This window comes from Vanellus vanellus (assembly GCF_965231255.1).
Source record: "Vanellus vanellus genome assembly, chromosome: 2".
Taxonomy (NCBI): Eukaryota; Metazoa; Chordata; class Aves; order Charadriiformes; family Charadriidae; genus Vanellus; species Vanellus vanellus.
Window position 1 is genome coordinate 93,778,778 of NC_138906.1, and position 121,172 is coordinate 93,899,949.

Sequence of the window (121,172 nt, forward strand, 5' to 3'; positions counted from 1 at the left end):
GTGCAAAGCATTTGACACTGTCCCACATGATATCCTGGTCTCTAAATTAGAAAGACGTGGATTCGACAGATGGAGAACTCAGTAGATAAAGAACTGGCTGGGCAGTCGCACACAAAGACTTGTGGTCAACAGCTTGATGTCCAGGAGGAGACCAGTGACAAGTGGCGTTCCTCAGGTACTTGGACCTGTGCTGTTCAACATCTTTGTTGGAGACATGGACAGGGGGATCGAGCCCACCCTCATCAAGTTTGCCAATGATACCAAGCTGTTTGGCGAGATAGACATGCTGGAGGGGAGGGATGCCATCCAGAGGGACCTGGACAGGCTGGAGACATGGACCCGTGCAAACCTAATGAAGTTCAACAAGGCCAAGTGCAAGGTCCCACACCTGGGTCAAGGCAATCCCTAGCACAAACACAGGCTTGGCCAGGGAATGGACCAAGAGCAGCCCTGAGGAGAAGGACCTGGGGGTGCTGACTGACGAGAAGCTCAACATGAACCAGCAATGTGCGATCACAGCCCAGAAGGCCAACCGTATCCTGGGCTGCATCAGAAGTGTGGCCAGCAGGTCAAAGGAGGTAATTCTGCACCTACTCCACTCTGATGAGACCCCACCTGGAGTACTGCATCCAGCTCTGGAGTCCCCAACATAAGAAAGACATGGACCTGTTGGAGCAGGTCCCGAGGAGAGCCACAAAGATGATCAGAGGGCTGGAGCGTCTCTCCTATAAAGACAGGCTGAGAGAATTGGGGTTGTTCAGCCTGGAGAAGAGAAAACTCTGGGGGACACATTATTGTGGCCTTCCAGTACCTAAAGGGGGCCTACAGGAGAGCTGGGGAAGGACTTTTTACAATGGCATGTAGTGATAGGATGAGGAGGAATGGCTTCAAACTGGAAGAAGGTAGATTTGGATTAGATATTAGGAAGAAATTTTTCACTTTGAGGGTGGTGAGGCACTGGAACAGGTTGCCCAGAGAAGCTGCGGAAGCTCCATCCCTGGAGATGTTTAAGGCCAGCCTGGATGGGGCTTTGAGCAACCTGGTCTGGTGGGAGGTGTCCCTGCCAATGGCAGGGGGGTTGGAACTCGATGATCTTCAAGGTCCCTTCCAACCTAAACCATTCTATGATTCTATGATTCTTCTCTGGTTCTAGGTGCTTGGTCTCTTATAGTGTGATGAGGAAGGTCTTAATTTGAAGGGGATTGATCAAACTTTGAATGTCATCCTGAGGAACCATTAGAGACAAAGAGAGAAGGCAGTCAGGTTCAGGTTCAAAGTTATCCTTTCTGCTGTTTCATGCGTTTTAAGGCAAACTGATAGGTTAGATCTATGAGCAGCTTTTTTTTTTTTTCCTTCTTTACAGCAGCAAAGAAGCAGTGTCTGTCCCTGGAGAGATCTACTGAATTCAGTAAATGTCTGTAACAATGTATTTGTTAAGTTTTTTTATGTGTCTAATACTTTTCCATAAAAAAAAAACATGCTAACCAAGAGTTAATTTTGTTTGAATTTCCTAACAGTTGATGTACTAAAAAACAAGCAAATGCCAGTTAAGCAGTCATTAATACCTGGACAGTCAGTCCCAGTTGATGTAACATAGAGCATTGCACTCTGATTTTATAAAGGACAAGTGATACTGCAGTTCCAGCATATGACCACCCATACTGCAAACCTCCGGTTACTTCCACACATGCCCAAATTGACTCCAGCTTCGGTAATGTGAAATGTCATATGGAAACATGGGCTTACGCTGTGTGACCACACAGTATACCTGGGAGCTTTCAGCTGTGTTCAAATTGGAAAGCAGTGCTATGGAGTCCTCCATCACATGTGCCTTGCTTCCTGATTTCACACCTCCTCACAGGTTAAATACCTGATCAGTAATTTTAAAGCCCTCCTGTGGCCTCCTTGTCTTTTACTAGATAATTTAGTAGAATGGATGCCAGAGCAGCTCTGTGGAGAGATGCTGGCTACACATTTCTGGTTTTGTAGAGTTGGTAAGGGCACTTTCTTGAAACTGACATTGTGTCCATGTGAGATATTAATGATGCAGTTTGTGTACTAGGATGTGGCCCTAACCAACTCAAAAAATGCTTTGGAGAGAGTTGAGCTTGCTTTTATAGATAACTCTTGGCTGGAACGCTTCAGGGATCTGAAAGCAAAGGCACAGATTAAACCAGTATTGATATAACCTTCTCAAATATGTCAAGATGGGAACAGATGGTGAAACTGCCCCATGCTCCTTCTCCAAGAGTTAAATATTTACATCAAAATCACTTCTCTTTCTTGTAAATTAAACCAAGACAGGGCAGGTATGGAAACCATGAGCAATGACCAATTTGAAAACGTCGCTCTCATTCTTCCTCTAGACCAACGTATGTGCCTCACACCCAGGGAAACTGTCTCCTCAGCAGACCTGGGCAGTGGATTCAAACTGCTTGCTCTGCATCTCTCCGAGTAGGGCCCAAACTTGCATTTTCTGTATTCTAGCTGAGCAATTTATTTAACATGTGTAAAATGATCCTACTGCTGCCACTTGGTTTTTTGTAGAGGATTCACTATACTAAAAGCCAGTGACCTAGAAATAATATCAATCCCACTATGGCTTGTCAGGAGTGAAGTGCTTAACTGCTCAGAGGAATCAGGACTCTAGCAGTTGTATGGTGTGCCTGGTGATCAAGAATTTTCCTGGAAGAAACAAAAGTACCTGTAGGGTTAGGCAGCTGTTGAGAGGAATGGATACCAGTAGCGCATATGTGCTGGATTCATGTGCCCCAGTACCTCTTGTGAATCTAGCCCAAAGCTTTCCTGTGTTGCCCTCCCGAAGTGCCTCAAGTCTAATCAATTGACAGATGAGAAGCTAGCTCACTTTTTATGCTTTTTGCTTATGGTTCCCTGAAGGGTTAATTAGTGTATAGCAATAATAGCTCCTTGTTCTATTTACAGTATTTTTCATCAATAGAGCCCAACCTTAGTTTTAGGGAAACTAAGGCAAAAAGCAGGTATTTGCCCAAATTCACACATCTAGTGAGGCTTAACACTAAAGGCAGCTCTGCTTTGTGTATTGACTTTTCTTTCCATGTGCCCCCAAAGTCTGACTTTGGAACTCAACACTTAAAATTCGCCTATATTGCACATTCCTGAAGACTTGTGCTAGCTAAAAATGAGAAATACCACAAAATATTGCAGAAAAAAATCTCTCCATTGAAATTGGAAAGAACCTGGACAGCAAATTCACTGGAGCAGGATTTTAATCCAAAATAAAAAAATTGCATACTTTCCCATGACCATGTATATGATACATAGTTGTAGTTGTATAATTGTATGGCGTTACACGGCCACATGATACAGTGTGTAATCACCTAATCCCCTATAGGAAACGCATAAGCAGAGGACAGTCTCCATTGGAAGTATTTCACACTCAGGTATTAGGTAATACAGACATAGCAGTGTGTGCACTCTTCTCTGCATTCAGTTTTCATGGGGTCTATTAAGAAACAAGTCAATGGGGAATCGTAGCCCTCCTCCATGTGCTCAGGAGAGTCACAGAAATATTAATCTAGTATTAAATCTGTAGCATAGTGACTTAATTTTTTTTTTTTTGGGGGGGGGGGCGGAGATTTGGAGGTGCATCAGTGTCCTCTTTTCATAATTGGAGAAAACGGATTAAGCACTGATTTTGGAATCTGACCTGAAGCTAATTCCTCAGGTGTAGGGCTATAATGAAGCTTATTACGTTATGCCCTTGGTCTTCTCTTCCTATGGCATTTCAATATTGTCTCTTTAAATACGTGAGTCTGTTGTGGTGTTTACGATGCTTTTAATTCTGCTAGCTGCTAAGAACTGCTCTAAACAGCAGCTAAGGCCTTATTTTTTTTGTCTGTGTCTTGAAAACAGCTAGTTACAGCCATGTGGCTTCTGCACATTGCTTTTATCATATAAAGACCTAAAGGTACAGTGTATTTTCTCCTCTAGTGATCTGCTACCTGGCCTTTTCATTCTCTCTTCCTTTGAAAAGCTTCTGCCTCTGCTTCCTCCCGAAGATGCTTCCTCCCCACGTCCCCAGTACATAGTTTCCCACTATGCTTTGCAGCATTTGATCCGACGCAGGAGGCAGTAAAGCTACTGTAGGAACAGAAGAAGCTGCTGCCATCTTCCTGGCTGTGGAGGATCCCTGCAGAGAGGGGGATTCTCTGGGGAGAAACTGCAAGCTCTCGTGGCTCCCTCTGTGCCACACAAGCAGTACTGAAGCATGTAGCTGGATGGAGAACCCAGCAGAATTTTATCTTGTTGGAGGAATATCTGATTGAAGAATAATGTGGTGGTAATTCAGAATGTACCTCACACTATTGAGCTACTTTGGCTGACGCCTCACGGTTGAGTTTTGCTTTCCCTACCGTTTCCCTACGTGGTCTCTATGTGACACTTACACAGGCAAAAATGAGATGTTGCTCGCAAAGAGTTTCCAGAGCAAGAGCAATCGGGGGTTTTGTTTCCTGGAGATTAGTTTATAGTTGGTGTGACTCAACACTGATAAGATCAGCTTATAAGAGGGTAGCTGGTCATGATTTCTGGTTGTTGTTTTTTTATTTTTTTTTTAAAAAGGTGTATTTGTGACACAGAGTGCTACTTTATGGCTTGCATTTGTTCCTAGAGAAGCCAGAAAGCTATTGCAGTCAACAGCTGAAAGGTTAGATTTTAAAGGATGAGTCTTCATAATCTATGTATTACCTTGTCTTTGTCACAGGGCTCACTGAGGTGATACTTCCAACATGCTCGTATACATATTGTACCTATGCTTCAGGAAAAGCCTGTGCCTGAATGTCTCTGATCTGCAGGTCATTGGGTAGGCTTTTGCTTTTTACCCCAGGAAAGAGAGTTGCATTCGGAGACAAGGGTATAGCCTCAAGCTACACAGGACCAGTAGCTGGGTATTCTCAAAATCCAGGCTACAGCTCCTTCTTCTTCAGTGTCCCCTCACGTAAGGCTGTATGTATGAAGTATGGGCATTAGAGGTTCACGCGTAATGCTGAGAGGACTCTTAGACTGGGAAAAGATTCAGTGAAGTTAGTGAAGAACTCTGTTTCAAGGGGAGCAATTTTGGGCTGAGAGCCATCACTGCCAAATTTTGCCAGTATTGCTGCATTAGTTAAGGGTGAGAAAATAACCACAGCACTGCCAGGGTGCTGCAAACAACCACCTCAGTCCTTTTTCTGGCAATATATGTGATGTATGAGGAAGGTGGTTTAGGAGTACTGGCATAAGAGCTCTGTCAGCAAAGGATGTTTCTAATGTGGCTGAAGGATTTACAAAATGATTAAAAGAATTTTGGAAAAAGGAAAAAAAAGTGGATTTCTATTGCTAAAAGGAGATATTTATGTGCAAAATGTCTATTGCTGGTGAATATTTAGAGCATGGAATGGGTGAGAGAGAATGGCTGAAAAAGGAAAAACACAACATAGGAAAAATTCCAGATTTTGAAATCTGTTATTAAGAAGCTTTTGGTTTGTAGTGTGTTTTTTTGTTTGGTTGGTTTGGGTTTTTTTATTAGTTCCTCAGGAGTAAAACAGTTTTCCCAGTAAGGTCTGTCATTGAGGGGTACTGTGAAAATTGGCATTACTTATATGATATGTATAGTAAATTATGTTTAAGATTTGCTCTAAAAAGCCACTTCAAATTTAGAGCAATATGTAGTTTTTGTTATAACTACCTTTTCCCTTTGGAGATAATAAAACATTGCATTAGTAATTAAAAGACCATTCAGAGATGCATAATGGTTCAAGTTTAAGAGTCACTCAGTAGATGAGAGCATACTCCCAAGCTTTTACACTAAAACTGTTGATGCTTAGGAAGACCAGCTTTTTCTGAGGCGAGTCTGAATGTGCTCCCTACCTAGCAGGGTGCAATGCTCAGTGTTCTCTTCTCTCACCTGCTGCCCACCCAGATGATGTGAGAAATGTTTGACCGCCTTACTATATATAGTCAAGACTTTATTCTCTCCTGCCGAGGTCAGTGGGAGGTGCTGAAACCGAGATGGGGGAGGAAATGAGCCATGTGGGAGTGAGCTGGTGCATCCTGAGGCTGGCAGGCACTGGGAAGAGATGGGTCAGCTTCAGCCGTCACATCCAGCAAACCTGTCCGTGGGAGTGCAAGGCAAAGAGGTGGTACAAAAATAAGTGTCGCTAATACTTGTGTGGAGGTGGAGTGGGGCGTTTGCTTTAAATGAGAAGCTTGAGCCGTGTGAATGAAGCTGCAGAGGAAAGGTGGGACTGAAAGACATGGGTCTGAGGAAATTATGAATATGCCTGCAGCTCCCCTTTGTGAGCTGGCAGAGCGTGTGCTGGGAGAATCTCCATAGGGGTTGTGCAGGAATGACATATATTCCAGTAGCCATATGTGATGGGAAAGTTCCCATTGCTGAAAGTTTTGTCATGGCTAGGTTAATCTGTCACTTGTAATAGGCATTATTGTTATAATCTCTATAGCTGACCAGACAATATTCCTCAACTTTCCGCAGCTCAAGTTGAAATGTGGTAATGGAAAAAGACACAAATTTCAAGTGAAGGTGCTTTTTTTTTAACTTTTTTGTTTGTTTGTTTGTTTTTTAACAAAGTAAGATTTTTAAAAAGAAAATTGAAAGTTTCTATGTGCACTAATGATTTATTCTTACTTGCACTGATATCTCCTAGCGCAAAGAGCTGAGTGCTTCACAAACAGGTGCAAAGAAGGAGTCCTTGCTCTGAACATCTCTCAGCCTTGGAGGCTCAGACACAAATGGTGCATCTACTTTGGCAGGAAATGAGTGGTGTGTCCATATTTTTTTAAATAAGGCATTTAAATTAAAGACATATTAAACAGTGAAATTGCAGGGGAAACCTAACACAGCTTTGAATGGGAACTGCAATTTATTATCCCTGTAGATGATAAGTTTGATGGCTAACCATGACCACTGAACAAGGATTAAATCAACTTCTACATAACTTGGCATGTGCTTTTCAAAAATAAGTTCTTGTTCTCAGGTAGATGGTATCCCTTCTGTGAGGAAGGAATGTGCATCACCTTAATTTTACAATGGGAAAATGCTTGTGGTCACAGAAGAAAAGCTAAGTGAGGAATTGGACATAGGTTTTCTTATCTGGAAAAACCTTTCTTTGCTTGTCTCTCTTAGAATTTGAGGAACATTTGTGAGTTTATATATGAACTGGGCTCCGCTGGGTTGGGTCGTACCCACTTCCAGCTCAAGGAATGTTAAGCAGCTTTAGGATGTCAAACAGGCAAAATTTACGTATCATTCATATTTCAAAAGAATACACGTGCCTAGTATATTCATTGGGTGAATTATTCTTTTCAAACCAAATGAATGAAAAAAGAGTTGATGTATTGGACAAAACACTGTTTTGGAATTAGAAAAGAAAAAAGGAAAAGTAAAGTGGAAAAGAGGAACTATTTTATTAGGCTGCAACTTTCATTCTTTATTTGGCATCTGTTTCATTATCTCCTATTTCCTGATGATAGCGTAATGTCCTCTCTTTTCCTGTTACCCAAGCACTTTACAGAACATGTGTTGCGTGCTATTGGCAATCATGGACAATTCGACATTCTCAGCTTCTTTTTACATGACTCGACATCAGTTCTTTTTCAAAATACACCCACCACCACCAGCAGAATACATCTTCTCCTTCCCGTTGCTGCATTACCACTGAAGAATGGTAGATGTCTACAACAAATTTTAAGGCTACAGATCCATTTGTGTGCACTTGGACTGAGCTACTGTCCTTGGCCGTTACCCTGTTGGAAGTCAGGGGTGTGCTTGCTGGTCCTGGGGCCATGGGACAGCCTACATCTTTCCAGGCATTACAAGGAAATGACCCTGTTCGAACTTCTTCCCAGGGTGGGTTTTAAACAGCAGAATTAGACAAGCTGTAAGATGTTTTGAAATCTCACAGTGTTTCATGGGCAGTCTGAACAGGTTCTTTATGTGATACTGAGAGACACGTTCCCTAGCTCACGTCAGTCATATTTCCATATGTAAATATAAAGCTGAGCTGACATCTGCTCTTAAACCTGCTGAGATGGGTTCCTCTTCACCCTGAAGACCCAATTAGCGTGCAAGCACAGGTCTGCCCCTGCTAGGCAGCAGGCAGCTCCCTCCATTCAGCAGACATGGATCTTGGAAACATCATCAGCTCTGAACTGCTCTGACTCTCCTCTCCCACCTGGTCCTTGGTCACGCTGTCTAACCTGGGCCCTCATTGAGAGGCTGAGGTATATTGTCGCAAGACAATACACCCATTCTCTTTTTCCACAGCCATCTGTTTCTTCACCGGGAAAGCATGCCCTGCTCAAAGCTCAAAGTTATTACTGCTGGCTTGGCTTGACATGGCCTTACCCCTGCACGAGAGCATCTTGGTTTCAAATGAGTGGATTGTAGCTGTGTGGATCCAAACCACAGGGACTTCTTTACGACACTTTCTCATAGTTAGTGACCCGACTGAATCGTCACTTCTGAGGTCAAAGACAGGACCACTGAAGCTATTACCTGAATCTATACCTTCTCTATCTTTTTTTTTCAGAATATCATCAAGCAGATGCTTAGTATCTCATCCTCTCATCTCAACTTGTCATCTTCTTTGACGTAACAGGGAAGATACAAGTATCTTATCATTGGTAATGATCAATGACTTCTTTTCAATAATCGGTGGGTTTTGGTCAATGCAGGTCCATAGTAAACGTCAGTATTTTCTGACTGATGCAGGTTTTCTGAGTTCAGTGATGCATTTTCTTGTCAAGTTTGACAGTTCATTCTGCAGAGACTCCAGTACAGGCTATGAAGCAGTTAGATTTCCTTTGTCATTTCCACTCCCGCCTTATGTCTGGGCATTTTTCCTTCCACTTTTCATTATTTTTTCCACAATGTATATACTGGATTGGGATTGTTGCGCACATGTTCTTTGCTGGTATCTGTTTGCCCTGCTATCAGTGCTTCTTTTCTTGTCTGGATTGAACTAGTAGTTATCAGGGTTTGTTTTGCAGCTTCTTGATCAGTAAAGATGAACTTATTACCTGGAGTTTCTGCAGACTAAGGCTTGTTTCTTGTATGACTTCATTTTAAGAGGAGTCTTTCTGATGTCTCAAATGATGCTGAGTGGGGATCCATGAATGCTCGCGTCCTCCGGTATCTAACATAAGTATCTAGTCTGCTTTTTTTACTTTGGTTTTCAGGTTAAAATAACAAACCCAAAATCCTGTATTTCTCAGATGTCTAATTCTGCCAGCGGTCACTGTAGTGGTCAAACACAGATACCAGGATTTCCTGCTTTTCAGGCACCGGTCCGGGCAGCATTCACTACAAAACTGCTGTGGTGGTTATTTAACTAACTGCCAGTAGGCCCTGAGCCGCTGAAGACCACACTTCCTGTAAAAATGTTTTAAAAAAATAATATGTGGCTATCAGATACTACTAGGCAGAGCAAGAAGTTGATGTACCCATAGCTAGAGAAAAATGATATTTTATCTGTAATGTATAGAGCAATGGTTTCTGAATTGCTAGTAGACAGAATTTAAATATAATTTAACGTACAGTATTCTACTAAGTCGCCTACATTCTCCTTCCTTTACGCTACTTTCAGGGAGGAGCTGTAGTATACACTTACTTGGGTAAGTCCATACTTTTATTTTGTTTATGTAGATATTAATATATACCTTCTCACTTATGTTTCTTATTAAAGGAAGTGATTAAATGTGAGAAACCCTTTTGTGGGAATGTGGAGAATGACTTATGATCTTGACTGTTTTCCAAGTAGAATCCTAGGGAAAAAAAAATGTTATATTCCATAGGTGATATCATATTACAGTATCACATTACGTTATCAGTTAAACTAGCAAACCCCTCTTTAAAGCGCGTTACATGCATATGCTTTTTTATATTAAACACCATCTTGGATACAAAAGTTGTAAAGGAACAATTTTTCTGCCTTACAATTGTGGAGTTTGTAGTATTCCTCTCATAATCTTGCTGCCCATGAAATCTGCAGTTTCAAGGCAGGGGCCTTAGCTGAGGGATATTAATGTCATGACAGTAAGGGTGATAGAAATAGCCCTCTAAGAGTACGTCCAGCCCTTGCAGCCAGGGCAACTTTCATGCGTGAATCCTCCATTGGTTCCTAAAGCAGCAAGCGGGGGATCTGGTCTAAGAATAGAGACTGAAAAACAATAAATTCCTGTTCATCGTAGTTTTCTGTCTCATCTGGAACATCTAGTGCTTCAGAGAGGAGGAAATACTATAGCAATAAGGGGGTGGAGGAGGAGGGCTCTGGCTGCCTACGCTTTTCCCCATAAAAGTACACCAGCCAAGTGCAATGATAGGAACACGGGAGACCTAAATAAAAGAACCTCTCTTGTTCCTTTTGAACCTGTGTAAGCATGGATCTTTGACTAGAGCACCTATTGTATTGAATGGTGAGCAGCTGCTGCTGATATGCAATTGAGAACTGAAGTCTATTTAGAGAAATAATTGCTTTAGTTTCCAAGGTGCTCCTGGAAATAAGATCTAAATTTCTTATTATAGTCTTACCTGGCAAAATACGGTATGTTCTAAGCAGTAATTAAAAATTCCTAAATTAAAAATTCTTAAAGAAGACAAGTTAGTCTTCCAGGTTTGTAATGGAGAAAAAAGCAGGAACAAACAATCCTCTTGTAAAGGGGAGGATACTAATTGTGTCTTGTTCTGTCATCTGAGTGAGAAATGGAACACCTGCGCTTGTCCTCTCCAAAGTAGTGCTTGGGACTGTATTTTTCACCTGGAGTATTTTTCCTTCGAAAGAAAAAAGGAAAAGCCAAAAATGAAAAGAGAAAGAATCTGGATAACTTTGTTTCTCCAGCCCATCCCACAGGATATGATTTAGAGTGCTTTATTTTCTAAATGTATTCCAGATTAACTAGTGCATTCGGTTAATTCTTAAATTGTCCCTTCTTAGATTGTTTTTAAGAGATAGAGCTTTTAAAATGCACCCAAAATCATGAGTAACTTTTAAAAGTGTAGGCAGCTAGCATATTTCTTGCATTTTGCAGTTAAATGCCCTTGTTCCTTTCTTATACTGATAGTCTTCATGCTACTGTTTAAGAATGGCAAAACTGACAGTGCACACAGTGGAGGAACACAGGTAAGGCCCTAAATACACAAAAATTTGTTCATATAAATATCATCTTAGAGTCACTTCCTAAATACTATCTAATACTGGGAATCAGGACATTGGTTAAGAGGTTGCTAATTCTGAGAATTCATCTCCTGCATTTTATAGTTAAGAATTTCTTCCCTTTTCTTTGTGCTTCACAACAAAGATTGTAACACTTGCAATCTCCCTTCTAAGTGTGGCAGCAGGAATAATAATCTTCTCTAAAGTAGTTCAGCTGGAAAACAAACTTTCCTTGCATGGCAGCCAAGTTCTGAACAAAACTTATATGTGTTATCATTTGTATAGCTAATAAAAATAGATGGTTTAGCATTTTAGGGCTTCACCTCCTACCTTTTTGTTTTCTTTTTTTCCTCCTGTTCCTACTAGCCTAGATGGGTAAGAACTGAAAACTGCAGGATTAGACCATCTACAACAAAATACTTGTTTCCAGAATTTTCATTTTGTTTGCACAGTTGTCCTTTAAAAGTCTTTCTTTTTAAATGAAAATCCTACAGTGACTTCCTGACAATCCTTTATTACACTGAGTGTTCACCTGACTTTTTGCAGCAGTATGGATCACTCACAGGTCTTATGGTTCTCAGCTCAAATGAAGCCTTTTGAGTGATTTTTTAAAAACTCTGGTTTTGCCAAGTAGGATAACAAATGTTCAGCCTCTATCTCTTAATCCACTGGCTGATGCCATGCAAAGATGTGAATATCAAGGGAGAGCGCCAACTGAGCTTCTGCCTCACGAAGCGCAATCATTCCCTTTGCTGTTTATCACACAAGAGTAGCAAGAACCACTGCACCATCTCCCTCTATGCGGTGAGCCTCCTGATGCGCTACCAGCTGAACACTGGTGCTGGCAGGGGCCTTTGGGGGCTCCAGTACCATAAAGGCTAACTGTGGAGAAAGCGTTCACATCTACTGTCTGAATTCAAACATTGCTCTGAGATTCCTTCAAATGCAAGGGGACTAATCCCACAACCTTGTTTCAAATGAATCACAACTTCTGATGGCAAGAAAAATGTAGATAATCTCCAAGTAGACTAGGGAAGGTAAAAATATACACCTTACTAATGACACTGGAAAAATAGCCTCCCACTACAACACATCCTGTTCCTGTGACACTGTCTTGGGGAAGGACAGTGACTATTCCTCTTTAGTAATACAGCATCAATGTTGAGTCAGTGGAGCTGAAGAGTTGTTGCTCACCTGTGTTATATCACAAAGCATAATTAAGTTATTGCAAAAAGAAAGGGAAACAGAACAATTGATAGCACATTTTTACAGGCTATCTCCGTTATGAAAACTGTTTTCATGGCTTACCTGGTTTCCACCAATGCACAGAGATGAGATGGATGGCTCACAGCATGTTTAAAAAATTGCTAGGGAAGCACTTCCTTCTCTGAGTGAAATTAGTCTTCTCAATGACTGAACAAGTCCACATCTAGATAGGACAAACAAGGCAGAAAATGGTTTGGAGGCCTGATCAGCTACCGGCTGTAGTAGTACCCAAGTCTCCTTTGCCTTAAAGAGCTGAACAGGAAAAATGTGCAGACCATGAGGGGGGGGTGGGGGGTGGGGGGTGTCCTGAACAGGGAAAATTGAAGGGAAACAGGGTCTTAAACCAGTGTCAGGGAGGTAACCTATCAGCTCCCTGATCTCTGGTTAGGTTGAAAACCTGTTAGTTTACCAGGCGTTAAACCTGCACTGTAATTCTTTATTATTCCCACCCTCGATTTTTCATCTCTCAAACTGTTGGAGCATATTGCAGGGGTGCCTGCAGGGATGGTGAGTTACATCAGCTAACAGTGAGAAGGGTGGGTGATCATCATCTTGTAGGTTTGGGCCCTTCTACCAAGACTCGAAGGACTGGAGGCAGAGAGCAGGTAGAAACCACTTTCACCACAGCCTGACTCGGAGTGCTGACCACTTTGAGTGATGCTTTTAGGGGGCAGAAAGCTATAACCCCCCCCTGTGCCTCACAACCCTGGTAGCAAAATCGCATCTGTTTACCTGTAAGCTAAGGAAGACTCAAGAGCAGTTAATGTATAAGCACGCCTAAGAACTAGCTTGAGAGCATTATTACTGTTACAAAATGTAATATCAGTATTACATAAGCATGTTAACAATAGTACATCTCTAAATGGTTGCAGACTGCCTCTTTTGACAGCTGTGGTAGAAAATGGATCACTGGATGGTCATGAAATGAATATTTTCCCTAATCAGAATGGAGAGCTTTATTACCCTTATAATTACTTGTTTAGCAGTCACTTATTAATTTTTTTTTTAGTCCATGAGTAATAAAATGGGCCTGTTTATTAAATAACATTTTAATTAGGAATCATTTTTAACATGTGCCAAGTTCTTAATGTTTTCTCCTATGCAATTACTTAGATAAATGCTTGTATTTCTGATAACTCCATTGACACCATCAGCCAAACTAAACCTTCCCTGGTCTACAGCTCATATAAAATAACAGGCTCCAGATGCCTTAGCTTCCCCAAACAGCTAATTTTTAACATATTGCAATAGAATATTGCTTATTTTACTAAATAGCTTTTACAGACTCCTGCTAGATACTGTGTATTTACAGCTCATTTGAAATCAAATGTACTATTTTTGCTCAGCTAAATTTCTTTTTGACTGCACTGGAAAGCTTGCATTTAAACATTTTTTTTACAAAATTTCACATTTTCATTAAAACACACCTCAGAGGCAATGTTGACAAATTGTTTTGCAAATGTCTATATACAATTCGGCCATGCATAAAACTTGTTTAAAACATTATAAATGTTGATGTAACGTTGAGTAAATATTTTAAGTGTTGATCTCAAAATGAAATAGTCATGATCATCCTGATAAAATGAAAATGTCTTTCTTTTGTCTCTTTCACAAAAGTTGAAAGCTTTTTTCACAAAAGCTGTTTTTTTGTGTGTTTTTTTTTTCTTTTTTTTTTCTGTTTGCTTCTATTTTTTGAATGAGGATCATCAGAGTACCTGCTTATTTACAGAGAAGATATTGGCACAGTTTCTTCTCTTGTTCTGAGACTGAAACTGTTGCTCAGGTCAAGAAGAGAAATGGCTGTCTTTTCACTAACACAGAACATGAGTAGATCAAACACCCTGGGCATGTTTGTGCAAGTAAAGCCCTATTTAGCCAGGTAGTGCTTCTAATTTTGGTATAGGTATTAGGCTGATGAAGTACGCATTCTGCAAATACCATGGGACCTACAGAATCCTTGCACAGTGCCATCTGATTTTAGTAAGCCTTTGATGATTTATGCTCACCGACAATCTTGCTCTGAAGGTTGAAACTTCTTCTCAGTGAGGGTGACAGAGCACTGGAACAGGCTGCCCAGGGAGGTTGTGGAGTCTCCTTCGCTGGAGACACTCAAAACTCGCCTGGACGCCTTCCTGTGCAACCTCATCTAAGTGTTCCTGCTCCGACAGGGGGATTGGACTAGATGATCTTTTGAGGTCCCTTCCAATCCCTAGCATACTGTGATACTGTGATACTGTGATACTGTGAAGGTACCTAGTTTCCACGTGCATAACTATTGCTTCTGTACAGGTTTGAGGCTAAAACTGGCCATCATAGATAGGGATACAAATTGTCTTATGAGACTCAATTTCAAACATGGGCTTGTATTTCAGTCCTTTGTCATTTTTAAGAGTTTCAGCCTGGTGTCCCAGAGCTATCTGGAAGACTAGCCATTCAAAAGTTATGCAATTTCACCAGGACAATTTAGCCACTGTGAGGCATCCCTATATAAGGGATGCCATGTGTTCCCTGCTTTTCCATTAAAACCTTTTCTTTGGGATTATTCTGGTATATGCTAGGTACCATTTCTCAGTAAACACTGGATGCATAAATACTTGTTTATAAGTTTAAACCCAGTTTTGAAGGACGATTGAAGTGGGCTAAGGGTTCAAGCTGACTGTAAATGAGATGTGCATTCTATTCTGAAATGAACATTTCCATTCACGGACAGAAACAAAGGAAAAAAAAAAAGAAATTGCCCTTTCCTCTAGAAAATTTCTACAGTATATTTCACCATATGACATTATCAGGAATAAGAACATAAATCTATGAAAGATCTAGATTTCATTTTTTATTTATTTATTTATGGATTTTGGAGGGCCCTAAAGAGAGAATTCTTGGCTCACATGTATACATCAAATTCTATACCTCACTCACTATGAGAACAGGACTTCAAAAAATAAAAAGGTTTTAAAAAAAGAATCCATAATCACTTCTCCAGGTAGCAAAGGGACTTTGGAGAATGAAGCTTCCCAAAAGTGTAAGAACTAGGTGAATTTGGCTGAGAACTGGTCTGTAGACCCAAATGATGGTTTGTCTGCGTGTCAGATAGATTAAGCAATTTGCAAAAATGGAGGGGTTTTCCTTGTCTTTCTGCCGCAGATACTTATTCCTGTGGCTTGTTTCTTCTCTGCTTTTACTTGGGTTGGCTTCTAGCCAGTCTTGGGTGGTCAGTCTCACCATCCCATATGACCTTGCTCAAGTTTTCTCTGCTTACAGTTGTTTACTGTATGTGGTAATAGAAGCTCTGGACTCAATAAAATTACCTTGGATTCTCCCAAAAGCATAATCCTTTGATTGGCATCACTTACAAGTGAAGACTTGATTATATTGATATTTCTGTGTAGTGTCTCCCAGTTTATCTCATGCTCAAGGATGGTGGAATTGAATGCACAGTTTTCATGTGGTTAGAAATGGGATTTGAGATCCATATCTGGATCCTGGGCCTTCTTTGGCCTCATTGGAAATTCTCTCCAACATAAAGATGTTGCAGTGTTGAATTAAAATGAGAATTCAGAAGTTCCCCAGACTGCTACCAGGTAGGGAAAATATTATTGTCTCTGTGTCATGCTGCCTAATTCCCAGGAGTAAGGAAAACACCATCATGTTCTGGTCCAGGGCTCTCTGGAGGCTTTCTAAGTTGACTGAGGTCAATCAACCTTAGCTTTAGGGGAGAGCTGTAGTGTCACTTGAGTGTGAAAGCCACAGATGACTTGGGCAGTGTTGCTAAACGTCTCAGAACAGGATCCACCCAGGTCAGTGCACAAGAAGGGAAGCACCTCAGCTCTGCTTATGTTGACTAGCTTACGGTCCTTCTCTTAATCAGTCACATATATAACTCTAGCCTGCTGGGAAATATGAGCTGGTACTTGATAGTCACAGCCCTGAAATCTCCTTTGATAGTTTAGTTTTACCCTACAATGTCTGCTTTTTTCTGACAAAACACAGCAGAAGTTCTTCCTCTCACCCTGCTTCCTGCTCTCCCCGCACAAATTTTTATCTGATAGTCCTTGTTACAGATATAGGAGACCTGGGTTCAAGTTCCCCGTCTGCCTGTAGAAAGGAGGCTATATTTGCCATAAGAGAACATTGCCAGTTGATTGAACTGCTGAGGTATTGACCATTCAGGGTAATGCTGTCTCTGTGTTGCCTGTTAAACCCCAACAGCTTTATACAAGTGGGGAAGAGGCTTGAAACTAGGTCCTGTAGCTGAGTGCTTTTCATGACTCCACAGGAATGACTGGGAGTTGCAGGGGTTCAACCAGCAGGGTGTACAAGTAAATCTGAGTTTGCTCAGGCAGAGGAGAGATGTCTATGTGAGTACAATCTGTGTGCATGGTCTAACTGCTGGCTTGTGGGGTAAAAGCGGGGTGCTGACTTAACTGGGGAAACACAAACTGAGGAGCTGCCAGATTAAGGTGGCAGATGAGTCTTGGTTTGAGAGTCTGCATTGTTCTACCTAAGCATATAACAGCAACATAAATGTCAGTTTAAGACCTTTTGTGCATCAGCTTCCTTGACAGTTGGATCTGAGGCTTGGACCCTGCCTGTATCTGAGCTTCTTCTTCCTCTCTGAAAAAGCCTCCTGATGTGAAGATTGCCTTATCATGACAACCTCAACTCGACTGAGTGTTTGGAAACGTTCTTTAGACAAGATAAGTTTCCTTTTACAAGAAAAAAAAAAAAAAGAAGAAAGAAAAATGAGGAACACTGGTGCACTGAGGATTAATAGAAGCTTTTCTACTTAATCAGTTATAAAGCCTAAGAGGCTGCTACCATGTCTAGCTCTTCTGATTTCAAGGAGAGAGGCAAACAATGCTTGTCAAACTTGACTCTGAAAAGACACAAGCCTTTTCTGTGGTGGTACCACTCAGTTTCCATTGCACTAGCTTGTCCTATTTTAAATTTGTAATGAAAGAAAAAATTCTAAAGCTGGTAATCATGTGCCTTCCTTGTATAAAAACACATCTTGTTTTTATCATCAGTAACCTGTACTACACAAGAGCTCTGACACATACATTTCAGGATAGATTAGGAATTGCCTGCTGCATTTACATAACATTAAAATCACTGTCTAGATACACAAAATAAAATGAATACCTTCCTGATTCTCTAGTATGGGCTTGCATGACAACGATTTTACCTTGCTTGCTATTTTTTTTTATGAATGCAACAGCCCCTCTCTTTATTTAGTAGGTTGGAAGAGAAGGATTTGATAGCTGAGAGAGGGGACACCTATGTAATTTGTTTTTCTGGCAGTCTTGGACAGCATGCTTACTGCATTTAAAAAAAAAAAAAAAATGGGGGTGGAAAAGTGTTGCCAAAAAGCATATGGAGTGTGTGACAGCCTGGCCCTATCTCACTCTCCATCATTCCTTGCAGCTGCCGGAAGCCAACCGCTCGTCTTTCCAAACCACAGGCTCATGTGGGTAATGATATGATTTCCTCTGTCTTGTGTTTTGTGTGTGTGCTTCAAGAAAAGTAACCCCCCCCAAACCCTACACACCCAGTTAATCAAGACAGTACTGGCTTCTCTCATTCTGCTGAATTGATTCTTGCAAAGCTGGCACAAGCAGCTGGAGGCTTCATCTTCTGTCCCAAGCAGAGTGTTCACCACCATTCACGGGTTTTTTTGGTTGCTTTGGGCTTTATACTTCATCTCACCAATAAATAGTGCCTTCATCAATTGAACAAAAGGAAGTGGAGTTCATATAATATGGTTTCAGACTAGTTTATAATCTTCAGTATTTCACTTTCTTGGGAAAATCATTCACATATTGCAAGAAAAAAAATGCAAAATCAAGTATTTTTTGTTGCATTTATCATCACTGTTCTCTATTGAGGACCTTTAAAATGCTGTCTGTATGTCTATAAATGTTGGAAATAATAGACGTTTTACGAAGAGAAGTAAGGCTTCACTAATGTTGGAAGTAACTGTATACCGATTTCTTATGATTTGAAATACCATACAGTTTATTCTTCAACCAACCATCCTGTAGTCCACATGAAGCCTTTCCCACTACATTATAACTATAAATTCCGGTGCTGTTACGACTATTAAAAACAGGCTGTTGGTCTTAACTTTAAGAAACAGTAATTCTTGTTTGCCACAAGGCCATAGGTGAGAACTTCGAAACAGCGAAGGAAAGCATAGAATCAGTAGCCGTTCTCAGTGAGAAGCAGCACAGAAGAGAGAATAAAGCTTCTTGTCTGAAAAATAAGTTGCTGGATGATGGAGGCAAGTTTCAAAGGCCCACTGAATGTCAGGGCTTACATTTTGATAGGCAATGAGAGATTACAGGCCAGAAAGTGCTCAAAAAAACCCCAGATTCCTTCCTTTTTTAAGTGATAGGATGAATAGCAGATGGAGGCATCCAGAAAAGGATTTAATTTGGTTAAAATGGCAGGCAAGCATAGTGATCCCTGTAGCCATATTCTGAATGAACATGACTGCAGATAGATTATTTTTGTCATGATAACAAGGAAGAATGTTGCGGTAGTCAAGGTACAAGGGGATGAGAACTTGGAGTTAGCTGTTATAACTGTTGGATGTATAGCCGAGATCATTTTTAGAAATGTTCTAAAATAGTTTTCAAGTATTGGCAATAGTGTGAGTGTGAAAAACATGAGAGGGTTCTGAGTTGAGGATGAGGTTTTTGGGTGACAGTCTGAGTAAAGAGGCAGGATGCTGATTTGGTGTACGATGATTCAGAAGGAGGTCATGGTCAGAACTCTCGAGGGAGAGCAATGACACCTGTTTTGGCACTGTTGAACTTGGGCTTAGAGGAATATTCTCAAAGACAGGTTAGAGAAGGCTGACATTTCAGTTTGGACAGAAAATGACAGAAACCAGACAGGAAAGTGTGGTTGATAAGTCTGTCAATAATCAACATGGATTGTTAGCTGAAATTGTAATTGCAAAAGCACGTTGCATCTTCTTATTTTGGAGGGAGAGAGGGAGGAGAAGAGGTCTAGGACAGAGCCCAGAAGCGTCCCCAGAAAAAATGGCTAAAGAATAAGAGGGTCTTCCAAAAAGCACGATGAAGCTAGAAGAACCAACGATCAGCACTGGTTTTAAAGTCATCAAGAAAAAGGAGGTTATGTAAAAAGGTGCAGACAGGAAAAGAAGGAAAAGAATAAGAAAGTTCTGGCTCTGAAACTTGGTTGGAAAGTAATCATTAGAGATTTTGACAAGAACAGCTGGGGGTAGTGGGGAGAATATCACTATATCCTTGCCCATACTGATAACACTTGACAGGCATCTGGTTTCAGCCACTGTGTAAGACAGAAGATTGGGCTAGATGGTCCTCCGGTCTGACCAAGTTCAGCTGTTCTTAATTTCAGTGGAGTAAAAGGTGCAGAAACTAGATTAGACACTTGGGTTGCAAAGGAATACAGGAAGTCTTATCGTTGCTTGCAGACAGTACACTCAATGTGTTCAGATATGAAGGGGAAATGTAGGAGGTACCTGGACATGCAAGGGAAGTCAAGGATGGGAGAGTCTGCTGCAGAACTGGCATGGGAATGTGGGAGATGGATTATACAGAAAAGTAACAAAGGGAATGACAATGGGTGTGAGGGAGATTGAGGGATGATAGGGTCGATAGGTTTACTGCGGAAACTGGAAGAAGGAAAATAATTGCAAAATTCCTATGCCTGTGGGAGTGGTGAAGGAAAGTTGCAGGACATGAAAGAGGCAAAGTGGTGCTACTGGGAGTGTAGAGGTCATATTGGGCCAATTTGCAATTGTTACACCTTTGCAAATTGTAAACAGGAACAGCACAGTGAAGTTTAGTTGAAGTCATCCGATAATTTTCACCCTGTTTATTAATAACAATGAAATTGTGCGTGCAATATAAGGAATGTTATGCACTTACAACTTGCAGTGCTTTGGTCAAACAGCAGTACACAGAGGTGACCAATTGCTGCAGAATAGGTAAGAAAGGTGCAATTCCCTCAGTGCTTTCCTTCCCACCCAGGGGCCTGCTGGATGGGTTGTTCTTCCTACGCCCCCGTGGCAGCAGCAGCAGGAGCTGCTTGCCCTCCACTCAGTCTCCCCTTCTCCGTGGGAGACTGGGTGTGCAGATTGCTTAGTCCTGCGCAGTCTCACTCAGAGCTCAGATATCCAGCGTATAAAAGGGATTGACAAGTGCTGGAAGGTGTGTATCATACTTAGCAATTCCACTGGAAAAATTGTTTCAGGGGACTATTTCCCCTGAAATGGCCTAAGTAATTTAGGAAACCCATGCCACCATACACTGGCCTTACTTTAGACAATCTGAAAATTCCATCCTGGCAAAAAATGGCAATCTAACGGCAAACTAGTCCTAACAAGAGTACCTTAATTTGCCACATAGCAGTCAATCAAAATCTATTAAGTTCTCAACTCACTTGGGGAAGACAAAAGTCAATGTAGTGGCATAAATGTATCAGATGAATTGCAAGATGTTTTCACCTGGCAGTACTGGAGATTGAAAATTGAGGTTTCCCCTCAAAAGCCAAACTCAGCAGACAGTTTCTGATTTTGGTTACATACTACTGCAGTAGGAGAGAAATAAGAACCCTAATTGCAGTTCTTTAGAGGGTAAAAGTAGTTTTTTATTACTTTACTTAACCATGCATTTATTCATAAGATGTATGAAAGGGTGTGTATGTTCATGAATCTTTTTACTTCCCTGACTTAATGTAGTTAATAATCTTAAGTTACTTTATTTTTGTAAAGCATTTTTGTTCTTAAATTTTTTAAAAGTGACAATGTTTCTGATACTTCTTTCTTTTCCAAATTCTTCATTGGAAAAAAAAGGAGCTGCCAGAATAACTATAAAGGGGTCTTGTTAGTTTGGGGTTTTTATATTGAAATAGTATTCTTAACTTTTTTTCCTTATGCATTTTTCCTCGAAATATTACAGTTTTCAGATTGAGATTTACTAGGACAAATTCTCACTTAGGATAGATCAGACTAGCACTTTCACAGCTGGCTAGTTTGCCTTACTGAAGTGTGGACTTTATTTATGTGATAGAGTGTGGGAGTGGTGAGTTTGGGGTTTGTGTTTTGTTGTTTTTTTTAATAATAATAGCCTGTAGCAGCCACCGCAAGAACAACAAAGTGGCAGGAAAAGCTTTTGTAGTAAAGGATTTCTGCATATATTTGGAATAAAGAAGAAAAAGGATGAAAAATTGCAGATCCTAAAAATGCTGAGGTTCTGAAATAATGGTCAAATTCTTATCTTCTCTCTTATTTCAAAGTCAGCCTATATAATCACAAAACAGGTCCCAGGATTCCCTGGATGTTCGTACCTGTTCTTTAAATGTATACACAAAGAAACACTCCAAGAAGTTAAAAATAACCAAAAAGCAGAGATATATGTGGAATATTGACTGCTTCAGCTGAGCTCAGCAAGCACCATTGTTCTCTGATTAGAAAACTGAGTCATATATGTGGATGTTTATTATATTAGCTCAGCAGATGTGAGTGATAGTATTTTCTGAACCTCATATGCAGCATTCTACATGTTCGGTCTGACTTCTTTTTAAAACCCCGAGCCCCACAACTGTTGGAGGTAAGCAAGAAAAATGTTCTCATTTACTGTATACCCACTTTTATCCAATTACGAGCCAAACGTTTCCTCTGTGTAAGAATAAGTACTTATTGATTTAAGAAGAAACAGGCATATTGATCCAAAGGCAAAATACACTGTACATGTTGATCAATATTTACCTTGCAGGACAAAACATCCTGATATTCACTTCAAGGCATCAATATATACATATTACTGCATGTTTGTGTCATTAAGTCAGGTAACTGGGCTGGCTTTCCATCTAATAGTATAAACTTTCTTAATGATTATTTTTCTAGTCAAATATGAGTCTCTAAAGGAAAGGAGTTAGAGAACCAGAAAAAGAATAATTGTTCACCTCCCTTGAGATAAATAATACTTTTCATTAAACTCAGCTGATGCCTATCAAGAGCCGCTAGACTGATTATATAATACAAGCAATGAGAAGTCCTCCAAATTCCTCCTAAAAGTATTTACCTGTATCAAGGTAAAACTGGAAATCTAAGCATATGTGTCTGAAGACAGTTAGGTGCCGAGCTTGCAATTAGTTCTATGTCAATGAACTTGTACAAGAAGGAGCTGTTTCCTTTTAATTTCCAAAGACAGAGCACATCTGAGTTCCCAGAATACCTTTAAAAATTCTGCGCGGTCCAGGCGTCACTGGTTCCTCTCTTTCAGCCTTGCCGCAGGCCAGGGGTTTCTTCTTGCTGGAATTCATTGACATAGAGCTAACCATAAATTATACGAAGATAAACTAATTATAGTGTAATGGGGCAGTCATGGTACACATTTTTTTCTCTGACATTTCTTTTCTGTCCCATAATAGCTCTAACACTGGGTTAATCATTTTTATTTAAATGTTTTCTTTATGGCTAATTTCACCCTAATATCACCCGTCTCCACCTTGAATCTCCTGAGGCTCTGCTATGAAGGACACACCCAGGGAAGGGGCAGCCATGGGACAAAGAGAAGCTGCGACAGCTACATGGTTAATATATATTCTTGACATGATCAAATCTATAATAAAAATGTATAATACATGTTGCTTCAGGCCAGAATAAATAACATGGTCCTCCCTTCAAACTGCCTTTATTGTCTCTCCTCTAAAGAATATGCCTGAAAGCTGTGGATCCTTTCTGCATGATTTGCCCAGGTAGGGCCATTCCTAAGCCTGCCAATAGCTGAAATTCATGTTTAAATTCTCATCACCTTATGTCTCAGTCACGTCTTGCATCATCTCTCACCCTTGTCAGAGACAAGCCTATCCTGTCCTGTCCTGTTCATGTCCATTCAAAATGCTGGAAACATCATTGCCTTGGCATGTGGTTTGGGAGCTTGTATCTACTGTTGGTTCTCCATCCTCAGTTTAGTCTAGATTTTCTTTACTTACCGTACTTTTGCTGGGAAGCTCCTGTATCCCTGACCACTCTCCCCAGGCTGCTCATTCTCTTTTCAAATTGTCACTTTCTGTGGTTACTTGTGGGGATGGGAAGGATGTGTCTGTACGTACCATCCAGGCTACTTCATTTTCTCCCTTGAACCTGCTCGTAGCTGTTATCCCTACAAAACTTGATGGCAACTACAATGATGTTGAGCTTCAAGCCCCAGCCTATTGATTTGCCTGATAATATCTCACCATTTCCTTGTGGTTCCTGAGCTGTGTGTAGTTGTTGGTTATTCGTTGTCTGATTAAATATATGTCATGAACTGTTTGCACACTACCACACATGATGGACTACTAGTCCATGAGTGGTATCTGCTTGTTTTCAGGTAATGCAAATAATGAAAATAATCTGAAGTACAGCCTTTTAGAAGCCCGGGTTGTAAAAGGCTGTTCACCTGCCAAATGGGCATGCCTGCACCCAGATGAAGGGAAGATATACAATGTTCCCTACCTATGCTGTGCATCCTCTGGAGTAAGCAGTTCTCTACACTGGTAGTCAGACAGCCATGCTGGTATCTTCAAGCTAGCATCAGTGTGGCTAATTGTCTTCCAGCTCATGGGGTTTATGTGGCAAGGTTTTGGTAGGGAGTGGAGCTGCAGGGGTGAGCTGCCCCATGTCAGACAGAGGCAGTTCCAGTCAGCCCTAAGATGGACCTGCTGCTGGCCAAAGCTGAGTCCATCAGCAATGCTGGTGGCATCTCTGTGATAACATATTTAAGAAAGGGTAGAAAATGCTGCACAGCAGCCATAAGCAAATGTGAGAGAAACAGCCCTGCAGACACCAAGACCAGTGAAGAAGGAGAAGGAGGAGTTGCTCCAGGCATCAGAGCAGAGATGCCCCTGGTGCCCATGGAGAAGACCATGGTGAAGCAGGTTGTCCCCTGAAGCCCATGGAAGACATCAGTGGAGCAGATATCTACCCTGCAGACTGTGGAGAACCCTATGCTACAGCAGGTGGATGTGCCCTGAAGGAAGCTGCACCTTGTGGAAAGCCCATGCCAGCGCAGGCTCCTGGCAAGAACTGCAGCCCATGGAGAGGAGCTCTTGCAGGAGAAGATTTTCTGGCAGGATCTGTGTCTTCATGAGGGACCCAAGCTGGAGCAGTCCATTCCTGAAAGACTGCAGCCCATGGGGAGGATCCATGCTGGAGCAGTTCTTGAAGAACTGCAATCCGCGGGAAGGACCCACACTGGAGCAGTTCATGAAGGACTGCTCCATGGGAGGGATCCCTCACTGGAGCAGGCGAACAGTGTGAGGAGGAAGAGGCAGAAGAAATGAAGTGTTATGAACTAACCACAACCTCAATTCCTCTGTGCCACTTAGTGGGGAGGAGGTAGAAGAGTCACGAGTGAAGCTGAGCCTGGGAAGAAGCAGGGGTGGAGAAAAGGTGGGTTTAGTTTTATTCTTTTATTTCTCACTATTCTATTCTGTTATTAATTGGCAACAAAGTAAATTTATTTCCCCAGGTTGAGTCTGTTTTGCCCATCATGGTAGCTGGTGGGTGATCCTTATCTCGACCCATGAGCTTTTTCATCATATTTTTCCCCCTGTCCTGCTGAGGAAGGGGAGTGAGGGAGCAGCTTGGTGGGCACCTGGCAGCCAGCCAAGGTTAATCCTCCACAAGCTCACAGCTGGCTTGTCATCTGACCGGCTCAGTGAAGGCAGAGAAGCTTGAGACTGCCCTGTAGACATGCCCTTATCATGGATTCCTTTATCACACTTTCTGAAATTTTCAAAATGTTTATGGCATCCTCTGAATAACCGTGTGAAATAAAGAAGTATTAACTCTGCCACTTTCTCCAGAGAACTATGGTACAAGGAGACTGAATGGTTCACCCAAAACTGCACGGTGAACACTGTCCAAGCCTCTTGCTTGTAAACTGCAGCACTAATCTCCAGAGCTTGCTTTATTGCTCTGTTTGTTATAGAAGAAAGCTCCCCCTTGGATTCCTTAACAGAAAGTTTTAACTGCTATTAAACAAAAAAGGCTTCCAACAAGTGATAGAGATCACAACGGCGCTCTGACCACAACGGCACTCTGACCACATACCTGTCATCATTAACTATAAATAAGATAATCCAGAGAGATGTACACGTTCAGCTATATTGAAATATATTGGACTAGGTAGACACAAAGATAAGGAATATAGTTTACTTAAAATGTTTTTTTTTCTCCAGACTCAGGATATTTGGCATATGTGTGCAGCAAGTAGCAGAAGTTATAATTCATCACTAATTGTATACAGGGATCTTAATGGACAGTCTCCTGAGGAAGGTGAGGCCCATAGAAGATGGTAGACCTCACAGACACCGGTGTTGTTTTCTAGGGCCAAATGAGTGTACTTGTTGTAAAGCTGAATTGAATTTTATTAATAGAAATGTTCATTGAAAGCAAATCTTTCACAGAACTAGATTCACTACAATGTGGATATTCTTGCCACTTTCTGGCAGTTGAGGAGCAACATTATATGATGCACATAATCAAATACAACAGTTGAATGTTGAACCACCATGCAAATCAAGTGTTCAGAGATCTTCACTGAATAATTATGAGTAATAAATTAACTGCTCATTGCAAGGGGGTTGGACTAGATGACCTTTAAAGGGCCCTTCCAACCCAAACTATTCTATTATTCTATGAACTTGGAAAAATCAGGATTTGTTCTGAAACTTTTGCAAGCAGAGAAGTTGGACCAATCCTTCAGGTATTAGCAGTACTACTAGTAGTTTACTCTTTCTGGAAGTCGAGCATAACTTACTTCTGAATCTTCCTAATTGATTTCATTAGCGCTTTGTGTTTGAAAAAATAGCCAAGAGACTTTAAGAGACAGATTTAAAAGAAAATGAAAAAGCAAACCTCTAGGATCAATACATCGGTTCATTAACACAACTTTCCATTGTTTTCTGCTTCTTAGTAGAGAGCGTTGCAATGAGAGCAGACTTGTTTCATTTCACCTTTGCCAGAAAATCAGACAGATATCTATTTTCAAGTTTTTTAATCTGTCCATATGAAGTTTTAGGGAGCAATCATAAGAGTAGTTGAGGAAAAGGATGAACTGTCCATTTGCCAGTCACCTATCATTCTGAATTTCTAACATCTTCCTTATCTTATTAAGTCAAGATTAAGACCATACAGAAATGGAGGTATGTCTTTTTCCTATTTTCAGCTACCTTCTCAGGTAGGATTAATTTTGGCAGTAAACTCTCAAGAGAAACATTTGCCAGCTCCCATACAACTCTGTTAAGTGGAGAAATGCCTGATTAACAATGTGGATCTTGGAACAGATCCAGTATCTAACTAGACTCATGGACATCTTCATCTCTGCCTGGGTAGATTAGGTCCTACTCACCGTGATCTTCACCCTGTAGACAGCCATAGCACCTCCATGATATAATATGTGTGAAAATAAAATAAAATAAAATTCTTTGAACCTCAGATGCAATGGATAGCACAAAGGAAATGTGGTAACCCCTCTTAGTTCGGCCTCTTTTTTTACCCCTCTTTTCCAAAAGGAAAATGACTTGAGAAATTTTAGTTGAAGTACAGCTATAGCTATACTTTATGAATTCACAAGTTTGGAAGGGATCAGTAACAGGAGAACTAACATGATAAGACATTTCTCTCTTTAAATTTATCCGTAAATTTAATGATCTCTGAAGAGCAGATGATTGCCTTTTTCTAATCACAGACTCTTCAGATCATCTTGTCCAACCTCCCCCTCCTCACGCAGGGTCAGCCAGGGCTAGTGGCCCAGGACCATGTCCAGCTGGGTTTTGAATATCTCCACAACCTTTCTGGTAAACCTTTTCCAGTGTTTGAACACTCTCACAGTAAAAAAATTGTTTTCTTGTGTTCAGGTGAAATTTCCGGTGCCCATTGTCTCCTGTCATATCAGTGAGCACCACTGAGGAGAGCCTGGCTCCCTCTTCTCATTCCCTCCCATCAAGTATTTAGACACCTGAATTAAGATCCCCTTGACCTTCTCTTCTCCAGGCTGAACAGTTCCAGGTCCCCCAGGTCCCCCAGCCTGGCTCATAGGAGAGTTCCAGGTCCCCCAGCCTTTCCTCATAGGAGAGATGCTCCAGTCCATCATCTTTGTTGCCCTGTGCTGGTCTCAGCATGTTTTCTCTCATGTCTGATCAAAGAGTTCTGGCAACCTTATGGATATGTATTAGAATCATAGAATCATAGAATCATCTAGGTTGGAAGGGATCTTTAAGATCATTGAGCCCAACCATCAACCTAAAGCTGCCAAAACCCACCACTGAACCATGTCCCTAAGCACCACTTCTACCCATCTTTTAAATACCTCCAGGGATGGTGACTCAACCACTTCCCTGGGCAGCCTGTTCCACTGTTCCACCTGTTCCCTTTTGCTGAAGAAATTTTTCCTAATCACTGATCTAAACCTCCCCTGGCGTAACTTGAGGCCATTTGCTCTTGTCTTATCACTTGTTGCTTGGGAGAAGAGACTGACACCCACCTGGCTACAACCTCCTTTCAGGTGGTTGTAGAGAGCCATAAGGTCTCCCCTCAACCTCCTTTTCTCCAGACTAAACAATCCCAGTTCCCTCAGCCACTCGTCATAAGACTTGTTCTCCAGACCCTTCACCAGCTTCTTTGCCCTTCTCTGGACATGCTCCAGCACCTCAATGTCTTTCATTTAGTGAGGGGCCCAAAACTGAACACAGCATTTGAGGTAAGGCCTCACCAGTGCCCAGTACAGGGGGACGATCACTTCCCCAGTCCTGCTCACCACACTATTCCTGATACAGGCCAGGATGCCATTGGTCTTCTTGGCCATCTGAGCACGCAGCTGGCTCGTGTTCAGCTGGCTATAGACCAACATCCCCAGGTCCTTTTCGGCCAGGCAGCTTCCCAGCCATTCTTCCCCAAGCCTGTAGCGCTGCATGGGGTTATTGTGACCCATGTGCAGGACCCGGCACTTGGCCTTGTTGAATCTCATACCGTTGCCCTCAGCCCATCAATCCCACCTGTCCAGATCCCGTTATAGAGCCTTCCTACCCTCAAGCAGGTCGCCACTCCCACCCAAAATCACTAGAGAAATTATTGCGGTCCTGTTCTAAGGCATTTTAAGTAAGAGAAATATCAATTAATTTTAAATTTGTGACTGTGACTAAAGCATTTCTGTTCTCACTTTGAATGCTGGAAATCTAGAGTAACCATTGGACTTCAGAGCTGTCTCCAGATGTAAATGGAGGTTGAATTTTGGGTATATTCTATGTAAAAGTAGCTACAGAAAAGAAGCATAAACTAGACCTATCATTTAAAATAGCTGAAGCAGCAAATGTTTTTTTACATCTACTATAGGGGGCATTTCAGAACAGAGAGCCGGAATTTTGGCTTCTGTTACATTAGACTAAATCCTACATGCCATTTTCTTATATGCAGAGCAATTGCTGGGCAGTCTTCAAAGCAAGAAGTGTAGTTCCTGCAACTCTTTAGTTGTATCCCAGCTGGGGCTGCTGTCGCTGACAGTAGCTCCTTAGTCTTCTGTAGTCAGAATTTTCTTATTGTAGAAGGAAATTTTGTCCTTCCCTCCTCCCCTGACACACAGTTAATACTGTATGTAACCAAGTCCCTGACAGGACTGATTAGTAATCAAGAATGCCCTATTTTGCTAGATAGGCTAGGCAACTCGTGGTGCCCAAGATGTGAGAAGCTGCGAGTAAGAGCTCCTGGATTTGTCCTGGGTGCGCGTTTAGCTTTGGTCCAGATGTGGCTACGAGCAGCAAGTTTTAGAAGGGACGATTTTCAACCAGTGATATGATACAATTGTGGGACTGATGATGTCTTTGGTACGCCCCTTCCCAAGTGTTTTGTGCATGTGTGTGTGCATGTGTACACCCATAACCAGGGTGTTTAATTCCACTAAAATCAGAAATACGTATAAACTTGGAATGCTCCTTGCTGAATAGCAAATGTCATTCAACTTCATGGTTCTGCTTTAAGCAGTCAGTCATTGGTTGTTCAATATGTAGCTGTCCTTGATGCCAAAAAATTACTTCAGCCATATTCAGCCTATTACATTCCCTTATTGTAAAATATTCTTCTACCTTTAAAAAACAAACAAACAAACAAACAAAAAAGAAAAACAACAAAAAAACCCACATGTCTTTGCATTTACTTTTCCTAAAATGGAAAGAAACTAACAAAGACACCGATGACAAACTGTTGTTTTTTCCCTCCTTTCACCTACATACAGATTAAAGTCTCACATATCTGATCAGCTGTCATCCACATTTCCTTGCATTATCACACCAATTATTCATCTTGTGTTTGTGGTAGTGTCTGTCCATAAGGCACTAAGAGTTCCTCTGGCCTTTAGTAAGAAACTCACAAAGAAAGAATTGAGAGGCTGAGGTACAGAAAACAACAAGGGGAGCTTTCTAATTGTACACAGGTGACTCAAAAATGGTGGTAGAGTAGAAGTCAGTGGAAAATACACCGACTGGAGAGAGCAAGGGACTTGTAGTTGAGTTCATGGAGGTCAGTCAGTAAAGAAAACTTCTGTGGGAAAAAGGCCTAGAGGCAATTGCCTGAAATGCTTCTACGTAAATGAGAAACGAGAATGATGGGAGAGATCAAGTAAAGGACAGTGGGAAGCTGATGCAAGGTAAGTTAGGAGAGAGGTGAGTAATAAATATGTTGCAACAGTGGCTGAGGAGTCAGCACAGCAATGAGAAGAGGAAAATGACACAAACAGATAGATGGGAAAGAAAGATGATTTGGGGGGTGATATTTTGTATTTATATGTCAGTAGCACAGATGATATACATAATGTGACACACATAATGTGTAAGGAGAGGAAACCATGGACCTTTGAGAAGCTTTTGAGGTAATAGCATTAGAACCTTGCTAAAAGGTGACAGAGTTCTTTTCTGAAGTTAAAAAATCTGAGACTACCGTTTAATGGATCAAAAATTATAAACAAAGGAAGATCTATTAAATGTTATACATGTGGAATGGGAACAGCGATCTGCATTTCCTATGTTATATTCAAATAGCTGCCGATCAACTGTTTAGTGTGAGGTCCATAACATTTTCTTTAGTACTTCTGGCATTGCCAAGTATGAAGAGCCACCTGAGAGCAAAATAGCACTGTGGGGGGTTTCTTGGAGCAGGGGGACTAGGTACGATAAGGACTGTGAAACAAAGCTGGTCACACAGTATTGTAGTAGTAATCGTGGTTTGGAGGCTGTAAGTGCAACATCTATTACCCTTCCGTGCTTCTGGAAATTTACCACGCTCCAGTTGATAAATCTTCACCATCCTCATCTTGACCAGAACTTCCATTTTCCAAACTGAATGAGAACTACTCACTCAAGAAGTTCACAATCCTGCAAGCAAACCCTCTGGACACTGTGCCCTGGCCATTCTCTGAAGAATCAGGACTACAACATAAATTTTGTGGTAGAAAGGCAGGAGGATCACCTCCCTGCTACACTCCAGCTGTTGTAGAGAATACGCATGCTCTGTGCTTAAAACTTTTTTGTTGATTCTCAATTTGCAAAACTTTTCTGTTGTATTTTTGTATTTAATTATCATCACCTACCTGCCTGGTAATGGACTGAAGCAGCGTGAATGTGGCATGCTGTCCACTTTGAGGATTCAGGTTGGTAAGACTGCTGTAGAAAACAATAAATGGGAAATGGTAGCACACAGCAGTAGAAACATTGTACCTCCTACAATAACAATTACTATTTGTATTTAAGAACGAATCTGAAAGAAACCATTTGTGCAGCCTCGTGAGATGCTTCCCACAATAAACCTGATTGATAGCAATGGAAATGTTTCTTTAGTAGATTTAGTCTGAGATAAGATTTAGCTGGCAATGAATTAGACAACTGTAAGGTCACTTGGGATTTTTTGCTATACATTGCTCTACCTTATATCCTTTACAACCCACTTTGGCTCATCCAAAATTGCTGGTAATGTCAGTGGGAATACTACAAGAAAAGGACTGTAGAATCTGGCTCCTCAGGCAAGTGCCTAAGTGTATACGTGCAACTATACCTTAACAGATCTGCTCAAACTAGCACTAGCCTTGGTAAGCATCACTGGGACAGCGGACCACCCACTGCTGCTCTCCCAGCAGGAAACCTGCCACACGTGAGAGCAGGCTGCCAACAGTGAGCTCAGTGCTGCCGTGACTATACCGCTAGTAATTCCCAAGGGCGTCAGCCATAAAAGGATCTTCACAACATCTTTTAAGTCCTGAGAGCTCCTATGAGCTGTTAACAAACCTCAGCTCAGCGACTTGCAGATGCTTAACATCTCACAAGATCTGACTCACATGTGTCCAGCAACTTGATTCTGACTGTAAAACTCTTATCGAATGTTTAATGAAAAATTGTGGCTTGCACAGTGTGACTCTTAAATCTGCCTTTAAAAATATGCGCCAAATCAGCTTCCACCGGTAGGTTGGAGCACACTCAGAGCCAGTGGCCTGTGGGCCCTGTGGCAGCTGGAGCACAGCAGAGCAGCAAACAGCTCCCAAAAGTGCCATTCCTCAGTGGAGTGTCCGTCCTTTCACTTCAGAATATCTGGACGCAGGTATCTGTGGAAGGTCACTGCTTTCTCTTGAGTTCATCAGCTTCTGCTTTTCAAGAGGGTGGTTGGTGAAGCTCTCCCTGCCTGTATTTCCCCATCTCGCTGAGGCAGAGCTCTTTGGGATTTCCTAGAGAAAGGTACAAACTGCTAAGTGTATGCTGGCACCTTTTTGTGGATTTTTTTTTCTTTCTTTCTTTCTTTCTTTCTTTCTTTCTTTCTTTCTTTCTTTCTTTCTTTCTTTCTTTCTTTCTTTCTTCCTTTCTTTCTTCCTTTCTTTCTTCCTTTCTTTCTTTCTTCCTTTCTTTCTTTCTTTCTAATGCGGGGGTGTGATTCTACTGATCAAATGCTCTTGTTTCCCTGTATGCAAACCTCCTGGAAGACATGGGACTGTTCTGGAATAAATAAGAGGAGAATTTGGCTCTGGGTTTCAACCCTATCGGATGCATAAAGTCTGCTTATAAGTTGTAGTAAACGGAGAGTTCTGCATCTCTGTAAAGATGCAGTGAGAAAAATAAAATCGAGAAGCACTAGGTATACCTGGTTAATCTTGAGGGTGCCCAGATATTACCCTAGCTTGTAAAGCACACAGCAATCATATCTGCAGAGCCTGAAATAGGTACAGTCTCACCATTTCTGTCTAAAAGAAGCCCAACTTAGCATTGGAGACCTCACTTTGTTGTACGGTATAAACTTTTAGTAAGCAGTAGACAATTTCTGTTCAGATGAGCTTGCATTATAGGGCCCTGATCTTTCCAATGCTTACATGCTTGCTTAACTTTGTGTCTCTGAATTGTCCCTTTTAAGTCAATGAGATTACTCACATGCATAAAGTTATGCCTAAATTTTTTGTTATATGAGAGCACAGATAGAGATAGGATGTGAGAAGGGAAGTATTATCCTCGTCTCGCAGATGAGGAACTGAAGCACAGCAAAACTGAGACCCTGATCCTCCACAGCATGTATATGTGCTTAATTCTTAAGCATATGAGTAATTTCCTTCAGGTTCACTGTGCCCTCTGGACTTGAAGCGTAAGGTCCAGATTTCAGTGACTCTCTCTGCCACCGATTTTAAGTAAGTTACTTAAGTTCTGCTCCTGTGGCGTTAAATTCAAGTGCTTAAAAAGCGCGGAACGCGTTTTGCATGGGATGCGAACGACCAGGTTGTGAGAAAGGAGGACGATCTGACCCCTTTCACCTTAGCTCCGAGGCGTTACAGGTGGATGTCCGCATCTGGCGGCATGTGACACCCAGCCGCACCGCCGTGCCTGGCGGCTGCCCGCAATACTAAGAAGCCTCGAAGCCCCGGCCCCGGGAGCGCCCGGCGGGGAAGCGCGGAGCCCAGTCCTTCTCCCGCCGCCCCAGCCCGGCGTCGCGGTAAAACCCCACGCCAGGTAAAACCCCTCCCGGGGGAGTGGGGTTGACACCGCCTCTCCCCCCTCGCCCCCTCCGCCCGCCGCCGTCCCGGGCGGCGGCACCTGCGGGGCGGGGGCGGCGGCGTGCGCGGGTGCGGAGGGCGGACGGGCGGGCGGGAGGCAACGGCGGGGGAGGGAGGGACCGGGCGCGGAGCCGCCGCCCGCGGGGCAGCGCCGGCACATGGAGCGGCGCCGCTCCGCGCCGCCACAGCTGCCGCCCGCCCCGCTCCCTGTCCCGGTCCCGGCGTAGCAGGTACCGCGGGGCGGAGGGGTCCCGGGCGGGTACCTGCCTCAGCCCCCGGGGACGGGCTGGGGGTGGGGGGGTGTCAGCCCCGGGCGGCTGCGGCGCCGGGGCGAGGACGGGCGGCGGGGAGTCGGGAGAGAAGTTGCCGGGAAGGTAAAGTGGGAGACTGCGGAGCCCGACAAGTAGGTCATCCCATCCCATGTCATCCCTTTCTTCCCCTCCTCCCTCGTCCCACCCGCTTTTTCTTTTTTTTTCTTTTTCCTTTTTTTTTTTTTTTTTAATTTGAAAACATTGCGCCGCAGTTTGGGTGTAATCCAGGCGTTTTGGAGCGCCTCCTTTAAAATTCCAGAGAGGAGTAGCCGTAAGGAGCTGGCCGAGAAAGGGGTGTTCATTGATTCGAAGGGGAGGGAAGCGACGGGGCGGTGGAAGCGTTGCCCCCGCACAGAGGCGGGCGCGGAGCGGTTTGTTTTCGCCTCCTCGAGTCAGCTACGAGCACTTCGGTTCATTCAAAGCCCGAGGTCAAACCGCTTGAGCCCGTAATTTGCAGAGGAGAGGCAGGGATGGAGGTTGTTAATAGCCATTAGGAACTTGTAAAATTAGCAGCCCCTGTGCGCTTGAGGGGAACGGCGTTAGAGGACAAGTTGCTGACTTCCGAATAGCGGTGCCACCAGAAGTTTTTTTTCTCCTTGCGATACAGCCTGTCACAGCTGGAGGTTTTCTTTCACCCTGCTCCGCAAAGTTACCCTCTCTGGGAAGGGACGGTGTCGCTCTGTAGTCGTTATTAAAGAAGATGCATGTAGTTAGAAACTGTGTGTGCGAAGAAACAACTTCCCACTGCACCAGTCGATTCTAAGGAAACTTTTAATTTTGTGCTTCAAGAAACCTGATTACTTCTTGGATTACTTTTCTACCTTGGTCTAGAAGGTATGGTAACGCTGCCAGACGTTGTGCAAAGCATTCTGCTTCCAAAATTGTTAAAAGTTAATACTGTGTCAGAAAAAAATTTGTAGCTTATGATTGCAAATTATCTCAAAAAAGTGATATTTTGTGGAATGCAAGAATTTTTAGACCAGTAAGGCCACTGTCTTAAACTATGTAAATTACTGTAGAGGAATAGAATGTTGTTTCTTTTTCTTTTACTTTTTTTTTTTCTTTCTTGTCTTTCTTTTTTTTTTTCCTTTCACAGAGTCTGCTTACACATATAAGTGCAAGTAGTGTTTTCAGAGGACTTTGTGTGGGGATCAGAAGTTATAATGAGAGCTTCCTGACTAGGTATTTTTCTTTTCAGTAGGTAGATGATACCAAGGTTACATCCATATGCGTTTAGTGTCCAGCCATCTAAAAAAAACTTAAATAGAATAAACCAGGTATCTAATCCAGATTATATTTCATGCATTCACCTTAACAACCCATTCACTAGACTTTAATAGTCTAGTTTTAAAATTGGAAGCTGTAATGCATTGTAAGGGCCAAATCCTTTAAAAGACGCACTCTGTTAGCTTCAGTGGCTGCTCACATCAATTGTAACTCATATACATACTGGAGCACCATGTAGTATGACTCTCTATTATACATTATAAACAATCAATGAAATGTGAAGAAAAAGCATAGTAATATATTGTATTTAGAAATAAGTACTAAAATTCCTTCCAAATACCTGGAAAGACTTTATCTGAATCAACTAAGCAGGGGCATGTTCTGAGTGGCTTGCAGCACTGCCCTCTCGCCTTGCTAGTGAATCACATAGTTTAAGATGTTCAGAGTCTTAATGAAATAGAAAAATTAAGGACAGAATGGCTCACTTACATGAAAATGTAGTTGCTTCTGAATTTTCCAAACCACATATTTGCCCTTAGGTAACTTTGTTTATTCTTCTTTATCTTTTCTAATGAGGGAAATTGTAAGTCAAAAAAATTAGAATGGGTTTGTTCGTGTAACCATGCAAATGCACAGTATTTCTCTTCATGGGTTAATATAACAGTACTATACATTAGTTCATGCTATGTCTATTTTCCAAAAGGTGTCATCGCTCGCATGCAGAAGCTTCTTTCTAATATTGACATGCTCTGCTTTGATTTTAACTCATAAATGTTTGTTTTAAAACAATAAAAAATGCAGGTCATACTGCTTAGACTTCCATATATTTCCCGCTCCCCCTCAAAAGATAATTCAATCCGTAGCAAAGCTCTACCAAGTTTAGTTTGATGGCCGTATGCTTTATCAAACCCGTTGAAACTGCTGCATGTGGACATGAGAAACTAAGTGTAGACTAAGTGCAAGACCAAGAACTCTTAAAATGATAGCTGTGCTTATGATAGCTGTCCTTAGCAGAACTGCATGGGGGAAGTGTCCAAAATACTGCAGAGCCATGCACTTTCCTTAGTTCATGTTTCTATTATCCTAGACTTGCTTCCAACCTTAAAGATTTTCTCACAAATATTAATATTGGTGACTATCCATGTGCTCCTTTTCTTTCTTCCTTTTTCTTTTTTTTTGAGTAAAGCAGCCTAAACTCAGAACTTGATAGTACTACAAGTCTAAAAAAAAAAAAAAAAAAAAAAAAAAATAGGAATCATATCCCTAACAATAAAGTAAGTTTAAGATAAACAGCCAAGGAGAAGGCGGGTTTATCCACTGAGTGGGAAGACTGACCAGACTGAAGTCAATGAAAGTCCAACAGTGGACATTCTCAGGAGCCAGGATTTCAAACCCAATGCACTGATACCTGCAAGAGTCCTCTACCTCCTGGGTACAGCTTCCAGGGGAAGTGACAGGAAGGCAAAGGCATAATGTAGAATTGTACTGATGGTCCTAATTCAGTCAGGAAGGACTGATGAGCCCCAGTAATTAAACAGTGATCACTAATCTCTCTGGCCCAACGCAGTGATGGGCAGACAGGGCAGAGGACTCTTGTCTTTTTGCCCTCCGTGCTCCCGGTAACTGGAGAAGCTTCGATGCTGATCCTGTGTGTGTCGTTTATTCCAGCTGAGTATTTCTCAGCGTGGCTACCTAACTTCAAGTGAGCAAAGTGAGTTGATGTATTTTTAGTAGGTCCCATACTCAGGAGTTGCAGTAGAGAGACGAGCTTGGCATACACCTGTGACTTTCCACCTCGGTTTTCGGCTGCCGGTGCTCACTCCGACAATGGTCTGGTTGCATGTTTTGTTACATAAGCATGAATGACACCTTTGCGTTTCATTTGTGTTACATGCAGTGTACAATAAAAAATGCAATAGTCTCCACCTCGGCGTTATTGTAGCAGTTTTCCTTTCCCTTGTGGACCTTAATACCAAAAACCTGGTTTGCTTGCCACTTCCACTGCATAGCAATGCAGAAATGTAAGTGCAGAATCAATCCACAGAGTTTTACAACAATGCAAAACTTGTTTCTCATCATTAAAATTGGATGACTCCAAAATGAAGCCAAAAACATTTCCAGACCTATTTTATTTGAGCTTAGGTACTTCTTACACTAATGCCGCAATCTTGCAGAAAACAAGGAAATGGGTCCAGTCTCTATTTCAGCAACAGAAAATAAGGGCATAATGAATCGTACGCTGTTCTGGCAGATAATTTTTGGCAAAGTTTTCTTAAAAAGTCCAGAGGATATCAAAAGTCATGGATCACAGCCTAATTGTGTGGCTCTTTGTCAGGAAAAACTTCCACTGAAGGCTTGTGGGATTTTTTTTTTTCTCCCATTTTATGTGCAAGAGGAGCTGGGTCCATAGTGAATTTTATTGTTTTTCAGTCAAGATTCACATATGTACTCGATTACATTTTGACCAGTCATTACTTTCTACTATTATTAAAAGTAATAGAATTAGACTAAAGAAAACATAGTAAAGCAGTAAAATGTAATGTAGCAATAATTGGATCTTTGGAAAAAGTTGTCATCCTTATGAGTGTAAGGCGGGATATGCTGCTGGCACTGTAAGTGGGCTCCCCCGGAATTCCCCTCCCAAGCGAGAAACACCACTTTTCAAGGAAGTATAAAATCACACAGAAAGAAAGCTTTGGGAACGATTTTCTCTTCTCAGAATCCTCCCCCCCCCAAAAAAAGAAAGAGGAGAGGAGGAGGCTGTGCTGCTGGAAAAATGCCGTTGGGTTAAATACAGTTGCTAGATACGTTCAGAAGGCTGCCGGGAATACATTATGTCAGTTGAGGAGTGGAAGGTAAGGACTCCGGTCAGTTTTTCTGGGAGTATGATTCTTTGGGAAGCGTTTTTAAATGCTTGCAACTCAATGCAAGAGTCAAAAGAGGAAAGACCTATTCCTCACTGGTATTTTTTCCTGTAATCCGAAGATTGTTCTTTTTTCTCCTGCTGGAGGGGAACAGCATTTAGAGACGAATGTGAACTCCATCTCAGGCAAGACAGGCAGCCTCAGTCTTGCCAGCTTTATGGCAACTTTTAAACAGAAAGCTACTTTAAATACCTTCTACTCATCCAAACTAGCTGCAGTTTTATCTCCCCAGTGGCTGTCCAGCAAAACGGACTGACTTCAGCTGGGAAACTCCCTGCTTCCGAGGGCAACTGCGGTTTGTTGTCCCTCCGTCTGTAATCTATACATAAACATAACTACAACTTGGAGTCAACAAGAGCTTTGTTTGCTTCCTAAATTTAAACAGAACTATTTTAGCCCCTGAGGGTACGTTGTGATGCATCTCTACTAAAAGCCCAAGAACCTCTGCCTCACCCTTCTCCTTTAAGACACACCTTCTTCCATGCTTTAAGCTGGTGAACGAGAAGGGATTGCAGATTTTTTTGCACTGAGCAGGTCGCTACCAACACAGTGTGGTGACTGCAAAGGTAGGTCCTAGTCCTGAGAAGATACATGCCTCTTCTTAGCTTCATTTGTACCATTGCAGATTCATGGGGATAGGACAGTGCAGGTTTGGGACCTGCGTGGTATGCTCGTGCTTCTTGTCTAAATGCCTCAAAAGGTCATTCAGACTGCAGTTTTTGAAGAGCAGTCGCACTGAAACAGCCCTATTTTTTTAAGCGATGGGAACTGTCCGCTTATGTTGAAGTGTATTTCACGTGGAAGATTTACATTTCTTCTTCTGATCCCAGTTGCTCTAGCGTTCTCAGTAAAGGAGAAACTTGCTCTGTAAGATAGATCTGATTCCCCACTGCATTGCTTCATTTTTCCGCTTGTGTCAACTCACTGAGAACAGCGGAGCAATTGCAATATAAAGCTGGAATTGTCCGTAGTGGATCTGGTCCAAAATATTTGCCAAAGCAGAGTGAGTTAGCTGAAACGTAGTGTGGAGAAACTTGCTAATTCATTTCAATTATAGTAATTTTAGGAGTTATTTTTAGGTTTATTTAGGGGGGAAAAAAATCACACAGATCTCTAATATGCTTATTCAGGCTGATAATGTCCTTTAATAATCCGTAACAGCTTGAACAGTTTGAAGGGAAATTAGGAAGCAATTCTGTGATCATGAAGCAGAATTATTGAAACCTCCTATAATTTGGACAAATCGACTACTGATATATTGTTGGGGATACTTGGCAATAACAATTCTAGACATAAAGGGATCCTTTTATGTTTTCTCTATTGCGTATTTAGATATGCTGTACTAAGGACATCCTATGCTTTTTAAATCATATATGTATATAGCTACAAAAAGTACAGTTTTGCATCTGCTGCTTGCCTTCTCTGGAGTGAGAGCCCTGGAAGAATATCCAAGAGTTCAATGTGGCCACTTGAGAATGTGCTATGTTCTTAGATTGAGTGCCTTAATTTACACACCTCACCTTTTTTCAGTCAGTTTATTTATAAGACGGAAATGTGTGCATTTTCTTTGTCATGGCGAATTTATTCCACTTTTCTGCTTGATTTTTAGTGAATAAAGGTGACAGAGTTTAATGAGTTAATAAAATGTGGCCTTAATTAGGAAAATTACCTTCATATTTTTCTCATATTGTGGAAACAATTTATAATGACTCTGGTTGCAATACAAAAACGTGAAGAAGGCAGAACCTTTTTCATATTTGTAATGATATCAAGTCCAGTAATTTGCACACAAAGTCAACAAAAGAACGGATTTTTTTATTTCCTTTAATGATGAATTGTTACATGAGTATAGCTCAAATACAGTAGAATGCTAAGAAGAGTGCATATGGAAAACACATAGGTGGATACGAGATGCATATTTTTTGTCATTTGTCAGTACGTTGACAAAGAATTCCCAAAGAACTGAGACTTATGTAGGATCTTTGAGACAACTTTTTTTACACCCTCACAATAGTTCACTAACACGGAAATTAATTTTACATGTGCCAGACATATAAATGTTTCATATCCGCACTGTTAGCAGAGTTCTTTTCTTAATCTTGTGTGTTGAATTACTGTGCTTCCCTCATTTTGCAGACAGGAGCTCTCCATTGAAATTTGACTGTATGCTCATAATTGTATTGTCAATTTGTGTAGTTAACCAGAGTTTACACTAGGCAGGAATAGAGAAATGACTGAATAAACTAAACATCTCGCTAGACTTTGTAGAAAAAGCTGAATATGGAATTAGTGTAGAGGGAGAAAAATGGATCTGCTTAATTTTAACCTTTTTTCTGTTTTAATGTAGTCCTTTAAAAGACCTGGAGGTTTGGCTTTTTTAAAAAACAGGAATGGAAGGACACTGAAGTGCTTATTATGACTCTCAGTTTTTAGTTTTCAGAAAGAACCACCCCTCATCTTTGTAGTTATTATTTACATTGAGCTGTGTGATGAGGCGGAAATTAAAAATAGAATTAAACTGGTTCTAAAGTAGAGTCATTCACAGAGATTGTGAAGTCTAGCATATTAAATTACAATAATAAAGCTAATTATCAGCTGCTTGCTGAGATATTGGATGCTTTTAATTAAAACTAGTTTGTAGGATTCTAGCAATTTTCTTCAAGTATTTCCACTGGTTGTGCAATACATACTACCTTTTACCCATATTTAAGAGCCTTCCTGGTGTGTGTTTGGTCGTATGTAGCACATTTGCGTGTGAAGTTAAAAGTCTATTGAAAAAAAAATAAAAAGATTAGGTCTTTTGTTTTAAAGGGAGCTAAATGTTAAGTACTTTTACAGGGGTGTATATTCATCTCCTCTCTTGGTTGTTGGTTGAAACTCATCGACTTCAGTGGATGCAAGAGGCTTGGTTCTGCTAGGTTGAGACCCTCTGGTGCAATTAAAAATGCAGCTGTATTATCATTCTGCAGGTAGATGCAACTCCTAACTTAAAAACAAAGACTGATGGCACGTACATGATGATACATATCACTCCTAGCCTGTTGTTAAGGTGCAAATTCTCCTGTCAGGTATGGGTGTTCAACTGCACTGTGTTTTTCAGGTTGCAGCCTGGTTTTACTTCATTAATTTATTTATTAAACTTCTCTTTATATGTCATGGGTGGTTGAATCTAGGACCCATTTTAGGAGCTTTGCTTCAGTTAGGTTGTAAAGTGGGTTGGGGTTTTACGTTTTTGGTCGTTGGTTTGGATTTCTAGTTTGCTAAAGCTGCAGCCTGTGCGACGCGGAGCCAATGAGACATGTCAAAGACCACAAAGACGAGTTGTGCTCACAGCCGAGCACCCTGTTAGGGCCAGCTGCTCCAATGACCTGTGCGAGCGGTCCTTTTTCCTGTCGTGGGGCTGCTTGCACAAGCAGGGGGGGGGGGTTGTGAAATCGCCCTTTCCCCGCAGCGGCTGTGGAAGCAAGGCTGGGGTTTGCCTCTTTGCTCCTTTGTTTTATCGCAGTTAACCCCGAGCTGCCACTGCTGAGGGACGCGCGTTCCCCTCTCTTTTTATATTTGCAAAAGCACCTGCGGAACACCGGGTCCCTTGTAGAAGGTTTTTTTTCTCCCTTCCTCCAGACTTCCTGAGCACTCGTATTTTTTGCTGCTCTGAGGCTTCGTGTAGAAGAGTACCTGCCCTGGCGGGGTGCGCTCAAGACAGAAGTGTTCCTTCAGGGACCGTTCTGTCTGCTCAGCCAGGCTACACCTACAAATAGGGAACACGCCGCTGGATGTGGTGTACGTTTGCGTACTTGTTGCAGCACCAGAAGTAGAGCTGTCTGTAGATGGAAGACCAGCTCTGGGCTTCGGTGTGTCAGTCCAAAGTGGCTCCGCAAATGTCAAAATTTGTGATTTCATTTCTACAGCGCGAGTGAGGTCCCATTGTGCTGAGTGTGAAGCACGTGTTGTCCCAGAGAAGTCAGTAACTCTGTAGCTAGGGAACAAAGAAGAAAGCAAAATAGCTAGTCTTTGGCCTTGGATTAGGTCATTCCGTTGAATTATATCAATGGCCCAATCTTGCGATCTTTTAATATCCTAAGAGAGCAGGGTTTGTAGAAGGACTGACATGCTTACACATTTGTTTGAATTGATAAAACACTGCATAAATGCTAAGCATTCATTTTCTTGACAAGGAGGTTTACTTTTGAATTTGCATTGTAAAATAGGAGATGAAATAATAAACCAAGACTTGCAAATAATTAATTTGCCTTATTCTGAAAGATTAGAAAATCTTGACCTTGCAATGACTTCTTCCTATTTATATCCGGAATCCTCAAATGTCCCAAATCCACTTCTGGTTGTAATCGACACCAGGTATAAATGGAGCAGTACCTCAGTGATTCATGGGGCGTATTTTGAAATATTCTTAAAATGTAGCACAAGTTGTATTGTAGACAGAGTTGCAAGGAGGGAAATTGGTCACATGTACATTTTCTTTGGGCTCAGGATGGTACCCTGGACAAATGCTGACTAATTTTACTCCAAAATATTTTGGGGAGCATGGTCACTTAGCTGCTTTATAAATTAAAATAAAATCAACATAGCCTTTCAGGTTTGGTGTGTGTTGATTATTAATTAGTTTAAGATTGCAACATTTGATTCTTTTTCCAAAGCATTATGGTAGCTTCATCTGTGAATCTGGTATTTGGAGTTTGAAGAGGAAAACGTACAGGTTAGAGTTCTGTATCTGAAAAGACTTGAAAAAATAGTTTTATCTGTTTTGAAGGGAACTTCATAGCTCTTTCAATAAGGGGCCAAACTTTGAAGCTATTTGGATTCCTAAATAGAAGAAATCTCTATTATCACCTATGTGCTGATCCCTTTCCTGCTATAAATGAGAGCGGCACGCGTTCAGCGTTTGAGTGTAAGGTTGCTTTGGTCAGCTGCCCACCCAGCTTTTGATTTCTAACTTCAGACTCCTAAATTAGCTGCTAACCTGAATAGAAGTCATACGCACTACTTATGCCAGTGATAAATTTGATTCTGTAGATACAACTTACAATGAAAAATTGCAAAACAATGCTTTTTCTTGCCAAAACGGACAGTTTTTTAGGGTTTCGTGTCATAAACATTTCTAAAATGATGTTCACTTAGATAAATATTTGTAAAGATCTGTGAATTTACAAGTTGATATCAAGTCGGTACTTTGGTGCAAATCCTTATGTCTGTACATAGGGCTCTCTTGCTTTCTGGGAAGGCAGCGGCAATGTTTCTGCTGATTCGAGGAGGAAAGGGAGGGAAAGAAGGGCATAGTTTCCTATTCATAGGTTTACCATATCAAAGACAGAGATGTAAATTCTACTCTTAGCACTTAAAATTTAGCCTAAGATACATTATGCCGAAGTCCAGTGTGAAAAACCTTGTAACGGTTGCGGAGCCAAACCGAACACAATGCTGTCATTGCAGAATTGGGGGGGTTGGGGTCCTGTCACATATTCTTTGCTGATAAAGAGCCTAATCTGAAGTTAGCTGGGATTTTGTTGGTATTTACTAGATACCACAGGATACCATAGTGTTAGAGTACAATTTTCCCTTGGGAGGGATTCAGAACACCATTTAGGATTTTTTAAAGGTTTTCTTGGTTGTTTTTTTCTTTTATTTATCAATTTGCTTAGGGCTTGTGGATCCTAATCTACATTTAGGAACCATGTTAATTGTTCTAAGTAATCCTTAGGGGGGAAAAAATCTTTCCCTCATCGCTCTTCCACCAGCTCTATTTTGTGTCAATATTTCATCCCCGGGAAATGGATCAGCTTTGCCGAGTGTCCTAAAATCACCTAATTCAAGGATAAACCCTGTAGTTCTCTCTTTGAGAACTGAGGGCATCGGTTTCAGGACAGGCAGTCATCCAACCTCACAGAAAGCAAGCCTAGGAGTATTCCACTAAAAAAAACCCAGAAAGCTATACTCGTTTACCTCCATTAAAAAAGAAAAACAAAACAAAACAAAAGAAAAAAACCCCAATCTGTACTCTAGTTTACCTCTCCATTTAAGAATTGGGAAGTGTTTTCAAACTGAATTCTGCCTGATGGCAGGAAGGAGTACAGCTGAGAAGTGTGCTGCTTAAGTTGCAGAAATGCTGAATGTAAGGCTTGTCGTGCCAAAGGCAGGTAAATTCAGGAATACGAAAATAGAAGAAATTTCATCCTTTGCCACCTCCTCCCCTTGTCGCTCCCAGTGCGGCTGAAGCCCTAGCAATATGGGGAAGGCAAGTGCAGTTGGAATAAAGTGCCCTTCATGAGCGTGGCTTCCGTCTGCTGGGCATTTTCTTGGGATGTTTTCTTCGGTTGGTTGGGATTCACCGTACTCTGTGGAAAAATGTGTAGTAATCAACTGATTTAGAGTAACCAGGTGACCCTCAAAGGCAGTAATAGATGCACGGGCATTTCTTTTTTTCTTCCTTTGTGTTCAGTCATGCTTACAGGAGAAATAAGGGACTATACCGAGCACTTGTACCGTACCACCTGCCATAAATAAACCACATTTCCAGTAACTGAGCAGGCTCCCATTATAGGGTTTTCCCTCCTGCACGAGAAGCTACATTTCCCACTGACTACTTCATTAAAAATGGACCTATTGAAAGCTCTTCAGTCCCATAGGAACTGATGCAAATTGTTGAGTGGAAGGTGACTTTTTGCGTTTTGCATGGCTGTAGGAATTTCTGAGAATTATATATAGACATTAAACAAATTGCTTGTCTAGAATTTAAGTTTAAGAGCGGAATAAAGCAAGACAGCGTTATTGGATATTGGGCAGTGCTATGGTACCTGTGCAACAGGCAGAATGCTCTGTGAGAATACCAAACTTTTTTTGCAAACTGTATAGACCAAAATCTACATACCCTCTTTTTGCAAGTCTAGCGTGAACCTGGTGAGGGAAGCCAGCTTTTGCGAGGGGGAGGCAGCAGTAAATTGGATCTCAGAAGTATTGCTGACATTCATAGGCAAGTGAGGAGGCCATAAAACTTATGAAATGAATAAATCTGACCACAGCTGTTACGCTTTCCCACTGCAGCTTGTTGGGTAGCAGGTTGAAGATTTTTTGGGGGGGGGGAGAAATAAATTATGGAAGTTGGGCTAAAAAGGTTAGGATAAGGTTTGAACTCTTTCTGTAGGAACTCCTACACATCCTCCTCTGCCTCCAACTCGCAAGAAAATGCATCTTCTTTAATTGCAGGAAAGAGGGTTGATGGGGGAGGCATCCAGTTATAAGGACCAACAGAGAGCCACCTCCTCTGCTCGGTAGGATGTGCAGGCAGCCGTACCAGCTAAAGACGTGACCCAGCATAACGTGGCTGAACAAAGAGCTTGTAGGCTTTTTGTCCCCTCCCCACCTGAGGCTACTTCAGCTGCCCGCGCCATACTTCAAGGTGGGGACCAGGTTGTACTGGGACTACCTGCTCTGGCAGCACATCTATTATCCAAGGGGCCACCAGCTGTCCGCAGCCTGCGCTCGAGCCCTGGGACCTGCAGGGTCCCCTTCTGACTTCAAACCTGAGTTTTGTTTCTACCCCACTAACCCTCCACACGCTTCTCCCTGGTGCTTGTGGTCACTGGTCGCTGGCTCCTCGGAAGATGGTGTGTCGCAAGCGGAGGGCAGGAGCTTCCCGGTATCGCTCGCCACGCCGTGGAGCCAGCCATCTGTCAGCAAAACAGGAAGGCACGGGTTCCCTTTCCCTCCTGGGCTCGTTTCGCTATTTTCGGGAGCCGTACTTCTCCCCTGTGCTGGGCCGGTGCGGTCTGAAGGAAGGGCTCCCGGGCGAGCGAGGGGCCAAAGCCTGAAGCTGCTGCTCTGCCCATCTGCTGCGGCTGGAGGTGTATTCATTATTAATGGAGGTAGTGGCGGTTGCTGCTCAGATATGCAGCCCTGCCTGGGTAAATGAGACATTCTTCAGCAAATTGCTTCGTTTTTTGATTGCTGATTGTACGCGTGTCACCAAGCTGACTCAAGGTTCATCGATGCATGCTCAGTAAATTAGAAAGAACATAACTATGGATCAACCAAGAGAATGAATTCTGTGCCTACAATGACCCAGGGCCATTTAATTTTCTGCTTAATTTTGTTGCAGTCAGTTTGCATTTTGGGTTATTATGCAGTAGGAAATTAACAATAAATAACAAATTTGGTCCTCCTGTGCTTGTAATGATATTTTTATAAATCTTTGTAATGCTGTTTTTAAAAGGATCAAGGTCTGTGCCAGTCTGATACTCCAGCAAGTATGCAGGGAGGAAATAAAGAGAAAAATACATTATTCTTCCCAGATAATCTTATAGTTAAATAGCAAAGGTTTTTTTTTTTTCTTTCCCCTTCTTTCTCCTTCTCTGTGTGTGTGTGTGGTTGGGTTTTTTTTTTTTTTTCTTTTTCTCTGTGTGTATGTGTATGTTATTTTGCATTAACTGAAGGCTCTTCCTCTCTTCTCAGATAACTTGAGGAAAATGGAAACAGATGAGGCTCAAGATATGTCCCAGGTTTCAGGTGAGGTCCTTAACGAATACTTCTACAAAGAAAATCCTAAATTCCTGCCCATCTTTCTAGTACAGTGTTTTTCTTGTTGTCGATAAAATTGCTTTGGGTCTTTTTAAAACTAGAGTGGGAATTGAGATATAATTAATGATATCACTTGATATCAAGACTAACAGTGCATAGATTTATTTTTTTTTTAAAGGAACTGGGTAAATAAAGAAGTCAAGGGAATACAGAAGCATAGAGGTAATTTTGCATTAAACCTGTGGTAGTGTATCCCTGAGGCGTGATCAGGTGCACATTTACAGTCTTTCTTTTAGGAGCAAAATTCTGATTGTTACAAAATAAATATAGAACAAACAAAGTTCACCAGGTGGGAGGGGGAAAATACTAATTAAAAGCAAACAAACTGTATTTACCACATAGGATTATTTGACTTTTTTCCAGAGCATTCAGTTTTACTTATAAACACTTAAAAAAAAAAACCAAAAAAAACACACACACACAAAAAAAAAAAAAGGACTGATTGACATTTTGAAAAATTTTTAAACAGCGAAGTTAGGTTTCTAAAATTTTCTCGGTAGTACCATGGATGAGATTTTGCAGTCTTACCCCATACTGATATTCCTACGGGGGGAGTTATTCTTAACTTCCTTGGAAATTGGTTCCACAAAACACGGACTTAGCAAGATAATACGTATTCGTGCCGTTGCACCTCTGCTGTTGAAAAAGGACAAGTTAGTCTCTTTCCTAGTTTCCCTAATATGTTGGCAGCTGCAACGGTTAATGGCTTTCAGTTTTCACTTTTAGTGTTCAGCCTGGAGCATGGCAGCCCCGTCACCCAGGCGGCTCCTGGCAGACACCTGGGCGTTGGGGCTCTTTCTTTAAGAGGCAGCTCTCGGGCACTGCCAGCTCAGGACCTGGAGATCAACTATAGGAGATCATGACGGTCTGGGTACAGCGTGGGTGGCTGGGTTACTGGGTTTTCCTGAAATACATGAACACAATTTTCTTTCCCCCCCCCTTTTTTTTTTTTTTTTCTCTCCCTCCTTTCTAAAAATGTTGAGGAGTTTTCTCAAAAATTGGAACCTAGAACTTTTAGTGTCATCAGAAAATGGAAAATCACAGACATTTTCCATCTGAAAGAACAACAATAGAATAATCCTTCATGCCAACAGAAGATTTTCAGTTATGTTTAGTACAGGGAAGTAATTTCTAGTCAGCCCTGTGAAGGCATGTTCCACTCCCCTCCTCAGGTAACAATTTTAAAATTGTTACTGGATATACGTACACGTCGGTGTTTTGTTGCATGCTGAAACAATTTGTAAATGAAATAAAACCTGTCCTATGCATCCTGTGCTTGGAGCATGTGTGGCCCTAGCAGAAAAAGCAGCGGGCTTTTAATCCCTTATGCAGACAAAGCACTTTGGATCCGCTGCGAGCGGGGAGAGGTGCTGTGATTGGAACCCAGCTCCTCCGCCCGCTGCAGAAGCCCTTTCCTGCGTGCCTGAGCTCCTGGGAGCAGGACCGCTGACGACCTCTTCCTCTGCAGCAGCACAGGCTCCCCTGGATATCCACACCTAACCTTCGTGGTATTTTTTTTGCAACGGTGTTAATCTGAGCTCCCCACCTGCTACCTCTTACCAGGTCATTGCTTTTATTTTTTTTATTATTTTTTTTTTTTTTTTCACGTGGGGAGGAGCAGTGTGGGAGATGCTGCCTTGAGCCAAGGAGTGGATTAGAAGGTCACACACTTTGCCTTCCTTATGGTCTGGCTCTCCCCTTGAGAGGGGAGATTTGCAAGAAGCTTTGCCATTTTGAATGTTTGTGTATACGTAAATATATATTTAAAATATATGTAGGTATACAGTTTATAGCTGTCCAAGTTTTCCGGGATTGGAACCACTGTAGTACTTTCCTGTGCCCTTTAGCTTTTCTGGTAAATCATGCTGATGAGAATAGTACTCTTCTGTGATGAGAGAGGGTTCTTTTAAAAGGAAATAAAATATATCAGTGTAAGAGGAATTTTACCTCTGACAAGAGGTAGACCTACATAAACAATTACAGAAAAAAATAATCTGCTTTGAACTCTTCCTGCTGTTCCTGTCACTGAGCGTCTGGTACCTTCTGTGAGCAGAGCCTGAGAGTTGTTTTGGATTGTTAGCTGGACTTGTGAACAACTGGCCAGAGAAAGGACGTGTTAATTTACTTTCATTTATGAACTGAGTTGTGTGTGAACTCAGCCTTATGGAAACAGGAGTTTGTCAGGTTAGGGTCCACACATATAGGCTCTTACTAGACCTCAAAAGTAGAGGATCTGAAAGTACAGGGATGTTACCAACTTCTTTCTCATAGCTTGGCAAATCCAGAAGGGAGTTTTCCCCCTCTTCTCCTCCTGGGGTTCTACATGCTTCCAGGAGGCTTCCTTGCATTATGACAGAGCTCTACTACATATTGGGAACCAGTTGGGCAATTGCACAGTTTCAGGGGTGTGAGATTGTCTTGTCAGCTGAAAAACACTTTTATTTATTTCTCCTGCTCCATAAGTAATGCTCATCAGGTGTAGCTTAGTCTTTGAGCCTATGGAATTAGGTGACTTAGTTCACTAGTGCCCTTAGTTGTGTTAAAAAAAAAAATAAAATTAAAAAATAAAATTAGTTTGAGGGGGGGTCTTTGGGGTTTTTTTTTTGGTTTGTTTTTTAACACGGAAATAAAATAGGTCTCTAGAAACAGTCTTCTCGGCTCGAAAGCGGTGTTTTGCAGACATGTGCTTTACGCAGCTGTAGCTGCTTCAGGTGTGGCAGGGGCAAGCCGGGCCAAGGGAGTATGGAACTGGTGTGAGGGAGCCAAACCCTGTGTGCACACAGGCATTCCTGCTTCTGGGAATCCAGGCATGGCTGGCTCCTAGAGGAACTGAAATACTGTGTGACTAGCGCAGAGTTCACACTTTTTATTTTCCTCCTGAAAGTGATATTTCATGAGGCAAGCAGTTGCAGTTCTGAAATGAGGAGAGAGCTGACATACATTTAACCAAACGGTATCCGGCACCAGTACAAGAGAGTCAGAAAACACAGATAATATCTCACTTAACAAGCAGTATTTTTCCTGCCTTTTTTTTTCTTTCTTTTTTTTTTTTTTTCTCAGTTCTACGGCCTAACAGTTCAGGAAGGCGAAAAAACAGTACGAATGTTTCCACATCTAACATACAAAGATCTCCCTCGCACCAACCAGGCTGTGGCACGCTCTGCAAAAGCAGGAGGAAGAGTTTCATATTTGATGCTCTTGCTAGGTCCCGGGAAGGTGGAAATGATTGTAATCTGGGCTGGTATCTCCCACCTGAGAGCCTGGCTCCAACCCAGAGCGACTCTCTTCTCATCACTGGAGGGTTGAGGTTCCACTAGTGAAAAGGGGACGTGAATTGGGTTGTGACTGCCATCCAGAAAAATATGTATGTTGCTTTTCTTGCATTACTTCTCCAGTGATTCTAGTGTTTCCATAAAAAACAGTCCCCGGGTATTAAATACACCCAACGTTAGTTTGTGAAAGGATAGAGAATGAGATTTCCGTAAGAAATCCTGCCCTGGCTTTCTTTTTAGTGGTCGTAGTTCCAGCAGCACCATCCTGGCATGAACTGAATTGTTCTCCGAACTGAGTGGAGATGTTAAAGGAACACCAGGCTTACAGACTGTGGTAGGAACAAAGGATGCATAAAACCTTACTGGCCTGGGCACTTTGTTCCCTTCCTCTCTTTCCTCATGTCTTTAACTATCTTGCTAGGGCAGAGATGAGGAAACTCAAGTAGAGAGAAGTTGAAGGTCTTACCTGGCACTGTTGATAGGTTAGGCACTTCTCTGACAGTTTTCATACAGAAATGGTGGTGTTGGGAAATCTGAGATCATCTTTCAGAGCTTCAGGGTGAATTGGGGGAAGGTATGATACAGCCTGCAGCTGAAGTTATCTCCATTTATGACTTAACCAAGGGCACCATGAATCAGTGGCAGTGCCAGTAACAGAACTTCAGCTCTACAGTTCCCTTATCTTTTTCATTTGATATGTCAGGTGGCTCTTTATAAAAATTAAAAAAAAGACACACCCCCCACCCCAAGATTAGATTGCATTGTGTATGCTTAACTTCTTATTTTAAGCAAAAATATAAAATGGAAATGGAATAAATCTATAGTACTTTGCTCTGTTATGTGACATTTTAGCAATTTACCCTAGTACTTGCCACTAGATGTTTTTTTTAGCTCCATCCCTTCAACCAGTTATTGTTCTGGACATGCCTGTTAGAAATTAAATGGGAAACTGTTCCCTCCTTTCCTCCACCCCCTTTCCATTTCTAAATTCATTGGCAAAAGGATGTTAGTGAGATTGCATATCTGTAAGATTACCATGCAGTAGTGAACTTATCGTGGTGTAACAATTTAGATGTAGTTAAGGCATGAAATACAAATATCATGCTTTAGAATTCAAGACACAGAGCTCAACAAATATATCTATTTTAAATCCACTATTTTTACCCTGCCTTTTTGCATGCAGGGATTTCTCGATCATGTGTGACAGGAAGAAATCAAATGATATGAAATGAGTCATTAAAGCCAAGTTTACTAAGTTTTCTTAACTGCACTCTCCTGCAAACAGGGAACCATACCAGATCTTCATCTTCTGCCCCACTGAGTCAGTGAGGCTAGTCTGATTCAGGCCACCTGGGCAAATGGCTGTTAATTTAACAAGTAGAAGACTGATATCTGTTTAGTGAACCAAACAGTTCACCGTAAACTGTGAAAGTACTGGTCTACTAACAGGTTTCTATTCCAAAAGACTGCTTTGACTTACCTGCAAAGCCTCCTACTTAGCCTGCTTGTTGTAGGATGCCTAATTACACACTAAGAAAGTTTTGATTTTGTTTGCTGTCTGTTACCTCATAGCTCTAATATTATGTGTTTAAATTGGTTTGTAAAAATGCCTTCGGGTTTTTAGGGTAAGTGTTCTGAATCTAGACTAAGTCAAAGCAGCAATTTTCATTGTAATTGGAGCACTATTTGAACCTTGGAAGATGCAGGTGGCTTTTGATTACTCTTACTTTTTAACAAATTTCCTTAACCTACATGTAGTGTCAAGAGAGCTGAGACTGACCAGGCTGCCTCTTGCCCCCTGATTAAACTTCTGGGTTTTTTTTTTTTGTTTTACTGAGGGGAGAAATGTTGAAAAAGCTGAAATATTTCAGCTCTGTCTCCTCACCCGTGCATCCTGTCCATTAGAGATGCCTCCGCTAGGCAGGCTGGCACTTACACTGGAAAGTTGCTGGCAGTTCTTTAAGTTCCTTGCATCCCATAAAAATAGTGCAGAAAACTACAGGAATAACTAAATAAGGAGCTAAACAGTGAATGGCAAAAACTGTTTTAATTAACTTACTTCCTGCTTTTACTTTCCTCTGCTGTAAAATTCATAGCCCTTCTCTTCCATTTACACAATCCACCTTCGCTCTTGCACTTGCATCCACTGGGTGTCATTTTGCCCATTTAAGAACACCCTGCAGAAGCTGGAGATGGGGGGGACCATATGAAGTCGTCTAGTCGGTCCCTCTGCCAGTGCAGGACTGGTCCTTCGTTACCTGTAAGTCCTCTGGCTGCAGTTTTAGATTGCTCTCCTAATGCCACTCCCACCACTCCTGCTCAGAGATTACTCCACAGTCTGATAGGCGCATTATTAAGAAATGCAGTCAGCCACTCATTTTGTTCGTTTAAACCTACATTTATGCAAACGGCCCAAACCAGCTAATTTGGAAGATGGCTTAAACCTACCTGTCATTTCCCCCCCCTGTCATGACCAGCGTGGATTGGAAAGCATGATGCTGTGCTCCATCCAGGAGTTTGGGAGGAAACCATTTTCTTCTTTCAGGTCAAATCCATAACTGGCATCACCAGACTGTTGCCACATAAGTAACATATATTTGTTTTAATTTTTCCTTTTCTGAGAAGTGATTTCAGAATTAATTAATGTTGGTGTGTTAATGAGGAATTCTCATTAGGAAAAAAACACTAATTTGCTAGGCCTTTGTGCCATGAAGTTACTGCCCCTGCTGGTGTGCTGATTGCCACAGGATGTCTAATAGACTGCATCAGTGTAAATTGGTAACATCTCCGTTTTGGAGACAAAGGTCTTATGTGAACATTACTGAGTTCAAATCCTACTCTGGGCCTCTTCCATTCCTCGCTATTAATGCAAAGACCAGCCTTTTAGTAATGGTCGATGAAACTAATCACTTAGCTAATTCTTTTGGTAGCTGTTTCAAAAGCACGCTTTTGTTAAAGATGTGCGAGGTCATCTTAAAAGAAGCTCTTCAAGACGGGGATGGTACTGTGGGCAGGACATGTATGCTGTGATGGAGAGCTAAACCAAGAAACTGCACCAGTTCTGGCAGTGCGATACTTAGCAAGAGAGTTATTTTCCTTATTGTGTTGCATGTAGCACTAAACCAGTTCCATAATACTGAAAACATGATAAAGCACCGGACTGCTTTCTTCTGCAAAACCTTGTGTACACGAGATACTGGGGTTTGTTTCCTCTTTACAAATGAGAGACCATAAACCCCTTGAAGTCATTTTTTGACTGACCTCTGCTAATTGTCTGTTAAGAAGTCGCAGGAGCTACGGGCACTTAATTACTTGTAGGCACAAGGACCATCCAAAGCTTGACCTGTGGGTATTAGTGAAGCTTGCTGAAGACGTAGCTGAATTTTTAGCTGGGGATAAAATTTTATTTTTGGGGTAGTTCTGTTAGAGCCCCAGAATACTTGTGGGTTAGATTTCACTATGTCATTGGAGCAAATCCAGATGTGCTCTCAAGGAGCATTTGTGGAAGAAAGAATTTTTACAAAAGATTACCATTTGATAGTCCTTGTAATCTGTCAGTCTGCATTGACTAAACTGGGTCTTCTGAGCATAGCAGCTGAAAAAATACCTGCATGTGTTACAAATATCCAAAAGGGTAAGACTGACAACTGTGTATCCAGACTTCAGTAAATTTGGAAGAGACATTGGCCATGCATTCTTTGCACAAATATAATTCCCCTGTATTCAAAAGAAGGTTTCTCTGCAGGACAGCAGGTTTTGGTCCTAATAATGTTGTGCTTTTAGGAGTGTTCAGGGTTTTTGGTAAGTTTTATTTGGTTTGTTGTTCCTCTTGTGGTATTATTTGAAAATGAGGCTACTCTGATGACTCGCTGATGCTACTTTCTTCACTACTAGGAAAGGAAAGTCCTCCAATTAGTGATGTCCCAGATGATGCAGATGAACCTATGCCTGTACCAGAGGACCTTTCAACTAGTACTGGAGGACAACAGAGTGCTAAGAATGAGAGAGTCTTGGGTAAGATGATTAATCTACTCTGATAAGAAATATTAGTATATAACGTAACATGCCAATAATGTTTAAGTACTATATAGTAAGCTGGTATACAGACAGGTCCTGTGCCTTTTCATCTTGTTCAGAATAGGATTGCTCAGGTGCTTAGTGTTTTTGCGCAACCTTCTCTTTGGGAAAGGCATTTTGATGGACAGCAAGCCTTCTCATCCACAGAGAAGTTATAAAGATCCTACTATTTATTTTATTTCTAAAGCATGACTGATTGCATGAAATTGTCCCCAGGAAAGATGGTTTTCATTCTGTGTAGGAAATGGAATTAAGTATGTGGTTCCAGGTCAAAATTGTCTGAACTGAGATTTGATAAAGATTCAGTAAACTCTCAGGTATTTTTATTTATTATTATTACTAATATTATTACTGTTATTAATTTGAATGCTATCTTAAATGTTATTTGCTATTCAGATTTCTCCAGAAATTATATATTAGAACACACATAGTATTCATATGTTTCAGATTCCAATATCTGATCTTCATTTACCCTTGATTTTTAACCAGGACAACTTAAGAAAACACATTAATTTTGTTCTTCTATGTAAATGTCAACAATTGATAAAGTCTGTTGGATTAAAATAAATTATTGTCCAGAGATGATTTTGCAAAATGCTGATTTTTCTTAAGGATCCCAGACTCCACACCAAGGACTAGCAATGCTGGTGACCACTGCATGCATCAGCTCACATGTACTCCACTAAAAAAGACTAGATGATATCAATTGAGCGTGATGCTTGTTTACTAGCAGGGGGAGGGGGCAGAAAAAAATGCACAGTGACTCCCAGAATGATATACGATAAAAAAAATTCAGGAAGGAGTGACTATCAAATTATGTTTGTACATCCACAAATAAAAGTATTGGTCATCATTTTTGCATTCCTGTTGTAAGAATGAGGGTCAGGGTGGAAGAGTTTACACAAAGATTGCAAGTGCCTTTAAATGTTTATTGTCTAAGGAAGTCCAATAAAGGACAGTAGGTGGAAAGGGAGGCACAAAAAGCAAAATAACCAAGTCAAGGTAATACAGCAGGATGGTGTCAGCATTAGGAATAGAGCCTACTCCCAAACTCCAGCACTAGCTAGTAGATAATGCAGCATCTTATGCATCTTCACTTTATTTACCACTTGGTCCCCTCTTACCAAAAATGTGACTGTAAAGTTCAGCTCCTACATGCATATTGATGTACCTTATGAACAAATTAATCTTTAAAAATGTTTTTTAATAATCTGATCCCTTACGCTAGTGCTTTGTTTCTCAGTCCAAAGCTCTCTGGACAAAATCTTGCCTTTACTGCTTGTGTATCAACTCAGTAAAAGGAGTTAAGCCTTCTTTCTCCAACAGTAACTAAACCCTACCAAATATTTAAGCCTTGATTTAAAAAATAATAATAATTTTAAAAATCCCTTGTTCAAACCCAAAGAAACACACTGGATTTTTGATTGCATTGAATTTACTTCACTTCGCAAATACCATACAGAACCAGCAAAGATGAAATTTACATTTGCTGATGATGTAACAGTTCTCCCAATAGTTCAATTATATATCAATATAAACACAAATTAAAAGTTACTGTAATCAGTGAAGGAGAAAATGTTATCTTTGGTCTCCTAAATATGATAAGTTCCATCTGTTGTTCTCATTAGTTTTACTTTGTGCACTCAGCAATAAATTAGATTTTCCGTGTCCTGACTTCAACATTTTTTCTACAGCCACTTTCTCTACCCATTGCCCTTTGGTTTTGAAGGGTCACATCTTGTAGTGAGACATTTACCATAGTCAACAGAAACAAAGACAATTCACAGTACTCTGTTTTATAGATGATCTTAATTGTAGGTACCAACTCCAGCGCTTGCAATGTTTGTCTTTTCTGTAAAGCTGCATATGCTCTTCTCTTGTCTACTGCTCCCTTTTCTAGCCCTAAACTAAATTTTTGAAAACAGTATAGTGAAAAAATTCTTTTTTACAAAAAGGGTCTGAACATGTGACCCAAACGTATCAGGAGCTGTATGATTGCTATGCGCATCCTGGATCATCATCAAAAGAAAATCTATTAGAAATAAACCAATGCCTTAGGAGTCATGTTTGGCCTATATGATCCCATAGATGTATTGGGGATGAAGGTGACTGTCTTTCTATGTACGCAGTGGCACAGCAGTGTAGACAGGCTTGATGTTCAGCGCAAGGCTGTCACCTTGTAAGTTTTAAGATCAGTTTCTCATTTCTATCACCAAACTCAGGTGGAAAAGGATGATCTGAAAAAGTAGTTTGAAGAATGATAGGTAGGCAGGAGAGTATTGTAAAGATTCCCTGGCGTTATGTATGTCTCATACCAGGGAGACTGTGGCCTACGGTAACTGACAGGCGATGCACATGAGCATATACAACCAGGCAACAATTTTTCTCTTCATGACTTTCCTAATGTCCCATCTGCTTCCTTCATCAAAAGGGAATCCCCTATGCATTTTGCTCTATTTCAACATATGATTTACAGCGCATTCCACTTAATCTGTAACACCCTGAGAGATCAGCCGTCCATATGGCTTTTGCTGAGAAAGGATAATTTGGGTGAGACATGTATCGAAGAGGGCCACTAGGCTCTGGAGGACTTTTTTGTACATGTAGCATTACAGAGGTAACAATGGATATTGCACTTTGTTAAATGAAAAGAGTAAGTATTTACCTCATCTTACTAAAATTAGGTGAGAAATTTTAATCAGCCTGTGAGATAGAAATGTTCAAATGACCGTTGGCTTACTCAGATTTGTAGTAACAGTTCATGAAACCTTTAACCCTGGAGTCAAAAGTTTAATTACCTTTTTCATCAATTTAGCATTTTAAAGGTCAAAGATTAGGGGAAATAAGCTATTCTTAGAAGAGAAAGATAAGCTCTAGCTCCTCTGTGTATTTTCAAAAATCTCCTCTTTTGCTTCTTCCAACCTTAGACTGAGACTTGAACATGGTGCTATAGACCTGATAGAGATAACCGTTTGAAACATCTCTCCCGCTCTGAGAATGAAGGTGTAGTAGACTTCAGAAGTTAAAGTACTCGATTCACTTGCCAGATTTTATTGGATGCCCTCAGATTTTGTGTGTCTCACTTAAAATTACTAGAGAGGGTGCAAGTTCGTAAGGGAGGTGTCCAGAGCTTCATGAAATGTATACTCTGACTTGTGTCCCCAGACAAAGACACCCAAGACATGGGTTGCTTCTGATCCATGCAGAAATGATAAGAAGGTGTGAAAAGGGCATTTGTGGAAGCAGTCATCAACAGGTTCTAGTAATAACCCCAAGCAGCACAGCAAAGCAGAAACATATCAAAAGACATGTTCTGGTCACTGCTATGTCTCTTCATTTCCTTGATAAGTTTGCTATGTTTTTAATGTTGTAACTCCCAAAATTCCACTACGCGTTGAGCAGCTTCCTCCTGCAAACTTCATTCCTGCTGCTCTACTACTAGATCTTCTTCCTTCCTTGTCCTCTTCACCATAGATTTCCTCCTGAGGCTGATCTGGCATCTATAACTTTTTTATTATTTTATTTTATTTTTTTACTCTGCTCACCCACCTGCTCTACGTTTAGTTTCTCTAGAAAACACAGGGAACATTTTCAGTCAGGCAAAGAGCTAGTTTTTCACGGCTCTCTAAGGCACTAGAGACTCTCTGACCATCTCTCCTAAATATCCTTTTGAAATTTTGATCTAAGTTATTTAGAAATACACATCCCACTGAAATTCCATTCCATTAAGTATTAGTGCTTCGCAGCCTGTTTTGGACAGACAGCCCTATTTTCCATGCTAACCTGTAACATAGGAGCTGATTTGAAACATCTTTTGATGATTCTTACCATCTCCGTTCAAGTTTCAGGTTAAATGTCGCGTGCACCTTTTGTGGATAATCGTTGTTGAACATCCTGTACGTGGTAGACAGTTGTAATTTAGGGCTGTTTCTGCCCTGGGACTGTGTCCTAATTCCAGCCATGCGTGGGAAGCTAATGATTCAGTGAGCTGTAGGTCGGACGATATTTCATGCAGAAAAAGCCATTTGCTGCAGTGGTAGCGTTTGCCTAGAAAGGCAAGCAGTACCTTCCTTTTTCCATAACTGCCCATACTGTAGCTGGCCATCAATTGGAGTTGGACTAGATGATCTCTAGAGGTCCCTTCCAACTCTGAAAACTCCGTGATTCCGTGAATCTATGGGTAAAAACCAAAAAGCCATCTCACAGTGTTACTGGCCTCAGCAAGAGGCTGTGGGCTCACCATTTCTGCACAGGCAGCTGTCTTGATGCTGAAGATGACCATTGAGACTTCCAACAGAAGTCAAGGGTTTCTCACTGAAAAAAGTGATCACCACCATAGTCACAGATTACAGTCTGGACCTGCAATATATAATGCGTATAGATATTCTTTCTGAGTGGAAAAGGTGGGAAGAACTCATCTCACAAAATTGGGTTGAACCTGTTGGACAACTGACAGAAGATGCCCAAAGTAACAAGTCAAGGTGATCCTAGACATCAATAGAAGACAGATGAGATTTACATGAAGTTAGAAACTCTCTATTTGCTTAAAATAAAGGACAGGAGTATGGGAAGAGACATGAAAAAGGAAAAAAGCTTTTTGACCTTTTCTCCTCCAGTGGGAAATGTCAAGTGACTGATGTCACCTCCCTCCCACAACCCAGTTATTGAAGCAGAAGCCTGTGTAGCTGGCATCACTGGGAACCTGGCATTGCCTTTGCATCTTGGGGTCTGCCCTCCAGGCCATGGGCATTCGGAGGGGGTAAGCTGCACGAGTAGCTAGTTTCTGGTGCAGGCAAGTGTCCTCACTCTGAGCTGCTTCAGTGCTTTCTTTCCTTAAAAGGAGCTCAACCCTTTGAGAGCACGGACACAAGCATTGCCGAGGGGCCACCAGGCCAACCACAAGAGCTTGCCATTACATCAATCTGCTGCAACTCACACGTATCTGGGTGGAGGCAGAGCGAAAGGGTGGAAAGGCTGCAGGCGGAGGGGAGAAGGGAGTAAAGCCAAAAGGGGAAGTGCCCCACCCCAGCTTGCAAAATCAGTCCTCTTAACTTCAGACAGGTCCAGCTTGCTGCTGCCCCGGCACTGCGGTAGGGCAGGAAAAGGGGTGAGGAGAAAGACTGACAGAGCTAAACATCTTTGCGCACTCCTCCTGTAGGGGTTCAGTGGCTATAAAGGCAGTGTGTTGAGTACAAGTAATAAAATGCACGTGGAGCGTGTGTGTGCGTGGACATGTAATCATTCAGGGAACTAAAGTAACCTGGAGGACTGTGGAATGGGTTTTACTTGCTCAGGTTTCAGATGGACATCTCTGTTGCTCAAAGATGTGAAAGTGCGTAGGAGCTCATAAGCCTTTAAATTACAGCTGATAATTGCTGTCTCACTTGATGTAGCCCTGCTGGCTCTGAGAGCAGAGAGAACATTTGTTTCAAGACGGTTTGGGGAGGTTTTAGAATTGTCTTGAACCCTCCACAAGGAAACAGGGCTTGAAAGTCCAACTGAGGAGGCTTCTGAAGGAATTGAAAAACTTGTAACTAAAATATTTTAGGAACTTTTAGAAATAGGGAAGTTGGGAATCTCCCCTCTTGTTTGGTCCAAAGCCCCAATTTCTAGCCCCAAAGTAGCAGTCCCCAGTGTGGCCTGGTACCGTGTACTCTGAGACCCTGCCGGCATGACTTACCTGTTTTTACAGGGAATGCAGGAGACGTTTTTGTCAGGATTTCATTTTGTATGCAAAGCTCTTCTGGGAATTTATATAGAGGAGGATGGGGGTGGTTTAGTGGGAGAAGGCATGTGACGAATTTCGTGAATGACCTTATGTGTGCTGTATGGGATATACAGTGTATACCAGGCTTCAAAGTATGTTTTGCCTGTGCATAGTGTGAAACGGTGTGCTAGTGTGAGGTGCAGAAGGCCTGGGCATACGGCGCCACTGGGAGACTGAGGAATTAGCCACACTGCCAGAGGCAAGTTCTTCTCAACGTAATGACTTAGGACTTAGCAAAATGTGAGTGAATTTTCACAAGGCCTGTGGAAAACAGCCCCCTTCTGAAGGCAGATTCCTTTATCAAATTTAAAAATGCTTGCTGCAAGTAACGGAGCGTGAACACTTTCAAAACACACGTGCAAGTAGTTTCTCAAAGGGCGGGCAAGCCAGTCTGGGAAGCAGAGCCACCCCTGTCCCAGTGCAGGCTGTGCTGTAATTAGCGCAGTTAACTCAGCCTTGCAGGGCCGGTGCAGAGCTGCTGGGTAAGCAGGCAACAAAGATTTGTTCTCTTGTGCAACCAGAGAGCATGATGAAGTCGAATCCTTAAGAAGAGACTTGATCCTCTAAGAGAGCTGTACCTTTCCAGCGATGTCGAATCCATCTTGTGAGGAGCTTTTCCTCTCCTCGCCCATTTGGTAGAAATATGGTTTCTGTTGCCACTGTGCGGCAACGTGACATTGCAGTGGGTGGTGAAGCTATGGGGTTTCTTTTCCCCCTTATTTCTCCAGAGCTGTGGAGCTTGTAGAGCCATGAGGCCTGTAGAGCCATGGCCAATTTCATGAGCGCCTGCTGGGCCCTGTTTCAGAGGGGAACATCGGTGCAAAGACTAGGGAAAGCCCGGGAAGCTGTGCAAGTTCTGTCTTTTCAGCGCTGAGAAAGCGGCGAGCGTTGTTTGAACTGGAGAGACGCAGTGTGTTTAGCTGTGTGGCTTTTAGGTACGGATACGGAGCCTGCTGATCTAATCTGCAGTCAGAGGAAGTTGTCTTTATCTGAGCAGAAGAGATGAGCCTCAGAGATAAGGCCCATTCTAGCTCGGGAGTTAAAATTATCTAGCAGTATCTCAGCCGTGGCTGCAGCACAACTCAGAAATACAGGGCTCTGGCTGGAAGGGGGACATATTTTAAGCTGGGGAGGACCTCTGGTACTGCAGCTTGCTAAACCTCAGGTTATTTTAAGGGAATGACTCTGCGTCAAAAGGTTGGAGGGACCTCCCAACGCCAGCCATCCCTCTATTCTGTGTAATTTCTTGCTTGCTCTTTGCTGTAGGCTCGCTTTTTCCCTTCAGCAAGTTCTCGTTCAACCCGGGTGCTCTTCAGGAGCACACCCTGAGTGAAGAACTCAACCGCTGGACTGAGGAGCAGTATAGGTACCACCTGCCTCTACAGAGGCGCTGTTTCGGAGCAAGATGCTGTTTTTATTTTGTTCAGCCTCCCCTCACATTTCTGTAATTTCAACGCCCACTATGGTGCTCCCTGGGAGCAGATGGTTTCTGGCTGCAGAGGACCTGCAGTGATGCTCTCCCCTCAGGTGTGAGCTCCCAGGGCTCTGTCCCACTGCAAAATGTGCAAACACAATGTTGCTGTGGCCGCATCCCCACATTAGAGATTTGCAGGGAAAGGTATACAGCATCGCCGTGCCACCACAGGTTTCCCTGGTGTGGAACAAGCCCTTTACAGTAAAAAGCAGGGGATGGAAGGAGCTCCTTTTTGGAGCTGTGGTCCTAAAGCCAGGACCAAGCACCACTCATTGCAGCAGGATAGAGATTTGTCCCCGAACCTTTCTCGTTGAGCTCGCTCTGTGAGGTTTCTTGAAGCCTCTAAAGATGGTCTCTCTGGAAAAACCTTTGCCCCGCGTGCCGTATGTGGGTACACCACAGCAGCCAGCACAGGCTCACCCTCAGCGTGTCAGTTATGGTGAAGAAGTGTGACAGCAAAAAGCTGTTAACTTGTGGCAGTGGAGCAGCCAGCACCCCAGGATTTTGGCCTCCCGAGGCTGCTTGTTAGAAGCTCTGTCCTGCCTCATCTAGTCACCTCCCTGAACAAGCGAGCTAGCAGAGCAGCACCCCAAAAGCAGGTTAGACCTGCAGCCTGAAATGTGTGACACTTTCTGCTGCTCCCTCCCTGCCCAGTAAGTGATTTCTGTGCGGTAAAGGTTCATGTGCATGGAACATAATTCCTAGTAAAGTAACCCATTTGGTGCGTGCTTCTCTTCCTTGGGTTTTTACACATTTTTGGGTTAGAAATAGTGCCTAGTTCTTGTATCCATTGCAGTTTAGGGACATGTTTCCCAGAAGCGCTTAGGTGTCCAAGTTATAGGCTTAAGAAGAGATCCCAAGAAGGTATTTAACCTGTTTTTCCACCATCAGCCACAGTAACACCACAGGCACCAAATGGGATTTTTGGAAGTGAGTAGCTCCTACTTCTTTCATGTAAATAAGACTTCAACTCTAACATGCCAAAATCCATACTGAAAAATAGGATTAAGAACCCCATTGAAGCTTTGTAGAGAATTAGTAAATGCAGAGCAAATATAGAATTACTCTCCATTTCCAACAAAAACAAGGCTGATCCAAAAAGAAACACTAAGGTCCATGTTTTGCTCTTTGGCTTCCACCTTCCATTTCCCCTGTTTCTCCTCCCCCAAAGATAATCCAAAATTAACTCATTCGAGAAGTGTAATAAATGTAGCTAAAGTGGAGAAATGTGACAGAATGAATTGACTTCCACTCTTCAAAGCCACATATCAGCATTTGAAGAGAAAAAAAAAAAAAAAAAAAAAGAGAAGAGACTGAAGAGTAAGGAGAACTTTCATATAAGCCATTTTTTTTTACCCTGGAAATGTTACTTCTGAGGAAGTGGCTTTTACCAGAGTTTTCAGTAACTTCTAGATTATTTTATGGAACAATGTAAGAACTCTCCTGCTTCCTGACCCATCCTTTTTTAATAAAATAATTGAGACCTTTAAAAGGAATTGCTAATTCCTTCATATAACGGAGACTATCTGCACATGATTTTGCCCTCGCTGCTGATTAAGTAACGTAACAGAAATGTTTAATGCAATGGAAAGGTGGGTTTTAACTAAAGTTGGTGACACTTTCAGCTTGTGTTGCAATTACTAGAAGAGGAAATATTCCTTCTCCATATTTCATCATTTAAAAGCATCCTGTATTTGTAAGAAGCTGTGATCACCCAACATCCCCCACTATGGATTTGAACTTCCCAAATCTTTGGTGGTTTTTGTGTTTTGGGTTTTGTCTAAGCTAAGAGCTTTGCGTTCTTATTTTTAATGATGGCTTAGGGGTTTTTTGGAGGGAGATCGGTCCCTTCTCATTCACAGTACTGTGCACCTCAGCATTATATGGACTGAGTTATTGAGCCTGTTTTTTCCTGCTGTGAATATGTGTTGCAATGCTCGGAAGTGGTGGCAGTGGTTGGTGTTGAAGCAGGATGGTTTCATTAGCACCGAAATGGTGACTGCCAACTGGGGAACACTGCTGTTTCTGCACCCCTTGTGCTACATCTGCGTTTCAGTGATATTTTTTTGGATTTTTCCATATGAAAATTTATTTTCAGGAGAGAACAACACATACACATATAGAATTCACTATGAAAAATTAGTTTGCCTTATTGTGGGGTGGACTGAGACCCAGTTTTGTGTCCAGATTTGCAAAGGGAAAGAAACACCTTTGTGGCTGAAGGAAGTATTGAATTGTCCATGATCCATCCCTACCCCAAACCCCAGATGGCTGTATTCACAATTCAGGCTGTGGATGTTTCTGTCTGTCCTGAGCAGAGCATCCCTCCTGGTTTCCCCAGGCTGAAGCCATGAGTGCAGAGGTGAGAACATCCCTTCTGCACTGATACGGCGCCTTCCTTTCCGAGTCAGGGTTCATCCTTTTTCCTCCCAGAATCCAAATCATTTTGTAACAAGCACTTCCCGTCGCTGGACGTGGGAGGGAAGGTAGGGAAGCCCTGATGGCCAGTGTGGTCACTGGGACTTCATCTGCTGCAGGTGTGGATCTACAACCATCTATCTAGAAGTCAAATGGGAACTGGGCTATTCTGGGGAGGGGTTGAGCTTCCTGCCCATTTGTCCACATAATGGCAAGTAGAAATAAAAATGAGAAATGATAATTGTGCTAGCAAAAGGACTTCAGTGGCTTTGGAGCCCAACATGTGTAAAAGATGAGGAAGGAATAATGATAATGAGGCATTACCTCTGGAGTAGCAACACATTTGTTTAATCTCACCTCCACATTGCTAGCAGGTCCTAGTAAAATTGGTATCCTATCGTGGGCTTATTGTGGTGTCAAGTGGATTTTTTTTTTCTCCTTGCAAAACAGATTAGAGAAGTCTGATACTGTTTATTCTGTAATTACACATTGATGAGTCTGTACGTTCACTATACAGTGTAACCATTGTTAATCTCTTTCCTGTGTGCCATGGAAGAGAATGATTTATACAATACATGATTTAGCCCTTAGTGTTAAGGAGATGATGCAAAAATGTTTTTCATTTCTAAAACTTTTTGTAATTCATGTCTTCTCTTTAATACTCCCTTTGAAGTTTGAAATGGCAATGTATTTTCCAGCCAACAGGAGCCATTTATTCCATTTTCTCTCTTTTACATCTGTAAATGCCCACGCACTTACACATGTACATACAAAGATATGTCTGTCAGCACACATAGAATTATATGCCTGCAAAGTCAAATTCCTCTGTGTGCATGTCTGTAAAAAAACCTAAAAAACAGCACACGTATGCAAAAGAGCATTTATCTTGTAGGCTGAGCTTTTCATGCTTTTTAAGAGGGAAAGAAAAGACCTATCAAACATATACTCTGCAAAATAAATGCATGTCATAAATTTTTTTTTTCAAACCTAAAAGAGGAAAAAGTTAGTTCCTGCTAATTTGTCTGTATCCCTATAAGAAACCTTAGTGTAAATTCCATTTGGGAAGTGGGTAGCAGCTGAGGAAGACCCACATGTACCCGTTGTGGCTTTTACAGTCTGTGTAGAGCTGCTGACCCGAGGCGGCTGTGAAGGCAGACGGGGTCATGGTACTAAAAGGTCCACCAAGGAGTTAATGAAGAAAGGGGGAGCTGGGGAAAGGAGAGAAAGACATGCACCCCTTCTCAGTTCTTCCCACTGGCTGTTCTCACCAGAGGCGATGCCCTGGAGAGGCTCTCCTGCCTGGCGCTTCTGGATCAGCCATGAAGGAGCACATGGACTCTTGGTATCCTCCTCTGCAGTTCATAAGTGCTATTCATTCCCTCTTTTGGATGTTTTATTTGCTTAATTTCTTACAATATTATTCAGCTAAGGTCTGTAATGGAGAGCGAGAGATATGTTGATGAAATGTTTCTTCCAGAAGATTCTTTTATAGCCCTATACAAAATTTAGGATTGCACTGTGAAGCTTTGGATGATGTCTGCTCCTCACAGCAGAGGGATAGATAGCTGACATATTGAAATAATCTAATGGAAGATGCAGATATAATATCTTGTATCTCTCGTTTGAGATACAGTTTTCTACTAAAAGCTGATGCATGCCGAACTTGATAACTCTCTCGGAGACATTTTGGTAGCTAACTGAGCTAATGAATACAAAGGCATGACTAAAGAAACCACTGTAATGGATGCAGTGTTAGACCCTTCTGCTAATCCATCCAGGAAAGCAACAGTGATATTCAGGGGATCTCCTTATGCAAATCTTGGGGTGCTACAGCTGAGCGCAAAATACAACCCCTCACAAAGGCCAGGCTAGTTGAGCAAAATTCAGTCCCTGGCCTTCCTGTGTGAGGTCTGGGGTTTGCTGTGCAATGATGGCTTTTTTCACCCCTCTTTTCTACCCTCAGTGAGACAGAGCACAAATAATTATATTAGTTGCATACTTCCTGAGAACACAGTGATCCACACATTCTGGGCTGCGGCTTGTGTTTTTCACATTCAGGCATAGGATGGGAGTTCATCAGATAACAATGGGGAGCTCTAGCAAATAGCACATTTGCATCAGCAGAAGAAATTTTACAAGACTTGCTGAGAAGGTTTGCCACCACATGCCACGGTCCTGCACTACTAACAGCCGCTGCACATTCATTCGATAAAGAAGATGACAACAGAAAATGAAACTTTTAACGTTCTCTTCCACGAACACTTGAGAAGCACGTTAGCCTGAAGGCGTGAGCCTGTGGCTCACATCACCTTCCCTGGGACTTTGTGGTGCCTTTGAGGTGACAGAATTTGAAGCGGTGGATGAGCTGTGCTTCGTTTGTCCCGGTGGCAAGGAGAGTTCTCGGCATTGCTGAGGTGCAAGTGACAATCCTGATGTCTAAGAGTCCAAAGGCCTGCCAGTAGGATACAGGGATTACTGAGATTTGAGTGCCTTATGTGCTCAGAAACATTCAGCCAGCATGATTTTGTCATTTTGTGTTGGACAAGGCAGAAGCAGCTTTCCTTGAGATGCTGTCCTTCAAATGAGCAAAGCATCGTTTGTCAGTCATATATTTTTGTGTCAGGTGGCTGACCAGCTTACCAGGTAGAGGTTAATTTTCTGAAGACCAAGTCTGCACACTTGCTGCAGCCTCTGACAAGCTTTCCAGGCCGTGACCTGTGTCAGCATGTATAACCCAATAGCCCAAACTGTATTTCCAGGTGTATGTGTTCCCAGGTGGTGAAGTTCATTTGCTTTCTTGACCTCACGCTATACTCCGCAGTGCAGCACAGCCATGGCCAGACACTGAAGTTTACCTTAGCTAATAAGAAATAGCAACTTCTGTAGAGCTGCTTTGCATTTTAATGGGGAATGTTTTTCACCCTTTCCATTTGCCTCACTCTTAATCCAGCCACACTGTCTGGGTGATAGTATGAAGTTTATGTGCATTAGAAATCCTGGATTGGGTAGTAGTGATGCACTCTGGCTTGGTAGCAACACGGGGTTGCAACTTGGTAGTTCATGGGAAAGAAGAAGGTTTCCTAATGTGTAATAGTATATTAGGACACACATTTGGGTGTTTCTACACTTAGAATCCTTCGGGTTTGGTACAAATGCAACACGATGTCTGTTTCTTTGCAATATTTGAAAAGTGCTTTAAACATAAGCTGGGCTTTGAAAAGTGACAAAAGGATTCCTCCGAGTGAAAGGCACTTACGGTGTCTAGGACACATGACTAGAAGCAGAGAGGAAGTTTGACAGAAACTTTGCCTGCTAGACATTTTCAAATATTCCATAAATGCTGAGAGGGCAGGAAATGCCAATGCCAATGGTCTGAACAGATCACCAACCCATATGGGAGGCCAAGTTTTGATCGCTTTCTGAATGCCTGGCACCAGTTTCCACAGCACAGATCTTCTCGTTGCGTATAATTGCGTGTCCTCTGTCCATATCAGCTCTTACTCTTTACATAAGACTGGGAAGGGGATTTAATTAAGCTTTGGGTATTTCTACTGCCTTTTCTCTCCAATTGTTTTCTTGTTTTTATCTATGGATTTCTGTTGTGGCACAGGGTTCCTGGAAAAGGAACAGAGCTCTGTTGCTTTAGACACTGCACAAACACCAACAGCACGCCCCAAAGAGCCTGCAATCTAATTAAGGCTATATATACATGATTGATTAATTAAGCCTTACAATTCCTAGCTGAGGTAAGTGCGAGGTAGGGCACAATGAGATGTAATCAATTGTGCTGTGGAATCTAAACCGTAAATAGGATTCTGGAGACCAGAGTGCAAATTTGGTTTTCTAATAGCTGCAGCAAAATCGTCATGTGCGTTCTTCCAGAGTGCGGTGGGATTGCTTTGGTTGAAAGTACTCAGCTTTGTTTTAAACAATGTGTATCTTTAGCTTGAAAAGTGAGATTGAAAAATGTAAAACAGGTAAACATAAACAAACAAAGGATTTGGTGATGGTACATGAGGGAATAAAATAAATATTGGCAGCAAATGATTAGATCATTTTGGGAATCAGGAAGTAATTAATTTCCTGACTTCTAATTAGTCTAGATCTTAGTACAGAGAAGCGATTCACTGTATCACTTAGACTTTTGGAAGAAGGAGAGGGCTGATTTCCAGCTCCGTGCTGATTTGTCCCAGGTCGTGCCAGTGCTATGAGTGGAATTGCAGCCTGGTGCCGGCATGACAGCGCAGTGAGTGGGGCTGGTCCTGGGAGAGTGAGCAGCTATAGTAAAGTTGGGATGTAAGCACAGATTTCAGGGGTCAAATCCATACTCTTGTCCAGGCTTTTCTTTTGGCTGAGATGTTTCTGAAGATCTTTTGTGTTAGAAAAAAGAATAAAAAATAGCAATTTGGTTTGGGAGTGAGGTTTCACACCTCATAACTGAACATGTATGAGAAGTGCTACGAAGCTGAACTGGAGATGACACAGTTTTCAGTACTTAGTCATTTCCTACAAAAATGGTACAGGCTGAGACCCTCTCTTGTTTCCTTTCTCAGACCACTGATAACTTCTGCCATGCTGGCTGCAGTGTGGTGGGAAATTAAAAATTGGTTTGGGTGTTTTAAACAGCTTATGCTTTTTCTTCTTGAGGTAGTTGCCTTTGGATTTTTGCATCTCTCTTGGAACAGCGTGTTAGCATGGGAAAAAGCCAGCTGAGGCCTGCTGCTGCATCATTACTCTCAGGAAGAAAAAGCCTACTTTTTGACCTTGAGCAATCCTAGATAAGGGAGAGCTGGCTGAGGGCTCCAAGCACTGGATATCCAGTATTTTATGGGTGTAACCAAGGTTTATTAGGCTGAACAATAATTCCACCTTTGTATAATTGTGTAGGACTCATCACAGATTATGGGTGGCATTTTCACAAATACCTAAGTGGTGCAGCCTCTCGAGCTACAACTGCTGCCTGCACCATGGTCCCTAGGCACCTTCTGTGGGACACGTGCTAGGAGGATGACCAGTGCATGGCCAGATTTCAGTCTCATGCGTTAGGACACTTGAGAGGCATGTACCCAGATGTAGGAATCACTCCAGATAGCAACATAGCTTTTGAGTTTCCCCATTAAAAAAAGAAAATAAAAAAGGTCTTATCCCCATTAAAAAAGAATTTTAAAATGTGCAGATGGGGAAGTGAGGGCGTATGATGGATTAAGCGCCTTTCCCATGGCCACACAGGAAGTCTGTGGCTGAGCTAGGAATTAAACCTAGATTTCCTCAGTCTGCATCCAGTGCCCTGTCCCTCTTTGAGGCCATGAAATTTTGTTTGTTATCGAATTCTCTGTAGGCCAAAGCAGAAGGCTACTGTTTGTGAGGAAGAGAATTATTAAAAGATAAGTACAATTTATAATTGGTGAGAAACTGAGAATAGTTCTGAACCAAGTATTGCCCATTTCTATTGCTGTTTAAAGTTCTCTTTTTTCCCAAGTTTACATCAGCATAAAAATCCCCTTGTGGTATTGCTCCTTAACCAAGCAAACTACTCATGCCTTTCCTTATGGCTGGGATTGCAGTAGAGGTCAATGCTTAGCTGTTTCCAGCTGTCCTGGTTTAACAGTAAGTAACATTATGACCGGCTTGACAGGAGAATGATCATTTTTCTGCCTCTTTTACTTAAGATTTCTCATCCAAAATCAAATAGAAAAATTGCATCCTTTTGCTGTGGAGAACATCCATAGCTAACTTCTTTCCTACAATACTCATTTGGCTTGACATAGCATTGTTTCTCGAATAGCTACACGACTGCCTTTTGTCTTTGGAAATGCTGAACCAAATCAAGAGGGGGCTTCGCTGAAGCTAAAACCAGACCACAACTAGTAAAGCCAGAAGGCGGCAGGTCATGCCCTTCAAACCCAAAATATACACCAGCCCTTCTCTGTAGTAGGTAGGACATGAATAGCTTTACAAAAACCCTTTACAATGGTCATAGTCCCTCTCGCATAGGTGTACATGGGTATTACACAGCTTGGTCACCCTGCCATCCCAAGAAAAATAATGAATGCAGTGTATAAACTATGCCACTGTGAACTAGAGGTATTGGTGCTATATCTGTAGGGAAGTGGAAGAGCTTCAGGATGGGGCATGCAGTGCAGGTCTACAACAGTCATAACGTCTAAGGGACTGTTACCATTTGCAACAGAGAAAACTGCTAACTCCTTCCTACGCAGGTAAAGTCATCTCTCCTCTGTCCCACATGTCCCAAAATACATTAACTTCAGCTGAAGAACTAAACACTGATCGAGTGGCCCAGAAGATATTTCCTAATTCACAGATAAATGGTAGGGAAAATAGCTGACCCTGTTGATATTCTCTGTGCAAGAGTGTTTCAAAGAAAGTGAAGCCTTACTAATACCCATTTCTTATCACCTCCTGACAGCCTCCTTTGGGGGGGAATAGCCAGAAATGGTTTTGAACTAGCTCTTCCAACAGGGTAGCTTTCATGCAGCGATGAACAAATAATTATACCACAGTACACCTTTGTGTAACACTCCTGTCTTCATTTACATGCAGGATTTCACCACTATCTTCCTGAGAAACTACAAAATTCAGTTAGCCACCGGATAAGATAAAGACTGGAGCTTGACTCAAAAGGGATGCATAACTATTAGTGTTGTGATATTTACGGAAGGTCGTTTCTCAAGTTTTTACTTTCTACTCAGCCCTTTATCAGACAAATTCTTGCTGAAAAGTCCCTGAGAAATGAGAGGCTGTAAAAAGCTGGATCACACTATTCTTAAAGAGGTTCATGTTCTGCTTTGTATCTCTTTTGCCTGCAAATTTCTTAATGTGAATTTCAAACACTTTCTGCTCCAGCCAAGTTTCATTCTGAGCGAGTGGGACAGAAGGGTACATGATCTCAGTGGAAGGACTTCCTAAACTGTCTGCTCCATCCGCTGGCAGCCGGGCGGGATTGCCTAGTTAGGCAATCCCTACTCTGCTTTAGCCAATTTCCTTCTGTACTCTTCCATCACTCTGTCCTCCGTGAGACCATTGCCTAATCAAGCCTTCTCACCTCGAGGCTAGGCATTTTGAGGCCTTTTCTTCTTGTTGGATTTCCCTCTTTTCTTTCTCAGAGTGATTTGTGGAGTCCCTCCTCTTGGTTGATATGAAGATAAGGAAGGGGGTGGTGTTTGGTTCAGGTTTGGTGAAGTCCAGCTGCACACAGAGCAGCACGGTTCGGTAACTCTTAAAGTAGGTGGGAAGAGGAATACAGGTCAAGTGGGCGAAAGTTGGAGACGAATAGTACTCTAGAAGATTGCTGCAGGCGTAGAAAAGGCTAAGCCTATATCTTTTTTGTTTGTTTTAATTTATTTTTTTTTTTGCTAAGCCACCAAGTATAATTCCTGGTCTGTGCTTCCCTTTCTGTCACTTCTCCATAATTCTTAGCATTTCAGTTGGGCTGCTGTCTCTCGGCTGCTTCCTCTTTTCCTGCTTTCCTATATTTCATTATTTGCCCTTCTTCCTCTTCGAATGCTTTTACAACAGAGTGAGGAGGATGTGGAAACCCAGTTACAATATGACACACAAACTGCAGTGTCACAACTGCAGCTCTTGGGTTTCACCTCCGGGAGCGTGCAGAAGCAGGTCAGGGTGGAGAGGCAGGAGCGGGGGGCTGAGGGAAAGAAGGGAGAGATTTATAAATAGGGAAGAGAAATGACAGAAAGTCACAAGGTTTCCAGCTCAGGAACTTGGGATAATGGCTTTCCACATAGTTTAAGATAATCCCAAACTGAATCATCACTGTGTCCTTGAGTGCAAAGGAGAGATGGCAGTCTGTGCCAGTTTAAGGGTCTCCCACAGTACTGCTGGCACAGAGAAGAAATAGCCCTGGTGTGTTTCTGAACTTGCCTGCAGAGACCTGAAAGCTGAGCAGACCTCTAGGCCTGTATTGTGCACAGCTCATAGCATTCCCCTTCCAACAAAAGAAAAAAAGAAAAAAAAAAAGAAAGGAAAAAAACAATAAAACATCAAAGGAAAAATTATTCTTTGTGCCCATTTCTGTGTGTGAAGTAAACTTTTGGAAGATGCTTTGGATGAAAATGAGGAGGTGCTGTAGCTTTCTTGAAATATCAGGCAGCTGGGAAAACTCCCTCCTGTGGACTTTGCTCCGACTGCTTCCTAGGGCATCCATTAATTAGAAGTGCTTCTCCTCTCCTCTCCTCTCCTCTCCTCTCCTCTCCTCTCCTCTCCTCTCCTCTCCTCTCCTCTCCTCTCCTCTCCTCTCCTCTCCTCTCCTCTCCTCTCCTCTCCTCTCCTCTCCTCTCCTCTCCTCTCCTCTCCTCTCCTCTCCTCTCCTCTCCTCTCCTCTCCTCTCCTCTCCTCTCCTCTCCTCTCTCTCTCTTCTCCCTTCTAGAAGCCTTTCAACTCAGTTGATTTAAATTTACATCATAGCAACTGGTGTAGGACTTGCTCCAAACTTCTAGGCCATGACAGATGCTAAGGAGATAAACAACTGTGGGTTGGGAGGAAATGGGTAATGTGTCCAGACTGCTCTGTGTGTTTGTGGAAGGAGTTAGAGGAACAGTAGATAGAGGTTTCCTGTTAAGCCGGACAAGGGGGAAGCTGTGATGTTTGTCAGCTATGGCTGCGATTGGACTCAAGTTCAACAGCATTCTCAGTGTGGGTTTGCTGTTTCTCCATCCTCCATGACAAGCTCAGGTTGTCTTAAAAGTCTGGATACCACTAAAAGTAAAGGAGACTTAAGCTTCCAAATCATTTAGATACTTCAAAATTGCTCTCCACTGGGTGCTGCAGTGGAACAAGGGTTTGATAGTCTCCCTCTGCTGCAAATTGGGAAGCAATGCCTGAACTGGCTCTGAGCTTTGAAATTGGAACATGCCAATACATGTTCTTTTTGTTAACCACTTCTCCACTGATCAACTTACACGTTATGGCAAACAGAGTTTGTGGGGAGCTAACAAATGCCTGTCTGCATCTGCATGCTAAACAGAGGCTGGTCCTGACTTTTAGAGTTGACTGGATGCCCCGAATTCCCGAATTCAGACATGGAGCTTGAGGCAGCGGTCTGCTTTCTCCGTGATCAGTGTTTTCCAGGCTGATCTGTTTTCTGACAATCTCATCTCATTAGTGTCTGAAGTTGGAGGGCCCCAAAACGTTAGTTGCTTTGGTAAAAAAAGTCTTCTGTTGATGGCAAAATGTTAAAATAATAGGTCGGTATATTGAAATGAATGGAAGAGTTTAGAGGAATTCAAGTAGTATTTGAATTAATTAATTAACTTAATTAATTAATTAAACCACATTAGGTTATTCTGTTGTATACCTCAGCCAGAAATTAAGGCCTTTATGAAAGAATTTCTGTGGTCTGAGGTATGTAGGTTTCTCCTGTTCATAATAGTCAGTTTTGGGCTATTTATGAAAATTTAGTCTAAAGTGGTGCTATTGGAGACCATTTAATTTAACAACTATTATTTTGAAAGCCTTTTCTCTTGAAGCTGTGTCAGCAACATGTTGGCTTGGATGCTTTGTTGATCTATCCCTGTTAAGAAAACGGTTGCAATTTGATGTAAGATAGTGATACTCAACATGGTGATTGTGACTTTGAGGACTGTGGTCTTGACTGTGTTTCCAGTGAGTTTCAAATGTCAAATTACTCGTTCAAAAGAGCGGTAAAATAATTTTAAAACATCCTTTTGCTTTGAGCAGCCTTAAGCATTGCTGAAGATTTGTTCAGGGTTTGAGGAAGCTGCACCTGAGTGGATTGCCATGTTGGTCTTTCTCCTCTGGAGGAATGATGATACCTGCACCAGAAACCCAACTAAACCCCAGCTTGGAGCTTCCTTCTGCTATACAGTTCCTTTCTGATTTTGGAGATAACCCTCAGGACAGGAATAGGGACTCCTCAATTCAGTAGTTTCAAATCACTGCTGATGTGTGCTTGCAGAGCAGAGCTAGGAAGTTCAGCTAGGATGCCGTTCCTGATGTAATAATCTTTTACATATAGAAAATTCTTTAGACTGAACTTCTGTCATATTTTTCCCCATATCTTTCTGAGAAACTGGGATTTTTTTAATAATCTCTCCTTTTTTTAGTCAAGTGTTGCAGCAAGCTAGTGAAATCTAGGTTTTTCTCTTAACATAGTGTTCAAAGACACAAGGAAACAGTATACAACATTGCAATTGTTGGATGCCTCACAGAAGAGGCATCCTGTGTCAGGGATGACTTCTCTTCGTGCTAATATGGTTAAGGTTGGTTTCTGCTCGGGGACGGGAAGGAGGCCTTGTTTTTCCTGAGGTAAAAAGCAAGGAAACAACAGGCATTAAAAATGGCTAAAGAAGTAAGGAAAGACAAGAAGTCTTTTAAAAGTGTGGACTGAACTGAGTTTGCAGACTTCCAGAATGATCCACATCTCTGAGTGTTTGAGAGTCTCCCAGCATCATTTGGGATTTCTTGCCATTTCACCATAGAGGACTGGTTGCTGGAGGGAGACTCCAGGCCCCTGTAGCAAAGCTTTGGTTGTAATATGTGGTGGGAAAGAACTAATTTTGTCCTGGCATTTTTCTCCTCAGGAGCTACCTGTTATGTCTGCATTCAGAGCATTTCTTTAGGATTTGTGTAGAGCAATTTATGCCTCTTCCCCAGAAGGCGTAGATTAGGATTTCCTTTCATTGGACTGTTGAGCACACTGTAATCAGGTAAACATCAGTTTACACTGCAAGACCTTCTGGCAATATTTCAACAACCCAAAAAGAAAAAAACTCCAAAGGCCTCGGATGGATACTTCTAGAAAAATAACTGAACACTCAGGGTTAACGTGATCTAAAGCAGACTACCTCAGGATTACCTTCTTTGCACAGTACCCAGAGACATCATCTACTTTATCACTCATAACACAGCAACTACATTTGATCTGATCTGCTTTAGTCTAAAATAAACTTTCGGTATCCCTGGGGTCTTTTTTCCCCTGTCTGGTGAGGGGGACACAGAGGACTCTGCTTGGCAATTTGTTTTCTGAGTAGGCAAGATAATAAAATCATCATGAAGTATTCCCTCTCAAGTGCTGAAATGGCAAGGTTCCTCTCTATTTCATCCTCCAACCTCTTCTTGAAGGAGCAGACTGACAGTGCATAGCCTGGGCACAGCACCCGTAGGCACCTCCCCAAACCTAAACACAGCTGCATGGTCTAATTTTAGGTCTACTGACCCTTTGACAGCTGGGGGACCATTGACACTTGCGTAAAATAGGACTCAAGACATCATCACAGTAGCTAAACAGTCCCTGGTAGAGGTCCCTGCGTCCGTCTTGCTGGTGGTGAAGGCACAGCACCTTAAACGTTCACATGGGTGGACTTGCGAGGGCCTGATCCTGCGCCAGGGCAGCTCTGTGCCACTCCGGGGACAAAATGAAAGACGAGTAAGCAGCTCAGTGAGCTGCAGCATGAAAAGGGGAAGGTTTGCAAGGGCTAACTTTGCATTCAGGGCAAGGCAAATTTAGGTGCTCTGAAGCAATATACAAAAGAGTTTGTCGCTGTGCCTGTTCCTGTGCCCCCCCGCACACCCCGCTGGCTGTATGGTGAGCCTCTGAGCTGTGTCCTCCCTTTCCTACTCCAGATCCAAGGACACTTCATTGCTCCCAATCAGTAGCTTTCTTCTGTGGGGTAATGACTGCTGTCTTCAGCTGGTGCAGGTCTGACCGATACCCTCTGTACGTGTTCAGCTTTCATAAGGTATTCTCTTGGTCAGGCAGGCTTAAAATTCCCCCTCTAACTACAGTTCACATCATTTGTATGTAACTGATCACCTTAAGTGTGTAGCTGTGCTTTACTGACTGTATTTCTGCATTTGTTAAGCCCTTTGCTTTGGGTAGGGATCCCCCCAGCAACCCCCAGGTTTGCAGCAGGGTAAGGACAACTTCCAGCCGTGACAGCATGGCTTCCTGCAAGAACCTGCCGGTCTCTCCCATCTCTGAGGAGCTTCTTTGGCCCCTCTATTAAATCTCAATGTAGTCACTCCTGTTCTCCAAAACACTAATCTTTGCGGGTGCACACTCTTTTCAGGTTCTCCCAAGCGTGCTATTAGCTAGAATTTTGTTGCGTTAGTTGAGGACCAGTTAACATCCATGAATTTCACCAAAGCATGCTTTGTGGAAGGATTAGAGAAGGGGGATGGCTTATAAATGTTAGATTATTGTATGTCTGAGCCTCTGCTTCTGTTGGGTAACTGTTGCTGTGTGGAGAGGAGCGTAAGCCACAACTTTTGTGCCGATAGCGTTTCTGGAGAATGCAGCTTCACAGGTGCCAGACTCAGCCCGTAGGCACGTGTATCCACACAGATATACCTGTGGGAGCCAGGAATGTTTTCATCTATGATCGTGTTTTTACCTCACTGTTGCGTATTGTTACTTAAGGTTACCTTGGTTTTTAAAACTTTCTTGCTAAATGCCCTTTCACTACTTCCTCATTCTTTAATGCCCACGTTAAAAAAATCTGATGGAAGCAGAAGGGGCAAAGACATTGAGGATGAGAAGCTCTGTTCTTGCCATCAGTTGTCAGCAAACCTTTCCCTCCAGTTTGAAAATCTTCCCAGCTTACTTCTCAAAACGGAAAAGTGTCAATAAAGTCTGTTACCAGCAAGCCTGCAGCAGTTCCCTCAGCTTCTCCATCATGCAGCCAGTAAAAGACGCAGAGCAATTTGTATAGAGGAAGCACGGGTTACACATACATGTGGAACTTGAGAAATAGGTTTAGCATGGCTTTTCTCGATAATGCTCTTTCTCTCACCTTTAAAACTTAGTTTTACTGGTAATTCAGATGGTGAACATCAAGCAGCCAGGTAGTTAACCGTCCTTTGAAAAAACAACGTGAATCCAGTACAAAATGTACCAGCGAGCAGCACAACAAAGACAAGAACTATGAACCAGATCAGCCCCTTGGCTTGGCTACAGATCGTTTCCTGCTGAAACGCAAATTCAGAAAGATACCTAAAAAGCACCTCGCTTCAAGTGTGTGAGGAGATTTCAGGGGCATTACTTGAATCTGTCTTTAACCTGTCTGTCTTCACTGGTGCATTAGAGGGTTCCCACGGGTAATTATGAGGAGGTTACTGGGAGTCTGCACCATGGAGCAAGAGCCGCTTTGTGTACCTAGAGAGGACATACTTTGTGGGCTGTTTTGTTCACTTGTTTGCATTCCCTCCGGTTTGATCTCATTGCAGCCCCAGGAAAACCATGTTGATGTGTTTTGCAACGCATCGAGCGCGGCTCCCTGCTCCCTGCTGCTGAAGCCGAGGCATGCGTGCCGGCGGGCGCTGGCACGGGCTCTGGCATGCCGGGGACCTCCCCGCGGGCAGCAGCGGGGTGCCCAGCAGTGGGAGGAAATGGCAGTCGTGGGCGATGACATGGGTGGAGTTCCTCACGCTGGTTGTCCCGTGGGAGATAGCTTATCTGGGGACGCCTGTGTTTCTGGAATAATATTCATTTGATTGAAAGCCAAAATTAGAGTAGGGAAGAAATTGGCTGCCAAGGGCTGATTGGCACTTGGAGTCAAAGGAGGGGCAGGACGGACCCGACAGGGAGTATCTCCTTATCCGTCGGCACCAGTCTCTCTACCTGCAGGTGTGCCCCAGTGGTTCCTGCCACTACTCTTCTTTCTGTTATTTTTGTTTCCCTTTACAAAGCCAGCTGAGAGCCTCTCATTAAGAAGCCTTCATTTTGATCTGTTGCCCCCTCTTCGCCATGTTGCAGCCTGTGGTAGAGCCGTGCTCTTCTGTGGAGAGCCTTCAGCTCCCTCAAGCAAAACAATAAGGTGCCATCACCCTGTTGCTGGGCTGCCTCGCCGGCCTCAGACATTCACCTCCTGCTGTGCTACCGGTCTCTCTGTCCTGTGCAACAATTAAGTTGCATTGTAGGCTCTAACTTTTTAGGCAATTCTGACCTGCCTCTAACTTCCAGCATTTTAGATATGCAGACACTGCAAATGCTTGATTTACTGGCCAATGCAGCGCTATATGTAGAAAGAACAGGGCAAAACAGTAATTTTTAAGAGCAGTTGGATGCATCCACTGTTTCTATAGCTAAGTAACTGGTTAGTTTGAATCCGTCCCACCTACGTTGCGTTGTGTCTTCTGAATTTTACTAAAGAAGGGCTGAGGCCATTGCGTAACAAACTATGGTTGCTCTGCCCAGACCTTTTGTTGGCCTGTTTTACACCTACATGATCCTTCATGTCCCTTCAGAAGCTCATAAGGGAAAGATACTATTAATGGAAGCGTAATTTAAGTTAAAGAATTATTCTTTGTTGTTGTCAAGCCTAGACAGTGAATACTGAGTCCTGAAATATTCTGTGGACAAACAACCTGTTTATGTGCTTCGCATGTCTGAGAAGGGCATCTTCCACCCACAGTGCTCTTACGTGGTGAGAACAGAACTGATGCCACAGTAAATGACCGTGATGTCAAAAGAAAAGGGGAAAGGTTTGGAGTTCAGGTCATGGCCAAATGCTAGAATTTGGTGAACTGCAACAAAACAAAATAGCTGTTATGTCTTATACCAGAAATAACAGGTGGAATTGCTGGCAATATTCTGTTCTCTGGTTTTTGCACCTATCTAAACAGGAGGAGATCCTGACTGCTTTTGATGACACACGTTGGCATGCTGAGGTGATTTATTTTGGCCTGACAGGCTTTTTTCATCTTATTCTGCCTTTTTAGCAACATTTACTATAATTTGGTACAAAGGATGGTGTTAAAGGTTTTATCCTCCTTACCATAACTCACCTTATCCACAGTTCAAATCAGCCGGGTATTGTTGCGGCTTCATCTGGCCACTGCTTGAATAGTTATGGTACCTTCATAAAAAACTCTTGTTGGACTTTAAAGCTACCATTTAAACAACAACAAAATAATTCTGACTTGCCTTGGAATAACAAATGAGCCATTCAAATAAAAAATTACATGCACCCAAATTATTTGAAGCAAGCTCTTTTCTTTGCTGTTGGCTACATAGTACAAGCAAGACATTGCATGGACCAAAAATCAGAATATTATTATTATTGTTATTATTATTATTGTTGTTATTATTATTATTATTATTTTCAAAGAAAGGCTAAAGGATAACTTCTTAAAGGCAGGTGTATGCCACAAGATGCAGTTAGGTACCTACTGGGTTAAAAATACTAAAGATGCTCAAATCCCAGTAAAAGTCAAAGGGAGTTAGGGAACTTTATTGTTAAAATGCCCCAGAAGCTTCAGTGTGATTTATGTTTCTCTGTTACCCTCTAAATTCCTTTGATAGTCAGGTCTTACGCTTTTCTCTTCCTTAAAAATCCCACCAGAGAAGAATATGACTTGGGAGGTGAATGCCCCCTTCCAAATGGGATTTTGGCCTGGGTACTTAAACCTCTGCCGGTGCCAATGTCTCACAAAACTGAAAGGAATTTACATCTGTGAGGGAGTCCCATAGCTATAAGAGAAGGTAAATTGGCAATGGATTGAAAACAAATTACTAATTCTTCACATGCCTCTTTTTTCCAGCTGCCTATTTCTCTGTCCTTTAAAGGACACCCCTCACGTCCTGTTTCCCAGGAGGTCCATTTGGTTTCTCCTTTCTCCCCGCTATTGACTCTTTCACTCTGCGAAACGCTTCCCTCCCCTTGCCACTTTGCTCAACTCTTTCCAGGGAAGTGTGACACTGTCACCTCACCCTCCGTTCTGCCTTCCTGACTGCCCCAGCCTGAGTCTCATGCTGATCCAGCCACGCTGCTCTTCAGTGATAAATCATATCATCACCCCTTTCCCCTTTGACACGTCAATTCTTTTTTTTTTTTTTTTCCCCCAAAGACTTGCATAAACCACCTTTAACCGTGAAATACAGAACATTCTTTGTAACATAAATTTCAAATGCTCTTCGGAAAATTCTGAGTGAAGCTCCCAGTAAACATCAGAGAGCACAAGAGACCCACCCAGTGCCCTGCTTTTGGGTAACTTTTCCACACTCTGGGTAGGTAAAAAAGGAGCAGGGGAGAGCTGTCAGTTCAGTGACACCAGTGCACTCTGTACTCTTTGCACAAAAAAAAAAGATTTGGATTAAACCCCCCAGAATTGCAATAATGCATACAAAGGAAGTAAAATACAGAGCCTTTTCATGTCATCTCCAACCCAACTGAAGTAAATTAATTAAAGAGTAATGTCTTAATGGTGTTAGAAGAGCCAATGAGAAATTATTACCATGAACTAATGTAGAGCTTTAGCGTTTCAGTGGCCAGTCCGGCCCTAACCACGACACTAATGTCTGCATGTATGTGTACATAGACGTGGATGTGCACAGAAATTATTTCTACAAAGACTGTATCGAGTAACTGTTTGAGAAACCTGTAAAAATGCTGACTATGTCTTGATCGGTGCATCGGGAAAGTCTGATTCCCAGGTATTTGTCACATCATCAGTGCTCCGAGAGTGATTTTCCCCTCTATAGCAAGGGAGCGACAGGGACCTCTCTCACAAAAGAAACAGAAAACACTGTTGATTTTTATTTTCAGTCTAAGTCTCCAGAAGAAAACAAATTGTATAGCCTGCCTTCCCATTTCTTATTCAGATTTAATAAAAAACTGAATAAGAAATGCTGGAGCAGTTTCTCTCTCCTGTTGTGTCTCCTACATCAAGTGGGGCTTTTTTCACTAGTTTTTATTTGAAAAACAGGTTTTCAAAAAGTGCTAAGTTTGAACATTAAGAGATTTTGTTTATTAATTAGACCTATAAAATCTCCGTGAGGACCCAGGGCCAGGCGGGTGGCCTCACCGTCCATCAGCTGTCACTGGCAAAGTGAGCTCTGCACTTGGACCGAGCCCCTGCCATGAGCTCTGCTGCCGAACGGATGCGCTTGTAAGGGCATCCTGGATGCTCGGCCTCATCTGCCTGGGGACATTCATTGAGCAGCACAGCTATGGCAGTCCAGGAGCGTAGCTGCAGAGGGCTTTAGTGAAGATTGACTGGATCAATACTCCTATCATTGCTTATGTCAAGTAATTAACTCCATCATTACTTGTGTCAGTGTTCCCCGTGGCATATTATTTGCACGTGGCTACTCGTATTATGCAGGCTCTGGTGTGTTTGTGCAGCCACTTTTGTGTAGGTACATTGTGAGGACAAGCCTTAGAAATACAAACAAAAAATATGCCAATATACACAATAATATATATATAAAATTGAACTCCCTCTTCTTCCATTGCGTAAGACCAGCAGGTATGGGAAGAACAACAATGCAATTTCACTTCTTATAACTGCAGTGACTAGAAACAAGGACGTACAGCGAAGAGATCTCTGGCACACAAAGAGGGCATGTTGGCAAAAAATAGATCCTCGTAGAAGGGTTTCACTGTAGGGACCCGCCGTTTCCCTGAGGGCGGGAGGAGGCTGGGGTAGGTGCTCTGCTCCTGTTGACCTTTTCTGTATACTTTAGCAAAAGTTCCTCTTGACTTCAGCAGGAGTTAACCTGCAAGCAAGGGGAATACCCAAGAGAGGTTATGCATTTAGAAGACACGTTAAAACTTGTTGGATGCTTTGGAAGAAAAGGGCATTTTTTACAAATGGGAATTGTTCTGGGCAGGTCAGGATTCCCCTGCCTACTGTCCTGCTGCTGTTCCTGCTTCATCCTAAACTGCTCATGTTGCTTCTGTGATGATAGTTCTGTCTTTCTCTTATAGCAATAATGCCATCTTTTACATTTACCGCTAGCAGTACCACAAACCAGCATCCTGTTTGCCTTCTTTATTGCAGCTGCATACGGGGCAGAAGGCTTTAGGGACTTTCATGCAATAATTCCCAAATCTTTTTCCCGTAAGTATACTGCAAACTCAGCTCACTACAGAGCATTTCCATCTAGTTCCTACTTTTATGATTTTTGTTTGTGTCATTTCACTTCTCAGTAGTGTACGTTTGTCTGCATACGCTACCAAAAGGCTTAAGTAGTCTGATCTTTTTGCTTTGTTTGCATGTATTTTGTTTTAACGTCACATAAAGCCTACTTCAAGAACCACCTTCTGCAAATCCCTGGCAGGCAAAGAACCTGTAATTGCTTTGTATAAATATATTTACATTCAAATTATTATTCTTAAAATTAAGAGAAAAAAATCGGTGTGTGAATTATGGAAAGTCTCTCATATGCTCAAGTCAAATGGTTCTGCTTCTGTTTGCCATGGTGAAAACAGCAGTACGGGGCTGTAGTCCGCTAAATTTGCAGAATAGCCTAGATCGCTTCTCTTTAGCCAGTCATACCATCTTTGTAAATCACTGTTTGGTCATTGATTTTTTTTTTCCCATATCTCTAAATTATTCCTCTTTTTAGGTCATACATTTTAAAGGAAAAACTGCTATTTGTGATGTGCACTTATTTTGTCTTGCATATGGTTTCTCTTAAAAATGCAATATTTGAAAAATCATTAAAATGCCTTGATTAGTAGACTTTATAAAAAGTGTCCAGTCAAGCAGTGTTCAGAAATGTGAACACCTTTCCACTCAACATGTTTCCCAGTAGGATTTTGAGTCAGATACTCGTGCCAGTCACATCTATGCAATCCTCCTGGGACACCTGGGAGGTTGCAGAGTGTAGCGGAGAAGAGTTTCTCAGACCTTTCAACTTCAAATGAATGTCCAGGTCTTTCATCTCTTGAGGTAATTATTGCCCATAGCTTCATTATGTCATTGCTACACCACCACTTATGAATAAGGCTACCATGAAACTACTGTTCCCCAAAAGGAAAAGACCTGGTCTTCGTTGGGTGAAACAGACCCCTCCTGTACTCAGCCACTAAAGTAAATGCTGTCCTTTTTGGGGTGGGGGGAAGGAAGAGGTTTTTCACTGAAAGGAGAGTAAGATTTGGGGCAATTAAGTGGTCTTTTTCAGGCTAATGAACTATTTTTTTCAGCAAAATCATCAGATTAGAAAAGAGGGAGATAACTGTAAACAAGATTTATTCTACACAAAATGTCACACAGTCCTATGGAGAGAAGAGGAATGAATACTGGCATTAACTGATCTGAATCTTGTCCCTTTTCCATAACATTTAGGTTTGCTGTGTTCATATCAGATCAAATTTACCAATTTATGTGTTATCACATATAGTGAGGCCACACCAAATTTATACCTGAATTATTCTAGCTTCAAGCGATTGTCACCTATGGGATTATAAAACAAAGAATTTATCCAATAAAGTCAAAACAGTTTTCCCGCCCACATTTGTTGATTTGACTGTTTTTCAATAGTAACTCATGGCTGTAAAGATCCTCTCATACTCAGCGATCCTAATCCTGCTGTCCTGAAAACACAATTATCACTCCTATAATCTCCTGTAATGATAGTTCTTGCTCTTAAATTCTTTCTTCCATCCTTCCCCACCCTGGTTTCTTTGTCAGTGTTTGTACTCTTTGCTTTCCTATTGTCCTTGCTTTCCCCATAGATTTGCAAACCAAATGCTTGGATTCAGTGCAGCCCTCGGGATCTTCCTGCCAAGTGGAGAATGGGGAGAGTGTTGCATTTTCAGTTCATTTTCATCCTTTGTCTTTGATGAGTTACCTAATTTCACAATTGTTTTGCACAAATCCATGTGAAGTGGATTAATTTTAATTGTCGTTATGATTAGTAGCCTGAATTGTCAAAATAAATGTTACAAATGCAAAAATCTCGAAGTGACTTAGGAACAGACTTGTAATGTTTTTGGGTTCTCAGCTCCCTGGATGCCTTGTATTTGTCTTACTGATATTCACTGTTCATTGCTCCATGTGTTACAAAGTCATCTCATTGCCCGTAGAAATGTAGTCGTGTTTGTAGCTTTTGTTATTTAGGTATATTGTACATGCTGTTTAGAAGTTATCTCCTTTGATGTGATTGTTTCTTTGCCACCATATTTATTCTGTAACACAACTGAGTGGCATCCTGTATTGTTTTTTTCAGCCGGTAATATTAAAATAGAGACTCAGAGTGATGAAGAGAATGGGCGTGCCTGTGAAATGAATGGGGAAGAATGTGCGGAGGATTTACGAATGCTTGATCCCTCGGGAGAGAAAATGAATGGCTCACACAATGGCCCAGGCAGCAAGGCTATGTCAGGAGTTGGAGGCATTCGACTTCCTAACGGAAAGCTAAAATGTGATATCTGTGGGATAATTTGCATCGGTCCCAATGTGCTCATGGTTCACAAACGAAGCCACACTGGTAAGGCCTGCCATAGTTTTTCCTTTAGTTGACAAGAATTGGCCACATATTAGGAACTAAGACTGGTTTTCTGTATCATGCACATGTTCCCTCATGTAAGATAATGCAGCATCGGTGGGCATTTGGAACTCGGTTATTTTGTTATGCCATTTCGGACAGCACAGGAATTGAGATTTCATCTTGATGGAAGTCCATCTATTGGGCTAGAAATTGTGCAGTTTGTTTGGTTTGAAGCTGCATGAAAAATTCAAATTTAAAAAAAAAGTAAAGAAGTCTTGTTTAATTTCTAAGAAATTTCTAAGAATTGCTAAAGAAAAACCCATTTGTGGCTAACTCTGAAATCGACCCAGTTCTGATGTTTCCAACAATGCAACAAAGCTCATTATGGATCAGCAATTATGCATGTAACTGGCAAAATAAGCATTAAGGGAAATGTACTGACAATCTTAGTAAAAAAAGGGTTAATTTTATGTCAAATGCTTCATGAAGTAAAAACAAGTATTGTCACCAGTCAAATCTGGACTAAAGGGTTTCAACCTTTTGTCAGAGAGACATGTAAAGATGTTGTGCTCCATAGGGATGACTTTTAATTATACAGTGCTGTGAATCTTCTTGCCTCAATTTTCTAGTTCTAAGTGGTCTCTAAGAGTGCAAAAAATGAAGAGGCTGAAACAGATGAAGAAGTAAAGACCAGAGTGAGTCTTATCTTACCTGATATAAGCTGTCTAAAAATTGGGGTTCCAATCTAAACTCTAAGGTCATCCATAGCTAAAAGAGAAGAACTGAACCTTACTGTTGCGCTACACAAGTTACTTTGAAAATGAATAAAGTATTTGGCATTTTTGCATGAATATTCAAATGTGAAGGAATCTTAAAATATTTTTAAAGTAAGAGTGACCTGTCCAGTAGTTAGATTCCACTGAAATAGTCGTGCTAGTGAACACACAGATACTTTCTTCCTCCACATCCCTCCAGTCATGCTTAAGTGATTTCCCCAGAATTACTAAGGAGTGCAATTAGCAAAGTGTTTTCAGAGTTTAATGGAGAGGATCCATGAAAAGACCCCGAGTGTCGTCCACCTCCCCCAGTGCTAATGTCTGTCATTGTTAACTGTGGCTGTTCAAGCTCTGGAAGGGAGTGATCTGTTAGGGTGACGTGGGTTCAGGAGCAGTGCTGGGGATAGTTGGCAATGCCGCTACATCGCCTACTTCAAAGTACTCTTCAATTCAATATGATAAATCCCTCTGTCAGGGAAGAGCAGATGATTATCTTTATTGGAAAAGCCACAGCTAGTTCTCAGAAGAGAGGCTACAGCCTACTTCCTAGATATAATAAAGTGCTAGTTGGTCAATTGTTTGTTGTTTTTTTTTTTTAATTGAATGTTAATGTGATCCTTTAAAAGTTGATAAAATGTATATGGAAAATGACTTGGACATGAGGCTTTTTAAACAGACCCATGGGCTTGAAGAGGACGCTGTAGGAGTCAAAATAAAATGTTGCATCGTTTAGAGGTAGCAGTCTTTGTGCTTGTTTAAGGAGGCGGCTGATTCATTAAAAGTACACTGTTGCTGCTTCGGAGAAGCTGTGTCGGGTCCCTGAGGGTCAGAGGCAGTGTTGGCACCAGGGCTGAACGTGCTGTGTGGGGACACACCTGACTTTAGGGAGGTGATACTGGTACCCTGCGGGCTCAGTCTGCGGAGGATGAGCTGTGCTGCCTCTTCCCTGCGGCAGCATCCCTGGGGGCGGGTTTCCCTGGCACAGACCTCCATCTGCCCAGACTCCCTTCCTGGCAGACGGACTGTCTGTGTGCCTGCCGAGGGTGCTCGAGGCGCTCCCAGGCAAGAGCTGCCCCTCCCAGACTTCTCCACCCTTTGCAGAGCTCTCCCCTTGCCCACGGGACCCTCTTTTTAATCAGGGAACGTAGTTAAAACCTGTGGTGGGAGCACCCCACGAGCTGCACTTCGCTCAGCAGGACCCCCTTCTTTTATAGTTAATAAAACTAAAGGGTGTGATGTTGCGACCCTGAATCCTGCCATGGAAAGAAAGGCTTTGCTTTCCCTCCCTCCCGCCTGGCCCTCGGCTCCTCTCCTGAGCAGCCTCTTCAGGGGAGCTCAGGCGGGTTTTCGGGGGCTGGCAGGGGAGTGGAGGCTCAGAGCTGGGAGTTTAAATTAAAGGGACGTCAAGAGGAAACAGTGGCGACTGCTTTTCCTTTCAGCTGCGCTGTGAAAATTAAAGTAGAAATGGAATATACTATTACAGACGTTAAACTGACTACGCCGAAGCCCATTTCAATACCTGCCCGGTGAAGGAATAAGACTCGCAAATGAATTACTTTGCTGCTAATTCATGTAAAACCTGCATATGCCGTGAGGTTTCCTTAAATAAATATTTGATAAGTGAACAAAACTCTGGCACACTAAAGTGCCAAAATAAAATGACTGCCTGACCTGATAAAAGGCATAATTACTTTTAATGAATACACCTGCCAAGTGCAGATACGCAGAGCGGCACCTGATATTTCTGCCCCCTCCTGTCTGCAGGCACTGGCGGCTTCCCCGCGCCTTACCTGTTGCTCCCGTCTGCGGAGCGAATCCCACTGGCAGATGCCCGGCTCCCCTCACTCCCCTACCCCGTGGCTTTCAGTACTTTGATTTTCTCCAGCTTGCTGCTCTCTTGCTTGGTGTTTAGGGAAAAGGAAATCTGGAAAGGAGAGAGAAACCCCCTCCTGCTGCCTGGCGCTGAGGCCTCAGGGTATAGATTCAAGGCTTCACTTGCTCAGTGTGCACATATGTGTATGCGTGTGTGCTTATGTATTTATGTGCAAATATATTTGCGTATGCATAGGTGAATATATTCCCTCCTTATATGTACACTCCTTTAACGCAAGCCACCAGTTAGTTCACTTATGTCTTGTTAGGTCTGAATGACTCAAATTTATTTAGAAAACTAATGCCCATCGAAGAACGAGCTTTTTTTTTAAAAAAAAAAAAAAAGAAAGAGAGCTATGCACATCTGAGTGTAGGGTGATTTTGTCATTACATTGTTTAAGAAATGAGAAAGATTTCAATTAAGATGATAAACGTTCTTTACTGAATAAGTAGCCCAGTGCCCGTGCTCCCACTAAGGCTTGCAAATCACTGCCGTGGTGGTTGATTCCATTGAGGGTCCCATCGCAGTTTTTGCTCCTGGGCCCACATTCCTCCACAGCTACATGCTGTCCGGTGAAATCCGCCCTGGATAGACAGGTGCTGTTCAGAACCGGCGAGAAAATAAAACACAGAGCTGACTGTTTAAACAAAAGATGCATTATGTAATTTTTCTTTCCGTCCTGTCCCTTCCCCATTTTGGGGGGATAGCGCCACACCCAGTAACCTTCCATCAGTGACCGTCTCCATCCTGGCAGAGCTGGGAGCTTTGCTGGGCTCACAAGGCCGATGTTCCCCACCCCGGTAGTTGCAGCATGGAAGACCAGTTTCAGGGCCTTTTTGTGGTGGTGGTGTCGTTTCCCTTGTACGGCAACATGAGTGCAGGTTCCTTTACATTTGATCCCACTGTAAGTTTTGTAGAAATATTTGGTATGCAGCAGGCTCGTTGGAAATGCTCCATCCGTCTCTCTTCTCCACCCAGTGCAAGATTTCACCCTGTCATTGGGAGAGCTGTAGACTGGAGATACATTTCATTCTTACTTTGCTTTACATTTCGTTCCTGGAGTGCTTTTTACAATCCTTGTTTTCTCCTCTTACGCTCCTCTGAGTAAAAATAACAGAAATGTATGCTAGAAAAGCTGTCTAGTAACAATTAACCATTTCTTCTGAATTTATGTCCTCCTCCATGACAAACTGGCTTCTTCATTACTGTTTCAGTCCATTTCTGAAAAACACCTTCCACGCTGAGTAACTGCCCCAAAGCTTAAGAGGTAAAGCAGGCAGACTCTCACCTGTTTTCTTTTTTCCCCTAACAACTACTGTGCATGGCTTATTGAAGTACATTGCAAAATCCTGTAAGGCTGATGCTGGAAATTTTGTGGGCCACACCAGTTGATCCAGTTGCGGATACAGTTTAGATTAATACAGCTACTTGATGGACAAAGAAAGTGAGCTCGTTTGGCTTGCCAGGGACTCTGCTGACCTGCTTGAAGCTGGTTTACCAATGAAAATATCTTGCCATAAAGTAGATTTGTTTTACTGTTTGCTGAATGCTCTAAAGCTGCCCGCCCTGACGGTAACATTTGCAGATTTTGGGCTGTGGGACTGTGCTGCTGCCTAATTGATTTTCAGCTATTCTTTTGCTTTACCCAAAAGTCAAAAATGATCATGCTGCACATATATGCACACGTATGGACATACAAGCTGGTCCTAGATGTGCAAAATAATACATGATGGTTACGTAAGAGAGAAGAAAGAAATTGTTTAGCTTGTATTTATTTTTTTTATCCTTTAACTTCAGCACGGAAATTTTAAATTCAGTATTATTGTTACATAAAGAAAATCAAAACTGAGAACAGAACATCTCTGGGCTGTTTCTAATATTGTCGATGCATCGTAATTACTATAGCAGATTACACTGATGCCTAAGAGAAACAGAATTCAGCAAATGAGTTTCAAAGGCTGGTTTGGCTTAGTTGAGGGCTGCGGAGAAACGGGCATGCAGGAGCGGTTCCTGCTGATGGAGTGCTCTCATGTATAAATTTTCCTTTACTCCTATCTGGTACAACTGGAAACACATTTTATTTCCCACTGACTTAAGGAAAGACCTCATCTATCTTAAATTTTTTAAAAAATAGCTAAGCAAATACATAAGCATCTTGATTTCAAACAGCACGAAAACGCAAGCAGCAGCCATATTAATCTTTGCAAAGGCCGGTTGATTCGCTTCCTTGATAACAGGCACCAGTTTCGACAAATCAAGGCTGTGCCTCTTCAAGTTTTTCCCTGTGTCTGTCCAAAGCGCAGACCAGCAGAGCCCGTTTGTGCAGCTCCTCTCTTCATACCTGACCTAGAGAAGGGTTGGGACTTCGGCATGGAAGTACAGGGCTTCCTTTGCACTGTCTTAACTTATGTGATTTTAGTCTCTCCCTTTCTCTCTCTTTCTCTGTCTCTTTCCTGATTTGGCTGCTTAGGGACAGACAGGTAATGGAGAAGAAATTGAAAGGGAAAATACAGGGAAAATGTAAATGAAAAGAAGTTATTATAACTGTTATAATGAAGTGCCTTTCATTTAAATATAAGAATGTAACGCTGAAATGAACTTGTGATCCTGAAATGCATTTTTAATGAGTTTCCTTTTTATTTTGCTGCTTCAGTGGCATATTTTAAAGACCCTTTGAAAAAAGCCACATTAAAAACCCCACCAAATGCCACAACATGCAAAATTGGATATTGGTTTATTCCAAAACTGCTGATCAGGAAGAGTGGCTCTTCAACACAAAATGTTGCAGTCACTTTATTTAAATGAGTTTGAATTTGCATTGTGATGTGCCATTCTGATTTAGAAAAAAAAAATTAGATTTTCAGATCAAATTGACCCAGCCAGTGAAGCATTAAGAAACTGGCAGGTTTAGTCTGAAAGCCTCATGTTATATCAAACCTGCAGCCGGTGGAAGTCACAGAGCGGCAGTGAGAGAACAACTTTCTCACTGAAATCTTTCTCTTGTTACCGCGTAAGATTTTTTGTTCTCACATATTTGCTCCTTCTCCCCGTAGGAGAACGCCCTTTCCAGTGCAATCAGTGCGGAGCCTCCTTTACGCAGAAGGGCAACCTTCTGCGCCACATAAAGTTGCACTCGGGTGAAAAGCCCTTCAAGTGTCACCTGTGTAACTACGCCTGCCGCCGCAGGGATGCCCTCACGGGACACCTGAGGACTCACTCGGGTAAGTGAAGGTGCAGGACTGGCCAGGGGCTCTCGTCATCGCACCCCTTGAGGAGACGGGGGTGTCCACGGCCACCGAGCCTGAGAGGCCTTCTCACCCTGGGGAGGCAAGTAGCCCCATGTTGGGTTTAACCAAGCTGTGAGCTGGCTGCAGTGTTTTAGCGGGAAAGAAATGACTAAACTCCTCTCATGCTCATGATCCTACACCAGAAGAACTGTTTTTTTTCCCATACTTCTTGGCTGATTAAAAGTTTCTGTATTAGGGTTTCATCTTACAAGCCTCATGTGAGTAATCCGTTTCATGGAACTACGAACCTGAATTGAAGCTGATGAATGATTTAGGGTTTGGATGGCATTTATCTGCATATAGAGATAATAGAAGGTCTAAACACAGTAGGTTCTAAGTCACGAAGTCTCAAAAACCTCCAGTCTGGTAGTTGTTCTCGGCCTGACGAGTGAATATCACCTACATCATTTAGCAGCAGTTATTTGTTGCACCTCGTTATTACAAGTACTTTGAAAGAGAAAGGGTGGGAAGGAGGGAGAGGGTGGGAGAGAGAAAGATAATAATCTTCCAAAAAAGAAGACTCTGGTAGAGTTTTTCGGTGTTTTGTCTCAACAGTAATACGGAGATATGAATAAATATTTTTGAAGAGCTGCACTTTTCCATTACCACGGACATCTCATTGTTTGACAGAAGCCATAGTCAAATACCTTCTGTGAAGCAAAACAATTTAGCACCTTTAAAGTGCCTTTAAAAGAAGAATGTCATCTCATCTAGTTTCCCAAGCTAAGATGGAAATGCAGATTGTTTTTTGGATAGGAGATCTCCAAAATATATCGCTAGAACTGACACTGGTAACTTTACATGCCAAAGTTGGCTTTGGGACCAGGTTCTGGATGGCAGAAGGGGAGCTCTCAAAGTGACATTTTTGTGTTGCACAAAACTAAGGAAATTCTTTAGCACACATATGAACTAATAAGATCCCTGTTGTTGGTCCCAGATGTCCAAAATAATTTCCATTTCTCCTGTTCGGTCCTGACCCAATTCAGGAAAGCACATACGTAAAATACTATTTTACCTCTCTCTCCCTTACTGTTACTGATTTTCATGGCTGCACAATTTTAAATATAATTTTTCAGATACACATGAAATTGTACCTAGACGCTTTTGGCAGACTCTGAGGAGTCTATAGCTAAAGAGACAATGCTTAAACTGTAGATTTTTTTTGTTGTTGTTCCCACAATTGGCAATTGACATCAATACATTGTAGAACAAGTTGGATGTCCGAGTCTGATTTTCACCTGAGAATTTGTAAATAAAATTAAAAAATTAAGCTGTGTAACTGTCTAAAATTGTGAAATGACATATAAGGTGACAGTCTTGTCTTGCTAACACAGAAAATTCAGGTCCAGAAGTCCACGAAACTGTATTGTTACTGTGAAATTCCTGGAACTACCTACATCTGGATTGGTGTAATACAGAAAAAATTTTGTCATGCCATTTCTCTTGAATTTCCAGAAGCAGAAAACGTGAAATCTAACATTGTCCTAAAGGGGTTAAGCTGGGTCTGGTTACATCAGAACTGACATCCAGCCGTGGGCTGGTGTCTCTACCGACACCACCATTTGCCCCATTGGCAGTCTCTGTGGGAGCTAGGCACTAAAGCAGCTGTGATCAGACCTTTGAAGGTGTCTCAGTTTCTAACATCTGTAGATGCCATTTTTGAAGATTTAATTTGCAGTCCTTATCTGATGTGAATCGTCTGAAATCAGCTTGCAGCACCCACAGAATCAGCCTGTTGGTGTAAAGATATACAACCAGTTTTCCATTAGTTTGTTTGTTGTTTTCTTTTTTTTTTTTTTTTTAAATTGACAAAATATTTCTTCAGTTCACCACAGCGTGGGTTTATTTTTAGGGTGGGCTTTTTTCCTGTTGTTCTTACCATTATTAATATGCTGTTGAATACCTCATCTGAATCTCTCAATTAATTGTGTTTTCTCCAGTTGGCAAACCGCATAAGTGTGGATACTGTGGTCGCAGCTATAAGCAGCGCAGCTCTTTGGAAGAACATAAAGAACGCTGTCATAACTACCTGCAAACTATGAATATCTCAAGCAGCCTTTATTCAGGTAATAAATGTGTCCATTTGGGGATTAACGCTGTCATGTATGGAGAAAAAGGAGTGCAAAAGGAACAGTAGTAGCGTTTGTGGCATCTTTTGCATTGGGGAGACACACACGTACCCCACATGCGTGATATTTATTCTGGATTTATATATATGATAAATATTTGGCTGTTGTGTCATTTGTTTAGCTCAAACAAGAAGCCAAAGTAAAACTTACGCATGTAGCAAAACACTTGCAAGACCTGGAAAATTTCAGTTCACCATCTCAAGACAGTATGACTACATCATCTCACCACCTTTCCCTTTTGCTTGGAGTCCTGTATCACAGTACTCTTGCGGATGTGTTCTTAATAAAGACTTAATATCAGTGTTCTAAGTAGGGTTGCAGAATCTTCTGCATCGCATGTCTCCTGCCCTTCCCAGGCACAGCTTAAGGGGCTTCCTTGACCACTGGGACCAACTCGTCTAACAGGGCTGAGCCTCTGTCTTTGATCTCACTCTGGCATTTAATTTAGCTGGTTTCACTAAGACAGTCCAGAAAAGGTAATAATTTGTTGACAGCCTTCTTCCCAACGCCCCCTTTAAAAGAAAACTGGGGGGAGGTGAGGAGCTGTTGTGCTTCTCTGAGAGACTGATCTCACGATGAAGGTAAAGGCCATTTCTTGGAGAATATCAAATCTAAAGCTATGCCTAGAAAGAGAGCAAGCAGATATTGGGGTTTGGATTTTTTTTAAAAAGATCCTAAAGATCTATATGGGATTGATCGCAGTAAAAAGCTATACAAAATCCCCTCGCATGTGCAGTTTTAGACAGAGAATATAAGATCCAGCTTCTGTGGTGGAGTTCAAGCCCATCCAGTAAGTTAAATTTCTTGCATAACTTTTTGATCCTGTCAGTATATGTTATTTGGTTTGTCAAATGACAAAAACGGAAGGTTCTCTCTGACCTATTTGCAATGATGCCTCATTTAATATTTTATATCTGGACAGAACCTGAATATGTTTTTACATGCTATCAAATAATGTAAAGTATATGCACATAGTGATAGCAGTGAATACAGCTGAGATGCTTCTGGCAGACACCATGTAAGAGCAGTGCCCCTTATAATTTTATTGAGGGGCTGGAGAATGTATAAATAGAAAAGCTCAACGTAATATACAGTAGGCAGCAATACCTATTCCTCAAAGAGGCGATGGGATTTAGAAGCAAATATTCTGTCTTGGGATTTGAATTTTCAGTGTCTGGCACATGGATTTGAATGCCTGTACACAGAACATGAAAATCTGCATAAATGAGTAACTGAACTTCTACTAAAGTCTTAGTAAGCAAAAATGTCCAGATGAACCTGATACAAGAATCATAAACTTTAATAAGAAATAATACAGTTTTAGAGATGGACTTTTGTTTATACCAAATCATTACAGGAGAGTTTACACTAGCTTAAGACTGAATATTTAATATCTCAGTGGGATGAAAACTTGGGGAATTCATGAATGCTCGGAAGAATGACTTCTTCCTTGCATGTACTGAAAGTATCATAGGTATCCATATTTGATATATTAGGAGTGCTTTGCAAATTAGAAGAAAGAATTCAAGGAATAGCCGTGGGGTTTAGACCTTGTATCCTGCCAAAAAATTCACTCTTAAATAAAAAAAATTAGTACTCAGTTAATAAATCAATTCCATATGTTTCTAAAAATAAAACTTTCCTGCCTTTTTCCTAGTATTTTGCATTCTAAGCAATCTCTTCTACTACATTGCAAACATACCATTTTGCCATGTTTACATTATTTATTTCCCTTATAAACTCAAAGATGAAAACATACAATGAAACAGTTGAGAATGAGTGAGTGTCCTTCTCGGATTTTTAGTGCCTTCTATGTTATATCTAGAAAATCAAGTAGTTATAGTATCACTGTTCTTATAATATTTCATGGTGTGATATGGAGTCATGATTCAGGCCCCATTTTTTTCCCCCCAACTCAAAAAAGTTGGTACAAAAATCCGTTAGGACATCTAATTTGACATTTCTGCTACAGTGGGATTGGTTTTTACAGCAGTTTTGAAATACTTTATGCTGTATACATAGAAAAAATGTCAGTTGAAAGGACCTAAACTGGTAAAAGCTTTCCATCGGCTTGTAAATCTAACAAATATAATTGGGAAAGTAATTAAATACGGGAAAGATCCAGCATAGAGGAGTAAGGAGGGGAAGAAGAGACTGTATTTATATTTTCACTTTTGTTTGCTTTCTTTAAAAGAAGGAGATTCAGCATGAAATTAGGAACCTGCTGAATCTAACAGCAAAACTCTTATTTTAAAGGACTAGAATCTCCCTGTTCATGTGAAGTTCTTATTTTAGAGATATGAATTGGAGTTTTGCATTTGAGTTGAGTGGAAGCGTAAAGTCTTACCAGGCCTGTATAAAATACCAATAGGAATAGTTTATGAAGTTTAAAAAGGGTCAATCGCAATGTCTTCTGTCACCTGTGGATTTTCATTTGGAAAGATAAAGATTTTTTTTTCGGTTCACAGACACCAAATTACAGAAAAATAGTTACCACGTTGGTGGCAGATTTCAGGTGTCAGTTGCAAAGGCTGGGAATCAGTACCTAATTCAATTTGGACAGCTTTTTGGGTTTTTTTATAGCAGTTTTAAAGTTGCTATATTAAGTTTGACAGTTGAATACATAACTTACCCTCTCTTGAACCGATTAGAAATGGAATGTCGGTATATCCTAAACAGATATTTCTTGATCATTTCAACTTCTAATTAAAATTTTAGTCTTTGTTTCCCTGTTGAACAGGCTGCTTTAAAACATTCTCCGTAAGTCTCTTCCTAAAGTGGCATGTGGAAGCCTTAGCCAGCACAAGAGTCTTGCCAGTGCGCGCTTGTTCGATGATGACTAGATGCCATCAATGCCATTTACTATCCTGCCTCTTCGTGACCAAATTCTGCCCATATCTTGCATTGGTCACCATGTTTAGCATCTTATGGGACTGGGGCATAATTCCAGGACACTCCCTGTCGCTGTCACGGTCAGTGCAGTACGTGCTGCTGCAGCAGGGACTCAAGAACCAGCTTACTCTTCTGCTTGGTATTGCGGGTTGTTGCTGTCTAGGACACTTCACCTGTTCTTTCCAGTTATCCACCAGACCCTGATTTGACATCTTTCAGGAGCAATGAAACTTTCACGATCATCCTTTTATAGCAGTGGTGTATTGCCAAACTAACATTGCATAGGAACTGCATGTTCTGAACTATTGAGAAACACCCGGGTACCAGAGTAATGGGTTCTGTGAATGCGTCTCATAGCTGAAAGGAGTAAATCCAGTGATAAAACAAATTCTCAGCAGGCACAAAAGGCGAAATGTTGCAGAGTGGCTCACCTAACTGAAATAGCTTGCAGAGCCAAAGTCTAAAAAAATCATCTTTTGCTTCTCCCTTTAATAGCAACTCACAAGTTCAGGAAAAACATCCATATGCTAGTAGCAGGTAAAAGTAAAATTAACCTCTTTCTCTCCTGTCTCTGACCGACCCCCCCCCCTTGCCAACAACAACAACAAAAAAAAACCAAAACCAAAAACCAGTTGTGCTGTGATCTCACTGCATATCGCCTTTCCTTTAGATGCTGGAAGTCAGAAATACCTTTCCATACATTTTTCGTAGTCATTGTTTTGACAGCACGTTTTCATACATGCTTTCTGTTTCTGCAGGAAAATACTGAAGTGAAATGTTATGAAAGTGAAATAGCCTCCCTTTCCTAGAGCCTCACAGCTGAGCTCCTTTCTAATCCTACAGTGTCTCAGCAACAGCAGGAAGTTGGGAAACATGTCCGAGTGTTGGAAATCAGTGCTCCACTATAAAAGTGACTTTAGCAACTTAGGTTAAATTGCCATTTACAGTCTAAAATTGCATCAAGGAAGTACAGCAATATTTACCAGGGGTGAAGGGTTGGTGTAGCTTGCAAATACAACTTCCACTGCCGGAGTTGAGAAGTTTGTCCATTGTTCCTGCTAAAGAAGCAGTGATTACACAGGCGTTTCCACTGGGAGAGGTGCAGAGGGATGGGTGGGGGTGACGGCGGGAGGGCGAAAAGATGAACTGCTTCATGTCCAGTGTAATGTTAGGACGTAATTTATTCATGGAAATGCAGAGTGGCTGTAGAACAAGGGTGGAGTGATTACGTTACATACAGGCAGACGGCTTGCAGTTGCAATCTCATTTTGGTGTCCTAAACGAGGGAAACATGAACATGTACATAGATTCATCAGCGTGAGGGATTTTGTTACCAGGAGTCAGAATCGTCCTGTGTCTGCAGAGGTGAGCTCCTCCTTCCAGTTGGTTGGGAGCTAAAAGACATTAGCTGAGAAACAATAACCTGAAGACAATAGTTCCATTAAAATGGAACAAGCATGCCTAACCCTTCTGATGTCATTTGATTTCAGTCATAAAAGAGGAAACTAACCAGAGTGAAATGGCTGAAGACCTGTGCAAGATAGGGTCAGAAAGATCCCTCGTGCTGGATAGACTAGCAAGTAACGTCGCCAAACGTAAGAGCTCTATGCCTCAGAAATTTGTTGGTAAGAGTTAAACGTTTGCTGTCTCCTAAAAAATAAAACAAAGCAAAACCCAAAAAACATCTCACAGGATTTTTACTTTTGCTTTCTGATTTTACTTGTTTTACTAAATTAGCAATATCTATCTCTATAGAAGCAGATACAGCAACGTGTCGGGGGAAGAAAGCCACAACCAAACTTCTCCAGCACACATTCCTGCATGTTTAATTTTCCACATCTGGAGATCGATTTTAAGTCTTTTTCCTGTCTTTTTCTAATGCTTATGAACCAGATCGTTACAAGATCTGGATAGGCTCTTGAAGTTGCCTTAAGACCCTAAAGATAGGAATAGAAGTTTCCTACTGGAAAAGCATTTGACCATGCTTTCAGGGTTATTTTATTAATATCTTGGATGACATCCAGATCTGGGCATATTGGTGTTTGTGAAAGCATTTGTGAATGGTTGAGCATAGGCTGGATAATATTCTTCACCTCTTCATAAAGTCTGTATACTTTTACAGCCCCAAATGATCATGGAAATAAATATACATAAGTCTGAGAACAATACCTAAACGAAAAGATCTTTGGGTACATCCTGTATAAATGATGCAAAAACTTCATGCCCATTTGCACCTCGTAGGCATGTTTTTGTCTTAACAATGAAAAAATGGAGGCTACGTGTGGATTGTTCTGTTTGCTAAGCCTGTACCAAGTAGTGGTTCAATCAGTTCTATAATAATGAGACCCACAGACAATATTTTGTCAGCTATGTCGGGTTAGTCTTAAATGAATAAAAAGATGGGAGATCAGAGGACAACATATACTCATATCTAGTTAGATTCTTTTCTAATTCTCTGCACATTCATTTATAATATTAGTCTGTAGGAGACAATCAGAGAAAACGGAAGTCTGTGGAAAAAAAAACCCCACACATTAAGAAGGTCTTCAGTCAAAAGTCGAGGCAAAAAGACCAGTTTATGGGACAGAAATTCCAAATATAAGTTCTTCAATGAGGACACAAGGGTGAAAGGAAAGTTAGTATTTCTGAGACAAGGAAAGGGGAATCTGAGCTATGTCAGAAGGTGCAACAAAAGGTTTGAAATGAAAGTCCAAGACTGTCTTCAAGTCCAAAGGCAACAGTTCCAGGAGGCAGTCAAGGGTAAGAAATGCTTATGCTTATAAAAAGACAAAAGTTGTAGCAGAGGTAGTTACCAAAAATATATCAGCTATGTGAGGCAAACCTGATTCGTTTAGACACTCTGGTGACTGATTGCATTAGGTAAAATACTAATTCTGTGAAAGCCCTAGGAGACCAGAAGTGTTAAAATTTTAAAAGGCAAGTATCCTATGTGCGATGTATCCGTGGGTGTGGACTGGCTTGTTCGTTCTCCTTTTCTCTCTTCACCCTGAGAAACAGTAAAGACACTCAGTTGAACTATGAGTTTTAGGAGGGCAGAGTTTCCTGTCAGTTAGTTATTCAGGGTGCAATGTAGGAAGACAACCTACTGACAGCAGATGTTTATGGAAATTTGCTAGTCTTCAAAAGGATGAACTTTTCTGACAAGAAAATGCCCCCAAATCCTTTCCTTTCCGAGCCTCACCTGCTGCTTCATGTAATAGGTAAATTCCTGATTAACACAAGGTTGGGCCAGCTGGTCACGAGAGCTTTTGGGTAATAAAACATGTTTATTGCTCCTGTAGAGATTACCGTGTCATCCCAATCCCCATGCTGAATTCCAGGGAGAAGGAGCAAATGGCATCTTTCGCATAAGGGAGAGACTGCTGCTTCACTCGTTGTTCTCAAGGCTAAATTCATTACCTTTCAAAAGTGATATTGTTGACCAAATTAAGCCAGTTATCTGTAAAATTCTCTACCTGTTCCAAACTGGAATAGCTCCCAGACCCGAAAGCAGAACTGAGCCATCCAAACTACACACTGAGAACTTCAGGCGAGGTTGACACATGTTTATCATGTCAAAACAATAGGCAGCAAAGAGAAGAGAGTGGTTTAAAAAAAAAACAAAGAAAAAAGAAAACACAAAAGTGCCCACATGCACTGAGTGCATTTTTACTATTTAGGCACCTGCTGCAGAACCCTGAGCAGTGCAAAGCTTGAAGGACATCAAACCATTAGCAGTTTAATTTACTTATGCTCTAATAACCACAGAAATGAGCTATTATTTTTAATGAGTGCAAGTATTATCTGCATTGCCCAGATATAGAAATGATACCTGCCTACCTCAAGTTTGTGTCTGTTTCAGACAGTTCCGCTTAGAAACAAATTTTTCTTATGAGCACTTGATCCTCTCAGTCCACCTACCAACTGGTTATGCTACATAAAGCAAATATTACCCAAGAAACAGCTATTAAAATCATGCCTTCTGGATGCCCAAAATTTTGTGTATAATGAAGACCAGTCCAACTTTTCGGTGAAATAACAGTGCACACGGAATACAGACTATTTTGACCTTGTTTTTTCCTCCTTGAGTTCAGGGTATACATTTACATCAGGACGGTTTTTCTATATATCATTCAAGAGTTTTTCACAACGCCTATTTGGAATCTTAAGCCTCAAACTCTGCCTGAAAACTATAGCATTAGATTGGGCAGATCTGGGGAAAAAAAAAAAAATGCACCCCAGTAGATGTGTGCTCAAATTAGCAGAATAATAGGGAAAGGAAAGAAGAGGAAGTAGAAGCTTGTGCAGCACGGATAGAAGGTGTCTGTACCCTACATCCCTTATAGGAACTTACGCAATGCTCAGAATGTTTCTTTTTGCTTGCAGAGCATGGACAAACTCGTATGAAACCGTATCTCATGGGAAATACAGACAGCAGGACTTTCTACACTTTAGCCCCATCATTGCAATAGTGTCATGCCAGAAGTTTTCTGGGCTCTTCACTGACTTTGAATAGTCAATTTGAGCAGAAACTGGGTGGGAAATTATTGATAAATCAATTTGCAGATCTTCTGGTAAATTTTCCTTGCTCCTATTAGATTTTCTTATGGTCAGATTAGGACTTTCCAAGGCCTATCACCAAATGTCATGTTAATTAGGAAGCGATGACAGCACCTCTTAGAGATGTTTGTGGCTTTGAATGGATTTCCCGAGATCTGCAGAGCTAGAAAATCCATCCAGACTGTAAACAATGTGTTATTGGTAGACCCTAGGAACCTGTGGGAATTTTTTACCCTTTTGCATTTGCACAAATTTATTAGGAGCCTCATAATAACACTGACGGTTTACACTGTTTGAGAAGACTGTTCAGGTTCATAAAATCAGCATCTGTGCTTTTAAATAGTTTCTCCCCCTCCTAACTTTTACCCTCTATGTTTTGCTTAGATGTATCTCTCCAGGAATTTTGAGAAACTGTAGTGAAACTCAGCATTCAATACTGGCGTATCCAGCCACAGATACCTTAGTGCAGTCTGATTTTAAAAAAAATTAAGAGTCCCCCCTTACTTTTGGCATCCCAAATCAGAGTCAAAGTTACAAGTAAAAAGTAATCTTACTCTATATAGGGCTTTGTACCTCATACGAAAAATATATTCCAACTACAAATGCACTTATTTTTTTTCCATGGTTCTTGGCTGCTCCTGACGATAACTTTTTGACACAAAATTTCTAGGAACATGAGTAGCTTCTGGTAATGTGTCTAACATGGCTTATTTAAAAAACAAGGGGGGGTGGGGATGGGACGTAGCAATATGAAAAGATAAGTGTTGATTTTTCTCCAAAATGGCATATGACCACATTGCTGATGCGGGTTATTTGTAAGAAACTGAAGGTCTGAAACTAAAACATACAATTTCGAGTCTAAAGTTGTAATATTTTAGGGAAAAATATTGATAATGTGGTTCATGCTCTGAAGCATGAAGGCCAGGCTCACTGTAACTGTGCTGGTACATGGCCTTCACTAACCCCAAAGGCCTCAGCTCGCTGTAGGAAGCTGATGAGTTTCTCCAGTTAGAAAGGAGAAAGAGAGGGTGAAGCACTCAATCTGTAGCTCCCACAAGTCCCCATATAATTATTTCCAGAATCTGTTTTCATCCATTTGCTTTTCCAAAGACCTCAAAGACCTTTTTGTGGGCTAAAACCACCCCACCAACCATTTTTCTGACCAGCTGTATTAAAGAACTGTGAATGCCTCAGGTGAATTTCAGAGGTGGATTTGATCAACTCTTTTCTTCCATGTTGCTGTTTTGTTAATCCATGATGATTGGTTCTTTAATTATGTAGAAATAACCCTCTAACTCCTGACTCTTTTTCATTGCAGGTGAGAAATGTCTGCCTGATCTTCCATACGATGCTGCCGCCAACTATGAGAAGGAGAATGAGATAATGCAGACGCACGTTATAGACCAGGCCATTAATAACGCCATCAGTTACCTGGGAGCAGAGTCCTTGCGTCCCCTTGTCCAGACACCACCAGGTGGTTCTGAGGTGGTGCCCGTCATCAGCCCCATGTATCAGCTCCACAAATCTCTCGGGGACAATCAGGCTCGCTCCAACCATACTGCTCAGGACAGCGCAGTGGAAAACTTGTTGCTGCTTTCCAAAGCCAAATCTGTCTCCTCCGAACGAGATGCCTCTCCCAGCAACAGCTGTCAAGACTCAACAGATACAGAAAGCAATAACGAGGAACGCGGTGGTTTAATTTACCTGACAAACCACATAGGTCCCCATGCAAGAAATGGCATCTCTATAAAAGAAGAAAACAGGCAATACGATGTCTTGAGGGCAGGTACTGACAATTCCCAGGATGCTTTCAAAGTGATCAGCAGCAATGGGGAGCAAGTGAAAGTTTACAAGTGTGAACACTGTCGAGTCCTTTTCTTGGATCACGTGATGTACACGATCCATATGGGCTGCCACGGGTTCCGCGATCCTTTCGAATGCAACATGTGTGGCTACCATAGCCAGGACAGGTACGAATTCTCTTCCCACATAACTCGAGGGGAGCACCGTTTCCACATGAGTTAAAACTCCTCCGGCACAGATCTCCCCTCAACAGCTGCGTTACTGGAGCTGCACGAGCCACGACAGCAACAAAGCACAAGTCAGCTGGACAGTAAAACTAACAGGAGAATCAAAAGTTCAGCTATCTTCTCCCATAAGAAAAGAGTTTTCCTTTTTGGTAGCATGCATTGCAACTCAGTTTTCTAAAATGAGTACTGAAGTTTTTACTGAAAATGTTTGATCACCAAAAACCTTTAGTAAATGTAAGTAGGAGCTTTTGTAGTCACATAGCTGAAAGCCCTTCCCTTAACTGATGCTTCTTGCAAACCTCCCTCGCCAGAACTGTTAACCACGCACAGGATGCACCGCGCGGAGCAGGACGGGACAGGCAGGAGCGGCCGAGCTTTCCCTCCAGACACCCTGAGCGTAGGGCTCTTAAACCAGGTGTATGTTTGGTTTTTGACTTCCTGGTGTTACCTGACTCTTCTGGGAAGATAAACTCAACTAAAGATGGAGGGGCCCCTCCCAGATGACTTCACAGGCAGCTGGGGTGGGACGGGCCCCCCAGCCAGAGGGTCCTGGGTTGCTTTGGCGGCAAAAAGTAGAACGTTTCCCCCGGCAAGGGTGCTGCTGGTATTGACATCGTGGCAGGCCTTGTTTGTGTCACTAGGCAGGCGGGCAGGTCTGTGAAAGAGACAAGAAACACCCTTGTAATATACTTTGTGAAGTATGAATTGCATTTAATGTATAGAAAAAGGGTATTGTCGGCTCTTCTTTGAATAAATGTTTTCTCTCCCTGTCCAATAAAACCCCACTTTTCATCAAGAAACCCCTCCTCTCTCTGCATAAACAAGTTACGATGTATTTAATTCTTCTTTCCTTCTTTTTTAAGTTGTAGTTATTTAGAAAAGTATGATGTACAGCTGAGAAAAGCACTAGCTAGGAAGACGTGCGGGGAAAGCCTCCTTATGCACATTTTTCATCTTTTTAAACTGCCTGGAAAATACCCAAATGTCCCTCTCTTACAAATGAAAAAAGCAATCCCATTTTGCTCACACAGAAGACGTCCCTTGTAGATTCTGTGGCTCTACTCGTAAGTGTTGCACTTTTAATTCTTTTTAAAGCGCTGAGCTTAATTAAACCAACCAGGCAAAATCTATAGCCTTTTCGCTGGCACTTGCTCTTTAATGAGGGACCAAGCCCCGCCAAGGTGCTGAGAAGCCTGGCTTCCTATTCAACAAATCATTTCACCATGTGCTTTACGTTACTTTTACTTCAGCGGAACTAATCTTAAGGTTGAAAAAAATGGTGTTTTGCTGAATGGAGACCAGAGACTGCAGCGCTTTGCAGAGGGCAGCAAAATCCACGAAGAGCTCACTCCATGGCGGGTTCTGCTGCAGATACTGTAACTTCAGTTAGAATGAAAACTTCTATGAAGAATAGATTTTAACCCCAAACACAGATGATGTTAAAAAAGTATTATTTTTTTTAAATCTTCTCCTTAACTTCCTCTTCCAAATAGTTCATTCCTCTCCCTGAACGCCCTCATGTTTTAAGATGGGCCAAAAGAGAAATTTTTGCAGCTGCATAAAAATCTGTCATCGGTGCTGCAGTACTTCCTGGGCAATGTTTGTAAAAATAACCCATCTTCTTAACTTAGTGTATAAATACTTCCACTCTGCATAATAAATGGATATTCTCCAATAGACACAATCATATATCCGACAAGACTGGCAGTCTTGTCGTACAGTGACACATTCCCCATGCACAAGTGCATGCAAGCATATATATTTATTATAAAAGAGATTCGAGGGAACCATGAATGCTTGTACCTAGGCCAATTTGGCCTGATATGTGTAGCTATATTTGATACACATACTATTACAGGCGTGCAGAGTTCCTTCTTCTGCTTTCACTTTTGCAGGTGTAAGTTAAGAGCACCAACGCTGAAGTTAGAGGAAAGATACTGGTGAAATAATGAATTACAAGTATGTGCTTTTCCAAGCTCACATCTTAACTTCTCACGCCAACCATGAGACAGACACTTTTACTTCGTATGACCCATGGGCACAGTGGTGTTTTTACACCGAAGGTGCATGCGTGCGTGCCTGTTTAGTAGCTCTACCGCCAGATGTGAATGCTGTGTATGACCATCCACAGACCGATGCGTATACCCACAACAGTGAAAACAAATCACTGGCATGTGTTAGGTAGGCTGGGGCGTGCAGGATGGCCCATGACCCCTCCAAAAAATGTGGAGTGTAAAGCAGAGGCCCAGAGGTGATCTCCCCCACTCGCGCACTGTAACTCCGTTGCCTTAAGAGACATTATTGTGTGTCACCTTCCAGCCCGGGGCACTGCAGGGGGTGGGCACCAGGAACCCTCATACCACAACTACGGCTTTGTCATTGATGTCTGCCACACATTCAGCTTCAAGACGTGCTGTAAGTGGCACCGAGGTATTACCTCGGAGTACTATTTTGTATAGGAATGATCTGAAGAAGACCTTCAAGGGAGGAGCTTGAAGTGATGGCTTTCCTTTCTTTTTTTTTTTTCCAAATAAAGTTGAAATGGGTTCATTTTTTCATAGCTGGTGGGAATACCTTCAGCTGGTTTTACCCCTCTCTGCTTTTGATTGATACCAACCAAGACGGGACAAAGTAATTTCCCAGTCCTGCTTCAGTGTCCTGTGAGTAGTCAGATATTGGCTGTACAGAAATGGGCTGCTTTTATTGCTCTTACACCTCTTTCCCACTGATCTTAGATTAGGCCACTATACACCCCATACCATATTTTTTTTTAACCCCTCATTTTAAGACACCCCATGCTATAAAGGCGGAGGGGGGGGGGGGAGGGGCAGAAGCTTGCTTAGGTGGTTTTGTTTCTTTGCTTTTACTCAAATCCAACACAAATAAAGCCACGTTCATTACCCATGTAAAGAAGTGTAGCTCCAGTGGAGTTTAAGGCTGCCTTCAACTTGAACTTAGCTTTCAAATGTGATTTCCAATTACTGGGTAGGTTCACTGCCTCTGCAACATCTCTGTGCACACACGCACGAGTATGAGTTTCTGTGTCGCTTTTCTTGTTCGACGTGCACATGCCCTATCTGTGGTTTTGTGTATCATTAATATTTTATATACATCTGTATGTGTGTATATATCCAAAATGGTTTGTATGACATGATGATGCACTGTCAATCACAGTGGGTTTGTTTTCTGGGTCTGGAGTTTTCTTATTTATACTATAACAGAATATGTTGATGTTGTATATTGAACAGTACAGTAGTATAAGTAAGTATATTAAGACACAGTGTATCGGAGGGCATAGTCTAAAGGCAGGAGCAAACAGCATTCCTGTTCACGAAGAGGCTTTTTAGGTTCGCTTTATTCCATTTTTTTTTTTTCTTTTTTGCACAAAATCATCTTCAATTTGTTTAGAAACAAGTGTTTCAATAATTTTATTTATGAACATATGCAAGGATGGCATGAAAATAGGATATTGTGTGCCTGTACATCAAAACAAACTGTGCCCTCAGAAAACTAGTTTAGTGTAATTAATCTCCCTTTTTCTCTTTTTTTTGTTGTTTTTTTTTTTTGCTACGGTGCAATACTCAGATATGGTTTAGCTGAACCCTAAAATGAGTAAATAAGGTGAATGGCTTTAAGTTTATATCTGTTTGAAATAAGTAAAAAATAACCACTTCCCAGCCCTTCCCCAGACATTGCCTTTTCTAATAGAAAAGTTGTATTTACACTTTTTTTTTGCTGTGTTTTTATATTGTAACTTCATTTTTCTTTGAGAACATTGTATTTAAGAAAAAACAAGCAAATTTCATAAAAATTGGAAATGTTATTACAACTGCAAAGTGAGATGCATCTTTTAAGACAAGAGGACATGGTAAAAACCCCAAACCCCAGAACATTTCTGTGACTCTCCTAGTGGGTGAAGAGGTCGTTCGGTACAGCTGGAGACCCTGTGTGCGTGGTGGTGTGGTGGTGACTGCGCATGCATGTGGGCGATGTACAGTGAGATGCCATCAGGCAGCTCCGTGGGCAGCGAGGGAGCGCTGAGCATCCTGCGTGGCCTCAGCCTCGCACCTACAGCCCGCATCACGGTGCGCTCATCCCTGCCGTCCTTGCCACCCATCTTCGGTGGCCAAAAAGAGTCAGTCCCCCTGTGCTCACCAGCTGCGTGAAGCCGCCTTGCTAAGCCAGCTCCAGCTGAAGATCAAGTCCTAAAGTGGCTACCTCCTGTGCAGAGAGTGTCCCCGGCCCCAAAACTCGCACAGCTACTTCGAGGAGCTGACTTTGAGAAGGTTGCTTCCTTGCCAGCCCTCTCCTCTTACCCTTCCCTCCCACCAGCCCGCCGAAGTCATTACAGAACACAATTACTTCTGCATGTAGAGTCACGGTAATTCAAAATAAAACACTGAGAAATTGTTTCTGGTTTGCCATGACAAAGGTGATTTCTCTGCAGGTGTCCCCGTTTCCTTCAGGTTCCAGCACAGTAAATTTCACATCACATATTTAATGCAAACAAGAATCACCATTTTGCTTAGAAAAAGCACCATTTATAAAGTTTTAGAAATATTTCCATTTGTAAAACTGTATTATTATGAACACAATGAGATTAAAAACAAAACCACCAAACTCTAATGGTACTGCAATCAATTTTTTTACAGGTTCCCAAAATCTAGATTTTTCCTTAAGTTCCTGTGATAGGTTTTCATCATAAACTATGACTACTTTTCTATAAGGAGGAACCTTTTAACATCCTAATCCTTTTGTTCAGCCTCACAGCTAGTTCTCAGTAATTGAAATTATCTGCAAGTTTCTGTTTCAGGGGGTGGCTCTCCTGCAAAGTAAATATGGTCTGTTAAATAATAATCATCATCACAAAAATAGACCTAATGTAATATTCTTAATCAATGCTAACAAATCTCTGAACTTAAGTAGAGACATCCACAAATATAAATGAAAGTTTGTGTAGCTAAAAATCTAGTCTGGGTATCCATTATGTTTCAAAGACTTTCTTCCAAATCATTGTATTTATATCTTTTTCCTGCTCCCATAGTTTCATTAAATTACATCAGAAACGATTGTAGGTGCAAAGATATGAATTGTTATACAAACACAAACATACGACTACCGGGGTGAGTATTTTCAGCCTCGAGCCCCCAAACAGGCATCCCAATCCATATATAAGCACCAAAACTGTATTAAGATGTGCTCAGCAGCCAACATTTCCTAGTCAGTTTTTAAAATCAAGAAATACACTAAAGCATACAAGATTCTTTTAGTAGATAACAAAAAGAGAACTCAGAGCCCGACCTGGAGCGCGCAGATCTGATAATGTAACAATTTCCTATTTTTGGGGGGTGGGCGGGGGGGGCAGGATCATTCAACATCTGATTTGGGGAAAAGGGGTTAGAAACACTCCTGACTTTGCCACTAGAGTGAGGATATTACCCTGTTTTTTTCAGCTTATAAGATGGTCAAAAATAAAGGAGAAGCTTTCACTGGAAGCTTCAAGTTCCAGCAGCAGCAGCAACAATTTGGAAGCTGAAAATGTTGCAACTGGAAGACCAAAATGTTTGATTTCTGAAAAAAAACCTGTTCCTGCCTGTGTTGTGGGTCAGAGCTCCAGGGCATCCCTCCCTGCTACGGGCCAGCCAGGTTATGTCCACCATCATGAAACACAGTCTTGCCTGGAAGGAAAATGGTGCATAAGAAAAAATTCTAGTCCCAATGCATAATGAAAAACAAAAATCTCTCAGCCCTGGCCTGTGGAAGGCAACAGAAGCCTTAATCTTAACAGGAGGTCCATTATCCCGGTCTCCCAATTTTAATTTTTGATGCATCTTTTATTTTGACTACGCAGACTTTGAATGTTCGGGGCTGCTGAACGCGCAATTCTCATGAAAGTCACTGGCAGCTGCAGACGTGCAGCATTTTGCATTTCTGAAATCCTGCTGCAATTGCCAGAAGACAGGCATTCAGAGAAGAGGAGGGCCAAAAATTTGCAGAGTTTCACTGAAAATGGGGTAGATGGGAGCCAGAAATCCGAAGCTGGGAGTCAGGCGGCAGGACCTCATCACATTTAAACAAAAAAAAAGGATGCAGCGAGCGTGGCTGAAACTCCACTCTTGCTAAATGAACAGATCCCCATTAACTACAGCGAGACTTGTGCTGCATTTAGCATCACATTTATTTTATTTTATTTTATTTTATTTTATTTTATTTTATTTTATTTTATTTTATTTTATTTTATTTTATTTTATTTTCGTTTAAGGTAAGGTCTCACTGCTTTAAAGCCCATCCCAGGACACGGAACAATTCCCGGTTTTATCTGTCCCGACCACACATACAAAACATGTGAGTGATAGAGGGCAGCTGCTGCTGTTGCTGCCGCTGGTGGCGGCTGCAAATCACACAAACCAACGCCTTCCTGTCCCTTGGGAGAGAAGAAGTGAAGGTTCTGGTTTATAAGCAGTTAGAGAAGAAGAAGAAAAAAAAAAAAAAAAAGAAAAAGAAAAAAAAATCTACACCTTGCAGCAGACAGTGAGCCTGGGGCTGGCGGGGTGAGGAAGTTAATCAGCACCGAGCAGGCTGTTCGGGATGAGGCCAAACAGATGGCTCGTCTCTGAAACGGCAAAACGGGAAGCAGATGTGGCCACCGCTTCTCCCCATGCATAACTGGGAACCAGCCGGTTGGTGAGGAAATTTGCATAACAAGGATAAATTGGTATCAAAACTGTCCCTAGAAGTGATCTGAATGGATCTGGGCACAGTTGACAGTTTTCACTTCTTGTTTCCCACTCAATGTTCGACCAGATTAAATTTTAATTTTGAACCTCCTCTTTGCCTGAGGTCGCTCTGAGCTATCTTCTAGGGAAAGCTGTGACGCAGGCAGGGGGGACTCGGCGGGTCTCTGCTGAAGCTTTCGGGGCCGAAACCCGGATCTCTGTTCAGACAGTTACAATTTTAGTGACTAATTTCAGCGGGCTCTGATCTTCAATTTCAAGTCGATAAACTTCACATCATCCTACCAACAGCCAGCAAAACCAAGCCTGAACTAATATCCTCTATTTTCACACACCGAAATTCATGGAGCCTGGATAGGGGTACGCTACAAGCCCGGCCCGACGCCCTGTGCAAGCCCCTCGCTTACCAAGCGCAGTTACCCCGGGAAAACAGTAGGAATATTGAGGGGACAGTTTAACACACAGCTATGATGTGCTGCAAGTAAAGGAGGGGGTGGGCTTTTTTCTATTCCTTCCTATTTTTTCTCAAAGGACAGTGCAATGTCGATTTGACTACAGCTTTTGCTGTACAGTGTTCCTGTTGCATTGACAAGGACTAAATACATCATATAAATTAAAACTGAGATCCAAAGAGCTCTGAACGTTTAGGGAGGTTCAAATCTGGATTGAGACACCCCAGTTTTGTTTCACTGATAGTTGTAGTATACAAAAAAGTACCTTTATCGTCCGAGGGAGATTCCTGCTTGTAGCCATAGGAGAGAATATAGGTTCAGTCTTGATTGTGTTGGAGAAAAAGAAAAGGGAGTAAATACTGGCTGAAAACACATATTTGCAGGCACCAATGTTATATGAATTTTACTTTTCTCTTTTAGCACAGCACATGTGCTATTCACCTCCCCACCTCAGAAGTCCTGCTCTGAAACATTCACAAACTCTTTATTTTTGCATTGCATCCAGTCACTTAGTTATAGACTAATTATATATATAGTATTCTATTTGCATAGTCTAGCAAGTGCACATGGGAAATGCACTTAACACACACATGTATGTAGGGGGTTTTTGGGACTCATTAAATATTGGTACAAATTAGAATGATTACTTCTGCTTTGGAAACATCTGTCTTGCGATCCCTTTGTAAATGTCAGCTGTCTGAGACACAAACCAGTTTTATAAGGTCTAACGCCGATGTGGTGGTAGTACGTGACAGGAGAACTTCTACTGCTGTAACCAGAGTAAACCCGAATAAGTGGAAATAATCAAGCTGCTGAAGAATACACGAGGATGAACAGACCCTGCGGTGCACACACGCACAGCACGCGGCTCCTGCCGAGTCACACCGACCCTGCATTTAACTGACCTTCAAACAAAGGCTGGAGCCTGGTCAGCTGAGAGAGTAGAAATACGCCAGAAGAAAAGCTAGGGTGGTCTTAGGAAGGCAATGACATGCACGTATTAATAGACCAAGAGGTCTAAAATTAAGGGTTTTCGACAAAATTTCAAAGCCCAAAGCAGGTGAAGGAGACTACAGGCATCTGCCTGAGTTTCATTAAATAGTTCTTGATAGCTGAATCACAATTTGGTCACTGGAGGTAGGGACAAATGTACCAGAAGCGATAGGAGGGCCAGAAGGGAAATGAAGGGTGGGAGAAGATTGGGTGGAAAAATTAACACATCAAGTTCAGCAGTGAAGAAATTACTCTCTACCACAAGGGTTATTACCACGGAATTAAGAAAAGCCAAAACCTGTGCATTTCAGAGAAAAAAAAAATAATTCTACTATTCTTAACAGTTACATGGCTTTATACGATGGAAGAGTTGGCCTCTTCTCTTGATTATCCTTAAATGTAAAATCAGTTCGTGAAGTAAGACTATTTTTCGTTTGGATTTTAGCAACTTCCCCCCTCGACCCCCCCTCCCCCATATCCAGACAGCCAATGCAGGTGTTCTCGCTATACGTTCATACTTCCTTTTTTCTTCAATACCTGACAAAGCAGAGAATCACATAGTGTAAATCCTTTTTAACAATCCTTTTCATGTTGTCATTAGTGTTAAAAAATTGGCTTTTTTTCTTAATATCCCAGTCTCTGGAGACAAACAGTTCTGGAGAATATCCATTTTTGTTTCAAATACATGAGGTGCGTAGCTCTTGACTTGGGTGTGAGGAGGGAGAGATTACAATCAGTGGAATTCTCTTTAATGACTCTGAACCATAACTGAGTATCATTTCATCCTATTATCCTTGAATTTATTCTACAGTTTCCAAAATCCAAGCTACAATTTTTGAAAAGCTGGTAAACAGCAGCTCTGCTGTGAAACTATTACATGCCTCCCCCTTCCCTGAAAGGGAAATTGTAGCACAAAAAAAAAAAAAAAAAAAAAAAGCCTAAATTCCTTATGCAAGATCATGCAGTGAGTTTTTGACAAAATCGGGATTGGTAGCCAGGTCTTCTAATGCTTGCTCATTCTCCAGGCGCAGACTAGGCTTCCTCTTCAGTGGGTCGAAAACTCAAGAATCCGTATTTGCAGACCCTTGCACTGACTCCTAAAGGCTGTAAAAAGGCTGCAAGTCTATGAATTCAAATCGGGCTTTAGATTGCAACAAATGATGTCTGTGTGTATTATATATATCTACACTGTATGTGTCTAATTCAAACTATTTAATAATTTATATATTTTTAACCAAGAGTTGCCTGTTTTCTTTCCACTTCTTATGTTACCTAAATATACAGAATACTTTGGCCAAACATACAAAGGTCTGTAGTCCTTTCCGCAATCGGTTGCTGAAGTGAGACAGCTTTTGCCTTGCAAATGTCTTCAAGTGATGCAAGGAAAGGAAAAAACAGTCTTGGGAAAGGGGCCCTCTGCCCGATGCACGGCGCTGTAGACCCTCTCTCAGCTTTCCTGGGGACACATAAGGAGCTGCTCGAATAACAGTTTTATGGTAACCAACCGATTTAGCAAATTGGGATGCTTTTCTAAGCCTTAAAAACACAATGCAAAATCAGCCTCTTTGCCCTCCCAACTATCTCAGGAAAAACTTAAAAAACAAAACAACAAAAAAAAAACCAACAGGGCAAAAGCCACGTGAAAATACTATGCTCCAAAGAAAAAGAAACCTAGGATGGCTTAAGTTAGCAGGCTAATTTACAACAAAAGACAGAAGGCTGGCTGGAAACTTTGCACAAATACCAACGTGCAAAATAGAAACTTCAGATAAGCCGTGGAAAGAGGGTGGGATTTCCAGAAAATAGGGAAGAACTTGTCACACCCTCCTTGTCAAATTTTGCAGGATCACCACCGCTTCTCTGGAGAAACAGTATGTGCAGAGGGGGAAAGCAAAGAGCTTTCCTTTTGGTTCTGCTTCTCCTAAAGAAACTGCTTGCCTAATTTCCTTTGCAATTCGAGAAATAATCATCTCAAAACCCAATCCTTGCCACATCTTACTGTGCTGGCTACGTTTGCCCCCGAGCCTCTGGCCACTTACATAATTTTATATGATGAATATTATAATTATATCAGTGCCTTACTTTTCCTCAAATCCCAGGTTGCACTAATTTTAAGCAAAGTAAAGGCGCCGGGGCAGTGAGCAGAGGGAGGCCGGTGCCATTCAGCAGCTCTCAGCAGAGCCTCTCCAAAGGGCGTGCAGGGACGGCGGGGGCCGAGTCTCTTCACCGTTTCACGCCACAGCCAACACGGGAAGTGACACAACCCGTCTCTCTTGGTGTTTTCTGAGGTCATCCTTGGAGCCTTTTCTCCAGAAAAGTGGAATAAGCACTTCGTGCTAGCCGGTAGGCTAGCCGGTAGGCTAGCTGGGTCTCGCTTTCCAAGCTCTCCCATCGCGGCTGACGCTTGACAACACGTCACTCGGAGCCCTTCCCCAGCCTACGCACACCCGGCTCCTCCAGCATGAAGCCCACCGGCTCCTCGAGGGTCCAAGATGCAGCAAGGGAAGGGGGCGATGCAGGAGGAGAGCAGGCAGTGCCCCAGGCCTGGCCCTTACCCATGCGACAGCCCCCTCAGGGGCATCCCTCTGACGCCCCCAGCATTACCCACGCACTTCGAGACACCCCCTTTCCTTGCGGGGGACGTGTTCGGCCCCACAGCACACCTTGGCAAGTTTGCTGGCCCACAGCTGGAGAGGAAATACCTGGAAGAAACAAAGACACGGAGGTTTGGTGGCAGTGGAGAGGGGAAAGAATATTTACACAATATAAAAAAAAAAATTGGGGGGGGACGGTAAAATATGAAAAATGATTTCTTCAGAAAATTGCACTCTGCGCATTTTTGGCTTGTTTAGACTAAGCCTGCCTCTGCCTCGGGAGAACACTGGGAGGCAGGAAGGTAGGTGTAAAAAACACTGGCTTTTGCAGTTAGCTTTCTAAAAAGTTTTATTGCGGTGATAAGAAAAAAAAATGAATAGTACAAGTGCAATGTACAATCAGCATACAAAATGTGGGCCTGGAAACAGCTCCTGCAAAGACACATATTTCAGAAAAGGGATTTTATTTTTTTTTTAAGGTAGCCTCCTATTAGTTTCAATTTTAACTATGTATCAGGAAAAAATAAAATAGGGATTTTGGATTGACTTATAGAAGCCTTGAAAAACTACGTAACAAATTGCCAGACCCCACAAAGTACCGCAACCTGCTTTAGACACCGAATTTAAGCACAGGATCCAAGAGTGCACCTCTCTCCATTCAGTAGGCAGGAGAGCTACGTTACATGGCATCATCCGGGACACCAACAGGAGACTCCTCCAGCGGTCACCCCTAGCAGAATTTCATGCTCAGACCCACAGGAGAGAACAAGAGAGAGATGTTATCACAATTTCCTCTCTCTTCCCTCAGACGATTGGTCTTTAAAAGGAATGCTCCCTTAGAAAGAGGGAATTGCAGCAGCATACAGCTTTTCCCCCGACCATCCATGCTGCCACTCGGTGCCGTTGCCTTTCCAGGGATTTGCCGAGTGGCACTACTGTGTTGAAGACTGAATCTGTAGTCCAGTAATTTGTTGGTTCAGCTAGAGGCATGGCTGAAACAGGCTGCCTGACTCAAAGAGCATACGCTTCCTGTTGTTGGCAGAAAGTGAGACTTCACGCTGTTCCCCCTTGCTTCCTTTAAAAAACAGTGCCAGGAATTGATGTAAATTGGCTGCAAAGTATCTGACCCACATAGCAGGGAAGTGAGAAACCGTAGGACTCAGGAAGATAGAGCAATATTAGCCACCTATATCTAAATATATGTGGGGTTTTTTCAATATACTTGATCAATGATCATGGACGGCATCGGTGATTTTCACTTGAAATGTGCTCAAGGAGATGAAGTCTTCAGTAGCTCTGGAGAATTCTTTCTCCGGAGAAATCAGTCAAGTGGTTTCTTCAGTCATGAAAACCATCTACAATGCCGACCACAAACGGGCATGCCTTATGCTGCCTAGACAATTTGGTCAAACATTAGCAGAATAATCACCCAGAAAGTTAATTAATTACCCAGCATGTAGGAGTTCTGTCTTCTGAGACTTCCATCAGCTGGGTCAGGAGAAGGTCTCTGCAACGCTGGAGTAAGAGTGGTGCCTGATGTTCGACGCTGTTATGATAGCACTGATGATTTTTACTTGTGAGGCAACACGAAGAGAGCAACAAATGCAATTTGCTATCAACCAAAACTCAAATGAATTGAGACTGTTGAATTAATTGGACACAGCTCCTGTTACCTACCTGCTATGTATTTACATTTCAATGCATTACCAGGATCTTCAGCCTGGGGGACTGCTCGTATCTGTTCATTTACTTCTCTGTTAAAATTCCTAAGATCGAGGATCAGTTTCAACACAAATGCACTGCATCAGGATTTTCACCTTTTTTCCCAACTGCAGTGTAATATGACAGCCTGAGACACAAGGTAAAATTATTCTTTAAAAATCCTGTCTTTGTTAAATAGGGAGTTCTAGAGACGTCAGGCTGGTTTTCACAGCTCCCTCCAAAAAAGTCTTCTGAAAAAGCGAAGTCCACACAACGAATCAACAATAATCCTTAATAAAATGCCAGTAACGAGTCATTAATACTGGATGATTTTAAGTGACAAAACAAGGAAACATAACTTGGGCTACCCTTGGGCTTTCCTCAAGAAACTGGGTGGACTTCTTTGGGAAAAGATCTCCCTCTGGTGGCAGGCTATAAAAAAGATCAAGTCAACAGGTGTCAAGAGCTGTTCCTTTCCCTTGAAAAGACTGCTGTTACTAGGAATGGAGTGGATTTGTGGATGACTTTTTTTTCTCCATAAATTTCTAAACCTTATAATGGATAGACTGAGCAAAGCATCTTTAAATCTTGCTAAGTCTGTCCTAAATGCATGTCTGGCAAAAGCTGTTTGAGATCATCTGGCTCGCGTTTCCCAAAGCACAATTTTTCCTGCTGACAGCGCTATAGGAAAGGCATCGCTGGCCTGCAGATGAAAAGGACATCGCCAGCCTCTGGGTGACGAGAAGCAGCAGTACCATTGCCACCTGCATCTGCAGGCAGATGTGTCCAGGATATTAAGACTCACCTACAGACAAGGGCTATATCCCTCTATATCAATATAAGTAAGGCAGTATTCCTTTCCTGCTGGTATAAGGACAAAAAGACTCTCAAAAGATACAAATTTTTACGGGGATCATGTTATACAGATAAAAGGTAACTTTCTCCGGTATAAATTACCCCTACTCCCCTACTCTGGGGTCACTACAGGAAGGAGTTGTACTACCGTAACTATGTGGGGGAGTTGTACTAGCATAACTATTTTTAAAAGCACACAAGAAATAGTTTTCATGAATGAAACTACATCAAAGCAGTCCCCAGCATGCTCAAGTTTGTCCCTTCTGAGACATTTATAGACAGAGCATTAGTTATATATTTTTAGCAGAGGACAGCAAAAGTTTCTGAAAATTTGATCTTGAGTTCTCTTGCATGTCTTGGGTGCAAAACTTCTGGTTTTGGAACAACTTCTGATATCACAATTTTTTAATTATCATGACATTTAACTTTTTTCAGTCAGCTATAAGACTTACTGTCATATGACAGTAAGGCACGAGGGTGGAACCTTTTAAATTGAGCATTAAAATTGTTGAAAAAATCACGAGGGATGTTCAGAAAATAACAGACTAATCACAGAACCTGGGAACAAATTACCTATCACCTCCTCCCTCGTCACTACGAATGTATTTTCTACCTCTTCCTTCTCTCTGGTTGTAGCTACATGAGCCCTGAGTTTCTATGACTTTCTTGAAATTGGAGTTTTTCTTTTTTCTAATTTTATGCCATCACTGCTAAATGTGTGCTTCCATATGATGTTAAGCCATCACAGATATTGAAAAAGATATCATCATTGCCCAAATAACTTCAAAGTATACACGTTTATTTGCATTTTTACATATAATCAATTTACTTACAATACTTTTCAATTTTCTCTTTTGATTCTTTTTGAATTTTCTCCCTTTTTTCTATTTTGATGCCAAGTTATGGCATTCTTGGGGTAGCTGGCACCAGAATAGCTTGTAGAAACCAGCTTCCAGAGTTCATGCCCTCTCTGGAAAAAACTTCCCCATAATTTAAGAAAAATCAGGAGTCTCTATCATTCTACTTACATGGCTATACTCTTTACTATAACAGATCTATACCCATTCTGTAGTGTAAATAATTGGTATACAAGAAATACAATACATTGAGAACATTCAAACTCCCTATGTCAATGTCTCACAGCTCTTCTTATTTTCATATTTGCAAAAAAAAAAAAAAAAAAAATCCATAGGTGAAACAATAATGAAGACCAAAGTGCTCCTTCTTCAGGATATTAAATTAAGTATATAATCACAAGCTACTTCATGAAAGCTCTTACAAGAAATTACATTGGTTACATCAGATCTGCAAGGATAAGCAGTCACTAGTTGTAACTGGCACAAAATAAAATTATTTGTTTGGAAAAGGAGAAAACAGACTTCTAGGTCTTAATCACCACTGAGTAATACTTCTAACTGGTGACACCTATTAATCAAAATGATTTTGTGTAACAGGTTTAGGTGGAAGGACCAACCCAGCTGACAGAGACATCCTTTCCTCTGGCTGTAGGCAAAAATTTATCAAAAGACAGTTTTACTAATATCAGTAAACAGAGTAAAAACAATCACAGAAGCTACTCCAAATTTAAAAGCAGAAACCTAGGCAATTTCATCTCTTACTACATTTTAACCCACAGTACAGGACTCAAAACCTGTAAGAATTAGGTAGGAACTTTCACAAGCCACTGTCTGGAATTTTGTGATCTACTTCTTAAAAAAAAAAAAAAAGGAAGCACTCTGCCAGCCAAAAAAACAAGACAGTATCTTTTCAGCATCCCTGCAGCTGTCATTCATTTTCCTCAACCCGCAGCTTCTGAAAGAGTACAATATTGCCTCTTGCTTGTTGCTGCATCTTCCTCTGCCACAAGAAAACAACCTAATATTCCTCCAGAACAGGTAATGCGCCTTGGCAATATGGGAATATGTATACAGGACATAGCTTACCTTCTGTGAGTCTTTTACAACCCTTGCATGATATTTTCTTACGATAGAAATGATTACATTATTGTAATACCAGTACACAGTTAATTGTAAAGTTAATCATATTCAAAGTGCAGTTATAGACAAATGGCAAGGCCGTATCAAAGAAGATTTCACATGGGTCTTTCCAGCAGCGGTGTCAATGTTTTCCTTAGTGACTTATGTGATGCAAGGGGGAGGCTCCACTGCACAACTTTGCTGTTGAAACCAAGCTGGGAAAGATGCAACGCAGCAACTTCAGGAACAACTTTGCTGAAAATGACCTACAAACTGACAAGAAAAAAACAGCATCGTGCCCCAGTCAAAAATTTCACCTATCTTCCACCATGGCACCCATGTTCAGCCCTTCTGCTCTGCTCCAGTTTCATCCCTTATCACTGATGAGCACTATCCAGTTTGCGGTATCACAACACAGGAGAGACACGAACCCACAGAAGCGATCAGAATTCTAACCAACAGGACATTATAAAAGAGTGGAAGAGTGGCATTCATTTAGTCTAGGTAGTATTGTAATGCCAAAGGACAACAGATCTCAGCTGGTTCGAGTACCTGACAAAGGGGATGATTAAACGTTTCCCTGTATCTATGAGCAATAAGGACAGGATAAGGCACAAAATGTTTGCATTATAGCAACAAAGATCAGGCATTGGGGAAGAATTTTGACTATCTTCAATCTCACTAATGAAGAATTCAGGCAAGAAAGCCATTTTACTAATGGTTACCATTAAGTATTTATCAGATTGTGTTTGCATAGCAGCATATACTGTATACAGGAAGTCCTGAGTGTGATCATATTGTCCCTGGTATGGGTACGAATATAATAAAAATTGGGTATTCAATAATAAAAATGGTTTAAGTCCAAAAAGAGACCAGTTTTTATAAGTACTGAATGTTTTAAATAACAAACTAGGCAAAACATGCACCAGGAGTCACAAAAAATAATTCACCCTACTCAAAGTGAGAATTTGATGATTTCTTAGAGTCCTTTCCAGATCCGTAACTTTGTGATAATGCGGTTTTGGCTTCGCATGCATGAACCAAGATTATATGAAGTTTCTGGTCTAATGGGACAAAAACAAGTGCTAGAGATCTATTAGTACTGCACCTGCTTATAGCTAGAGCGCCATGATGACTGCTTTTCTGCAAGTCAGATAAAGAACAGTAATAAAATATTAAAAAGTAAGGCTAAGAAATCTAGTCTTTGGGAATTTTCTGTCAGTATCCTCAGTAAGCACTGCAGCTATGTGAGTTGCTCTGCAGAAGGCATCTATGTTGAGCACAGGAGTTAAGGTTTCAGTAGGGGCAGGGGGCTGCAGGGGTGCCCTCTGTGGGAAGAGGCCAGGAGCTGCTCCGTGCTGGACACAGCTGGTTCCAACAGACAAACAGTGGAGCAGATATCCACACTGCAGCCCATGGACAGCCCACACCAGAGCAGAGGAAAAACATGAAGGAGAAGGAGCTGCTGCGAGAAACTGACCACAACTTCCCACGCACCTGAGCCCCATGGTGGTACGGCAGGAGAGCTAGCAGTGAAGTTGAGTCTGGGACAGCAGAGAGGAAAGGTGGTGTTTCAATGCATGTCTTTTTTTTGTTTCTCACTACCCACATCTATTTTAATTGGCAATAAGTTAATCTTCCCCAAGCCGAGTCAGTTTTGCCCACAATGGTAACTGCTACGTGATCTCCCTGTCTTATCTCCACCCACAAGCGCTCTCATCCCATTTCCTGCCCCCCGTCCCACAGAGGAGGGGGAGTGATTGAGGGGCTGGGTGGGCACCTGGCTTAAGTTAGCCAAGGCTAACCTGCCAGACTATCTCTTTAGGCAAGAAAACTACTCAAGAGCCTTCTTTCAAAACTCTCCCAAGCCCGACCTTTCATTTAAATTTCAAGGGAATGCAAACTCATGAGTTTGAAGACGAGTGCAAGCATTGTTCATGTACCTACACTTCAAAGCACCTAAGTCTTAAAAGTGCTCACCAAGACCAACACCTCACTGCCATCAAAATTACAATTTTAATAGGAAAAGTGGGGTTTTGTTGTTTGTTTGGTGGTTGTCTTTTTTTTTCAGTGACACATTGGCTTGGGAATAGTTTCATAATTTCTATTAGAAAAACAGAAATTGCCTTATTTCAACAGGACAATCTTACTGATCCTCTTAGAGGCCAGTCTGGTTTTCATCCACTTGCCATTAGCAGATGATGATCATTGCTGCTCTATCAGCTTTTTACCTACTTGTGTTGGCAGTTTTCCATAAATGAAAATTCACCTGGGGATTTCATACAGCTCTGAAACAATTCAGCTAACTCAAATACAAGACGCACTGAGAAAACAAAAAGAGTCTGAATTGCCTTGATTATTAATAAGACCTCACCTTCCCAGGACTGCAATTATTTACCTTTATTTAAGAGAAACTAGGAGATTGGGCACCAAATGTTACTGAACCACAAAACCAGAGAAGAGTCTGGCATTTCTTCTTACGAAGTTCAGCCAGCCAAAAAGAATAAATAATGAAGTACACAGGTTTCTGCATACACTAAACAGATCCATTAAAGTGGATTTATCTGCACCATTTCCCTTAAATCGCAAACATGCCCTACTTCTGAGCAATTTTCTGTGTTTTGTGAAATTACGTTACCGACAATCTAGTCTCTTGTTTGGTGGCATTGTTACAGTAGGTTTTGAAATACATATTGGGTAATATTGGAAGTCCTGCTGACTTGTGCATCTGCAGCAAAGCCTGAATATTGCTAGATGGCTAAAGAGGTAGTCATATCACCTGCATCACTTCTGAAAACAAAACAGACTAAACTTTACCTAATGTTCCCTTTCACTATTTCTATGTGTTTTCTAAAACAAAAGCATGCTCATGTAATTCAAAAGAGTGCTAAGTGATTAACAACGTAAGAAGTAGGAGGAAGAATACTTCTGCCTGGTGCTGTGGTTCTACCTTTTATCTCGTTCACAAGTTTCACTTTGCAGAAGACAAAAATAGCAGCACAGCATTTCTCTGCCAGTCCTTGTTGTCTTAGGATGCATTTTATTCTCTATCACCATGTGCATTCTTGCTGGTCCTGTCAGTAGAGCCAATACCATTAAAATATGAATATTCAGATACATAGATGAGCACAGTATACTCACATAGCATACCAGAATAACTCCCAGCATAAATAAGGCAATTATTTAATCATACATAAGGGTTTTACAACCCTTGAGTAACCCTTAGGTTTTACTAAATAATTAAAATTCTCTGGGGATTTTCATTCACTTGCCTGAGAAAAGATTTTAAAGAACATTCATTTCATTAGGGTTGGAGGGAGCAAAAATCCTACCTAGTACATGTTTATAGCTCTCCAACTTGTAAAAGCAGATTTAATCTCATAATCTTTACCCAAGTGGCACAGAAGTCAATCAGTTTGGACCCCACCACACATTTATTCTTTGAAAAGAATCTAATTATTCTATTTTCACTACTTCAAAAATTAAGATAAATTCACATACCTGAATTTTTATACCTCTGAGAAACAATTTCTAATGCATTCCATACTTTACTAAAACCATAAGCTAAGAATAGAACTGGCTTTTTTTTTTTATGTTTAAATCAGGATGAGCTCTAAGAAATGCCAAGTCTTCCAAATTATTCTGAACTCCAGGTTCACTATAGTCTTATAGCTCCTGTCGTTCCCAAATGGTTTTTAAAAAATGCTAGCTGAACAGCATTTATCCATTCTTAGAAAAATCTAAGTAAGACTAGCTTTTAAGTTCTGCATTTCCCCCAATAAGAGAAAAAGCGCTTTAGAGAAACTGAAAATAAAACATGGACACCATTGCAGCCATTTCTGTGACACTCACAAAAGAATCCAAAGGAAAGCTTTTAATTTATTTTCCATTCAGGAGCAGCTCTGTCCAGCCACTGGGTGAGGACAAGTTATGTAAACAAAAGGTTGTGCATTTCTTTCAGACCTCAGGTAAGAGCACCAAGTACAAGCTAGCTAGGAATTTTACCATTGTTACATGAAGATTTTTTTAAGGAGTAGAGAAACCCAGTTGACATTAGGACATGGAATTTCCCCTTCCCGGCCACTAGAGCCCAATCAGGTATACTCTCAGTCTGAGGCTTTGTCGTGGTTTAACCCCAGCCAGCAACTAGGACACGCAGCCACTTGCTTTCTTCTTCAAGCTGGGATGGGAGAGAGAATTGGAAGAGTGAAAGTGAGAAAAAACTTGTGGGTTGCGAGAAAGACAGTTTAATAGGTAGAGCAAAAGCCATGCACACAAGCAAAGCAGAACAAGGAATTCATTCACTTCTTCCCGTGGGCAGGCAGGTGTTCAGCCATCTCCAGGAAAGCAGGGCTCCATCACGCGTAACGGTTACTTGGGAAGACAAATGCCATTACTCCAAATGTCACCCCCATTCCTTCTTCTTCCCCCAGCTTTATATGCTGAGCATGATGCCATATGGTATGGAACATCCCTTTGGTCAGTTGGGGTCAGCTGTCCCAGCTGTGTCCCATCCCAATGTCTTGTGCCCTCCCAGTCTA

At 41.8% G+C, this 121,172-nt stretch overlaps 1 protein-coding gene across 4 annotated transcripts; it reads left to right on the forward strand.

Annotated features, from left to right (window-relative positions):
• Positions 1-46,438: 46,438 nt before the first annotated feature.
• On the forward strand, positions 46,439-102,124 carry IKZF1 (IKAROS family zinc finger 1; the record flags this gene model as incomplete). 4 transcript variants are annotated; one of them, XM_082478984.1, is made up of 7 exons in its annotated part: positions 46,439-46,487; positions 53,726-53,845; positions 83,519-83,779; positions 89,482-89,649; positions 91,656-91,781; positions 96,227-96,361; positions 100,615-102,124. In XM_082478984.1, the coding sequence occupies 7 exons, from the start codon at positions 46,448-46,450 to the stop codon at positions 101,319-101,321; spliced, it is 1,557 nt and encodes a 518-aa protein (XP_082335110.1). In that variant the 3' UTR covers positions 101,322-102,124. The 4 variants fall into 4 exon arrangements, with proteins under 4 accessions (XP_082335110.1, XP_082335112.1, XP_082335111.1 ...); XM_082478986.1 differs by lacking the exon at positions 96,227-96,361 and having other exon boundaries at positions 46,448-46,487; XM_082478985.1 differs by lacking the exon at positions 83,519-83,779 and having other exon boundaries at positions 46,448-46,487.
• Positions 102,125-121,172: the final 19,048 nt, after the last annotated feature.